General features: G+C 32.3%; 5 protein-coding genes and 2 long non-coding RNA genes across 7 annotated transcripts; 2 read left to right on the forward strand and 5 right to left on the reverse strand.

Annotated features, from left to right (window-relative positions):
• The first annotated feature begins 16,991 nt into the window (after window positions 1–16,991).
• On the forward strand, window positions 16,992–31,091 carry LOC133194466 (uncharacterized). Its single transcript, XM_061330421.1, has 8 exons — window positions 16,992–17,027; window positions 17,387–17,452; window positions 17,754–17,813; window positions 17,898–17,953; window positions 20,220–20,417; window positions 21,441–21,596; window positions 28,994–29,162; window positions 30,228–31,091. Exons 1-8 carry the CDS (start codon window positions 16,994–16,996, stop codon window positions 30,521–30,523), a joined length of 1,035 nt encoding a protein of 344 aa, XP_061186405.1. The 5' UTR covers window positions 16,992–16,993; the 3' UTR covers window positions 30,524–31,091.
• Window positions 31,092–31,623: 532 nt separating this feature from the next.
• Window positions 31,624–39,035, reverse strand: LOC133194942 (uncharacterized). The gene is made up of 5 exons (XM_061330840.1): window positions 38,608–39,035; window positions 37,992–38,123; window positions 36,644–36,767; window positions 35,627–35,833; window positions 31,624–32,207 (listed from the first exon to the last, which is right to left on the reverse strand). Exons 1-5 carry the CDS (start codon window positions 39,033–39,035, stop codon window positions 31,998–32,000), a joined length of 1,101 nt encoding a protein of 366 aa, XP_061186824.1. The 3' UTR covers window positions 31,624–31,997.
• Window positions 39,036–51,484: 12,449 nt separating this feature from the next.
• Window positions 51,485–58,207, reverse strand: LOC133194467 (uncharacterized). Its single transcript, XR_009722089.1, has 2 exons — window positions 58,127–58,207; window positions 51,485–51,912 (listed from the first exon to the last, which is right to left on the reverse strand). It is a non-coding gene; the product is annotated as an uncharacterized LOC133194467 (long non-coding RNA).
• LOC133194468 (uncharacterized) lies at window positions 56,571–57,194 on the reverse strand. The gene is made up of 2 exons (XR_009722090.1): window positions 57,096–57,194; window positions 56,571–56,992 (listed from the first exon to the last, which is right to left on the reverse strand). It is a non-coding gene; the product is annotated as an uncharacterized LOC133194468 (long non-coding RNA).
• A 4,511-nt stretch (window positions 58,208–62,718) lies between the features above and the next one.
• On the reverse strand, window positions 62,719–85,048 carry LOC133194943 (uncharacterized). Its single transcript, XM_061330841.1, has 19 exons — window positions 85,028–85,048; window positions 84,765–84,872; window positions 84,556–84,663; window positions 84,335–84,454; window positions 84,114–84,233; window positions 83,928–84,012; window positions 83,684–83,803; window positions 83,475–83,582; window positions 83,202–83,375; window positions 82,969–83,036; window positions 78,399–78,476; window positions 77,681–77,729; window positions 75,666–75,698; window positions 73,189–74,461; window positions 67,084–67,553; window positions 66,440–66,529; window positions 66,101–66,182; window positions 63,210–63,265; window positions 62,719–62,984 (listed from the first exon to the last, which is right to left on the reverse strand). The coding sequence occupies exons 1-19, from the start codon at window positions 85,046–85,048 to the stop codon at window positions 62,719–62,721; spliced, it is 3,429 nt and encodes a 1,142-aa protein (XP_061186825.1).
• Window positions 84,831–98,268, reverse strand: LOC133194944 (N-lysine methyltransferase KMT5A-like). The gene is made up of 7 exons (XM_061330842.1): window positions 98,248–98,268; window positions 98,126–98,161; window positions 97,604–97,700; window positions 94,965–95,121; window positions 92,311–92,518; window positions 85,114–85,167; window positions 84,831–84,872 (listed from the first exon to the last, which is right to left on the reverse strand). Exons 1-6 carry the CDS (start codon window positions 98,266–98,268, stop codon window positions 85,126–85,128), a joined length of 561 nt encoding a protein of 186 aa, XP_061186826.1. The 3' UTR covers window positions 84,831–84,872; window positions 85,114–85,125.
• An 8,138-nt stretch (window positions 98,269–106,406) lies between these two features.
• Window positions 106,407–117,249, forward strand: LOC133194945 (uncharacterized). The gene is made up of 6 exons (XM_061330843.1): window positions 106,407–106,529; window positions 106,710–106,794; window positions 106,899–107,054; window positions 107,183–107,314; window positions 107,413–107,956; window positions 117,204–117,249. The coding sequence occupies exons 1-6, from the start codon at window positions 106,407–106,409 to the stop codon at window positions 117,247–117,249; spliced, it is 1,086 nt and encodes a 361-aa protein (XP_061186827.1).
• Window positions 117,250–144,179: the final 26,930 nt, after the last annotated feature.

A 144,179-nucleotide genomic window follows, 5' to 3' on the forward strand; every position in this document is an offset into this window, starting at 1 on the left:
AGGGAAATTTTACATTATGAATTTGGATGTATTATAAATTTGGAAATGTTTTAGTACTGTTTTTTGGATGAAAGAAATAAAGAAAATGTAAGCAATAAATCCGTGTGTGAATTGTTCCAGAATTGATAATGCGAATTATGGTAAAGTTTACACTATTTAGAGAAAATGAACTTGCTTGTTACAATCAGGAATTGGGTCTAGTTCGCGTTCATCCTGGTGAAGTCATTTAATTTGTAATACCATAAGGGCGGAATGACTTTAGTCTGTGCATCGAGAACTTTTCCTTGCTTTTTCTCTGAGCGTCTGTCTATCTTGGATTATGTGCAATAACCACTACAGTCATGTCCTCCCATTTGTGACCTTCAAGGTTGAAATGTTCTCCAACGGGTACATTGAGATTTTTAGTCCTAATGGTCGAACAGTGATTATGACTCTCCTGTGGAAATATCCCGTTTCCCCCAACATACCTTTTGGAACAAACTTCGGAACTGATGAGATATATGCAGTTGTCTGTTTGACAGGACAAATTCCCTTAGGCTAGTATTTTGTAGCTTCGGCCTGTAACGGGGCTGTTAAAGCTGTCTGTGTCAAAGCTGTGCTAACAGAGAAGACATCTTCTGTCAGAACAAGTTTTAAAGCCCTCGTTAGGTAATGGATTGTTCAACCTGGTTCTTACTACCATGTCCTTTATGTTCCTTGGGCATCTGTATGCAGCCAATGGAGGTTCCTTAAAGACCTCTGCAATTTGTTTGTTTGAGTGGAGAATTGGCGTGTTCTTAAGGATGGGATGCTATGTGGTTACCAGAGGGACCCTGTTTCTATTGTCTTTCTCCTTGTAGTGTAATATGTTTCGCTTGTCAGGTCCTCCCATCTCATCAATAGCAGTTTGTACGGTGCGGGCTTTGTAAGTGGGACTTGAGGAGGCTGATTCGTTCTTGATATAAGGCAGGGGATGAATCGGAAAAGCAGAACTTTGAGTTTTTGTAACATAATAAATCGTAAAAAAAACAGGTATATCTAGATGAGAAAACGTTCTAGTTTATTTATATTTTCAGACTAATCAATCCATTTGATATCGTCAACAAATCTGTTGTGAAAAGTTGATATTTTTGCACACTGATTTGTGCGTTTCAATAACACTTATCTCATTGTGTGTTTATAAATATTGATAAATAGTGTGCATTTCTAGTGTTGCTCAATTATATCTGTCCAACTCGGTTGCCAATATCGAGTAAATTGAGTATGATGGCGTATACGGAGACTTACCAAAGGTTTTTATGTCCTGGGTAACAGGAAAGATAACTCTAAAAAGGAACGTAGATGCCAAAGATTTTGATATTAATTTTTCTTAATCAATAAGTTTGATTTTAATTCATTTGTTTTTATTGTGATTTAATTCATTAATGTTTCTTCTTAATTTTTTCTTCATTTATCGTAGAGAAAATGATTTGATTTATTTTTTTAACTTTTATTAATTTCTTTATAAAATATTTGACAGATAAAATTAAGTTTTTATGGTTCTTTTCTGACCTTAATAATATAAGACGGGAAAAACAAAATGTGTTGTGCTTCTTATCAAAACAAGATGGGGGAAAAATTCTCAAAACTGATTTTTTTTAAAATTAATATAACTTATATTTCAAATCTTGGCCAGTTCTTAAAAGTTGGTATGCTAGTTAATACAAAATGGTCAGTAATACAAGAGCATAAGCTGGGGAGGACCCTTAAGCCAATTTTTAAAGACAATTCTTTCTCCTTCATATGAATAGCATAGATTTGACCATATCAGTAATTTAAGAAAAATTTCAATACTGAGGTTGTCTTGTATTTGTTTGCATATTATATATATATATATATATATATATATATATATATATATATATATATATATATATATATATATATATATATATATATATATATAGTAGTGTTATCAATTTTGTTTTGTTTTGTGTGTGTGTGTTTTTTTTTTTTTTTTTTTTTTTTTTTTTTTTTTTTTTTTTGTAAAACGATTATTATTAACAGAAAAAATTCAAGAACAGAATGTTAGTACTTTAAAAAGTTGCTCTGTTGTTTGTCTAGTTTAATAAGTAGTACATGCACATTTTTTGTGTGTTTTGTAGGAAGATAGTTTCACACAGTAGTAATAGTTTCTGGGGTATTATTTTTTTCTACAGTTATGTTCCAAATGAATGAACAGAAAAACAGGTGAGAGTTGTGCGAATCTTATCATTTTATGTTGCATCCAATAAACTGTAAAGAATTCGCATACACAAGGTTTAATTATTTTAGAAAAGTAAAGGTAAGATATTATCATGCGTTGATTAAAAGAAATATATGTTTACAAATTCCTGCTTTTTTATTCTCTTTACAGAGAAAGTTTTTTATATAAAACACTCATTGAAATCCAGTCATTTGTTTGAGGACTTTTTCTGCAAGGAATTCCCAAAGTACTCATTAGAAAGCATAAATCCACAAGATTCTCCCCCACCAGATTCACTTCTACTTGTTGTTTATTACGCTGCTTCTCGATTAAATTGACGAAATTGATGCAGCATTAGAAAACATTTCTGATAAAGGTATGATATGTTTCTTTTAAAAAATGTTTTCGGTATTTATGTCTAATTGTCTTTATTTTTAAGGAAACATTATGCTGATAATAATACATGTACATTTATGTGAACCGACTCAAAGGCCAACGAAGACTCTGGACAGATGTAAGGATAAAAGAGTCAAATCCTTTACAACTTTTTTGATATGGAACGATGTGTTCTATCCATGTTTGAGGAACATCGAAGCTATTGGTGCCATCACATCTTATTTAAAAGGAAAACATACTGATGTTAACAACATCTCTTCCATGAAATCATGAAATAACGAAAATATTTCCAAAGATAAAATCATATATCTTTTATCAGTTGGTCACGAAAATTTCAACTCAGTAGAATCCCAGCATTTCGTATATTGTATGGTCGTTATAATGACCTTGTTAACGGATACAGCCTCTCATTAGGTCGTATTTTGTACTTGTTACATACTGATTATAAAGCCTTTGGTTTTATTAAGTTTGTCTACAGATTAAGAGCCATTCTCTGTAATGACTTGAATTTTTATATAGGAGCTGTGGCACGCATAGTCTCAGAATTTCTCCAAACTCTCTATGATAAAAGTCTTTGATACTGTAAACTCAAATCAGGCAAAAATTGGTTTCTATGTGTCATGGTTACCATAGCAACATGTCCTAAAGTTTCAAAAATGGCATTTTTCAACATGTTCAGAGTCCCACAGTTAACGTTTGCAGCAAAGCAAACAAGTGGCAATGACTGTTTTTGAAAGTTGAAGGCCTGATGTCTTAAATGCATGAGAAACATGTTTGGTAAATCAACTATTACATACGTTACTATGGAAACAATGTATTCAAAAGTATTAATTTTGTTCATTTAATTTTATAAAGTCATACACATAAGATTAAAACCAATTATAGGTTGAAATGCAAGCAAATTATAGAAAAAAAAGATTGTTGTAACATATATCAAGGACGAAGTATGATATTTCTTATCAGTTGGCAATGGTTGCCATGGTTTTAATACCACGAAAGCATTTTAAATTAACTCTCTTAGTGTTTTAATCTTATTCTATCTTTTTAAATAGCATATTTCGATATAACTGATGATCAATTTTTAAAGGCGTTGGTGTGACCCTAATTTTCACAATTCAAAAAATTCAAATTCAATTCTTTAAATAGAGCATTGCTATGGAAATTAGCCAAAAAATTATGCATAAATATCTGAAAAATATTCTGTTTCCTTGGATACGTACCCTTGTATGTAGATTCCCAAACTTTTATGATTGATATTTATGAACAACTAACCTGACTTTCAATTTTGACTTCCACCCAATCTCTAACTGGATGCAAAAAGCTGGCACATAGGGTTTATTATTGATACAAAATTAACAAAATCAAACATTTTCCCTTCTTGGTAACCATAGCAACAGTGTTGTACTTTTCAACAAACTTTATCAATATATGATATTCAACTTTAGTTCTACTAGATAAGTACTATTCAAGGTAAGTCAAATAATATGTTTCTTGATTAAAAGGTAAGTAAATTCCTAAGGTTGCAAAGAAATATCACTTTAAACAACTGTTACGTTGATTCCATGGTTACACTGCAAAGTAACAATTAATCCCAATTTTTCTTATCTTGTCGGTGTTGCAAGGTCCTAAGGATGTATATGGGCCAGTCATAAATTTTATAGTTTTTCCTCAAGATAGTAGCATTAACCCAATCTTAGCAACAGATTTTGCATGGTTACACTGTGTTACCATGGCAACCATAAAAGTTATTTTTAGAATAATATTGCCAATACTTAATTACTTAAGGTCAAATAGTTTTATTGTTTTTCTTAAGTTTTTGATTGAGTTTCATCATGTAACACTTATTATTAGTGAATATTGAGCGTTTTTCAGCATTTTTCAGCATCTAAAATGTCTTCCAAATGTACCCATGGTTACGACTTACTTAGAGATAAATTCTTAATAGTTTCTTTATAGCAAAGTGGCAACAAGGTGTCATGTTTTTGTGAGAATGGTTTGTTTGTTTTTCTTAGTCTTTATTAAGGCTCAATAAAGATTCAAAGAAGCTGAAAATCTCAATTTTTCCAAATTTTCTACCTGTTACCATGGCAACCAAGAGACATAGCAACGAAATTTTATTTGATATATGTTTCTGGTGTCAAGTTGTAATAATGGGCAAAGTTTCATCAAAATCAGTGACCATGCGTGGCAAAGAAGTTTAAGTGGTTACAGAGAATCGCTATTAATTCGTCTATCTGATCAATACAGAGGACTCGTGACGAGTGTATCTGGACAAAAGTGAATGATATAATTTTCATTTATACAAGGAATCTTAATTTGAAAAAACACAAAATAAAGAAGCTAAAAGTTGTTCATTAGATCTTATAAAAGAAGAATTTTTTAATTTAAAAAAAAATCAAATATTTTCCATGTATATAATTTTTTTCAATTTGTTTAAAATTAAGATATATCCTACTTGTAGACTTCCAAGAAATGCTATCCGTCTGTTTTCAAGAAATGAAGTTTTCCCACTTTTTTACGCTAATTTTTTTTGTTGAAAATTAAAAAAAAAAAATACTAAGACATTCTTCTTGTCAGTTTTTGTTTTTATATACACTTTATATTAGTAAACCCCTGCCTATAATAATAAGCTTTCAAAAAAGAATTATATAAGAAGAAGAAAAAAATCGTATTTGTATTTCTCATTTAAATAATAATAATAAAAAAATTTAAAATTTTAAATTTACAATTTAACATACCGTAAGGTGGGGGTATTTCAAATCCTCCTAATTTGGGTAAATAAATATGTAGGAGAAGTTTCGTTTGGTACCCCATACCATCTTAATTACACGCTTGATTGGCGTTCATGTGTAATCAACACTTCCCTTCTAGAGATCAAGAATAAAAAAAAAGAAATATCATCTGTGTAACTGGACCCAGGTCTTGGCTCGAGAGAAGGAGAACTTCGAGAGATCAGAAGTTCGAGAGATCGGGAGTAAAATTGCTTAGTCATATAAAGGAAAACACACTGGACCAGGATTTTACATCGATAGATCAATAATCAATTTGTCCTCTCAGGATTCCTAAAGAAATTGTAGTGATTAATAAATATTGATGTTGTCTTCAAGAATAAAATATAAGAAAATATTTAATGCTCTTGGTGGGGCATGTAAGAACAGAAATTGATGAAGCATAAAGAATGCCCTACAAGTAATATTCTTAAAGATATACACGCTATACTGTAATCCAACTTTTTTTCGCATCAACTTTTCGTCAGTATGAAAACAATCCGCGATGATTAATATTCGCGACTAAGGAAACATTCTCTACAAATACAAAGCAAAAAAATGGTTCGCAGTGATTAAAATTCGCGATTTAAAGTAGGTCGCGAAACTCGCGAATATTTCTCGCACGCGAATAAAAGTTGGTTTACAGTAACTTGCGTCAGTTAAAAACAAAGTTTGGAAATTTATTTATTTTGTGTACCAAATAAAGTTACGAAAATATTGTAAATTACACAATTGAAAATGAAAGCATTTTGAATGTAAACACGTCAAACCAGTTTTAGAATTGGTACAAAGAATAATTTTACTAATACCTGTAAAGGATTCAATCAAATTTGATGCATGTACTGTTCTACTGGGATTTGCCAGTGAACCCAAAAACGTTCGAATTTGTGTTAACACTTTGATTAATATATATAAGTGGTCAATATGGAAAACAAGAAACAGTATCAAGTATGAAAATAAAAAAATAACTACCTCATCGCTCCAAAAAGCATTCACGAAAGAAATGAAATTAATTTTTCAATTGTTAAAAAATGATAAACGCAATTTTAAGGAGGCTGGAGGGTCAACAAATTAACCACAAATTAACCACCAGATTTAACTTCATTTTTTAGATATGATATCTTAAGCTGTCAACTATCATTTGGCAAAGAAAAATTTCAAAAACTTTAAAAAATTTAAAATTTGATCATTTTCTATATCTTCATATGGAGCTCTTCTTCTAAAGGAGATCAATATAGTCTAAAAATGGCCACAACCCCCCAGCCTCTTTAAGCGAGATATGAATTTAACGTTAACTGTATCAACAGAATTCGAGAAACTGTTACCTGTTTTCCACAGTCCAGATTTAAATTAGGTTCCATGTATTTTTTTCCCATTTATTCAATATATTGCAATACATTCATGAATCGACAGGATTGCAAATACGAACAAGAAATTTAGAACCAAAATTGATATCCGGATAAATAATATCTGTTTTTTTTTTTTGTTTTTTTTTTAATATATATGTTATACAATTTAATTAATATACATATTGAATGTATGATATGAATAAATTATGTGAGACATTGTATTAAGACTTAGATATTTAGCACCCTGCGTGGTGCTGTAGGGATTATTATTATATATTGTTATAGAGGGAGCTTAGTCAGGGCCCCATCCCTGGTAGCTGCCCTATATATCATCTTTAATGTTATAGGTCTGGGAAATAAATGTGAAAAAAAAAATGAAAGCATTATAAAGATCTCAAATTATAATTATTTATTATCCTACTAGGAAAGCAATGTCTATATTTAAATTCATGCATCATGTGACAGCATTGCTTCTTTTAGATTGATAAACAAAAATGGCATCAAGAAAAAGAGGCAGGCAGTTTGGTTTACAAAATAACTTTTGACATGGATGGCATACGTTTTATGCTTAAAGGTATTTATCTTTGAAAACAACCAGTATTAACCATCTACTCTGTAATGACAGATATTAACTTTTATTCAAAATAGTAGTCGAAATGCAACATACCTCGTTGTTTATGATTTCCCGCGGACACGCATGTCTATATACTGTTTACGCACTACCTTCATCAATATTCAAGCATAGGCTGAATTCTTAATTGCAGATCTTGCTTAATTGTTTTGTAATTACAACGACTTATTTAGCAAAACTTTAAATAGCGTGTATATCTCTAAGGAAAGACAACATGCCAAAACGTCAGCTGGACCAGCTCAATCAGTGGTCCATTAACAAAAGCATCAAAACAGTACATTTTTTGCAATGTTACTAATTTTAGTGGCATTGAATGTTTGTTAATATTCTATCCACTGTATACCTAAGAAGTTAGTTATTTCTTATAAAAAGTAGTAATGATTTTTAAAGGATTTTGAGTACTTCCCTGAGTATACCATTGATATATTTTAATACCTAAAATAAGTATAAATTTAATATAAATGGTAGAGGTTTTTTTGAATTGCTGTACCTGTTGTATTAAAATGTTGATTGATGAAATAAAAGATGATGCATCTGAAAATAAATATTTTTGAAAATGTCATTCTCCTCTATCAATTCATGTCCGTTTTTCTACATTAAAAATCCCACTAGCGCTACCATTAATAAACATAGAATAAGATAAGCATAACCACATGTATTTAAAAATGTGCTAACGGTTTTATGTTCCTGCACTGTATGATAAATAATTGGTAAATCAATCCTCAAATTAAAATGTGAAGTCATGTTTTAAGTGAACTTTCGTGACATTTAAGATATACACTATGCTCTATAATGAATTTTCGGTGTGCTTTTTTTTCTGAATTTGTATTTTAATAGAAAATGCATAGTACATATATGAAGTGTGCATACATAGTAATGTATATTAAGCTTAAACTGGTATGTACCCAATTTGGTTCAGAAATACAATCGAGGTGCATATAATTAAATGAATATCGGCAGCACTGACCCCTTTTTTGACTAACATGGGCAGTACAAAATATATCCTTAGATAAATAACAAAACCCGTCATTCAAACAAGCACAATAACTGTTGGGATGTGGACTTTTAAATGATGTCATCTCAATCTCAACTGGACTGAGATATCGGAGTAATCAAGATAAAAAAAAAACGAGAGGAAAAAAATGGTTGGGGCTGCAATATCACTGCTACATATTCCTTGCATTGGAGATATAATTATGTGTCCAAGAAAAAAATTCAACTTTATTTGATTTTTGTACATAGATTTTGATGGAAATATCAGTTTTCTTAAAAAGGTTTAAGAAAAAGTCATGAAATATAAAATTGTACACTTTTTATCTTTTGGGAGCAGGTAAATTTGATGTAGATGTAGGATATACTTTAATGTCGGTATTTTCAGACAAATAGATGAAAACAAAGTCACTATAAGTGGTTATTTTTATTGTTTACTTCTTCATACATGGTCTAAACATTGAAAAAAAAACGGGATTTTAAAACATTGAAGCCATATTATAAAAAATGAGAAATGAAATCTGTTAATGAGAAACTCGTAAGAAATTTACATGTATATTAAACGATTATAATATTCCTCTGGATGTCCTACGCATTTAAAGTAAACGTGCCCTTCGCTTCTCAGTTGTTGAATAGAGACAATCTAGTATTAAACTCATAAAAAAAACAAAAAGAGAATACACACACAGAAAAAAAGCCGTGAAAAACTATTTGTATTTTATAGAGTGATTTTGAAATTGACATTCGATGAAAATTCACATTGTTTTAATTAACAATAATATAATCTACAATGTGCTTTTGATAATATTGAAAAAAAAAGATAAACTCTTACCTGTAGATAATATTTTATCACTCCGATCTGCTTTTTTAATTGGACGTACTTTCCACTTTCAACAAAGGCTTGAGGTATGAAAGCGAAAACATTAAACGCATTTAGCTATAATTGATACGAAGCAACTGCAAAACAAGCGATTTTGGATCCATTATATCAGTAAGTACAATGTGAGTATTGTTCAGTATTGTTTAGAATATAATTAAAAAGAAATTTGTCAACTCCTTCTTTACTTTCATTGAATTATTTAATCTTATTTTACAGAAAAAAAAATGAAACAAAAGTCTTGAAATATTACTACATGTAGTACCTCAGATTACAGGCATCACCATAAGCTTATAAAATGAAAATGTTCAGAATATAATCATCAGATACATAACAAGAATTGGTCGCAACGTGACACTGAATCACAAAAACTTTGTATACTGTAATTTTTGTGGTGTAGGAGAAAAGCACAATACTACAGTTAGAATTTTAAAATTTCATAAAGAAAATGATTTTTTTCGAGTCTCTCTATAAAACAAATACAGGAAAATTTACTTCATAACAAAACTTATGATTTTACAATAATCCTCCAGTTTACGCATATTTTTTATTGGATAATCAATAAAGGTTTGGGAAAATATATACATGTATTTGTGTAATTGGTGAAGAGAAAAAAATTAATGGTATATGAGCAGGATAATACCAGTAAAATTATCACTTGTTAGCATAAAATAAACCAAGATAATGATCCCTTAAATGAAATGTGATGGTAACGAAAAGAAATTATGCTCATAACCCATTCAAACAATAAATATTCTGAGTAAAGCAAATGCGAACCTCTGAAAACAGAGGTAGGATCAGGTGCAATGGAGAAGAGAGCATTCCTTGTAGACCGACCATACTCGCCCTGTGCTCTTTGTCATTATAGGGTAAACTGAAAAAAATAAAGACATCATTCAATGTGATAACAATTAACGTAGGATGCGTTTGAAAGACACTTGTGTGTAGAATCAGAATGTTTTTCAACAAAAAACTATTGCAGTTTGCCAAGAGCAATGTAAATAAATTACTTACCGTTCTAGCCTTAATATGAAAATGTACATGTGATAAAGTACTCCATATTAAAGTATTCTTAGTTTAATATCTTAGTAAATTCAAGGAATTTATGAATACATGAAAATATTTGTTTGTTAACTTTGTTTGATAAGAATATTGACTTTTGCTTCTTCATATAATTCAAATACAGCACACCTTCCTTAATTGTAGTCAACAATAAAAACCACGTTTACAAATCGTAGTTTTATTTTGTTGCAGAGTCGTTACTGTGGCCAAAACTCTATCTAATTGGAACATCATTTGAACAAGATTATAAATTTATATTATTTAAATGTACATGATAATAATTTTATGATTAATTGTAGTCATACATTGGGGCAATGGTTTTCATATAATTTTCCCGTATATTTGCATAGTAAATGTTGATCCCTTTTTTGTGCTGAAATTTCCAGGAATCCTTATTTAAGCCCTACACACTGATATGATTTCTTTAGATCGACAACTGTTCATTAGCTTCACCTCTTTTACACGTAACTTTATGCTAGAGTTGTCACGTGTTCCCAGAACTGTTATCGTCCCCTACAGCCACAAAATTGACGTATGACTTAAATTTACAATTCCGCATGACAGTCAAATTACAGTAGTCTTATATCTCACAGTCAGACACCAGCAGTACAAATATAAATACTCACTACATTTATCATTGAATTCTTAGTTAATAAATTTTTCTCTAATCAGATCTCTATATCGCTTTCACATCAGAACAGACCGCATATGTTATATCTTCCAAACATAATAGCCCAATAAGGACATAAAAAGTGGCCACGGGATATACGATGAAATTATTACGGTGCAGCCGTATTAGTTTTACTGGTTTGTTGTTTTTGACAAACCTTATGCATATTTTGAATAACTTTATTTTTTTAGTAACTCATCCAAATACGAAAAAGATGTAGCAATATCTCTGATGTCTTTTATTTAACTAGGATATACATGTGTACCTAGAATATACAAGTAATCAATCTACATTTGAAAGAAAATGAATATTTTTAAATGGTGTTCGTTGTATGTGTATTGCAATATCAAGTTAAAAGCCACAGCAAGACTTCTTTCTTCTTATTGTACGTGTATATGCGTAGTAGTTTTACATCCCTTTACTGCTTTATCACAGCTAACAGACAGGTCGGTTTATAAGGGAAAAAAAAAACTTTTGTCCATTGGAATTCCTATTGATTGAAGACCTAGTCTCCATAAACTACTGTTATGAAATTTTTTCAATGAAGATATGAAACAAATTTCGTAGTACTGATGAAAAGGATTAGGTTGGTTGTTAATAAAGCAATTTTGTAGATTGCTATCCACAAGATATCAAACTTTCTATGCTCTGTTTTTGAAGAGGCAGTGGTATATGATGTCAAAAATCTTGGGCTTAAATTCATCTTGAGGAATAGTTTTATAAAGTACTGAAAAATACCTCTTAATGTAGTGGATTTTAGAAAATAAAAGCGTGCTTGTAAATATATCTTTTCTCATCGGAAAATCAACAATAGGATCAAAAATTTTATCTGTACAGTTATAAGCTAGATACATCCTATAATAAAACACAGGGTGCAATTTGTGATAAGCTTGGTCAACAAATGTAAAAATTAAGGATATCCGATCTTCAGATAGTAACGATAACTCATAAATCTATTATTTAATTCAAAAAGTCTCAAAATAAAGCTTGAAATTGAAATATCTTCTTGCAACAATTTTTACTTAATGCATCTCATTATGCTTTAGGGTTCTTCGAAGTCTTATAATTTTATTATAAAAGGTTGACATTGTACCCCACAAAAGTACAAAAATAAGACAAATCAAATTTCCTCCAATCTAGCATTAGATCCCAATGCTTATAAGCATGATATGAAGTCAAAAGTGATCTGGGATGTCTTGCAATGATAACACAAACTTTTTGCACTATGTATTTTATAACAATTGAAGTAAATAGAAGAACTAAAAACTGTATAAGTGTGCAAAACATGCAATTTTCTCAAAATGTCTGGATACCTATAATTTTGAATCCAAAAATATATTTGTTGATCAGTTTTCAATTAGAAAATCCATAGCTGGTGCTTTTATTAGCATTTACTGAAAATACATTTGAGATTTGATAATTTTCCCTATATACTATGATTAACTTTATTGATGAACTTTGAAGAAAAACCATGGGTAAATACATATTATTCGGTGAAATCCAAGACATTTTTGTGAGTATTTTCAATTACTGAAAAGCTGATTTTCAGAACATGAGGATCGGACTACCTTAAAGGTAAGATGTACATATTCAACCTTGTCAAGAAGGTGCAGTGATGTACATACATATAAATAAACGTACATGCAGTTGTACCTGAGTTTCATTGATTTAGCTGATTGTATTGATGGCTTAATATTTTATTTATAAAGCTGAGAGTCAGCTATGCTCTCTCTGTTGATTTGAAAATAAAATGGTAAATACTTTTGCCTATGTGAGTGGTCTGTATGTGTTCCAAGGTGCATTTTTTTTTATTTAAGCGAATGAAACAGCGCTAAAATTGTAATTTTCCCTTGCCCTTTGTCTGTTCTTTCAATTGAATGTTACTATGCTACAATTCTGTGCTCCACTTTACAAGTACATTATCTATGCACACGAATTCAAAAGTGCATTCAGTGTAAATGCAAACAAAAGCTTCAGGGAACTTTCTGCATTTGTATCAGTAAACATGAATGCGTCATTTTTTTTTACATAAACATATTTTTTTTATTTTCTTCAGGTACAATGGGAGGGGCGTCGTCGTCCTTTTCTGCTGATGCTATCAATGGTATGTAGAAGTTTGTTATACTTGTTTTTGTTATACTTGGTTTAAGAAAATATCAAATCCTTTTACCATAAAAATACAAGTCATTTATATGCATGAACATGTACTTATCAGTATGTTTGCTTCAGAATTGAAGTCGGAGATACAAAATTTGGCAAAAGAAAATGAAGGTAGGAAACTTTCATTTGAATATGATTTTATTGTGTTACTGCAAAATAAATATTGCAAAGCATAAATATTGTTCCATTGTAATACTACAAAACACAATCAATAAAGAGAAACTTTAGAGTACATAATCTATCCTAATCTCGGATGTTATTAGAAATAACTCTTTTTTGGTTGATGAGATTTATTTAAAGTTTTGCCTATCTGGTCCCGGTGACATAATTTATGACAAATTTTGAAGCGACCACCGGGTCGTCTCTCAAACAATCAACAACGAAAGTGGCGACCCCTAGCGAGTTAAATTGTGCACTGGGTAAAGTTCACGAATGCACAACGCCACGCAATTTTGGTAAAATGGGCCAATATCCCATTAACAATGTTATCAATGTCAAATGAATGGACCAATAACCCATCAACATTGTTATTAATGTCAATTGTATACAATATGGTTCAATCGGTCAATATCCCATTAACAAAATTAGCAATGTCAAATAGTTACAATATTTTTCAATGGGTCAATTTCCCATCAACAATGTCATCAATGTTAAATCAATGCAATATTGTTCGATGGGCCAATATCCCATTAACATATCCAGGAAATTTCCTATGTTGAAATTCGATTTATGAGTGTTAAAATAAAAGGAAATGCGCCATTTGCGGCTCAAGAATTATACGAGTTAACAGCGGCACTCGTCCATTTGAGGTGGGGATGACGATAACATGTGGACCATTGACCTTTCTTTCCGAAAACGCCAAGTTATATTTCTAACTCTATGGTTTTATCATAACTTATTTTTTGAATTCTTGACTATATAGGTATTGAACGACAAGAGGCCCATGGGCCACATCGCTCACCTGAGCACTTTAGCTTGGAAATGCAGAAATCAGTTCAGTATTAAAGTTTACATATATAAGTGGTCTCAAGATACTCCCAGGAAGGGGGGGGGGGGGGGGGCATGATTTGAGCAAACTTGAATCTACATTAACGAAGATGGTGCTTTTATATTTCTTTGATTAATTATGGCTTTAAAAGATTTTGATAGACTTTTCCTATAAGTATAATTGTTCTATTGACGCCCCGTCCTAACCCCAGAGGTCATGATTTTAACAAACTTAGATTTATACACTACCTGAATGCTTCCGTATCAACATGACCAACCATGGTGATTCTTGAGAAGATTTTTTGTAAAAGATGCCATTATTAAGGTCTTCCGTCTTCACGGAAGACCTTATAGTGATTCTACTGTTTCTTCTTCTTCTTCTTATTTTTTTGACCAAATTTTGTGCAGGCATTTTCTCGAAAACTGTTCGGTGGTTTTCAGTGAAACTTTCAGGAAAAATGAGTCATTAAGTGAACATTGTTCATCACAAAGAAAATTTGGTAAATTCTCTTTTGGTTCCAAGTTATGGACTATTTCCTGATTTTTAAATGGACTTTTGTCGCTGAATGTTCTAAAGAACGGCTAAAGATATGAACTAGAGACTTATTGGAGAAGATAGATTATGACCTTTAGATTTGCAGAATCATCTTTTTGTGCGTCGTCACCACTTCCCGTTGCTACCGGAAGCGAATTTAAAAAAGGGCATTTTTTTAACTTTTTTTGTTTTTCAATTTTCTTTTTATAATTTTAGTAAATTTAAGAGAGACTCTTTTGTAAATGCTTAATATGCAATTTGTTTTAAAATTGATCAATCCAAACTCTAGATATTCGCATTTTAAAATCTGAAGCGGGTCCAAAATGGCGGCTGTCTACGACGAGCAGGTTGGCACTCGGAGCTTCTCGGGTGGCTCGTTCCTCGCACACTAACCTCGGACGTCAATGGTTTCTAACATCTTGCTGATACAGTCATGTGATCTCATTTGAAATTCCTCCAAATGTTATACTTTTGAAGTCTGAGTTACTTGGAAACACGCCCAACACTATGTTTTGCTTTCAAAGACTACTTACATGATGTTGTGATCAAAACCAATATCCAAGGAAGAAATGGACAAGAGAAAAAAATGTTTGAAGAACTTTATGTAGAGTAAAATATGAAATGAGTTACAAGGCAGTTTCCGGCGGGGAAATGTAATCGATTTGATGGATATTTCTCCACCAATCACTTCCGAGGTTTGTATGGAGCGTAGTGGAGTCAGTCGAGGATTGTCGATTGGCATATTGGAGTTTACAGAGACATCCGAGCGTCTTGTTGAACGAAACTACCATAAGGATCAATGAAATATGAAGGAATTGATGGATCTTTCAGATTATGAAATGGATAATCTGTCTTTGAAAACATAAATACTCTGACCTCAAAATGCAATAAAATGAGTAATTTGTACGGTATATACAATAATATATATGATAACGGAGACCATTCAATAGAGCATACATTTCAAAGAAAAGGCGCGAAGATTTACTCATGACGTAATGTATCGTGACTCTTCTTTCATAATAGAAAAATGGTCTGATGCAGAAGTGCAGAAAAAGATTACAAGGACACGTTTGTATGAAATACAGGTACATGGAATTGCATGGAATAAAAAGTTGATACACAAAGAATAAAGGAAGTAAACAGTATCATCAGTTCATCAGTCAAAGATTATTTGTTATTGTTTAAACTCAAGTAACGAATTCCGATGTGAATCTGCTTGCACAAAATTTGGCTAACTAGCTCTCATTCTATAATTCCGCACTATATAAAAAAACTTTTAACCTCCCCGACGTGCTCGTTACTTCGAGCAATGATACAAAGTTAACATCGATGATGGCTGGTAAAATTGCGCTTGTGTAGTGGCTTCCATATTGAATTTTCACGAATTTCTTTTATCTCTTTTTCAGCTTGAATTTTCGTGTGTTTTTTCAGAATTGGACGGAAGACATCGCTCGTAATGAGTTTCTAGTATTTTTTAATTATCTTCCCTTAGAAAAAGGAGTGGGCCTTCATTCAAACAACTTGAATCCCCTTTACCCAAGGACACTCTTTGACAAGTTTAGTTGAAATTAATCCAGTGGTTCTGTAGAAAAAAAAATTAAATTGTAAAACTGCTAACGACGCAAACAACGACAACAACGACAGACAAGGGACACATTTTGATCAGAAAAGCTCACTTCAGCCTTCGGCTCAGGTGGGCTAAAAAGAGTATTAATTCTCCATTAATACTACTTTTCTTTATATTAAGTTAAGGTTTTGCAGATGCTTTTTAATTTTCCTCTTACCTGATGATGTTTTTACAGGGTACGATACTGTTCCTTCTTTAATAAATAAATATTTCATTGTGGTAATCTCTCTCTCTGTCTCTCTCTGTCTGTCTCTCTCTTTCTCTTGGTTATGTAACTTATGCATTTATATATTAATACGATTTTACAGACTCAAGAAAAAGTAAAATGTGTTACAGAAAAAATAAAAGGAAAGGCATGCTAAAGCCAAATAAACGACAGAACTTAGTCTCATGTCCTTGTTGTCCTTTCTTATTTTATCAACAACAGTGAAAATTAGGATTTCATTATCATATAAAAATATCACATGACCACATTGTTTGTGAAAAGAATAAGACAGTACATGTAGCTACATGTATCAAGTCTACTTTCAGGTGGTCTTTGCAAAATTTTCCAATTTAAGGAAGAAATTCATTAATTTTCTAATTTGTCATTGCTTACTAATAAGCATTGCTAATTATATTAAACAAATATGGTATTAAGTAATTTTATAGTCTATTGTCTGGATTTAAACTTCTATGTAGATGGTATTCATCACTATAATATATTGCATTTTAGGTCTAAGGGAGGCAATACAACAAATGGATCTTTTGCAACAACTAAAGGATAACAGTGGTATGATGAATAAAAATAAATAATTACGGTTTTGAAAAAGAACGTGTGCTGTCAATGTAAAAAAAAAATATTTAGTATAATATAATAATATATGTTTAAATGTAGGTTTACATACAAAACCTTCTGTCCAAGTACTATACATAGTCATGATCATTTATACTAATTTATGTGCACTGTATACGTACATAATATACCTAAAGTGTGTATGTATCTGTGCATGTTTGTGAAGATGTGTTTGTGTGTGTGAGTTTATGTAGTGAAAGAGAGAGAGAGAGGTAGAGAGGCAGATATAGAAAGGGAGCGCGAGAAAGAGACAGAGAGAGTATGAAATTTTATGTACAACTCTTTATATTTTTCAGTTTATGTGAAAGGAGCAGCTGCAGTAGCTATTCCGATTTCCCTTTTGGGGATTTACGGTATACACAGTAAGAACACAATTAAAAATACTCAACTATTTATTGTAAGGTTTGTTTGCAAAAGTGTTCTCGTAATATTTTTTGTTTGCTTTTTCATGATATGCTGTCTCAGTGCAATCAAAGTTTATCACTACGTTCAAGTTTTATGTCAAAGATCACTTTTTGCAAACACAAAAAGGTTAACTTTTAAAATAGGCTAACAGTAAAATAACACATTTGAAGGATTTCGTTTTCTAACGGACTTGCAATTTGTTATAAGGGTGATTAATAATTGATTTTCCCCATACCTTTTAGTCTTTATGTATTGTAGATTTATTAACAAGGAATGCTGAGAATTCTAAAAGACCTGGAAGGGGAAAAGAATGTTCATGTAAGCACATGCAGTTAAACAAAGTTTTGCAGACTGAACAATGTGTTACAGCAAATCTTGTCTTCTATAAATTTTACTTGACAGATTTGCTTAATGACTCTTGGCGTGAAATCCATCAATCATTGACAGAAAATTCGCAGGTAACCGTGTATATATATATATATATATATATATATATATATATATATATATATATATATATATATATATATATATATATATATGAAAATTAAATCTAAGATACTTAAAAATAACAACATCACATTTAATACATTATATTTACATCTGCAAACGTCTGTAAATATTTTCTTAGATAAACCTATTGAAGAGAAAATATGTATAATTCTGTATGAGCTTATAAAGGGTCAGAGGTCAAACCGAATCTCACGGCGAGATGCAATCTTTCCTACATATTTTTGTCACGGTGAAACTGATCTCGGAACTTCTATGTTGATAGCGATGAAATGATAAAATAATTGAAACATATGATTTTTTTTTCATTCAACAAAAGTTCATTAGATCTTTCTTTGGTGTGAAGAATAATTTGAATAATATAATTAGCCTAAAATCGCGCTTACCTTTTTAACCCGAAATTCCTTTGAGGGTATGTAAACTGAAACAGAAGATACCATCGCTTCTAACTTTACATGTAAAAAGAACTCATAAAATAGTGAGATTATTTTAGTAGCGATCATTGTTCTTTCATTATAAACAGAGATTTCCTGAACTAGACTGCTGAACATCAATGTCAGTATTCAAATGTTAGAGCGAGGCAAACTCTCAAGACCAAACAACTTCTAGGTCATTGCGTGTCACAACATAGCAATACGGCGGGCGGTTCATGTAATACATGCAGTTCTATTCGGATATTTGTCTCAAATATAAATATAAGTAATAAACAACAATGTTAAAAAGTTCACTGGGAAATGAACTTGGTTGGATAAAATCTACTGTGAAGCCCTTGGGGCTTCATAGGATTTGATCACGTGACCAACAAGTCGTTATTGTGACGTAACGAAGGATGCATTATACATTGGCGCAGATTAATGTCAATAGGACACCAAAAGTATAGAATTGAACATATGTCCACTGTAATGAAAGAGACTGCTACATGTGTACTTTTGAGCTATAATGTTCAATGTACATGTACACATGTAGTTATTGTAGGTTTAAATAATTTTACAAAGTAATCTTTCTTGGCTGTCAGTAATTGTTCATTATTTTCTAGAATTTCATAAAATGGAAATGTTAAAAAGTTTCCACTTGCACATGAATCGAAATATTCAATGCAAGCCGTATTCATGATAGAGGGGTTCCGTATTAGTTGTTTATGGACTCTTACGCGGTCAGATAGTTCATTACCGGTCTGTCCAATGTAGTTTCCCCAACATGAAGTACAAGTTAAGCATTATATTAAATTTTTAGATTTGCATGACATTACATTGTCTAGGAACACAAAGATAGACTATCAACACTTCAGAAACTTCCATCATGTGAAACACATGTGGTGGATTTTATCTATTATAAAGGTCAAGAAAAAGGCAAAGAACATACTGCTTATAGGCAGGAATGTGCTAAAAAACAACTCAATTGTTTGCTGCAAGTTAGCAGCAATGTTTGCTGCACGTTTCAGCAATGTTTCCTTCAAGAATGCAGCAATGTTTGTCGCAAGTGTACAGCAATGTTTGCCGCAAGTTAGCAACTAGAATTCCATATTTGGGAAATCAAATGTTTGCTCCAGTCTTGCAGCAAACCTCATTTGCGTAGTAAAATGTTTGCTGTAAGCTTGCTGCATACTTACCGCAAACTTGCTGCAAACTCAAAGGCTTTGTATAGGCTGTCATGTTTCTTTAGCTTTTTTGCAGCAAGCTTGTAGCAATGTCTGCAGCAAGTTTTCTGTAATGTCTGCTGCAGACTTTCAGCAAATGTTTGCAGGAAGGCAATATTTTTGGTTAGGGACTTAATCGAACCACTGATCATTACAGTTCCTAAAAATTGTGCAAGTTAATACATGTAATTTATGTATAAATCGTGTCTGGTCAAATGAAGAACGTTTAGATGACATGTACATCTTGCTAGTACAACAATGCACAATTTCATTAAAATTAATTTCATAAACTCCCTATCAAACCTTTCTAAACAATACTGAAATTAAATTGATGCATGATTTTGATTAAGATTTATTGAGCTGTGTTTGGTTTTAGATATATTTACATGTTATACATGTGCTGCCGTCTGCAATATAGCAGATAAGCTTGGATAAAGAGTTTATGATACCTTTTTAAACAACTGAGTTCAAGAGTATATTTTTTCCAAGTAATAATTGATCAACTTTGAAAAATATTTTCCCACAGATACGGCTTGCTCAAGAGACTATACGCTTGAGAAATGTTTGTATGTCTGTAGGTAAAAGAAAACATTTTGAAAAACATATCGGAGATGAGGACTAAAAATGACACAACACTGAATATTCTACTCCTTGGACAAGCCGGAAGTGGGAAATCTTCCTTTGTTAATGCGTGTTTGACAGCTTTACTACAAGAGGGAAGAGTTATTAAACGAGCTGCCGTTGGAGCAGTGGGGTCCGAGAGTATAACAGAAAGGGTAGGATTTCAAATTAAGTTTTAGTATATTTACAACTGATCGGTTAAGTAATAGCCTAAAAAGCGATTGACTCATGGCACAAAAAGATTGAACAATGATTCCATAAAGTAGGTACTTATTATATACCAAAAACCAAATCCAAAAAAATACCAGACACTAAAATTATTTTTATAAAACAAAAATCCCTTTAAAACAATCTAATCTGTGCTTTCATTTATTAATTTTTCAAACAATAAAGACATTTGAATAGTAGTTGAAATTTAGGGAGAATATACAAAGCCAAATCCACTGCTTCTTTAATTAATCACTTGCACTCAGCTGCAGGCATGACACATAGGAATAAAATCATCAATCTCGCTAATCATACTATAGGTGTATACTAAATTATTGATCTATGATATCAATTTTCTCTTTTTTTTCTTCTAATTTTCTATATTTACATGTATTGTCCTGATCTATTACATTTTAACATTCGTAAACAAAACAGAATTATACATGCGACATCCTTCACTATTGTTCCTTTTAAATCACAGACATAAACCTGTAGCCGTTCAAGATTGTGAATTCAAGGTAGAGAAACTTAACTGTTCGTAAATCGAGAAAAAATCTCTAGACAGCCAGAATAAATAGTAATCTACGTATCCCATTATACTCTACTAATATTGTTTTTTTAATGATATATATTTTTGTTCCACTCTTATGAAAAATCTTAATGCAGGGGTAGTTGATTCGAACTTGCGACTTTATAATTTTTAGAGGGGTTAATCAAAACCCTTCCTTTTCCAATCCCCTAAACGTTTGAAATAAGTATTGTAACAATGCTGATAATGCAGATTTTAAAAGCAATTCGAAGTTGTGCACCACGTACTTTTTGATTTTTGTAAGCTATACGTGGCAAAAGAAACAAAAAATTGTTATTTCTCTTTTTTTTTTTTTAAAGCTTATTATTTTATTGCTTTTCATTGAATGTGTATAATTATTTTGCAGTGTAGAGTTATACAAGTTTATCTTTTTAATTTGTAGGTAAACTCTTATCAGCTAGAAATAAAAACTGGTGGTATAACGAAACACTTACCCGTAAAATTGTTTGATATCCGAGGACTTTTTAAGGGAAACAAAGGAGTACGGACCGAAGACATCAAGAAGATTTGCGAAGGCCATATCAAAGCTGGATATTTGGTCAGTGCAAAAGTATAATTATACACATGAAATTTGGGTTGCAACACCAAACTGTTTTCCGTTATAGGAGTTTGAAAGTAGATTACTTATTTTAAATATAGTAACGCAATTCAGTTTTATTTGTCCTCCGTAAGTCCAAAATGCAATATGATGGTAGTTAACTGGGTTGAGGCAAGTAAGATTGTCATATATATATATAAAGGTCATGAAGTTGATCATCACTAGAATTTAAAAAAAACAAAAAAACAAAAAAAAAAAAAAAAAACAACAACAAAAAAACAGAACAAATGATAATGCATCCTGCAAGAGCACGAAGACCCCACAAAATATACTATTAATAGCTAGGGTGACAATACAAAAATAATGGTTAGATAAAACGTTTTTGTCAAAAACTCCAGTTTTGAAAACAAAGACCCAAAGGTCTAGAATCACCCCTCTAATAAACTGTACAATCTTTCACTTCCAATGTTAGCCCTTAGTACTTTAAATATTTAGTTAAAGCCTTAAAAATACAAAAGAAGGTCACCATGACATACTTTTTGGCTAAGACTCTAGGAAACCAAGATGTATCAACTGAAAAATATGATGATTCTAAGCCCCTTATTATGTTAAATATTCAGATGTAGCCATGAAATTTCAAAAGTAAAACACAGTGACCCGCTTTTTTGGTTGACACAAAAGGATCCATAAGTTTGAGTCGACTCAAAAAAGTTTGATGATTTCAAACCTCTTACCTTTAATATTGAGATGAAACTATGAAATTCCAAAGGTAAGCTACTGTGATAAATATTTTAGTTCTCACAGTCCGTGGACTAAAGTTTAATCAACTGACAAACTTTGATGATTTTAAGCCTCTTCTTCTCCTAAATTTTGAGAGAAAGTGTAAAATCCAAAAAAAGAGCACAGTGACATCCTTTTTGGTTTATATACTCCTATGATCCAAGATGCATCAACTGACAAAGATTGATGATTTAAAGCCTCCTACTTTTGGAAATATTTAAATATAAATGTGAAATTCCAAAAGTCACCGTGATCTACTTTTTTAAGTAACTTACTCCGAAAACCAAGATGCATAAACTGACAAAGTTTCAGGATTGTAAGTCTTAAAATTCCGAAAGTAAGCCACTGTGATTGATTGGCACACTCTAAGGATGCAAGATGCATTAACAGACAAAGTTTGATGATTCTAAACATCTCAGGATCAGAAATATTGACCTTAAATGTGTTGTAAATGGTTAGCCATAAAATTCAGACGGTAGGTTATAGTAACTTACTTTCTGGTTGACACTTCAAAGCCCCATGATCCATAAACTGAAAAGTTAACATATTCATAGGCTTAAAAGGCACCTTTAATAAAAATATATATATATATATTGTTTGATAAAAAAAATTATCTGTTTATTGAAAATCCAGTCCTGAAAAAAATCATATTTGTAAGATATATGGTTAAGCTGAAATTAATCAAAATATTAAATGCTCAGTGAAAGTAACCTGAGCTCGACAGTTTCCGCTGTTTTCAGCTGCGTTACGTAAAGAATGTGAACAGATGCAGGGACAGCCTCAATGTTGTTACACTACATTGCATGTAAATAAACATGTCCTCTGATGCTCACAGTGAAACAAAAGGGGGTAGAAGATGTGTAGCAGGTCGGTGATCAAGTACACATTTAGATGGAGTGTCCCTGCACTATTTTCCATTTAAAAAGGAAACATATCTTGTGCCAAAGTGGAGTGGGATGCCTTTGTTAGACTCAAGAGAAAATGGCCTGAAGCCTGAGGGGCCTACTAGATATTCCAGTCTGTGTGAATTACATTTTGATGACTCTTGTTATGGGTGAATTAAAAAAATAATGACCACCAAATTGATTTTTTCTTAAATTCAACTAACCATAACATGTTTTTTCAATTGTATCATCATACTGTACATGCATTCTAGTTAAAATTCCTGAAGTAGCGATAGAATTGATAAATGCATAAAAAATATCGGAATTTTTATTAGTAAAACGTAATTTGAAAGAAGAAAATATCACTACATCCTTTGTAAAATATATACATCTGTAATCAAAAGAAAATATAGTTTTTATGCTTTAAAATGGTGTCAGGGATATAAATGATTACATGTAGATCTAACCCTATTTAGAGTTTCTTCTCTTGTATTTATGAAAGAAATTGGCTTTTTGATTGCTATTTTACACTATTTTTTTTTTTTATTTCTGATTTGAAAAGTTTTAATATGAAAGTAATATGAAACAATAAATTCCCCAAATATTACTTTTTTGTCCTTTTAAGTAAAATTCTTTAAATCTAAGCCGAAAAATAGTTTTGATATACAAGTTTTCTCACAAAAAATACTACATTTTGAAAAGACCAACGTAACATTATTGTGTTGTACTCCTGACATCTGATATGTTTTTATTCAACCTTGTTTTGAAAATTATAACACAAACAATAGCTCATTCAAAGTTTGTAAATCAGTTCATCATTCTGATATTTGGTATTATTTATGGCATTTTTTTTTTTTTTTAATTTTTTTTCAAGGCTTGAAAACATGATTATTTGCAATGTGTAATATACACATTGTATTTGAAGATATATGTTAAGTGACGAAAACTATTCTCTGATCATGAATTGACCCGTAAAATTCCAAACAATATATCTGTAATTTTTTGATAGACGTAATGATTTGAACATCAAATAGTATTTAACATTTTCTGCAATTTATAATAAAATTTAATAAAGATAGATGAAATTTATTGATAATTATAAAAGCGTTTTGATGCACCCCTGACTGTAGTAAAATTTAAAATTAAAACCATACAACATAAAAATGCATAAAATGTTGGCAACATCAAGCGGTAACAAAATTGTGTAATATCTATTGTCCAATACTACATAATTAAAACACATGAAAGTATTTAAGGAGGTTGGATCCTGCCATCAAAAGTAATGAGAATTTTTTATCAAGTATATTTTTAGAATTTATACACATAGCTTAATCAAAAATTAAAATCAAAAATTGGGGTCAATGCGCTTCTTTTGGCTCTACAGAGCATTTAGTTTGACCTTTTTGCACTGAAAATACGTCTTACACATCAATCAATTTTTAAAGTTTTTCCTCCAATGTTTTTTATTCAAATAAATTCTGGAAACAAACACAGTCTTATTTCATCTTGAATAGACACATTAAAATTTGTGACAACGAAAATATTTTCAAATTACTCCGCATGTTCAATTATTTGACCTTTTTGCACTCAAAAAATTTCATTTTTCTGGCATTAAAAATTTAACAAGCAAAAATATCATTTGAAAGTAATGACATTTTACTGAATTTATGAAGAATGGTTAAAAATATTTTATATATTCAGAAAATAAAATAAAAAATGGGGGTCTCTGATGTTAATTTTCATATTACTAAAATAGTTCTAATTTTAAGCTTAAAATAGGGATAATGTTTTTCTTGATTTTCACAATATATTTGCTATATTTATCAAATATGATGAAAGAATTCATGACAGTTTATTTAATATATAATTTAGGACCAGTATAAAACAGTTCACTGCACAAAATAACTCTGTGTGCAGACTGCATGTAAAAAAAAAAAAAAAAGGAATCTTAACTTAACAAACTTTAAATACTTCGAAAGAGAAAAAATGATCATTTTCTTCTTAAAAAACCTTCCTTCCGCCACAAAAAATAGTTCCATCTCTTAATGCTTTCGGTATGGAATTTAATCATAGAGTTGAACTGAATATAGTTTAATTGGCATTGTAGAGTCCAATATTATTGAAAGAATTAAAACTTTATGTAGAATTTTTTAAATATAGGTTAAGATATATATCTGTTCAAAGGCTCAGGGGCGAACCTCGTTAAACTATGCTTTATTTCTTGAAGTATTCCCTTGTCCTGTCAAAAACTAGCAAAAATTTATATTTAAAAGATAAAAAATAATTTACAGCATATTTTCCTACACGGGATTTAAACTGTAAGCAATTGAGGTCAACCAGAAACATACAACTCATCAATGTTTTCATTAATGAGTTTATTCATATTTGATCAGCAATAATTCTAAATTTTTGTTGCACTTCTGACCAAGAGCTTGTGAGTATTCAAAATAGAATTAAGAAGCATAAATTAGACTAGAACTTTTTTGTGCTGTTTCAGTGAAGTGGAGGTGGAATTACTTGAATTTTATAACAGATTTTCGTTGCATAAGGCTCATATTGGTAGGGGAGAATGCCAACGTCAGCGTTTTCTGTCCCAATAATATCAAAATCTGAATCATCATGCTCAGAAGAATCTTCACTAAGATCATCTTTATTCCCTAAATCCTCCTCCACTTCCAAATCAAACCAAATGTCTTTTTCTTCTAATATTTCAATTCCATCTGTTTGTGAAGCCATGATGTTAACTGTAAGGTACAATGCTCTTGTTGCGCATTCCACAGCTGATAAGAGAGTTTTTGCTGCTTTAAGGCTCGTGTGTTTCCGTGAGAAGGCATAAAATGTCAAATTTATTGTTTTTATTAGCTTAACCACTGCAGATAAAGAGGTGCAGATTTTTTATGTGTTTATAGGTAAATTATTTTTATTAATTAGTGAAAAGAAAATATTTCATATATGCCTTTTAAGAGTGTTAAAGATATACGTCAAAACCAAACTGAAAATGAATATCTGTAAAATTCAGAAAATACGACACCATGAACTTCTTTTAAATCAATATGACTTAAGGTCCTAAGATGCATCAAATGACAAGATTTGATGATTCTAGTTCTTATAGTGGGCAAATTATCAAAGTTTTAACATAATTTAAGGTCAACTTTGAGACCACGCCCTTTGCCCCAGAGTGATGCCTTGAACAATTTTTAATCTACAACATATCCCCATCCTAATGTGCAGGTTAGGTGATAATCTGTCCATGGTTCTTGAGAAGATTTTTTTGCGAAATCATTTTGGTAAAAATGTTCTTTTTCTCTTTATTTTCCAAAATAAAAATAAGAAAATCATATAATGATAATATTTTTTTTTTCATGCTTGGGAGCAAAACATCAAATGTTGCACTCCTGACATTATTGGGTATGCACATATACTTGATTCTCATTAATACTGCTTATGATTTATATAATGTTTTTTTTTTTAGTTTTAAAATGTATATCAGTTAAAACTAAAAAAAAAACATTATATAAATCACAACTCTATTCAGCACATTTGGAACATGATTGATGGCTGAGTTTGTCAAATGACACCTGCAATTCAAACATGCATTACATCAGGAATGGCAATCTCTACTACAGCAACAAATTCAACGTTTGATTGGCTAAATACAGAAAAAATGCTTAATGTGACGTGTAGACCTATAGGGTTTAGAATGGACATTTTATTTGAACATTTTAAACTTGGACTCATATCATAATCATTTTAGTTATTAATAGTGAACTTAGTAGTGACAGTAAAATAAAATAGAAGTTTATTAAACAAGGATGTACATTATTAGTGTACCACATACAGTGACTTGGTAACTCAGTCGGTAGGGGGCTCGCTCCGTGATCGGGAGGTCGTGAGTTCGAATTTCGGCCGCGACTGACCTAAGTCGATAAAAAATGGGTAGCAACTGTTCCTTCGCCATGCGCTCGGCACTTTGAAGTGAAAGTTGCGGGTCCTTCGGATGAGACCTTAAAAACCGAGGCCCCGTGTCACGGCAGGAGTTGGCACGATAAAGATCCCTCACTGCTCAATGGCCCTGAGTGCCGAGTAAAGGTCAAAATTTGAAGCCCTTCACCGGTATATGGTGACGTCTCTATATGAGTGAAATATTCTCGAATAAAACAACATACAATCAATCAATCATACAGTGACTTTATAATTGGAAAAGGGACTTTACGTTCATGTACTATAATTATCTTGTTAGAACAAATTGGATTTTGTTGTTGGTACAATGAACTATAATTTTGTAAATCATTTTGTAATGGAATTGATCAGAATAGACCAATCAAGCCCATCGATACTAAGTAATAAAATTTGAACGGAAATGTAAGTAACTATTAAGATTCTTGATTAAGAGTAAAAAAAATTGGGAGCTTTGAAGCAGATAAGTAAAAGAGCCTAGGGCTAGAACTCCTGTGGTGCAGAGATGGAGACTGAGTCCATAAATATTATTAATGAAGGTATGCCTGTATTGGAGGGTGGTATCATATTGGGGTTCATAGGTCAACGGACAGACCTACGGACAAAGCGTAGGTGGCATGGCAATGTTAAGTCAGCCAATGAAAAGTACTTTTATATCCGGGACCATGAATACCCTCTTAGCACAATATACCCTGTTTTGCCGGAAAACGGCATTCTATTCTATTCTCTTTTCTTTGACTCTTTTGGAATACTTTTTGGACTCTAATTTTTGGACATCACCTTGATTATTACTTTTGGAGTTTTAGTTCTAAGCTCTTCTGGAATATTTGGGACGGATTTTTAAAGCTTTTGCTATAACCAGCGTATTGGTCTATTCTGATGAAATTTCAGAAACAAGCATTTAAAAATCTTTACGATCACGGTAGTTTAATAAAGTTTTCAAAAAACTTACAAATTTTGTTATTGGCTTACAGACGTTTACACGAAGATCTTATAATTATACAACTTCATTTCATTCATATCTAGACTTTTTAATCTATAAATAATGGCATAGTTATTTATTGCATATTTTCCTAAAAGATACCACTTATCTTAGTTGTAAATTTACTAGAAGTGTTCCTACTTTTTGTTGATCAAATGATGCTACATGCATTAAAAAATAAAATTAAGCATGTAATCTTTTATTTTGACTAAAGTGTAAAATTAATAATCATATCATGGTTAAGAGAATAAAAACCGGTGCTGCGATATTTTTGCCTATCATTTGTAAGCAATAATTAATTATACTGTATGGTAAATCGTTCTTTAAATTTTTTTCTGTACTAAACTGTATTTTTTAAAAGTTTGCTTAGATTTTTATTTTAAATATAATTTTCTTTTGTTATCACTAACATTGATATCAGTTTATCTGTAAAACCTTCTCATAAACATTATTTTGGTTTTTATTTTCTACATGTACTTATTGTATCGATTGCCAGTCATCGTATTTTCTATCAATCAAATAAATGCTCTTTCAAGTTATTAGACCCTACCTTTGAATTGCTTTATTCAAAAGGGGTTCAATTTTTGTGGATTTCAAAGGTAAACTTTACGAGGTTAGATGTACTTACCTCAAAGAATATTGATATTTAAACTTTATCTTTCATTGCGATTTTTTATGAAATTCTATCTCTGGGAAATATGTATATGTTTAGCAATCCAGAAAAAGGTCCCCCCCCCCTTTATTGAAAATTATTCTACTTACAGTACTCATTAAAGCTGTTAAAATGTAATTAGATAGATCCCAAGGAAGGAATTAAGTCTGATGACAAAAAGTGTTGTCAAGAGCCACCAAAGAAAGGAAAGATACACTGTATTGTTTACGTTTTGGCGGCCGATGAAGACGGATTCGTTCAGGATGAAGTTTTGGATCAATTTAAGACTATAAAAAAGATATGCAAAGAAGGTATTTGTAACAAATACAGTAGCTTTTTCCATTTACTCTTCATAATGCTTCTAATGATTAATTGTATTTAAAAAATAATGAATTTTTCATGTGAAAAGATAATAAAACTTAGGTGATGATATCATTTGAATTCAATTTTACTGTCTTAATTTTAGCATGTCAGGTCAAGGCCATCGTCTTTTTCATTGACATAATGGGAAAAAAATAGTGTTGTCAATAGTGCAATGCCTTCTTTAATTACAAATTATTTTGTTTTTCTTCTTGTATAAATAGATGATACCATTCAAGGTTTATCAGGTAATACAACAGAATTGTTAAATAATTTAACGAAAATAAGTGTCGGCTAACTCCAATCTCCTTTAATTTTCTTACATTTCTTTTATTTATCTATGCTTATTTTTCTATGCTTCATGCATGTATATTTATTTTTTTCTTTTTTCACATATGGTGAAGAAGTCATACACAGATAAAAACAAATATAAGGCCAATGGGCTACAACGCTTACTGAGTCACTATCATAATAGCCCTCCTTCTCTTCATCAGCAGATTTTCGCCCATTAATTCCTATATACGTGTAAAAAATAAACTGCCCCATCGTAGCCCAACCCTACCCCTGGGGTTAAAATTGAAAAAAAAAAATAAAAATTGAATTATCGCTATCTGAAAATGCATCTACATTGTATATAGATATGACTAATCATGGTCTTTTCCCACATACTCCAAGGTAAATCCTTGGATGCCAATTGTGGTTCAACCCCAGTCCAAGGAGTCATTTTTTGAACAAATGTGAACCTACATAACGTAATGTGGCTTTTGCATAGGTGGGGAGGATTAAGAAGTTTGATATACACAGTTGTTTAAAGTTTTAACCTCAACCTCACCGTATAATAGTTGAAACAAAATTACGTAGATATTCTATAATACTATGTAATAACATATTTTCGGGAAAAATACCCCAAAGACAAGAGGTCGACCTATTCAAAGAGGAAAGTAACCGAAAATTCATAATCAATGGGGGGAGTGGCTATCATTGCAGATATTATACATGTATGCTAATTTTCTTAGACATACCCCAGCTTATTCTTCTGACAAAAATCGACCGTCTTGGAAACAATGACATCACCCAGATCTTCAGAGACAAAAGAGCAAAAGAAAGTTGTGAGCAGGCGGCAAACTTCCTCAGTCTTTGCCCTAATGACGTTTTCCCCCAGTCCAGCTACAACGATGAAGTAGTCCCGTGTGACTACAAGGATCTGATAACTCTGTTTAACATTAAGACAATAATGGAGAGAGCTAACGATTGGCTGAAAATACCTGATCTCTCCCGCGATGATTCACTTCAAGACGAGATTACAACATAAATTAATTGGATTTTGAAATGAAACTTTCACTAAGTTTTTAGATTATTTATTTATATTTGCTGCTTGATCAAGAAAATTTCAATTTGAAATCAGATTATACTGACTGTATGTACATGTGTGCGTGATAATGCATTGTATATAAGAAGGTGCAGTGTATCATATGTATGAGAATCCTGTGTATTAATTATAAAGATCTTAAAAATTAAATTATATACATAATCACAACTGACTGGCCATACCATGAACAATGACATTCTCCTGTGTATGTTCAGCTAATGAATATTTAGCAAAGGATTCCGTGGACGTTAAGACAAAGTTCACCTCCAAGTTTACAGGAATCAAAACATTGACAATGGTTTCTTTTTTTAAAAATCACTCAAATTCAACAAAACATTTGACTTACTAGAATTTTCACTTACCATTTTCAGTCATCGATTAAAATTCATTACATCATATTATTTTATCATTTTATATATTAAAAAAAACATATAATTTTATCATTGGAAATACAATCGAATACATTTTGAAGATGTGAGATTTTTTTTTTAATCTTATGCTATGTGTTCAATTTTTGGGGGCAAGTGTGATATGCAAATCACATTTTGAGTAACTTGAATTATTGTCACATACATGTATTCAAATTTACTTGTTTTTTTTTCTTTTTAGACTATTCCAATTGTTTGTTAACTTGTTATATCAAACTCATTTCAATTAAAATTAATATCAGTAAAGTTGCCTATTACATGACTGTTTAAAATTCTAAGTTCAGCTGGAAAAGCAGGTGCTTTGAAAAACTTGCTTAATTGTTATAAACATGTTTACAGAAAAAAGAATTTTAGCATTGCAACAATATACATGTACATGTAATAGCATATGAATGTATTCTACTTCTAAATGCTAGTACTTTATCATTTATCAGCAGGGAAATAGACTTTTTTCAGTTTCATAATTAAGCATCACCTAAAAAATCCTGAGCAAGAGCAATAATAGCAATTCCCTCAAGAGTGATGTCTGTTAGGTCAACTTTAGTGAAACAACCTGAAAGGTTTTTGGCTGTTCCATTAAAACTGGTTAAATATACTTCGCATGCTTTATGCAGGTGAGTAATTGTTATTCAAGGAAATTTTGATTACGTCCCAAATTGGAGTATTACTCCTCATAAATCAACAAAAGCATTGAATGTAATGCATATGAAGCTCATTTATTTTTACAGAGAAAAGAATATATTCCCGGTTTAAATATATGTATGCTATTTAATAATGCTAGGATGTATATATTTTCAAATTGTACCTTGGAAGTTTTTGGAAATTTGTTTTCTCCACACTCTTCTGAAAAATTCTTCAGACTCTGTTTTTCTATTTTATTTCACAGTACTTTATCTTTCAAGCTCACTTGGAACAATTTTAAAATTTTGGAGTCTACAAAGAACAAATAAATTGAGACATAGCACTGATCAAACTAATTCTACATCCCTTCACTGTTCAAATCTCTGTTGCATCAATATGATGTGGAGTAAGGATCGCACGAGTTCCCTTCTGTCATCTCTCTTCAGGTAGTTCAGTGGTTTGCTGTAATAAAACCGAGCTCTCTTTTCCTGTTCATCATAAAACACACAACCCTCACTGCCAGCATTTCTTATCTTTTGCAAGGTATCCTCTTGTGCATGAAGCAATGTAATATGTACCTGTACAAGAAATGACAAGCACTGTGAGCTAGAACGTGTATTACAATGAATATAAAAGATGCAGAACTATACACACATGTATATACTGTACAAGGGATAAAATTTTGAAAAACAAAAAATAATGAAAGAAAAAGTGAGCAAGCTCACATACCCCACGCTCCCCCAAAACTCGACAATGCAACATGTACTGAATAGCACAGTGCATTTTAAATACACAGTATAATTCAAAAAGGGGCATTACTTGCAAAAAATCATCACATCAAAACTTCTTGCATATAAGGACATTCAAATCTTTGTATGTTACAAATTTAATTGGGCTGAAGTTTCTAGATAAATAATTGAATAAAAATTTCTTGGTAATATACAGTAAAACTCGGTTATAACGAAGTCATAGGGACCTGTGAAATTACTTTGTTATATCCATAATTCGTTATATCCGTATAAGGAATTCGTAAACTTTATATAGCTGGGGATGCAAGAAAACTTCGCTATATCCGTGAATTCGCTATATCCGTGTTCGTATTAAAGGAGTTTTACTGTACAAATCTATACACTATGTCTGAAATACCTACAAAGTTTCAGGAAATTCAGTGCAGGAGTTATGCTGACAAACTGTTATTTAAATTCCTCAGTGATTTCGATTTGTTAATGAGTGTAAGTCCATGTCCAACAAATGACAACTTACACATTTAAATAATTGATGGAAACAAAATTATGATGTAGTCATATGAATTTGTTTATATACTGTACTTATGAAATTATTTAAGGCAAAGCACCAATTTGAGTGTGTGTTAAATCATTAATATTTTGATCTCAAAATCAATAGGGGTCTTTTAAGGTCATAAAATATTTCACATAAAATGTCATTACAAAGGCTGATTCCAGTGTGGATTTCCTTATTACCTTGCTGGAAAGTTTCTTCAATAATAGGCAAAACTCTTAGGGCAAAAATAAAGGAATCGGAATTTCCTGGTAATATGCACATCTACACACTGTGTCCTAAATATCTGCCAAGTTTGATGAAATTCTGTGTGGCGGTTTAAAAGGAGTTGCGCTGACAAACTGTTCATCTCTATATTCAAGATATGGCCAAAAACTGTTCATCTCTATATTCAAGATATGGCCAAAAATCTAAGTTGAAAAGTGGCGAAATTCTCAGAAAAATAAAGGAATCGGAATTTCCTGGTAATTTGCACATCTACACATTGTGTCCTAAATATCTGCAAAAGTTGACAGAATACTGTGCAGCGATTTAGGAGGAGTTGTGCTGACAAACTGTTCATCTCTATATTCAAGATATGGCCAAAAATCTAAGTTGAAAAGTGGCGAAATTCCCAGAAAAATAAAGGAATCAGAATTTCCTGGTAATATACACATCTACACATTGTGTCCTAATTATCTGCAAAGTTTGACGAAATTCTGTGCAGTGGTTTAGGAGGAGTTGCGCTGACAAACTGTTCATCTCTATATTCAAGATATGGCCAAAAATCTAAGTTGAAAAGTGCCGAAATTCCCAGAAAAAAAAAAACAAAAAAACAAAAATTTCTAGTTTTACAACCATGGCAACACCATTTGTTGAAATCTAAAACTGATAAACTGGATTTTGCATCTTAGTTTACAAGGTTATACTGAAATTCGACCAAAACTATAGAATGAATAACATTTTAGAAACAGACAGATGGACGGATGCCAGACATCTGACTTTTGCATAAGCTTGGTAGAACTAATAAAAGGTGCACCACCATGGCAAGATTCACCCCATATAATATTGTTTAATTATCAGAAACAGATGTCAGAGTGCATGGGAGAAAATCATGTCACTCTTAGTACAAAGATCTAAATGACTTTTCCATATGCATTCTTAATGCTTGAGGTGCATCTTCTAAACTGCAGTTATTTATTAAAACAAATAGTACATTATCTATCTATCTATCTATCTATCTAGAGAGAGAGAGAGAGAGAGAGAGAGTTTGATTACTCTAGGTCTCATAGTACATGTATTTAATAAGTTAAAGCCAGACACAAAAGAGCTAACAGATGGACAGACAGACAGTTGGACAGACAGGAACACCACAACATAATACATCTCGTCTTAAGGCCGGCACATAAAAATGACTGTGTGTATTAAAAGTCAATAAGCTTTGTGGATAAGTTTTTGAGTTGAAATGAACTATATTTATCTCAGCTTAGCATTTTTATCAAAACATTAAAAGCTTAAGGGGAAGAAGGACCTTGAGCTGAAAAAATACTTGTCATTCAATTTTTTTTATATTTTGTATATTTCTAATTAAGTATGTCCCACATATCTTAAAGCAGAAATATCATTAGGTTTCTGACCTCATTTTCGAGATATTGATTGACAAATACTATGTCCTACACTATCTAAGGGGAGTTTTAATTCTCCATGTTTCCGGACTCATTACTCTGTCCACAATGGGATTTTTTAAGGATTTATAAAAAATATGTAAGTGGACATTTATCTTTTAAAATATTTCAGAGTATGAACAGGGTTTAAAATTCGAAAAAGCGAGTTTCTTCTATCACTCTGCATCTGGATAGGGAAAATTACGTACTTTTTAAGACAACTTAAACAACATAAAACGTAATTTACAAAAAATTCTATCATTCAATATTTTTCAATTTACCTTGAGATGCAAGTCCTTCGTATAATTGATTAACTGTAAAAATTTCGAATGGTGAAGCTGACCTCAATATTGCACAGGACTTCGTGAAAGAAGGCATAAGCATGACAAAACCATGTCATGTTTACATTTCTCGAGTACGGGAAAAACCAACTATGACGTCACGCGTAAGCTAAATAGCGAAATAAGATATACCTACATGAGATTTTCGTCATCAGCAATGCAAAAATAATTTTTGTGTTCCCCATTTCTCAAAATATTTCATCACATACTGATTATGACCTTTTTTTACATAATAATACCGCCCCTGAATTCACCGAGTATGATCTTGCTGTACTAACAGATCGTGTATGACGTCACCGACTTGTTGGACGCGCAGTTTAGGGAAACAGAGGAGTGGATCAAACAATTTCATAATTTGTTTATGTTTACAAGAATGTTAAAACTTTTTATTTTTTATATATAAGATGGTAATCAAAGTAAACAAATTGTCAAATATTAATACAAGAACTGATGGTTTACACATTTTGCACTTATATAAACGGAGACTATGACGTAGTTAAACAGAGTCATGTGACCATGTGTCCTTCATCCCCTTAAATGACTGAAAAAGTATTTTTTAAAAATCTGCAGAGCAGAGTACCAGGCCTATAATACAATTTACAAGTGCGTGGTAGAAAGATTTCACAAACTTCAAAATAAGGTAATTTTTACCTGTCTAATACCTGCCAACATATGACTATCTAAATCTATACGATATTCTTTTCTTAAACCTACCACTGTCCTCTGAACAGTCATTCCCAAAACAGCTCTGGGTGAAACTGATTCATCAAAATGAAGGAATAGTTCTCCAACATGCTTTGCCATCAGAGAATCTGAAATCACATGAGGTAGAATGGGATTGATTGAGACGGATGATTTCTGCTTCTTCATTGAAGGAGAATGATTTCCAGCTGTCTCATCAGATATTTCATTATTATTCACCTGTGAAAAGAGAGGAGAAAATGATTACATGTATGTTTCTAAGACTCAAGAATGTGATGGCAAAAACAAATAAAATGGAGGCAGACAGCAGGCCAGATCTTTAAATCACCTGATATCCTAATAAGTACTACTGGTTACATTTTAACATCTAAGTAAATGTCAAAAATATGATCACAAATATTTTTGGGGCAAAACTGTTGGTTTTATTACATAAAATTAAAACATCAGGTAATTAAAAACATCAGCTTATGTCAGTGGTACACATGCAAAATTTATACTACATATGTGATATTAGCTGCAGAACTGTAGCTCTCTGCTTGAGAAAATTCGGACAGACAAAGCAGAGATCTGTCTAAATTTTCTCAAGCAGAGAGCTACAGTTCTGCAGCTAATGTGATATTCAGTTTTAAATTAATTCTAAAAACCAAAAATCACTTATACATTTCATAACAAGAAGTCTGTGAGCCAATGCTCACTAATAATACCCCCGCTCTGATGTGAATACACAAGTTCATTTTTGAACAATCAGCAATAAATAATTGCTGAGAAAACTGCGACCAAAATTTGTTATGGACAGACACACGGACGCACAGACAGCTAGACGTACAAACAGACAGACACACACACATGGGTAAAACAGTATACCCCCCTCTCCTTTGGAGCGGGGGTATAATTACAGTATATCCCCATAACATGTATGAGCATGAGTAGGAAATGTCTTAGTTTTATATCATCAAAATGCACAATTAACTCAATAATGAGAGAATGTTCAAATTTAAAATCAAATTACAGAATACAGAAAGAGGTTACCTCACAAACCACCACTACTGGTCTTTGTCTTCTAGGGTCAGAGGTGTAACACAACAGTGATGACTGAGAGTCTACAGTTGTTCTCATTATCTGTGATTTTTTGGTTTTCATGAAGGGTTGCTGTCTGAAAGAAAAATCTTAAAATATACATATCATATACATAATTTCTTACCTAAAAATTGTGTGTTGCAAAGGTGCATGTAGACATAACATTCATTATTATATGATTGAATAATTCCCGTCTCTCTGATTGGCTGAGATCCAAAAATGTTAGAAAAATACCTATTTTATATTCACCTGCAGGTGACCTTCCAGGTGAATTTAAGGATTTATTTCTCTCACACAAGACTAAAAATCATCGTATTGACCTCAAAACCAGCAATAATTACATGTATATATTATTCTACAAATGATGTGTAGGAAAAGAAATTTTGCACGCACAAGTTGAAAATGCCACAGGTCTGAAAAACTTAACAAAATAATGCCTGGGGAGTGCAGAATATTTCTTGTGAACTGTTATGTTAAATGATTCCTGCTATAAGAATTAAAATTGGAAAAAATATCAGTTAAATAGTTTATGAAAAAAATACTTTTAAATGGAAGCAAAAGCCAGACAGCTGCTGCATGTATGCTGTCAAAGTACCAGAGGACCTTAATATAAATGCAATATTGGATACAATGTTGGATCGAATAGAGATATGTATAAGCATCAATTTGTAGCTCTTTAAATGAATTAAAATCTATTTACTGCTGCCTATAGCTTTTGCACACATGTACATACTTAAGGTATACATCATTATCTGATTATTATAATATACAAATCCAAAAAGAGGATATGAGTCAATGAATGGATTTTGGTCTTAAAATTTATTAAATACCCAACTGTATATCACTCAATTTTACTGTTAATTTCACACAATCACATGGGGATGTGATCCAACTTTCTGGATCACCACACTGTGGTTTTCTGAATCCATATCACCCCTCTCTGAAACTGATGACGTAGTACACAGTAAATATGAAGTGTTGTTCTTGTATATAAAAAAACATCCTTGAAAAACTGTTTTGTTTAATAGATAAATGTTGTATAAGTGATCCCAAACGTTTTCTTTTAATATATTTTACTAATAATAGAGAGGTATGTAATAAATTTATCAGTATTAAAGTCACTTGATGTGAAGGGCTGTCTCATTTACAGGCACGGATCATCAGATCAAATTCAATGCTACGCATATTGTTTGATCTGATGATCCACACCTGTCAACTGGAAATGATCCTGCTCTTCAGATCAAGTTATTGATATGATGATCATGATGATATATATTCCCCATTTACAATGTTTACTTACATGACAGTGAATCCAAACATCTTAAGAAATTTATCAAACAAAATTTGATACTGCCAGTCCATAACATCTTCTTCAATATCGTTAATGATGTATAACAGAGTAAAAAGAAAGTCTTCACCACGAGCTCTAAATCTGAAACAAATAGAATCAATTTTACATCTATATTTTTAAGTTCATTATTTACAGTGACTTTTTACCTTATCATTTTTTACGATATAAAATATGTCTGCAAATGCCATATGCAAAAAATTTGTAAATATTAAATTTATTTTCAGTTTTCCTCTACATTGTGTCATGTATTTGTACATATCAATTTTCTGGAAAGAAAATAAAAACAAGTCTTATTTTACACTCACTCTTATATTAAATGATGGTTAGAATGTTGTTCAAACCATGAATCATATGATTATTCATGACCATATATAAATTTTCTAAGACAATCTGTGGGATGAAAAATTTCATAACACTGACATGATCATGATGATTGATGCAGAGGAATTCGCATCACTTGGTAGATTCTTTGAATTTTCCATGGAGAATACAGATGTAAGCAAGAATTTTAGTCTTTCAGAAGCTAAATCTCATTGTCATACTGCTTTTAACTCTTGTTACTTACGATGCAAAATGTGATCCTGGATACTGGAAATCTGTATTAAGTTTAATTATTTTTAACAAATCCACTGGAAGTCTATCTGATCTAATCGCTATCAAAATGTCTTCTAAAGAGTCAAAGTCCAAATGTTTTAAACAAGAATCAACATTAGGCAGCATAGTTTCGATATCATCTAAGTACTTTTCAGAGAGGACGGACAAACTCCATTCTTTTACAATATTCTCTGGAGACTGTTCATACACAATACGAACACCTAGTCTATCGATAAAAGCTTTTGTCCAGAGAGAGGTGTGTAGGGGAACACTGCTGTCAGTGGGCCGACTAGAATTATCTTTTCCATTATGAGAATCCAGTAGTTGTATTGGCTTAGCAAGATGTCCTGACGCATCATTAGATGAGAAACTTGTATCTGCTTTTCGTTTTTCTGCCATCTCGAATAACAATAATTTGTATTCCGAGCCCGATTCAAAGTAAAACGCAGCAATGAACCTTGTATATTTTAGCATTTTGAAAAAAAAAAATGGAAATGATTTTTCTTAATTTTCGAGTGTTTCAACTTCTTCACAAGGAAATGTTTTTCAATACATTAACCTAACAAGATTTTACAACCGAAAAAAAGGGAGGGGGGGGGGGTCGATGAATTTTTTTTTCATACTAAATTATCCCCTACTACCCAAACTCCGTCACCATAAGGGAAAACACGCCAGATTACTCTCTGAATTATTTTTTGATTTGTTCCTTGTTTGCTACACTTAGTTATAAACTTAAACATTGTTTTCAGAACCATTTAAAAAAAAAATGCAGTTATTGGGCTTATAAAAACTACTATAAATAAAACGCGTATCACATCCGTGTACATTATGTCCAATAAGTTTTTTCTTCCTTCATCTTAAACTTGTAAACATCGAAAATTAGTTTTGAAGATTTAAAATCGTATTAAATTGTATTTTAGGAAAAATAACATAAAAAATAACGTTAATAAAACGTACTTTATATGTAATAACGTCATGCTATGTAAACTCCAACATGTAGCGTATTAGGGCAAATTGAGATGAAAAATGAAATATTTTTAGCGGTATTAATATTCAATATGGTATGTCATATTAATTAATCCTATAGCAAAGATCTTCATAAATATGACTGACATGTAAAAATGAGCATATTGACACATATGTCGGAGGTGTCAATGGAATTATAGCACATAAAGGAAGAATTACTTACTGATTTCACATGAAATATGATAGATACAATAGATTACGTGTAATTGTTATTTATTTATGACGCATTTTTGAACTTGACTGTAATAATTTCTCTGCACTTGATTATAGATTTTTAAACATGTAAAAAATGAGGTCACAATCGCAGTGGTTTACAAACAGCTGTGCGGAGTTTCCTGAAAATAATGACGGAGTTAGGGTAGTGACAGAGTTAGGGGTTTGGCGATAATTTTAAAATAGTAAAACATTTATGTTCGGAAAAAGGGGGGAGGGGATAGGCCCCCTTATACGACGTCCTTGCATTGTCCCTCCACCCCCACAAAAGAAAAAAAAAAACTAAATAAATAATATATATATTGTATATTAATACCCCCCCCCTTCAAAAAATAATTAAATAAAAAAGAAAGAAAAAGACAAATCAATATACTACACAAATCAAGGTCCGTAGAACTTTTGGGGATGCGAGGGGACCGCCCTTTTTTTGAGTATACACTGTAGTATTTTGCTTTTTGCTATAGTAAATTTTTCCATTAGGTGCTGGTTGCCCCTCCCCCCCCCTCCCCCACCCACATACACACACACACAGACTTCTTGATGTTGTAAGGTTGAGCACTGATAAATTCCAGGATTTTGACAGTAAATTATCTTTGGGGGGGGGGGCGGCGGCTGGGGGGCTAGTCAGATAATTTTGAGAAGTGGGCCCCACCACTTTTGGTCAGTTCAGTTTTTTTTTCACCACTTTTGGTCAGTTTTCTTTCCTCTTTTTTTTTTTTTTTTTTTTTTTTTTTTTTTTTTTTTTTTTTTTTGCTAGCAGCTTGTCAGATTTTTTTTTTCGGAAGTTGGAACCCCCCCTCCCCCCACTTTTAAAACCGTTGTTACGGGCCTGAAATCTAGCATTTAGCCTATTCAATTCCATAAATGACAGTCAGCTGGCAACAAATGATTGTTTAGCTTTCATCGCCAACTTCTGACTGCTACTGACAATAGCGAATGTGAATGCTACAAATATGTGCTACAGGGAAACGTTGTACTACTGAGCAAGGGAAAAAACTCTATTGACTCCCACAAATTACAACGCCAGTCTTTCAAACTGGTATTTGGAGGCACTATTGTCTTTGGTAACCATTACTTGATAGGAAATCGAACAAGAATTTCATACTGTTACAGGAACTAAGCAGCACAACAATATGCTTTGTTCATCACCCTATGAATTGTGCACAACAAATCACATTGCAAAAATGTCAAGCAAAATCCTTAATACAAATGAAGAGGTGTTTTTTTTTTTTTTTTTTTTTTTTTTTTTTTTTAAAAATTAGTGTGAATGTACATGTTTACATTATGTAGTGCATTGGGCTGCTACAACCCCTTACTCCCCGTCCCTAGCTGCTGATGTTTTATCGCATGAAAGATCGCGTTTCATTCGGCAAACCTCGGCTGATTCCGTCACCTTCATCATAAGATGAGGTACGAGTCGGCCGAGGTGTGCCGAGTGGATCGCATTCAGTAACCGAAAAATTGTGAAGATATGGAACTGCATAGCACAATCGAACTGATTCTAACAACGAGACGTCGTCGTCAGTCATGCGGCGTTGTATTTAATGATTAAGGACACTCCTTTTTTGGCCCTGAGTGCCGAGTAAATGTCTAAATTTGAAGCCCTTCACCGGTATATGGTGACGTCTCTATATGAGTGAAAAATTCTCGAACGGAAGGTTAAACAATATATAATCAATCAACAAATCTTATTCTCAACGCTTAGAGAGAAGACTGACTTTTGAGGCCACTTGGTCAGAGGTCAAGATTTTCGATATAAACATATTGCTGAGTCCTGCATGACTTAGTAAGTTTTCTATTGGTATATATGCTAAATTCGTTATCTGAAAATAATCCATAACTCTTCCCTGTCCACTAGGGCTGTGTATTGACCAAAATATTTCGATACGATACGATATTTTATAAAGCGATATGCGAGATATTGGATTCTTTAATAAGTCTATCAAAAAGGTCTTGTACATGTAAATCATTTAATGCTTGAACATGAAAAAAACTGGATGTTTTATTACCAAACTGGAAGTTCATGTCTCACTGTCTTTACAAAGTACACTTCAAATTCAAACTTTTAATGACTGTATAAAAATTAATATGTTTAAATATAGTTGTCTATGTATTTTGTAAAGGTTATTTAAGATGTGCTATCTCCTTAATGTTTATTTCATTATTGAGTAGTTTTAACTAAAAACAGTTAAAAATTATCTTTGGTGACTGACATTTCCAACCTTTTCTTTGAATTATAAGAAAAACTGTCTGCCCGATACGTATTGGAAGTTATTTTGTCGATACGATACATTCCTGAATATCGATATGTATTGATTAATCGATATATTGACACAGCCCTACTGTCCACTAGTAGATACTGCAGAGAATCAACGAAAATTTATAACGTTATCATTAAGAGTAAAGAAGATTAAAGTATAAATAAAATTTTGTTTTTGTTTGATGTGATTGGTAAACGTGTTTGTGCGTAATTGTTCGGTGACCTTTTTTTTTTCCTATTGTTAACTAATCTTAAATTACTTATCTATTTTCTTTGTAACGCATCAGGCCTTGTTGCGAGTATGAATTATATGGAATAGTTCTATAATTCATACTGTAAATCAAATGTGTGCATAGTCATCTTAAAGATTTTTTTTTTCATGATAAAAAACAATTGCAAGTTTTCACTCTCCCAAATAAACGTCGCAAACAAATATTACCTGCTAAAATTATCATTTATATATCATTAACTTTACGAATTAATCAATTTTATTGGTAATATTCCCCGGTTGTAAATTGGACAGCTTTTTCATGTTAAGACATGCATACATCTTAAACTTTTGGAGTCTTTAAGGACAAAATTTCCATCAAATGTATTAAAACGTTCAACAGATGTACTGATCGGAAGCGCAGCTGTATGACCCATTACAGTCACATTTACAGAAAATTCTGAGGCATCCTTCATCATACTGGAATCTCCCAGCTGAATACTTTTTCCCTTTCACTGTGCATCCTGGACAGCGACTTCCGGATCCTTGTGGGCGTTGGCAGATGTTCTGTGTTCTACTAGCGGGGCAGTTCCATGACCCATCGCAGTTACATCTACAATTGAAACGGTAACATCCGCTGTCGAAACTGAAGTTACTGTTTCCTGAGTACTGTACCCCATTTCTTTGACATTTTAGACATTGATTCGATCCTTGGGGGTTTCGGCAGATGTTCTGGGTCCTAGAGGCGGGGCAGTTCCAAGATCCATCACAATTACATCGGCAATTGAAACGGTAGCATCCGCTGTCAAACTGGAAATTGCTGTTTCCTCTATACTGTATCCCATTTCTCTGGCAATCCCGGCAGGATTTGGCGCAGTATATCAAACACATAAACGAGAGAAGTATTAACAGCTTCGGCATCTGTAAATAAATTCCGAATAGAAATATCATTAATGTTTTATTTTCATTGATATATATATATACAAGTAATTAGATAATTATTTAACTGTACTTAAAGGGTTAACAGTACATGTACATGTATATAGTAAACTTAAAACCATAATTGGACACATTATTTTTACTGAAATCAAATATACGTCCTGCTCAGAGTTCCACGTTTATATCTGTACTCGGAGAAATATACTCCAAATAATAAAATATTTTTTCTTGAAAATAATCATTCTTAACAAAAACTTCATATCAAGAAAATTTGAAAGGAGATGGAAAAGCTTTCGACATTGAAGAGAGTTTTAAGGCAATTCATAGCATTTTTCAAAGAAATTTATCATAGGAGTTACAGACTTCTATTTCCTCCGAGTTTTGTCTGTGTAATGTCCGTATTTTTTAATCTGTGGTTCTGTGCCAAATGTAGATTAATTTTCATATTTCTCATAGGTACATTGCATGATATTATTTGAAAAGATTATTTAAGTCTTATTTCTTTTCACTTTATATGTAAATACTGCATAAAGCAGATGTAAATCATGGGGAAAAAACTCAATTGCTACATGTATCTGCAAAAGTTACATATTCTTTTTTTATTAAGCAAGCTAATTATGAAATGTTATTTAAACTGTAGTTATTTTGGAAAGGAATAAATCGGCAATTAACAGTGTCCATCTACTCGCCTTATAATCTAGTGATCCTATGTTAATAATGCCTGAAATGTCATGGGGCATATACTATGAAGTCACTAATTTTTGTGGGGTGTAAGTTTTGTTGTTTTCATGATATAAAGAATCTCCATGAAGTCTAGAATTTCAAAAATAATTCAGAACGTCTTCAATATAAAAGAAATCCTTATAAGCAATACGGGGGTCATTCAAAACGTTCGTATACTTTTAATTTGTCATAACATTTTTATTTAACGTCATATAATTACCAAATTTGGTAAACATACATGTACTTTAACAGTAAATCCAAGTAATTTATATAAAAAAAAATCAACTGTATCATGATAAATATCCAATTATTTAAATGGTTAAATAGTTAAATATATTTTAATATTCATTATTTAAATAAATAAATAAAAGTGTTTAAATATTTAAATTGTTAAATATTTAAATTATCTAAATAGTTTAATATAAATAGGGTTACGGAGCACGGACAAAACTAAGTAATTCTCTAACAATACACTAAATTAAATGGCCGTAGGAACCGGGGGGCGAAAGGCACGGGGGGGGGGGCGTGCCCCCCCAATGATTTTGCCGATATATAGATTACTATAGAAAACATAGCTACTATATGCTTGTGCCCCCTCAATAAAATCGTCTGATGACCTTTTTTGTTTTTTGCTTGTCAAGGAATTTTTGGTAGTTGATAGTGCCCCTCAACTGAAAATGTGTATGGCTGTGCCCCCCCCCCCCCCAACTGAAATTGCTTCTTACGGGCCTGAATTATGTCGATAGTTATATCTCTAGCGAATGGCACTTAAAGGAAATAAAATTTAAACGTTCAAATATAATTTTGTTTTATAATTTTAAGTATCAAATCATCATGTAATACTACAGCATTATTGTAAATAGTAGCCTTTATGTAATATGTGATGTATAGAAGTTTCCTTGTTTGTTTGAGTCTTATTGTGTTATTAGCATTCCCCTTGGGGAAACAGTTTTTATTATCCAATCGTAGTCCTTACTCAAATCACGTGACATAACCCTTGGGGAAAAAGTTTTTATTATCCAATCGTAGTCCTTACTCAAATCACGTGAATAAAATAGCGTCTTTTCACTGACTTAGAAGTGTAAACAAGTTAACAGAATTGTTTTGAGAAATTTACCCACCCTCCGTCCCCCTTCCTACTCCATCATTAAAACAACTTTACTCTATTTATCTTTGCAATTTGATTATTATGTTCTTTGTGTTTGTGCCATCTTACTTGCCATGTGGCAGCTTTTTGTTTTGACAACTTTGTGGTTTATGTACTTTTTATTTGTCAAAATATTTTTGCCAAAATGATGATTGTTTGCAACAGGGGAGATACCATTGCCAATTTTATTGTTCTTTGTACTAAGGAAATATCCCGGTGATCTCCCCTTAACTTTATTTGTGTTATATACTTATTGTCATTTAATAAATGACAATTCTCACTCAATATACTTTGTCTTTGTTATGTTTTAACTACAACTTATGCGGTAGCCTAGCCAGATCACTAGGATTACATAAATATTTTTGTTAGAAACAAATCAATTTCAGAAGACAGGTAGTCCTCTTTGAAAAAAGCGGGAAAAGGTGACGTCAAAAGACATCTCGGAGCGGCAAGTAGCCATATGATTTTGTTGCGCACTCCCGAAACCTCTAAACAAACTCTGAAAATGCTGAAGAAACTAGGAAATATATCGGAAGTGAGCCGTGCATTTGTATATTAATAATGGTAAAGTCAGTGTTTGAGTTGTAGAGACTTTGAATTGGAAACAGAGTTTCATTAAAGATCTGTCCAAAAGACTTACTAGTAACGTCATGGAAAGTGATATGCGGTTTCATTGTTGTGGGAACTTACAAAAGCAGTTACGCAATAAAGAATTTGAAAACACTGACAAGTAACTTATGCTATTCAATCAGTTGCTAGCAAAAGATGTGTCAAGTATTATGGAGTATTATGGAGAACATTTTAATGGGTTAATATGGCGCTACAAACCGCGTGAGAAATGACGAGGAAGAGTAATTGTGAGTTACTTTCACGACGTTGTTTTTGACGTTACAATGTGGTTAAGAATGCTCCGTGGTGACATAACATGCTGAATGTAAAATTAAATAATATGAGTTTCATTTAATCAAATGGAAAGAAACTTCACACAACGACATAAAAAAAAATGTTTTGAGCACTTAAAAATGTTTTGATCATAAATCTTGTAAAAATAATATCATATAAAGTGCGATATTAAATTGTCTACGTATTTTTTGAATGACCCTGGAATTTTGTACTCAAAACACGGAAATTTGATAACGTGATTTAAAGATGGTAAAGTACCAGTTAACTTAAACAATTTTTGTTTTGCTGGTATACTTACAGCTCTAGTTACCTGTAGTATCAGAGTATATATTTCCTTCGCTAAAACACCTGTTTTACAAACATTAAATCTCTATTTTACGTTTTCACACCTACCTCTGTATCCACCTTTAAAGCAATGATGTCCAATTATACAAGAACATTGCCGAAGTAACCTTTATATAGTCAAGGGCATAATTAGTGATGACCAATCACGATTAATTTTCAATAAACTTGGACAATTACCAATGTCTCTTTCAAAGGTCTGAAGGTCCGAAGGGTCGGTCTAAATATCTATCTCTGTTAACATCATCTATATTATAATTATGAGGAAGTTATTTCACGATGATGCAATTTTTCTTTAAATTATTAATGCGAGGAAATCATCAGTTAGTAATATTTTGAAATTTAAAGTAATAAAGATTTACATAATCTCTATTTTGCACTGATGGACTTTTGCCCTAAATGTAACTGTCAAAACAATTTAGAAATTTCGAAATCGTTAATGGTCACGATCTGTGCAGGAATATTTCTGGAATTACACGAAATCTAACAATTGTCAACGAACGGTAATTGAATGAACATAATGATGCTAGCAACTGGTTGACAATCATAATGAGCATAATGATTTAATTTTTTTTTATTGCTGAGAATAACTACTTTTCTCTCTCCATGTCATATGGAGGTTAAGATCTTGGCGAAAATGTAATTTCTGGTCCAAGTTTTGAAGATACAATAAGATGAAACAGTTAAGAACCTTTCCTCCAGTATTTTTCGCATAATTATGCCTTTTTAATTAATAAGAATTCTATAAGTTTATTTTCATAGTTTGATACCAATGTTTCTTATGTGAACACCAGCAGTGGTCTGAGCTGTAATGAACTTGAATTCAATCCAACACAGACGCATATCATCGTCCAGACACAGACATGTTTTACATTTCTATAGCATTGTGCTTGAATAATACAGTCAAGCAGTTTTCTGACATGAAGAAAAGAACCTCTGAAAGAGACTGGTGGAACGAAATAAACAAATTAATTGTTGTCAAAGCGACACTGTGGATCTTCTTTTGGGAAGGCAAAGAACCGTAAAAAAATAGAGATGGATTACATTACATATAATTTACATTAAATCAAATTACATTAAATTTACGTGTATTTGATGCATATACATGAATGCTACAGTGTATTTTATCCACTTTATTGTTACATATCATAACAACAATGATATAATTTTATATTGAAAACCTTTTCGAAAAAAGTAAAGAACGTGATGCTCTTAAACAATATGCATGTCTCCTTCCTCGCTCAGGTGACGTTTACGTCTTTCTGACCTCAGAGATTGCATCAGATGGTAGGACACGATAACAGTTATACACAATTCTAATCACTTCAAGGTTTTTTCAAGTAAACATGGTAAATCTTTTCAATTTATCAATTAACGACACAAAAATATACACTTAGAAAATTGTATATAGATACATTTTATTTTGATTTGTTTTTAAGATCGTAGTACAAAATTCTGGGACAACCCCTCTATGTTTCATTATTTTCACAAAGAAAATTATATATATATATATATATATATATATATATATATATATATATATATATATATATATATATATATATATATATATATATATATATATATATATATATTACAGAAACAAAAGTATAATTGGGAAGAATGAAACATATAGGGGTTGTCCCTACCGTTTGTATCCTACCGAGCATTTAATTGGTTGCTACATGTAGATCTATGGAGCATTTAAATGATTGCCGTGATCCGCAAAGTGACCAAATCTAGGGTGACGTTTTTAAACTCTGTAGAAATAAAGTTTTGCCGAGGAAAATAAGTTCAGTAACTACGTGTAGTTTATAGGTATTTTAGTTACTTTTATTCTCTAATTCTCTTTCTTTTGTTCAATTGTCAAAATAAGTGTCTCTTAATTTTGATTAAATACGGAACTCGTATTGAAAAAAGGATGTAATGGAACATAATTATATTTCTATGGCCACTGATATCTGTTTAAGCACTCTCTCACAATTAATGACTTAATTTTTATTTATTTTCTTTTATTTTGGAGAATTCGATCCACCGGGGATTTGATTGGTTGCAGTGATTCATTATAGTTATATCACACCCTCACTTCGAATATGCTACAACACACTACTAATTCTGGAATCATTCACTGACCAGCTAGATGAATATTTACATGTATACATACAGTTCCAGAATTAGGACAAGTAAATGTAAAATATTTTACCTTATGGACCTTCTTGGTTGACTAACTTTTCATTCTTTACAAAAGAATCCCTCTGTCGAGTCCCACATGTAAGCAATAAGATAGAAGTGAATCTAATCTTGAAGTTCTTAATTTTAATTCAAAGATTAGGACACCTAGTCAAAAATATCCTGCAAGGACAATACAAATATTGGGGTTCAAGTAAAATGCGAAGTAAAAACGTCTTGAAAATTATTCTTACGAATCGAAATTAATTATGAGTGGTGAAAAGTCATTTCCAGTTATATTAACGAGTTAGTTACTAGTGTTTTCTTCATCTTTCGTTCCTTAATTTTTAGAAGAAACAGCCATATGCATAAAGCTTTATGTCGTATGACTTCTAAAAAAATAAAGAATTGGAGTTTGGGAGCGGTTACTAGCTCGAGCATATCTGCAGCCTGCTTAACTATTCACTTCCCTTTACATTCTACGCAAAAAGAGACACCTGCTAATGTATTTCTATTTCACCAATAACCAAATTCTGAACAACACAATGTATTACAGAGGACTTAAATGTTTCATCCTAGGCGAATTTGGGACGTTCTAATGATAGCTGTTTTGGGCTTAAAATAATTCAGTAGATGTTTAGTGTATGAGTATAGACACAATTTCGAAAGGTCCATATATGATTATTTGACAGAATAATGTGATAATTACTTCGACAGAGATGATACGTGTCAAATCTAGCAGACTGCAGCATATCAAAATCAATTTGAAATTTAAAGGTTTGTCAAATCGGCACAGTATCCGAAGGTTATTGGTACTGAACTGTTATTTCAGTACTATTGAGAATATTATATACCCTAACAAAACTCCATTGAGTTTCTAATAAATATAATTACATGGAATATATAAAACTTGTACTGTACAAATTTTGATGCACCAGATGCGCATTTCGACAAATCATGTCTCTTCAGTAATGCTCATGCCGAAACGTTGGAAATCCGAAATATTCAAATAAAAAAAAACTAGACTTTGACCCGTGCGTGCACGGGAATGCATCCATGTGCATATCGGACATTTACAAAATAGATAGATCGACACATTCATTTTGTTAGGTACTTTTGAAATAAACAATGAATGTGAATATAATTCTGTTTTTTGTTTGTTTGTTTGTTTGTTTGTTTTTTGCAAAATTGTTGCGTAACGGCGTAGCGCAGAATGGGTTTGACCCCCAGTTAGCTATAAATCAAGTCCTGTGTTCGAAACACGCCGGAGCTTACATAAATTTCACCTTTGCAAACAAATTTAATAAAAGAAATTGTGGATATTTATTGAAAATATGACAGCAACAAAGAGTTGAGCACTGCTGGTACATATCAAGCAAAGTAATGGAAATGAAGAAATGTGCAACGCTGGTATTTTTACACAATCAGTTATTAAACTAAAGCTGTAACAATTTTGTAACAATTTTAACACTGCAGGTCTCAACTTGTTCAAAATAGGACCTCGACAATAAAAGAGTTAAGCACTGCTAATACATATACTTTATATATACACAGGTAATAGACATGTATATAATCTGTAAAAGCAGAAATGAAAATGGACAAATGTGCTATACTGGTATTTTTACACAATTTAGCAGATGTGAAGCAAAACAGATTATCTTGCAAATCCCCCCCCCTCCCAAAAAACGTACTGTTTGTTCAAGAGATCGTAATAAAAATTAAGAATATCAAATGTACTTTATATATGATATAAGAAAATGCTCATATGGCTGTCTGTTTTGATAAAAATTAATGTAATATCCTTGAATTAGTACATAGAAAAAGTAGTAAAAATAAAAATAGTAACATATTTTCAGTTCAAAACTTCTTTGTAAACAATGTTTTCAGTTGTGTATTGTCCATTGGAAGATGATCTCTGTGTTAAAAGAATTGTGACTGCCTGAAAGGAATGAACCTTTGACAAAGCTACATACAACTGACCATGAGAAAAAACCGGGTCTGAAAGATTTAGTCCTATATTCCCGGCCCGGCCCGGGTTTTACTACCCATTTTAGTCACACTCTGAATGTAATGCGCACGCGCAAGATTGTAAAATCCAAAAAATCCAGATGATTTCCGGAATTTTTTAAGGAATTTTCGTTGATTATTAATTAGCGAAGCTTAATTGAGAAGAAATAAAAACAAATTGGTAATCTTCAAGTACCAATGATGTTTAAAATATATAAAACAAACGCCAGTACTCTTCCGATTTATCGGTATTAAAGGCCAAAAATTCGAGTCTATTATTTTAATATAGTAGTATAGATGTCAAGAGCTGAAATGGGGGGGGGGGGGGGGGGGGGGTTATCATATTTTCGTTATTTGTATTTTCAAATTGTTTCTAATGGAACATCCAGTAGAATCTATCGAGAGTTAAGATCGAGATCCTGTCGTCTACGAAAACTATGCCTTTGTGCATCAAGATGTTATTAGTTTTAACCTGGTTTCTTTGTTCCTATTTATTGTATCATATTTTCATATTAATATAAGTTTTTAAAATATCAAGGACAAACAGATAAAAAGCCCGAGAGAAAGAAAGGGGGCTGGTATGACCCACATCTTTAAAAAAGGATTTGATTAGGGTGTTTTTATGGCCCATGATCATGATGAATTTCAAATTAGATTGTATAGTAATATTTAGCAATGTTTTCGCTGTCGTATTTTATCAATTATTTGCAAAACAAACTTATTTGTATAAAATTACAATGGCAGACATTGCATCCAATTTTATTTTTTAAATTTTTTTATGTTTTATTTATTTTTTGTTTTGCAAAATACATGGACCATAAACAACCTTATCGAAACCTCCTCTTTGCTAAATAATTCATTTTGTGTGCTAACAGATATAACAACAATACTGATATCCATAAAAATAATCGTTGTATTGTGCACTGTAATATCCTTTTATTCAATCTAAAAAAAAACAGCTTTGATAGGATAATTTTAGTATATAAACAAGTACATGTATCTGTTCAGTGATGAACAGTAGAAGGATCCGTTCCAATTTTTAAGTCATATCGAAAGCAACTCTCTGTCAACTAGTTATCGCCCCACTCCGCTATCTTTTCCAATCAATCTGGTTCTGGCTCCTTCGTTTTCTTCCGCAGGGTATTTTCTTAGTTAGATTTTTGGGACAGTAAATTATCCCATTGCATCTGCATTCACAAGTGTATCGAGTGCATCCAATGTCAAACGAGTAAGTTTCATCTACTAGGTATCGCTTTCCTCTGCTATAGCAATAATCCCTACAGGATTGAACAGTGCAAGCGACAACCGCAAGGAAGACAGGAAGAAACAACAGCTTCATCTGTAAAAATCAATAGCTTTCAGTCTATGCAATTTAAAGTGAAATTCCTCCTAACAAAATAAATGTATTTCAATAACGTCGACTTGCAACACAGGAACACTATAGAATGTAATTGACTTAAATCGTAAGTACTCAGTTATCGGATGATGTAGATTTTTCAATGTTTTGATTAGGTTATTATATTTATTTAACCATTTGAGTCGCTTGCCATCTTCTAAAATTTGAAATCATATACAATCAAAAACATCAAAGAATCTTACTATAAAATTTTCACCACTTTTTGAAATAATTTTACTTTTCATTTGCCTGCATTATCTTGCATAGTGAAGGAAACACTATTATACCAAAAATGGCGCATTATCAAATCAAGATAGAAATAGAAAATTTTATATCATTTTAAGGTAACATTCTTTTTAATTTCAGTGATTATGGATCTTGAATTAATAGGTATTCTACCTAAATTTTCCGTAGACTAACTGATATCCGCCAGATTAAAGGTCACGATGATTTAAAAAAAAATCTATTTTTTTTTAATTTAAAAATATTTCTTTATACATAATTTTTTCAACATTTAGTGATGTTACATATTGTATAGGTCATTTTCTTCATTGAAAAGATTGATTCATTGATTGTATGTTGTTATGTCCCATTCGAGAATTTTTCATTCATATAGAAACGTCACCATATAAAGGTGAAATTTAGACTTTTATTCGGTACTAAGGACCATTGAGCAGTGAGGGATCTTTCTCGTGCCAACGCCTACCGTGACTCGGGGCCTCGGTTTATAAGGTCTCATCCGAAGGACCCTCACCTTTATTTCAATGTGCCGAGTGCTTGGCGAAGGAACAGTTGTTACCTTTTTTTTTATCGACTCAGGTCAGACGCGGACGGGGCTCGAACCCACGATCTTCCGATCATGGAGCGTTCATTAAAAAGAAAAGAAGACTAAAATGAAAATGTATTGATGAAGAAAACCAAGACGCAATGCGTGTATATGGTTTTGTCTAATATATATTTTTGAAACGAAAACTAAGCTGTAAATCAATTAATATTCACTTTGTGTTAAACATCTTCAGAGAGAGAGAGAGAGAGAGAGAGAGAGAGAGAGAGAGAGAGAGAGAGAGAGAGAGAGAGAGAGAGGGAGGTGTACATTTTTTTTTTAAATATAAATTCTTATAGTTTTTTAGAATTGTTTTTTGACTGAGTCCCAATATTAAATGATTTATTAATTTTTACAATTTACATACATTGTACATGTAAAAAAAATTCAAGGTGTAAAGTAAGATACATATACGGATTTCATTGAAATATTTAGATCTAATGTGACTAGTACTTACCTTTATTACAAGGTCCAACCAAAGTATGAATGGAAAATATTTAGTTATCTTTTATAGGAAACCATTTATATTTATTAGCCATACCATCAGGTCATTATCACTATTTGACAAAAAATAATCGCCAAGGAGAAAAATTCCCATCATTCATTTTACATAAAATATTGCAAATTATTTCATCAACTCTAAATGTAAAATCTGCATAAATTTGTGTATTTACGTTTCTAAATTGGTTTTCATTTGCCTTTTGACATTTACGCATCATATTGGCCAAAACCATTACTAGAAATTGCATTTTGTTGATAATGTTCAATGATCATGATGTTTATGACAGACTCTCCCTTAAAATTACTTGGACCTGTTGAAAGTATAAAATGTATTTAAAACAATAATCGCTTGTTGATTTTTAAATGAATGGTGAATGTACATGTATATGAATTCATTTTAAAAATAATATTAATACAAAATAAAATCCATTCATTTGTTTTGGAGGATGAGAATATTGGAGACTTCAATAGAAATTAGGGATGTCAAAATATTTATTTTCTTTATTCGAATATTCGATTGCATTATTCGAACGATAGTCGAATATATTCGAAACTTTTTTCGGAAACTAAAATTTAATTTCAAACGTCACTGATACATGGCATATTTAACCCCAAATCCCCTTTTTTAAAGTTTATGAAAAAGTCACATAATACGTTACACACAGATGTTCACATGGACCTAATATGTGGATAGTGTGTTTATATTTACTAGATATAGACCGCTAATTCCTCCAAAATGTATGATTTCCCAGTCAATCATATTCATAAATCGGTCTGTAAAGTCGGTTTTAAAATGACAGTACGATATAAATGTATTTTTCTTAAAACTTATTAGATTGATTGGGGTGAGGGGGTGGGGGGGGGGGAGTGGAGGGGGGCACACACGGTGTCTGTGTTAAATATTTGAATATACTTTTTGTTATAACTATCAAAATGTCTTTAAAATTGGCTGCATTTCAAAATAAAAATTGTCGGAAATGAAATTTAAAAATGTCGGAAATGCTATGCAAAATTCCGGAAGTGTAATGCAGCGTTAAAATATATAAAAGAATATTAATTTTATAGTAATTATCGCAGTGTCCAAACATGTCACGGCTATAATGGTTACATGGTATGAGATCAAGTCCAATTAATAATTTTACAAAGAAAGCGCAGTATAGCGAGATAATTTCATTACAAAAAACAGTGATTATTACAAATAATTCTCGCGGAAGTGAAGCATTTCTAATCACTGTACTTTCTACATGTAAAGTCAGCAGTTTTTAGTGATGGACATTTTCTTATCGACTGTGTCTGAGAAAGACGGTTTCCCAATTATAAGACGAGAATTCCATCTCTTTATCACTCTTTTATTGAATTTATTTATTCGAATGTCGTTTCGTTATTCGATCGTCGGTCCATTCGACTGATAGTCGAATAGTCGACTATTCGTTGACATCCCTAATAGAAATACATCGAGTTGCACATAAAAGAACTAAAAGTAAGAGCTAAATGTTTAAAGAGGCGGAACTTTACTTCAATTTGAAAAAATAAATGACCGAATTGCAATAACTAAATATAGCATATTTGACACATTAATTCAATACCTGTATACTTTATTCATCTGATCTAAAGCACAAATGAAATATCTTTTGATTTTTCATACGTGTTTTTCTGATTTTACTTGATATGTACAGCAGTATACAAAACTAAATATTTAAGGTGGAATAATGAGCATAATGTAAAATGACTTTATAAGAGGAGTGAATAAGATGACGTTTTAAGAGATTCAAAGTAAATTTTATTTTGTATGATTCTAACAGTGTAAGAATGGTTTATCAAAATGTTCTAGTCCTGAAATTTTTGATTCTTTATATTTTCTGCACTCCACTTTCTTCATATACAAGTTATATATATATAAGTGTTGAGTTTTGCATGTACTACATGTATGTCTAAAAAGTAAAGATTTGCTATGTAGTGCACTTATCTCCGACTTGTGTACTGTTAAACCCTGACGTACTTACATGCAAAGCACAACAATATTGTAAATATTATGCTGATTTTTATAACGATACGACAAATTAATTAGATTCCCCATCCCAAACCTGTTTGCAGACGTCAAATTTCCCTGTACATTCTTTGAGTAGTTTTATATGAAACACCTTTTTCATGACTCAGTGGAATCAGTTCACGTAACGATGTGTAATTGATTAGTAAGATATTTAAGATATTTTGTTGGGATTTTTTTTTTGATAATATCTTTGTCAATAATGACACTATTTTCTAAATTATAATTCTTTATTTCTTTTTTTTTTTTTTTGTCCAATGTATAAAACTCAGCGATTATAAATTTTAAAAATATCTAATGTAAGGGTTTCTGTGGAGCAATCCATAGCGTTTTCAAGCGACGTTCGAAGTATGATATGTTTAATCTCCAGTGTAAAGGCTGTCGCATTTTCTCCAGGAAAAAAGTTGTGTACTATTTGGGCATCGCATTCTTGCACTATATAAATTCTCTGCATATTATGTCATAAATAGCGGGGTTCCCATAAAACAGAGACAAACTTACAGGAAGCACAATATAAGGCCTTAGTTATGAGTTCTTTTGAAAAGCAAGGGACCTTGTATCCGCGGCAAGTGGTAAATCAACTGCCACAGAAATAACATATTTAACCTACAAGGAAATATATCATTGTAAGCCTTTCCAATTCTGAACAAAACTTGCAATTTTATTTTCCAGACTCTCTCAAACATATCTTGATGGTACCTGGCCCATTTGTTTTAAAATTAATATTAAGTTGATATAAATTGAAAAAAAAGTTATATCAGTAGTTATGAATTTCAAATTTTGTGGTCACTTCTGAAAGAATTGAAATCAATGTGTTTACATTTATTTGCCTTTCCCCATTTAATTATATTACTCATCGTTGGTTCATAAGATTATGAGACACATATCTATTTGCAGAGTGGACTTGAGTTAGAGCAAATACCTTTTAAAAAACATATTTTAATTATTTATAATGCAGGAGGGACATTTGATAGGATTCATAATTCTCAAATCAAGATCTTGATTTTGTACATTTTTTCGCATTTGTTTAAATTTGATTTTGTTTTTTTTCTTATTTTTTTTTTAATATATCATAAGCATGTTCATATATTTATAATATGATTCTTTTCAAACATATCATCTGCAACTGTTATAAATAAGTTAAAAGTAGTATGCAGCATAACCTTTTTTTTTCAAAAGTCCTGAATATATTTTGATTGGAAAAATGTATGATTATTATAATAATTGTCATTAGAGTATTGATGTTTAATTATCAATGACAAATATTTCAGAGAATTTTCAGTAAATCTTTAGCACATGTATCTGGTCCTCGATGAAGGACACTTGTAGGAGCCGTCACAATTACAGTCGCAATCAAATCGGTAGCAACCTCTATGGAATAGGAACCGCCCTCGCCCGTATCTTCTCCCATCAACCTTGCAGTTTTGACATCGCTTCTTGTTTCCCTGTTGATCTTGGCAGATATTCTTTGTTAAATAGGCGGGACAGTAATATGAACCGTTGCAATAACATTGACACGAATACCGAAGACAACCAGTGTCGAACTTGAAATTGGTGTTTCCTCGATATTTCTGCTCTCTGACAGTGCAATCCCTACAAGACTGAGCGCTGCAAACGACGAAGAGAAGGAAGAGAAGAAATAACTTCAACATCTGAAAAAAACAACAACAGTTCACTGTCCATACAATCCATAGCGAAATCCTTCTTAATAATAAATGAAACTTTATTATATATACATTAAAAAAGATAGTATACCTATAGCGGGAATTTCTGGACGGTGCTATCTTTGGCTTTTTCTAGCGGTTTTGCAGTAGACCGCTAAAATTTTCATCGCTAAATTTGCGCTCCTGCTTATAAATACTGAATACAAGAAAAATAACTTAACGACTTTAATCAGTCTGTTGTTAAACTTTATATCTTTCAAACGATATTGGTATTTACTGGTATTCAAATATACATTGAAAGTACTGAAACTCATCTAAAAGATAAATTTTCTCATTTTTGCAAAATCATGAAACTCCATGCCTCAAAAAAAGTTACGCCAAAATTTTTGGCATACTTGTGTGCAAACAAAACGCCAAATTTTACACCCGGTAAAGAAACTCACTATACGGTAAAGTGTGAAAGATATCGCAGGTGGTAAATTAACTGTATTTAACGTGAATAAGAGAACGCTTTAACAGATTCAAGCCTCTTGACTGAATTATGATTAAAGCATACTATGAAAAAGTTATATCCAAGTTCAAAATCAGATGCGGGAAAAAAATTAATCTCACTCACATAAAGATAAACGGATTATTTAGGGTAATATATTTTTTAAACTTATTTCTTTGATTGAACATGTGTTTTAATGAAAAATTCCCTTAGGATTCCCTGTTTACATTCACTTACAGGCCATCCTTATAATGTGACAGATTCATCAAATGAATTGAATAAAAAAAATTTTTTCTCAGAGAGAAATTGAGAAAGAGAGCGAGAGAGGATAATTTTGCACGTTAAAAAGAAATGCCATCAATTAAAAAAACTCCTAAAATGCAATCCATGATACGAGTGGTCTCTGCAGATGAAATGTCATTACCTACACATTCAGCTAAACATCATACTTCAGAAACTTGTTTTATTAAATAAATATTAATTCCAACATGAATTCGAATCTTATGCAGACTACATTATAAAGTTCTTTTGAATCGCTTTATTTGACAATCTTTACCATACCTTAAAATTTTACCATATAATAAATTATACATGTATACATAAGAAATTGACTTCGCCAAGTTTACACATACCTTTATTTTTACGAGGTCCAACCAATTTATGAATAAACAGCATGTAGTCTTCTTTTATAGAAAAAACATAAAATTGTCACATCATCAGTTCATTAATTATATTAGTCAAAGAAATTGTCATTTATAGAGTAAATTATCTACAAATCATTTTATGTAAATAAAACTTGGCAAATAATTTTATGAATAACACCCTATACAAATGTCAGTGAGAAAAATGCTTAAATAATGCATATTATCTTTGACATATAGATCTCATTTTGTCATTAGCATTACTAAAAATTCACAAAGGATGGGATGATAATAAACGTAGTTTGAGCAATCGTCTCTGTTTTATATATATATATATATATATATATATATATATATATATATATATATATATATATATATATATATATATATATATATATATATATATATATATATATATATATATATATATATATATATATATTTAAGGAATAACTGTCTAATTTTTTGGATTCATGATGTGATCAATCGATTGGCTTGCGTGATAATTTGCATAAACGCCGAAGGCGTTTATGCATAAAATTATCACGCAAGCCAATCGATTGATCATCGTCATGAATCCAAAAAAATTAGACAGTTATTCCTTATATTTACATGCTCCTGATTCTGCAAATTCCCGTGCTAATAGCCCCGCTTCTGTCTCTATTTGTCCCGCCCCGCACGTGATTTTTTTTTAACCGCGCCTATCGATGAACCAGTGGATTTATGTAGAAATAAAGTATTTTTACAATTTGTAATTTTATCTCGGACAAAGACATTGGAAATGTAAATATATATATATATATATATATATATATATATATATATATATATATATATATATATATATATATATATATATATATATATATATATATATATATACGTACTTGACGTGGTTTGTGGGTCATGTCACATAAACATGGTTTATGGGACCCTGCATTTGTAATAGGCTTATTTCAATAGGAAACACATTTTTAAGAATAGTTTTTGATGTAGATCCCAAATATAGAAAAATTATAAAGTTTTCTCATATTTGGTTTCAAAGCTATAGATAACGTTGTGGGTCATTACATTGTGGGTATATGTCCCACAGCGATCTATAGTAGATAATTATATATAACATACTTGTGGGTAGGAACCCACAAACCATATCATAGCAATATATATATATATTCTTTGTGGGAGATATCCCACAAACCATGTGTGGATGCAAAACCAATTATATATAGCATACAATTTTTAATTCAATGCTTATTGATATAATTATGTAATATTTAAGCAAGATGCAGCTATCAATGTATGCAATAGTCAAGGCATATCTTATGAACTATGATTTTTGCAAGTTTTATTTGAATACTTTTGTGTAAAGTGGGATCAGACCTAAACACTGTCCTTAACCAAACGTTAATACCAGTATGCTTTGGGGAGGGGGAGAGGGGGGTAATAGATACAACAATATGTAACATACATGTATAAAATAAACAGCAATTGCATAGTGGGTAAGAATATATACGTGTGGCGTGTCCATTTTTTTCCTGGGATTTTTCCACAATTTTAGTAACCATCAGTACATGTAAATTGACCAGTCAAGCTATGTGTAACAGAAGAATAATAACTAAAGTATTCAAGGAAATTAATTGAATTTCATAGTTTTTCCTTTCAAATACCGGTGAATAAAATCTATAAAAAAAAAAAAAACAAAAAAAAAAAACAGTTGAATTCAGAAGAAGAAAAATACAATTTCAAAAGTTGATGACCTCGATACAATCAATACAATTTCTCAAACTGTCCAATTGACTCGTGTCAGGTGCAGGACAAACCCTCAAATCGTGTCAACAATAAAATTCTCAAGTTTCTATTACACAGAAATGTCCCAGACACAGTTCATCACACCCCACCCTCACTGTATGGAAAGTGCTAATCGACAATCATCTACTAGATTTGGATCACTAGCTATATTTTGATGGATCATTCGAAATTTCTTTCTGCACTATTAGAGAGAATGCCACTTATATACGTTTTTGTTTTACTAATAATAAAAAAACTGCTTCAACTAATATGAAACTTATTGGTATATTTAAAGATTACCATATTTTTGTGTCATCTACCCCTCCTTAAACATCGGTAGCACGCGGTTTTCACGCGTAAATTTAATGATTAAAACGCATTCAACTTCAAATCTTAATGTCGCTTCATTCATTTACAAATTTCAATTCAGCCCTATAAGCGTTAAGAATAGATTGCATGGAATATTAAAAAGTTTTTCATGTAATAGAAAGAAAACAAACCACATTTCTCGAAGAAATGCATGGATCCTTTTTCATAGAAGTCATAGCATATCGCTGAAAATCAATTAACTTTTTGAATTCGTCCTCTTATCGTAGAATGACTGCTAAGAGTTTGTGCTTTTTTTCGGGGGGGGGGGGGGTCCAAAGTTACTTTTATATGGTTAATTTAATATTCTTAATAATTTTAATGACTTTAAAAAAAAACTTTCTTTAAAAAGCGTAATTTATAGAAATTAGATGATGTTTCGTGGGTAAATTGGGGAGAAAACTTAGATACAATCACTTTTACAACAGAATATAGTATGAAAAAATTTGAAATAATTCAAAATAAGCAAAATTCCCATACTAACTTAGTAAATGAGGACGGTATCGGATTCCCAACAGGTTTCCATTTAAATGTTCACTCAAATTAATCTACACTGATTCTATAAAGGTTTAAGAGGTTTCCTAATTACTAAAAAATTACTTGCATCAGAGTACACAAAGCAATATAGCAAGTGATCCAAATCAAGTAGATTTTCGATTAGCACACTCCATACAGTGACCCTGAACTCATCAAATGACATAGCATTAGGTTTTAAGTAACCTGTGTGTCTACTTAGGTCTTTTCTAGTACAGCTGAGGCCCAAACCAAATTCTCCTTGTGACCTCTAAATAATACCTGATAAAGGCCAAAACACAAAATATTTTTATCCTGGTGACATTGTCCAAGTAATACCATGTCAAGGTCATGATAAACCCCTGGTCATGTCCATCTCTGTGTCAAATATAAGCAGCAGCCAATGTTCTCCCCCAAAGTTATGCTCATGGCATGGCAATCCCTCATCAACACTTGTCATGTAGACACACAGATAAACAGACAGACAAGGCAAACCCTATATTCCATGCCACCTTTATTTGCAGAGGTAATATAACACTAAAAAGGTAACACTTTTATCAGTTCAAGATTAAATTTTATTTCTCAAAGTTAAGAAAATGTTTCATGCATTATTTCATACACAAGACAATTAAATGTGAACGTTCTTGATATTGATAAAACATTACATCTTAGGGATTATTGTTTTCCATATTTTGTAAATAATAAAACAACACATAAGAAAAGATTTGCTGAAAATAAGTGTCATTGAAGAAAAGATATTTAATTTGCATTAATTATAAAGTCTAATTTGATTCATGGTCTATAAATATGCAAGTCTCTGATAAGACTGTAGCTCGACTGGTTTAAGCCTGTAATTGATTCAATTAAAATCCTAACAAAACTGTAGAAGGAGTAACATTTTGAAAGAATTTTACAGATAATTCTACTAATAACCATGACAACACCATTCAATGAAATGAAAAACTGATAAAACAGAATTGTGGGTTTTTATGCAATCTACTAGTGAAATTATTAAATTCAAATCGAACAAAACTGTAGAACTAGTATTGGAAACAATTTCACAGATTATTATAATTTTTGTAACCATGGCAATTTCATTCATTGAAATCAAGAACCATAGTCAGAATTATGTATCTTGATGCAGACTACATATGTACTGAGTTTTATTTAAATGAGACAAAAACTGTAGGAGAAGTAGCATTTTGAAAATTGTTCACACAGAGAGAAACAGACAGACAGACTACACAGACAGGGAAAAGACAAAGGACACAAAGGACACCTTGCCATCACATAAGCTCTTCTGGTCTATGACCAGTAGAGCTAAAAACCAGAGGTGCCACAGTCACATTGTACTTGCATGCAGCAAGTGTTTGATTTTAACCCCCAATGGGGAGATATAATACACTGTAACATTTTTCATAACCTACCCATTAGATATGTAACATAACTGTCTTTTTAAACTATAAGTATTTCTAACGTGCATTTGTAATATACTTTTAAAATATAGGCAATATATGCCATACTCTTAACATCTTTACACTAATGCACTTCAAACCACACCCCAGGGACAATTGATGCAGATAATTATCATGGGGTATATACTCTCATAATATTTCAATCATGTTCACTTAACTTTTAACAAAAAAAGTTACACATAAGACATTATAATATCATAATGCTGACAATATCATTATAAAATGAATAAAAAAACAACCATAAGGTCACACCTCAGGGACAAATGATGCAGACAGGAAGCAGAGAGTGCATACAGGTATCTACATCTTAGTTAACTCAGGTGATCAAAAAATTAGTCCAAGGAATTTATTTAATTTTTCAGGAGTAACTGTTCCAGTTTATAAAGTTTATCACAGAATCATGTTTGACTGCATGACAAAAATCCTAACTTTGTTAACTCATTTACGTCTCTGCATATGTTGCACTTTACTCTTTATCTGATGAATATTTCTATCAGCAAGAAATTTGTATTTGTTTTTTACTTTCAGTGCTTCTGCATTTCTTGGTATGTTTTTATCTTTAAAGTTCTTATTAAATTCAAATCTAAGGACATTCTCCTCATCCACAGTCCATTTTTTTCTCTTTGATGGTAAAGTGGTGCATGATGGTTCTTCCGACGATTCATTATCAGATGGGACATAATCCTCGTCTTCCTCATAAGAATCTGTAAATCAATTATAAATGGAGTTCAGTGAATAAAATAATACACTTGCAAGTTAAAACAGGTATATGAGGAGAATTGTTTATATCCTCTATCAAGAGTTTTATTGAAAAGCATGTGAAATGGGATAAATTGAAAGTACTAATTGCCTTGAAACTTCCCTCACATAAAATTTATCCCCTTGGATAAATTATTTCTCAACATAATCAGAAACACACTCATTCATACCTTGATCTATTTCTGCATTGAAAGCAACTTTTCTCTTCCTGTTTACATGTTGGTTTCTTAAAAAAAAAGAAAAAGATTTTCAGAGAAGATATTCTTTTTATATATAAATACATATCTGCACTATACAAATCTTTCTTTCACTGATGAAGATTTCAATATCGATATATCAAATAAGAAAAAGCATCACTTCTTTTGAATATTTCAAAAGACATGGAGCACATCTGCCAATGTATATTTAATTAAAAACAAGATGTGTTTGTGAAACACCGATGCCCCCGTATGGCAGCTTATGGCGAAGGTTAAAGTTTCTCAAACGCAAGTCAAAATCCAGGCCAAAAGATAAAAAATGTTAAATTTGAAAGCCCTAGCTGCAACTGTTCAAAAGTTATGGTGAAGGTTAAAGTTTTTTAAAAGTAAGTAAAACATCAAGTCAAGGTCAAAGTTGGTGGTATCCAAAGGAAGGTCTTGTCACAAGGATTATATATGTGAAGTATGAAAGCCCTAGCACCAATCATTCAAAAACTATGCCCAAGGTTAAAGTTTTTCAAAAGTAGGTCAAACTCCTATGTCAAGGTCAAAGGGTCAAAGTGGTTGGTATCTAAAGGAAGGTCTTGTCACAAGGATTACATATGTGAAGTATGAAAGCCCTAGCGTCAACCATTCAAAAGTAATGGTCAAGGTTAAAGTTTTTGAGTAAGTCAAACCCCTAGGTCAAGGTCAAAAGGTCAAAGTGGTTGGTATCCAAAGGAAGGTCTTGTTACAAGGATTACATATGTGAAGTATGAAAGCCCTAGCTCTAACAGTTCAAAAGTTATGGTCAAGGTCAAAGTTTTTCAAAAGTAGGTCAAACTCCTAGGTCAAGGTCAAAGAGGTTGATATCCAGAGGAAGGTCTTGTCACAAGGAATACACATGTGAAGTCTGAAACCCCAGGCACCAACTGTTCAAAAGTTATGGCCAAGGTTAAAGTTTTTCAAAAGTAGGTCAAACTCCAAGATCAAGGTCAAAAGGTCAAAGTTGTTGGTATCCAAAGGAAGGCCTTGTCACAAAGAATAGACATGTGAAGTTTGAAACCCCAAGCACCAACTGTTCAGAAGTTATGGCCAAGGTTAAAGTTTTTCAAAAGCGGGTCAAACTCCAAGGTCAAGGTCAAAAGGTCAAATATGATGGTACCCAAAGAAAGGTCTTCTCACAAGGAATACACAAGTGAAATATGAAAGTCATAGCTCCAACCAATCAAAAGTTATGGGCAAGGTTAAAGTTGACAACAGACAGGCAGACAAACAGATAAACAGACAAACAGACAGACAGGACAAAAACAATATACCCCCGGGATCTTTCAATCCGGGGGCATAAAAATAATTAAATGGGCCTTGTTTGAAAAAAAATTAGCATTTAATGCAAATTTGTTCAAAAAGAAAACAAAATAGTCGTTTTTATCCCCCATAATCAAAGATTCTGGGGCATATATTTTTAGCCTGTCCATCTGTCTGTTTGTCTGCAAAAACTTTGGCCATAACTTTTAAATGGTTGGAGCTATGGCTTTCATATTTTACATGTGTATTCCTTGTGGCAATACCTTTCATTGGTTATCAACATATTTGACCTATTGACCTTGATGTTTGCACATTACAAAATCATTAACCTTGGCTATTACTTTTGAACATTTGGTATTAGGGTTTTCATATTCTACATGTGTATTCCTTTGTGATAAGTCCTTTTCTAGAGTACAAATATTTTTTACCTCTTGACCTTGGAGTTTGACCCACTTGACAAAAATTTTAACCTTGGCCATAACTTTTGAACATTTGGTGCTAGTTCATATCTAACAGGTGTATTCCTTGTATCAAATCCTTCCCTTGGATACCAACAATTTATACACTTTGACCTTGGAGTTTGACTTACTTTCAAAAAGCTTTACCCTTGGCAATAGTTTTTGAACAATTGGTGCTAGGGATTTCATATTTCTTTGTGACAAGATCTTCCCTTGGGTACCAACAATTTTGATTTGTGTACCTTAACCTTGGGAGTTCAACTTGCATTTGTGGAACCTTTGCCACTAGCTGCCATATGTCAGTGTTTCACAAACACACCTTGTTTTTTTTTAAACCCTGTTGTAGAAATTACATCAATACAGCATAGTTGGGGAATGCATAAGTTGCCTTAACAGACTGACATTTACATTTGCTATCCAGGATAGAGCAACTGTGAGAGTAACTTAATCCTCTGCAAATATGACAATATTCTTTAAACCAGATGCTGATTTTACACAATTTTATTTAAAATATATACTATCAATTCTCAGAAAATCTGTCGATATTGTATCAAAATATTTTAAATCGATGATACATTGATATTAATCCATCAATGACAGTTCTACTGATGAGCAAATGACAAAAGGTTACTGCTCATACTATGAGGGGTGTCCCAATAAATCGTGTACTTTTGAGACATATTTATTTTTCTTACATTATACTGAAATACTTTTAGATAAGCATGTATATCTAAATTTTCACACTACAAGAGAAAGTCAAATTTTATTGTTGCACATAAAATTTACTGATTTGAGTATAATTTAAACCTGAGTACAAGGGTATGGCACAAGTCCCTGACACATTAAAGCAGATTGGTAATGTGTTACCTATCCTCTTAGCCAGTTTTCCAAATATTACACAGACTAAAAAAGTGATATTTTTAAGTCTCTGTGTCAAATTTTAGACATGTAGCATAATTTAAATTGGAATGTTTTGTATTTTAGGTACCCTTTTATTTTAGGTTCAAAGGTACAAACCCCCATTTCAAACTAGGTACATGTAAATGTACTTCCAAATTGATGACTTGTGAAAGAAAGAAGTCAAAAAGATATTGCAAGAATATAAAATAAGCTACTTACTGGTATGAAAGTCCAGCATCCTGGTCTTCTACTTTATGTGCACCAGTGCTTATTTTCTGTGTCTTGGGAATGGGGATAGGCCCTTTAATATTGACAAATAAAGCAAAAAAATTAATGAAAGTAAATGACTGAATGATAAAACTGTTATGTCAAATTTTCTGATAATTGTTAACTAAACTATACAAATATTTAAATTCTATTGTGTCCGCTTTGATGTTCAGAAATAGGCAACCTTGGGATGGCTGTTGCTGCTCCATGCACCTGCAATTACTCTGTATTTCAATCTGTATTGTGTCACAGTGTCAGTGACAAGTATAATAAATATATTTTCAAACTTACCACAAAGCTCAGCATCAAGAATGTCTTCTTCATTTACCCCAGAATCAATCAATTCCCCATCTTCCCCATCTTCCAAAGGTAGTACTAATTCTGAAAAAAAAAAATCGACATCATATTAAGGTGTCCCAATACAATATATAGTCATTCCTAATACAACAGAAATTCAAACATGTGGATTTAAGTCATGAAAACTATGTGTAGTTTTAAAAAAGATTTAACAATACTGCAGATATTTAATCTTCATTTATAAATGATATGAATATTCTGGCATCTTTCATACCACACTAACCATGACACACTGACCATGAATGGTTCAAGGTAATTATTAATGACACTGTCTATGCAAGAACTACTTTTGTGTGAAGTATGAAGTTAAGTGTTGCAAAGCAAACATAAATTTCAGGCCTGGAAACAATCTTCCTATGGAAGGATGGACAGACAATTGAATGGACAGATGAACAAGAGGAATCCTTTACACCCCACCTATTAGGGCAAGGGTGTAATAAATAATGAATCTTGATGCCTGCCTAACCATACTTTATCAATATAAGAGCTTAGAACAATTGTTTGCAACAGTTCCATGCCACAAACTTTCATATATTGATATAACTTAAGTTTCTAATTTATAGGAAACTGACACTAACCTGTTACATCTATGTCAGACAATTTCTTTCCTGCAAATTTTCGTAGTTGCCCCTCATCTGCAGCCATCATGAGACTTCCTACTTTTGCTATCTCGACTGTGGCGTCATGCTGCCTGTAATGTTGCTTGTGAGTATTAATGTTATGTGCCAAATGTCTTGAAACCCATTCAAGCTCGTGGTCTTCCAGATCCAGTATCTGGCACACTGTTGCTAGGTACTTTCTAAGTCTACTAGATGAAATCAGATATGGTTGCTCACAACCAGCCTCTTTTGCCAGCCTGTTCATGGATGTCCAGGGGTCTATATGGTTACTTGCACTTGTTGGGCTGGCAAACACGAAGGGGTTCGATGAGGAGATTCCGCACCCCTCTCTGTGTTTCATGAGACAATCTAATGCAATAATCATGGTTTCAGTGAGCAGAACTGGGCATCTTTTGTTTTGTTTTCCTTGTGTTTCCACCATATGTAGTCTGAAACAAACCAAGTTAATGAACTACACTGCTCACTTTATTCACCTTGTTCTTAAATGTACATTCTAAATGATCAACTTGCCCCTCCCTAGAGGCCTGGACCCCTTACACAGGGGAAACAAATTTTTATATAGAAATTGGGTGCCTAATGCATTTTTTAGCAAGAATAAAGAAAGTGTAAAATTTATCCAAAATTTAATAATTTTTTTTTATTCAGATCAGATCATGATACAGTATATAACTGTTATACAGGTATAAAGGGAAAAGATTCCAAATTTTTTGCTTTATTTAGTTAAAAGTTTTATGTTCTGTAGGCAAACTAGACATTTGTTTAAAAAGTAACATTTTTAAAACAATATAATATGGTCTTTTTGTTCTTTCCTCAAATATTAAAAGCGTAAAAGATTTAGTTAAACTAATTAAAAATTGGAGACAGGAGACAGAGGCCAGGAAATCTGAAATTTTCTGAAAAAAATCATCCTCTAGTTAAAATACAATGCTTCATCAAAATATCTTTCATGAGCCACATAAGTTAAGGCCAAGAATAAACAAGAGGCCCATGGGCCACATCACTCACCTGAGCACATTAGCTAGACAAAAGCGGGGGTCATGATTTGAACAAAAATTGATGTTGACACATTACTTCTCATGATATTGGCTTTGAATTAAAGGTACCCCCATGAAATTTCTCTTCCAAAGAAAGATATTGCCACATTTTACTATAATACAGTTTAAGTTTGAGTGTATATCTGTATTTACAAAGTATTTAAAACAATAATAATATACACCCAATACCTATTGTCCCTAAAATTTATCTTGTTTTACGTAATAAAAAAACACTTGTCAGTAAATTAGAGACAATGAATCAGAATGTGATTGACCCATTCTCACAAACTGGATGATCTGTTTAAAGAAGTAAGTGTGCTGCAAGTGAATCTACTATTTTCATATACTAGTATTCTAAAGATAATTTTGCATTGTGATTGTGTTGGGTTTGCAGGGGGGGGGGGGATGCTTCTAATGTGATAATTATTATTCAAGATGAATATTGCAATGTTTGAAATAATAAAATTTGTCACTATCAAATCGTAGCAACTCCTATTCTTGCGAACTATCAGTGTTAGCTTCAACTTGTCCACTGACAATAGTCTGTCTGTCGCATCGATTTGATACATGTAGCATACTCGTGGTCCATGTTTTCTGCATATTCTAATCAACAGAAATGTCGTTTATATTATATCTTTATTACCTTATCGTCTTTCTGTCAACCAAAATTTATTTCCAGCCTTCTCTTTTTAATTAATTTCTCGTTAAACTGTACAAGCAATGTTCGTAAGTTTGTTGATGCAACTGGCTTATAGCAAAATCATTACTGGATATTTAAAATGCAGGGTTGGCCAGGAAATACCAGTGGTGGGAATTACCGGTGGTAAATACCGGTATTTCCCATCCCGGTAAATACTACAAATTTTCTCTAAACTGGGAAATACTGGGAAATACAAAATTTAAGATTTTTATTTCTTTAATTCATTTAATCTCAGGCAAAATTCAGATATAAAATGAACATAAAAACAGAAGATGAATAAAATTAAATATGTCTCAAACTGCAGTTTAACCTACTTAGTACAAATCACTACTCCAGTCCACTACACATATAAAGCATTCTGTAGCAGAACATGTTTCCCTGATTGTATTTTAAGAACAAAACTGAAGTTTTCTAATTCAAGTTTCATTTCAGTAATTAAGTAAAATTATAAAGTTTATTTATTAATTATAGATCCAAGAATACAATAAACTTGTCTTAATCCTTCTATAAACACTGTATTTTTAAAATCAATCATGTTGTTTTAACAAATTGATTCTGGACAGTTCTGTGATCCTGTAAAAAGTGTTTTGAGAGATAATTACACCTTGAGTAGATCTGAAAAGCTTCTTCTTAGGTTTGATATTTACACTATATTCTACACTTAACAATTTTCTTAGGTCCTTCTTGTTACACAAAAAATCCAAATGGGATCAAGCATGAAACAAATGACACTTGTGACTGGGATATGAGTATACTGTGATATGATTAATTAAAATAAAGTACTAGGAAACCAGAAATTCTTATATAAGGGACAGTGATACCTGCAGGTAGATATCTTAATTAGTTAATAAGGTGTACTGTACATATTGAATGGCAATATAACTTATGTTAGTCACACCTAAGGTCTGTAATATAAAGCAGATGTATAGTTCCAAACAAATATGATTAAAGTTATAAAACATGAAGGTATCTCTTATTTCCCGGGAAATACCAGTAATTCCTGGGAATTACCAGTATTTCCCACTGTCCTGGTAAATATGAGTATTTCCCACTTTTTTGCCAACCCTGTTAAAACGCCAAGTAAAAGTCAAACCAATATAGTTAAAAAATCACATCTTGGAAATAAGAAGTGTAGATCTGTTCATTAGTGACGTAGTGTGAGTATTGGTCTACTTTAATACATGTATAATAACATTTAAGGAGGCTGGGGGTCAACAAATTAACCATAAATTAACCACCAGATTTAACTTAATTTTTTAGATATGATATCTTAAGCTGTCAACTATCATTTGGCAAAGAAAAATTTCAAAAATTTTAGTTTTAAAATTTGATCATTTTCTATATCTTCATATGGAGCTCTTCTTCTAAAGGAGATCAATATAGTCTAAAAATGGCCACAACCCCCCAGCCTCTTTAAAGTGCATCTATCCAGGCTTAAAATAATATGTTTGATGTCAATTTTATACACTGAATTCCTTTCCATTTCTTATTCATAAATTTCTGCTCGTACAGTTGAGTTTGTACTTGCATATAAGCTAGGCTTATCATATTTGGCAGATAGGTGAAATATAATATAGGATAATGTGTCACATACCATACAGACCCACATATGACTTTGCCCTTAAGGTCAAATTACAATATTTTTGTATGTCTTTTTACCCCACAAGGAACCCATGGGAAGCCCAAGTGAACATGATATGGTTATAATTTACATGCTTAACTACATTAAATGAGCATCTATCCATGTTTAAAATGGCATTTGATGAAAATTTATTGTTTTGAATTCCATTTTCTGTTCATTGAGTGACTGAGAACTAATCTACCCACTTAATTTATGTGCAAATTGACTAAAAGAAACTGATTAATATGATTTGACTATTTTAAATTATTTTACAAACTATCAGTTCTCAAAAATTTATGTTTAAATACTTAATTAAAATAAAATAATAATGCTGAGTAACGTATTTTACCTATCTTAAACCTGACTGAATAACGATCCCAACCCAAAAATGAACTGAACCGAACGTGGATGGAGATTTTGCATCGTGTATCAAACCAAGTAAAAATACCATGAATACCACGGTTAATCGATACTGCGGTGAACCGTTTCACTCCTGGGCATTTGGTCAACAGCAAATCAATCATAGAAACATTATTTATGAGCATAATGAGATGGAAAGACTATGGCCTAACTAGCATAGGGGTGAATCAAATTGCCACTCTGCCACACCCTCGGTCATCTTAATAGGCATTAGCAAATCGTAATGCAATGTACAAATCTAGATTTACAAATCACTAATTGACACATTGCAAGTCTTAAAATTACAAGTGCCGCATTAACAATTCTTGCATTAGATTTTACATTTTAAATAGTTGCAATAAGATTCTGACATTTCCTCACCATTATTTTGAGAGTCTGAATGACCAAGAACAAGAGCATTCCATTTTAGATTTTTTTATTGAAAAAGTGTAATGTCAATACTCATTTTGGTGGAATTTTAGAGGCAAAGACGTAATCCTTTATGTTTTCCTAGTTTTAGTTTTGCAATGATACTCTATTCTCCAAATAAACCTGTAATTGTACAGATCTCTGAACAAAGCAAGGTTGAAGGTTTCTTTTTAAAATAATTTATTGACTCTAAGTCTAGGTGTTGAAGCACTGGTATCCTAAATGCAGTCAAATCAAACTAATTTCAATTTACATGCTTAAAGAAGCATTAGGTTAATTTCTAGCAAATCACATATTACAGAGTTTCATTTCTATGTTAATACAAATTGTACATTATTGCTGTATGTCGATTTCTCTATGTTGCTATAAGCAATGTGAGAATAAACTGAATTGAAAATTGAACAGACTTTATTTACTGCACATATCACCATGATCACTCAATAGCTTTCTAATCAATGGCCTGTTACTCTTTTAAAAGCCATAATACAGAGTTTGAAATTAACAGTCGCCCACTCGCAATTTGCGACTAATGTTCCATGTGGGCGACTTAAAATTACGTTCAAGTTGCCCACATAGCATAAGAAAATTTACGATGATAAATATTTGTTTTTCAATTTTGTCTGAATGTTTTGTATTTTTCTCTTGAAAAATTTCGTAATCAGTAAAGTGCTTTATAATTATCCGTAAGAAGTACTTATACATAAAGCGTCTAAGTGATTGTGTTGGGCACAATGTGGCATCGACAGGTTATTGAGCCCAAGAAACCAAAAAGTACTGTTGTTTTTTGTGAATGAAAACGTGCCATGTGCTCTATTTATGATATTGAATGATCATATCAATCTTCATAAACAGAAGAGTTCCACTTCAAATTTAGATAAGTTGTGCGTAATGTTACAACGGATAGAAAAGAAACACGAAGCACATGATAAAAAAAAAAATGGAAAATGGGGTTTTTGTTTTTATATTCAGTAGAAGGTGTTATAATCTGTGGGCGAATAAATTTTGATGTGGGCCCCAGAATGCAAGGTTCAGTAGCCCACATGGCTATCAAGGATTACAGGTTAGTTTAAAACCCTGATAATACATGTATTACTATTAGTTTCTTACGTATGTTGTTTGTATCATTAATTATTACATCGTGAAGAACCGAAACCCTCTAAGAACCACTATTATTCAACTTCTTGTATTCATAGAAGGACGCCTTACTTTAACTCCCAAGTTAATCGTTCATTAATTTAGGCAAAATATTTCAAAGCATAAAATTGATTTTCTTTGCGTAACAGCATAATTTTATGGTAAAAATCAGAAGAATTACAACAAAAGCGGAATGGTAGGCAGCTTTACGTGTTTATTTTGCGAAAAGAGCAACTGAAACTGGGAGAAAAAAGCGGTAATTTTTGACAGGGGAAAGGGGTAAGGGCTGACATTCAGACCTAAATTGGGTTTAGAAAAATCACTGCATGGTGCATATGAAGTGGGAACCCTAGTTAGCAGTAATCTGTGGATTTTATTTATCCTGTTCCCAAGATAAAATATTACAAATTTCAAGGGAAGAAGGAGACTTCCATAACATAGGATACTTTGTGCCAAATTTGGCTGAAAGTACTCAGCATTTCTTGAGTCAAAGATGAAGAAGCAAAATTTTTAGGTCATATATACATTTAAATATATATAATATATATAAACTGATACAGAGAGCAAGACAGATGCAGAAAACAGTAGTTGGACAGAAAAGCACAACTTAGCCCCTGGCATTTAAATGACTCAATAATTGAGCTAAAAACACCTAAATTCTTTTGTAAAATAATGCCCATTTTTTTTAGAAAAGAAACAATAATAGGCTATACCCTCAGAATACACGAGTCAAAAAAAATTCATACCTCTTCAGTAAGATCTTCTCCATTGGCTTCAGACCACTTGCTATTTCTTCATTCATGGTTTCTTCCCAGTTTTGACGGTTTTCATAACTAGCACACAGAAGTTTAGAAACTTCACTACTTCGCCGTTTGTTAAAAAGGATAATTCTAGTCATAGCTGCTCCAGCTAACTTTTTCCAGAGGGTAGCATTTTCTCCTTCCTTTTCCAAATCTTTTGTCAATTCACTTATTTGTTCATCCAGGTGGTTTTTTAATAATACAAGGTCACTGGTTACAGGGAGTGCCAAAGGCTTATTAAATTTATTTGTCTGCAGAGTAGCTAAAGCTACAGATGATACTGCAGGTGCCCAGTCTGAGCTATGAATTTCCAAATATCCATCACATTCTTTCTTCATTGTTTCATCCATTTTTCTTATGGCATTGCCTCTTCTGATTTCTGCAACCTTCACTAAATTATGTCCAAGATTTAATGCCAGAGATGGAGTAGAAAATACAGATATTTTCTGCTCATTCTGATGGTAACCAGCCAAGTCTTGGACTGCTTTAACAACTGTATCAAAGTGCTTTGGAGTGATATAACAATGTAGATCATTCTCTTTATTCAACAACTCATTTATTTTGGTTTTTAATCGGGCCAGTTGTCTCATTCTTTGTGAAACATAGTTTGTTCTTCTGGGTCCCAACTGCTTTATTAGCACTTGTCCAAACTGTATGATTAATGGGTCATCAACAAGAGCACTGTACACCTCGTCTTGGCGCATTTTTAACAAAACAGTTTCTTTCAGTTCTTCTGATAAACAGACTCTGAAATCTTCCTTTTCTGCACAGAAGTCTATACCCCCTGCAAGTAAAAGCCTGGATCTTGCGATGATGCCTCGTTGGTCTTTTAATTTGGTGTTCTTAAAAGAGCATTTTCCTGTATGCCTCCACAGTTCCTTTTTAGAGAAAAATCCATAACAATGAATGCATGGTAAGTAATCCAATGATGTCAGGGTTTCTTTGCTTGGTCTTCTGCACACTATTAAATCTCCACTTCCTTCCTTGAGCACTTCTATGTTGTATTTAAAATTTCCTAGATTTTTAAGTTTATCAAACAACCTGTCTCTTTCACGCTTTGAATTTTTGGCACAGGCCTGAGCAACCATAAGTTCATGTTTGTGCCCATTTTCTAGATGCTTCTGAATCCTGTGGTTGAACACTTTACCACAAAAATAACAGCATAGCTTTTTGTTATATGGTCTCCTCCCATTGATTTTCCGAATTCTTTTGACTTTGACTGCAAGAAGAAAAGATAAAAATTCAAATGACCTTCTGATTTTTATTATTTGCATAATTTACTTTTGCAATTGTCCACATTTAATAAAAACACCAAGTAGTGAAATTACTTTTGCAAGGATTTAATTTTTGGCACTTTTTGTGAAGGTATAAGATTCATCATCAATGTTTTATATCACTGTAAATAAACCTATTTCCTGAACCTCTTTGATTTTTGCATATAACTTTGATGGTCACATTTGCATAAATTGGGAAAATAACTGGGAAGAAAGGCACTTTTTCTAATCAAGAATGGGTCCAAATTTTGGACTTAAATACTTCATATCACTATTACTTAACTTAGTGGAACTTTTGTGCACTGAAGGTAGGAACTGTCCTTTAGATGGGGACAGTATGCTGTTGCATACACAGCAAGATTTAGTGACTGTAGATATTCAAGGATACAAGAAAAAAGTCCTGGTGAAATATCTTGCTTAACATTCAGTGAACCATGCTATTAAAATTCAAGAGGAGCTAGTCCTCTGTATTACATTTTAGTTGACACTTTTCTCTAAGCCAAATCAAATTCAATCAAATTCTATCATTTCTTTGTGATAATCATCACTTTTGCAGCTGTTTTGGAAGTCGATAAAATACTAAACATTCAAAATTAGACTACCTACTATCTGAAGTGCACCCTGGGCAAATACATTGTTCTTTCAGCATACTTATTGTTCGAATCTGTTTATCATCAATAGCCTAAACAATTTTATGCCTCAGAAATCTCATGAGATTAAGAGCAGCAGTAAGTTATAGATAAGTGGGAGTTATCACGACACTATGTATTGGATGGATTGACAGGCCTAATTTTTGTGATGCAGCCATTCCAGATAAAAGTCATTTTTTATCAACTTATCAGAAGACATGGCAGCTAAGTAAAATTCTTTTCAATCCAAAAAATAACAACACTTCATAGAACCTCTTTAGGAACATTCATGCCAACTTTAGTGACCTGGCATGCAGCAATTCTAGAAATTTTCAAATGTATAATTTAAATAATAAAGGACCCCGACAATGAGAGATGATGGTTGTCAAGTGATGTCAATAACTGACAATGGTCTTTGACGAAATAAGCTAAAAATCTAAATACATGTATTTTTTCCAAATCTTGTTAAAATGTCAATATATTCTTTTTTAACTCCAAACATATGATATAAAAAGCATACCTTTATTGTTCACTAAACGATGAAAGGGCTTTCCTGAAATGTATAATGTAAATAAATAAATATGCAATGACAAGGTAACAGAACGAGAGAACAACAAACCATTGCTAAGTTGAAAAGTGGACAATATAATTGACTGATATGCTCTTATACCAAAAGGACAACATACTGACATATTCAAAGGCCTTGATGTATTGACATTTTGATAGATCCACCTACTGAAGGACTAGTTAACTATTGTAACATGAGCAAAGACATTGAAAATATGTTAAATTTCACATCTTTGCTAGCCAAGGGTTTCGGATACGCTACTCTCCTCATAAGCCCTTGGCATAAAGTGTTAAAAAAAATTGGGATTTTTTTCTCAAGTTGTGATTGGAGTTGATCGACATCGCTCGACCAATCAGCAATTGTTTTTTGAAAATGATGATATTTACATTTGGGATATATCTTGTCTCTTCAATATCGGGAATGAAAAACTCAAGTAAATAACGATCCATCAGATAACATGCCATTCTATGAATAGCTATATAGTGTCACCCAATATCTTAGCTACGTGCAAAATATGTGATTAAGAATCAATACTGAAGATGTAGATTAGCATTTTAATTTGTTTAAATAGCAAATTAACATAACTCAATACCTTCTTGTTAATTCTTCTTTAAAAGCATTATTTTTTTTAAATACACTTTTTATTTCTGTCAATGACGCAATCTGCGTACCTGGTAAGAATCGCGATCACCAGTCTTTTGTCAGCACCGTATGCCAAGGGTTCATGAGGAGAGTAGCATATCTGAAACTCTTGGCTAGCGAAGATGTAAATTTCAATGCAAATGCAAACATTCATTTAATCATTGAAAGGTTATTTTTTTACTAATCTGCATTACCCACAAACAAACTGAACTAGTAAACTGACAAAGTCACCCAGGGCCCTGCAGTAAGTGCAGATTAATAATTTCAGCTTTTGACTTGACCTCTGACCCATGCTCACAAAACTATGTGTCTTCTTTTAATCTTCCTCTATCTTTGCAGTGAATATAAGTCCAATGGTTGACAAGTACTTGTCTAATGAGTAAACATGTCAAATACTGTAAAATCACATATTTTTGGGAGGCAGATTTTTGAAGTTTGAGAAAAAATAATTAATATGTGGGGATTTGATTTCATGGCTGGAGAAGTGTTGAGTAATAATGCATATTAAATTTTACATTTCGTAGTGGTCATGAATTTGTGGGTCTCTCCATACCTTGAAAACAACAAAAATTAAATCCCCGCGAAAATTAGTGATTTCATAGTAAGCATTTTAAAAAACTGACATATAACTTGACACTGATTTAGTGACCCTGAAATTTATATGTTCTTCCTTATTTTCACCATACTCTATGCATGTAGTGAATATGAAGTCTGGTTGAAAAAAACACAAGTTAACATATCACAGAAGTTTTGACAGGCATATTAACAAATACACAATACAAGTTTTGACCTTGATTACTGATCTTAGTCTTCCTTTTACCATCTTCTACCTATTAAGTGAATACAAAGTCAGTTGCTCAAAAGGTACTCATTATCATGTCTCATAAGTGTTGACAGACACATCAATAATCTAGATATTAGAACTTGACCTCTAACCTAGTGACTCCATATCTCTATAGGTGTCTTTAACAACTTTCTATCTATGTAGTGATCACAAAGTTAACAGAATACAATGTACTTGACTTATATTGTCACACAAAAATATTTTTGCAGGCATATCTAGGATCTTGACTTTAGATCTTGACCTTTGACCTAACAACCTTATAATCTATGTTTTATCCTTTACCCATTTTCTATCTGTAATGAACACGAAGTCAATTGGTTGAAAGCTACTCCAGTTATTGTTTCAAGTGAGTGCTGAGTGATGTGGAAATCTTGATTATTGGCCTTGTGACCCCAAAATATAATGATGACTGCCTTTCATGGTGAGAAGGAGACATAATCGTATCAAACTACTACAGTAACTGTAATAAACAGACACATACCAGCATCAGCCAAGTCCTCAACATCCGAAAATGCAGCATCTGAGTCCTCCTTAAACATTAAAAATACACAATTACTATAGTTACTGCAGCTAAAACATAACCGAAATGAAAGATCCAATTTATATAATACAAGAATATAAGTAACATATTAATTTTACTGATTTCTTTTTCTATCATTATTTATTTAAGAAATAAGGTATCATTTTTAAACATCTATCGGGATATAAATACGGGTTGGTCACGAGATCAAATTCCATAAAGCCTGAAGGGCTTTATGGTAAATTTGATCTCGTACCAACCTGTATTTATAGCCTGATAGATGTTTAAAAATGATACCTTATTACTTATATTTACATTTGTGACTTATTCATATTTTATATTTGCTTGATTATAATCTTTAACGCGTGAAATGTTTTATTTTTCAAACCTAACGGCACGTGTTTGATCCACTGATTGCGCATTGACCCTTTATGACGTCACTGAGAAATTACGTCGAACGTTTATGACGCGAGGAACCCGTGTTTATACGGATATAGATACGTGTTGCTTTTAATAGTGTTATATAAAAAAAAACATTTGCAAATGTAAATATTTAATAATAACTTCAACATAATTTTGGTATATAACATCTTTCTACCGTAATATACACATGTATAAAAAAGCTTAATCTAACTGTTCCTAGAAAGACCACATCAACAAGGAACTCTAAACTGTTTACCTTGGTATAGATAAGTTCATTTCCACATGCTCTCACAAACTGACCAGTAATGGGACATAATATATAACTGTCAGATTCCTAAAAATTATGAATTAAAATTTAGATACACTACATATAAAGGTATATAGAATACTGTTTTAATTTTTTTTCCCAAGTATGACAGTATTATACACGTTTTGAAGAAGCCAACAATGGAAATCCTGTACAGACAATTACTATTTGACCATTTTTAATATGCAAATGGAAATTAGTATTTTATTGACATTCACAACAATTTAACAATTATCCCTAGTATATAGCAATTGGAATGGCAGAAGGATGTATTTCTTTTTACAACAAAAATATGAGTGTAACATGAGTAAAGGTGGAAGGTTAAGGTCATCTAACTTAAGTATGATCAAAGAAATTTTGCCAGAATGCCACTGTGTATAAGTTACTTACAAACATAACTCATGGTGTTTGAAAAAATGATGAAATTTATATACTCTGACAAAGTGATTCATAAACCATGAACATGCATATATACTTAAGTCATCATATGTATGCAAAACAGTGAACAGCAAACAGAATCATAAATGTATACATACTGACTGACAAACCATAAAGAAACACTCATAATTGTATTCACAATCATCTATATCATATATTTATACTTATACTGATCAAAAAAACATAATCAGACACATTTGCATTTAAAAAAAATCCAAATCCAGTAATTGACTTTCTATAAACATGATGATGACCTAGTGATCAACAATCCATAAACACATGCATAACTGAACTACCCTAACAGGACTTCAAAAATGTTAGAACAATCTACAACAGTGACCCACAATCCATGAACAGACACAAATATGTATATATGACAGTGACCCAAAACCATGAGCATTCACATATATATATGAATAATATGTATGCATATACAAAATGTCTAAACTCAGAAACACAAAAAAAAGTCATGAACTACAGGAAAAATGTTAGAACAAACAATCTACAACAGTGACCCACAATCCATGAACAGACACAAATATGTATATATGACAGTGACCCAAAACCATGAGCATTCACATATATATATATGAATAATATGTATGCATATACAAAATGTCTAAACTCAGAAACACAAAAAAAAGTCATGAACTACAGGAAAAATGTCAGAAAAAACAATCTACAACAGTGACCCACAATCCATGAACAAACAATCTACAACAGTGACCCATAATCCATGAACAGACAAGCCGTGAAGTAACACCAACTAAAACAAAGCAATACAAACACTCATTTTTCATAGACACAGTGATTATATGGAACCAACTTGACAAAGACACAGTGTGCGGAAAATCTGTCGAGGCCTTCAAGACCGCCCTCGCCAAGATTTGTCAATAACATCGATAGCGCCTCTCTCCCGTCGTATAAAAGCCAGTATTGGTTACCACGACATACCATATACAGATACAGATATATACACAAATGTCTACAACCAAAGACACAAAAAGTCATGAACAAACTAAAGGAAAAATATTAGAACACATAATCTATGACTGTGACCCACAATCCATGAACAGACACAAAAATGTATATATGACAGTGACCCAAAACCATGAGCATTCAAATATATATGTATGAATATATACACAAATGTCTAAACTCAAAGACACAAAAAGTCATGAACAAACTACAGGAAAAATATTAGAACACATAATCTATGACAGTGACCCACAATCCATGAACAGACACAAAAATGTATATATGACAGTGACCCAAAACCATGAGCATTCACATATATGTATGCATATACAAAATGTCTAAACTCAGAAACACAAAAGTCATGAACTACAGGAAAAATGTTAGAAAAAACAATCTACAACAGTGACCCACAATCCATGAACAGACACAAACATGTATATATGACAGTGAACCAAAAACCATGAGCATTCACATATATATGTATGCATATACACAAATGTTTAAACTAGGGATGTCAACGAGTACCCGGTTAACCGGGTACTCGATTGAACGTCCGAGTATCGAATACTAAAAATGGTACTTGGTTTGTTTTCTTATGTTTTCTTATTTCAAAGTACATATTTTTATCAAAAACTTATCAAAAAATAACTTAAATATGCATATGGTAATTAGCTTGTCGTCATCTACACCTGTAAAACACATGTTATCGCCTGTGGTTGTATATATACGGTAATTATATAATGACCAATCATCTGGTACACAGCATTTTTAACACTTATTGTGGTCCTTAATTTTTGGATGGCTTCAATGATTGTTTTCAGTAAACAATAATAGTATGGTCTATTATCTTCTTAAATTATTTAATATACACATGTATGGCAGCAAAGTCAGACATGAATAAAAATGCCGCTACCCACTTCAAAAGTGAAGAAATATTTAGAAATAACTAAAGATTTTAAAAATGTTGAAAGTCAGTTTGCATACAAAGTTTAGTGGGAAACAACCAACATATGAAATAATAGTAGACTAGCGATCCCAACAACGTCCTTTCCTTCCCTTTCGCTAGTCTAACATCACAAACCTGCGTAACAGATTGTCTTCTTTTTTTTGCGTTGATGAAATAGGTCCTAAACAAGAACTGTAAACCATTTGTAATTTTTGATGTATGAATTCTGTCTTTTGTGTTTATCTGATAAATAAATTTGGTACCAAAAAATCATTTCCCTTTGACTCAGTTGTTTACATACATTTATAAACGTGATAAAAACAGCTTTTGGATTTAACAGAGCTTAACCAGGCTCAAGAAAATTAACACACCTGTATTTTCATTTTTACCGAGTACCCGGGTACTCGATCTGAAAAACATCTGAGTAACCGATTATCAAAATTTGACCGATTTGACATCCCTAGTCTAAACCCAATGTTACACACACAAATCATAAACTACAGATAAATACTGTAAAATGTTATTACAATAACAGTGATCCACAATCAGACATATGTACAGGTTTATATGAAAGTGACCCACAAACTATGAACAGCTATGGGTCAACCACTAAACCAATATATGATTGATTCCTATCTCTCTGATTGCCTGAGATCTAACAATGTAAAACAAAAAAATATGTTGTTTTAACCTGCATGTGACCTCCCAGGTGAATATAAGGATTTATTTTCTCTACATCAGTCTAAAAATAGATCCAGAAATAGTTTTGGAAATATTTTCCTTGCACTGGACTTCCACTCAAGTGAACATAACATTAAGGAAAATATTATTTGGGGTGGGGGTGGTTGCGCAGGGTGTGGGGGGTGCAGGGAACCTCACCCAAAACACTTTTCTCTAAACATAAATGTTCACTTTTAATTTAGACTGAAAGGTTGATCCCACAATAATGGACCTTATTCCCCCCTGGACCCCCACCCTAATACAAAATTTGAAGTTAAAATAATTTTCTTTTAGTGGGGGTTAGTCAAAGATTTTTTTTCAGCTGTCTTTTTTCCCTCATAATGCTCCCTCCTTTTCAAAATCTATCCTGTATAAAAGAGCCTGACATTTCCTTTTTTCATAGCAACTTAAGTCAATTAAAAATATTCCAAATGAATACAACTAGTAATTAACCCTGCTTCTCTTATCGTGTTTTGTATGGACTTCAACAAATGTAAACAAGTAAGATGGCATGTACTGCTTAATGAGTTGTATCATTTAATCACTGAATCATATAATAAAACAATTATTGCTGTTTTTTCGGTCAATACGATGATTTATCCACCTTCAAAGTACAATATTCACCTGAAGGGAAAAAAAACAGCAATAATTGTGTAATGTTTGTCTCCTGGAGAATGTAAATACACAATTCAAGCTTTGATAACTTCAATAGTATTTTTCACTTTATACTGCAGAGTATACAAAAGCTTAATTTTGATCGGGATTGAGTTCCATAAATATTAATGCTTATAATAATATAATAATATATAATAATAATAATAATAATAATATAATACTGAAAAGGACAAGCATGAAAAATACGATCTGTATCTAGCAATTTGAAAATGATTTTCCTTCTTATTAAGCAGGCATCATGGAATTTCACAGAATGTTGCATATTGCATAACAAACTTTAACCAACTATGCATTGCAATGTTCATTATAGTGTACCAGCAACATTTATTGACAATTAGAAAGGGATTAAAAAACTTTTTTGAGACAGTCTTGTGACCTTTTGTTTGGGGAATTTTATGAAAAAAATGTATGAAATTGGGAAGTTATATTTTGGTAGAAGGCTAACTGCTCATGATAATCATACAAACAATATGCCTGCTAGATGTTCAGGAGTAAGGAAGAAACTTTTTGTAGATCACATAAATCTTTATGGTTTTGGACCCATCCCTCAGCCCCCATGGATGCAGGGATCATAAAATTAACAATTTTTGTTTTTCTTTATCAAAAGATGCCAAATACTCAAATTGGTTGAAAATGGTTCAGCCATTTCATAGAAAAAGATGTCATTGTCAGAGAGATCCTATAACATCTCAAGGATAAAGACTGATTAAAAAGTTGTGACAAAATATAAGTGGAACAACAAAGAAATAAGTAACACATTACCTTCACTGATGATAGTTCCTTCCAGACAATGCTGATGCTACTATCATTAGAATCTTCTACATAATATTCTGAAAAAAAAAAATATGTAGAACAATCAGTTTTCAGATGGGATCCTCTCAAGGAGAGATCATGGATCTACACTATGTGGTACATGCAAAACTGAATTCTTTTCAATTGAAATCCTTAAGTCATGTGTTATTAAAAATTTCCATACTTCAAAATAAAAATAATACCAATATTAGTCTTTGGAATCTGTGGGTCATGTACATGTGCTGCAACAGGGTTTTCATCATCCTGTGGAATGTGTGGTATATGTTCATTTGTTGCAACAAGGTCTTCATCCTTCTGCGGAACATGTTCATGTGCTGTAACTGGATCCTCATCAGTTTCCACCTCCAGACGGTTCTCTGTAATATATGCAACAAGAATTTATTGGACTTAAGAGTTTAGTTTACAAGTTGTGTTTGTAAGAGTCTTCATACAATTCTAAGTATAGTAACAAATACCTGTGCTAGGCTGTGCAAGATATGATGCAACATGGTCCTTGTCATTCTGTGGAACATGTTCATGTGCTGTAACGGGATCTTCATCACTTTCCACCTCCAGACGGTTCTCTGTAATATATTCAAACAAGAATTTATTGGACTTAAGAGTTTAGTTTACAAGTTGTGTATTGTAAGAGTCTTTATACAATTCTAAGTATAGTAACAAATACCTGTGCTAGGCTGTGCAAGATATGCTGCAACAAGGTCCTTGTCATTCTGTGGAATATGTTCATGTGCTGTAACGGGATCCTCTTCAAGTGATCCATCAGTTTCCACCTCCAGATGGTTCTCTGTAATATATTCAAACAAGAATTTATTGGACTTAAGAGTTTAGTTTACAAGTTGTGTATTGTAAGAGTCTTCATACAATTCTAAGTATAGTAACAAATACCTGTGCTAGGCTGTGCAAGATACGCTGCAACATGGTCCTTGTATTTCTGTGGAACATGTTCATGTGCTGTAACAGGATCTTCATCAGTTTCCACCTCCAGACGGTTCTCTGTAATATATTCAAACAAGAATTTATTGGACTTAAGAGTTTAGTTTACAAGTTGTGTATTTTAAGAGTCCTCATACAATTCTAAGTATAGTAACAAATACCTGTGCTAGGCTGTGCAAGATATGCTGCAACAAGGTCCTTGTCATTCTGTGGAACATGTTCTTGTGCTGTAACTGGATCCTCTTCAAGTGATCCATCAGTTTCCACCTCCAGACGGTTCTCTGTAATATATTCAAACAAGAATTTATTGGACTTAAGAGTTTAGTTTACAAGTTGTGTATTGTAAGAGTCTTCATACAATTCTAAGTATAGTAACAAATACCTGTGCTAGGCTGTGCAAGATATGCTGCAACAAGGTCCTTGTCATTCTGTGGAACATGTTCTTGTGCTGTAACTGGATCCTCTTCAAGTGATCCATCAGTTTCCACCTCCAGACGGTTCTCTGTAATATATTCAAACAAGAATTTATTGGACTTAAGAGTTTAGTTTACAAGTTGTGTATTGTAAGAGTCTTCATACAATTCTAAGTATAGTAACAAATACCTGTGCTAGGCTGTGCAAGATATGATGCAACATGGTCCTTGTCATTCTGTGGAACATGTTCATGTGCTGTAACGGGATCTTCATCACTTTCCACCTCCAGATGGTTCTCTGTAATATATTCAAACAAGAATTTATTGGACTTAAGAGTTTAGTTTACAAGTTGTGTATTGTAAGAGTCTTCATACAATTCTAAGTATAGTAACAAATACCTGTGCTAGGCTGTGCAAGATATGATGCAACATGGTCCTTGTCATTCTGTGGAACATGTCCATGTGCTGTAACGGGATCTTCATCACTTTCCACCTCCAGACGGTTCTCTGTAATATATTCAAACAAGAATTTATTGGACTTAAGAGTTTAGTTTACAAGTTGTGCAAGTATTTTCCTACAATTCTGAATATATTAACAAATACTTATGATAGGCTATGCAAGATATGATGCAAAAATTACAATTCTAAATTGCTCTCTGTACTGCATGCAGGAGAGAATTCATTGTGATTTTCGTTTGTATTGGTAAACCATTTGATTTTAAAAACATTCACTGACAGAGGTACTTACCTTTTTTACTTTTCAACTCAAATGGGTCATCATCATCTGCATCATTATCAAGCTCTGTAATAATTTTAAGCAAAATTAGTCAAAAGTTTGTATAAAACATACTTCTGGTAAAGTATCAGTGCTGCATCGTATGTTTGCTAAAGTATCAGTGCTGCATAGTATGTTCACTCTGAATTTTGGAAACATGGTGTGTTTATACTAGGGATGTCTAAATGTGTAAATTTTCTGGTCAATTATTCAGTAGCTTTCGTCAAAGAATATTGGATTATTGTAGGCGAACATTTTTCCGTGTGGGATTAAATTACGCTATGAATGCAGTCACAAATTTTGACTGTTCATCAAAATCAATTACTTCTATCTTCTGAAATAACTTGTGTACACGTGTCAGCATAATATCAAAATGAAGATAAATAATGTTGCTTTTTTACTCGAGAAAAAATCTCTGATTGCACAAAGCCTTGGACAAGGGTTTCTGTTTGAACTGACTTTGAAATTGACCAGCTACCCCACGCAAATGCACTTCTGTGTTGATAAAAGTGTAGACTGTAGTTGTGATTTCAGACTGCATTTCCGATCCCCCCTCTTTTTAAATCGCAAATGAATCTGATCTGCATACCACTCAGGAAATTTATTCTTCATATATTTTTTTTTATTTCATTATATCCAGCAAAATCAAAGCTGGTGGAACGTACCACATATGTATGTTTTCCAAGTCTTTTGATCATTGTGCTCATGAAGCTGATGTTCTTTGGAAGCATCAAATATGCACAGGACAGGCATATTCAAGTGACACAATGGTAATTTATCTCTCATATTTTCAATATATTAGGGTACTGTATTTTTTTGTAATGTTTACTTATGAATACATGTAATTTTCTACTCGGGGATTAAACAGATTTTGTGATTCCATGGAATTATGACCCCATGGAAAAAAGTATGTTTACAGTATTCAAACTTTTTATTTACATACTACCACTGTTACAGTAATGTTCCCAGTTTAATGAATAAAATATATTGGCCAAATTAATTTACCGATGCATATACATGCGTGCAAAGTTCTACATTATACGAGGGCTGTTCGGAAATTATTGAGACATTCTGTATATTTTCCTTTCTAATGAACGTCTTTCGGTGAAAATTTGCACATACGTTTAACAAACATTAAGAATTCATAAAAGCAAGAAATATTTTACAAATATTAAATTTCTTTTCTTGAACTGTATATAAATGTGTCAATGGTAGGGGTACCCGGCGCAGTCACAAAATCAGATAATGAAAATATGTAACACCAATGTTCAACATGTGGACCCATAATAAGAACGAAAATAATTCAATTTATGTATATAATTTTTTAATTTTATTTTGACTTCATCTTGTGCAAGTTTGTTAGAATTCTGATCAGAAATATGGAGATCATTAAAAAAATTAAGCACGGTAAAGAAATCTGATAACGACGACAAAATGGATTTTGACGTCAAGGCAGAGCAGCAAGAGATCTAAAATTTTGTGTAGCACTATGTAAAACTCCTTTCCAGACTGACCAACCTGCTAAAACAATAATGAGAAAAAAACACGTCTAAGGGTTTGTTCCATGTATTTCATTGGTATATATTTTTTTCTAACCTATAATTCAACTACAGTAAAATCAAAAGCTCCGGACGACCACCAATTTTTACCATAACGAAATTAATAACGTTGACCTGCATTGCATAAATCAGCACTGCATGATGCTAAGTCATCCTGTGTAAATGATGCATGAAAAATTTACAATAGAAAAGCAACAGCACACATTTTCTAAAGAATCGTTTAAGAAAAGAGACAGTTTGATTTTTGTAGGGTATATAATTATGCTAACAAAGAAAGAAGAGTAAACGCTTCCCGAACGTTTCACACGCAAAATCATCTCCGGCTGACGTGAAGTTAAAATGACGTAGCGATGCTGCTCCAGGTCAATAGACATATGCATGTTTATTATTTCACCAGAACTTATCTAATTATCCTTTAAATTAGAAATTTTGTATAATTCTTTCATTCGTTCGATATAAAATGTTGACGAATTTTCCTGAAATTATCTCTGCCCTTTATGGAGTTAAAGTAATTGTCTCAATAATTTTCGAACAGCCCTCGTACATGTAATGAAAGCTATTTCAATGCATGTTGTCAATAATGAGTAGAAATTTAAAATGCTATTGATGTTTCTTTACATAAAATAAATTAAAATATCATACTTTCATGTAAATTAGTTGAATCTGATTTGTTGAGAAACATTTGTTAAAAAACCCTTTTACCCCCTGAATGATGAAACCACACCCTCCAATGATGAAACCACACCCTCCAGTGCAGCTACAGTCAAACATTGCTTCATGAGGAGTGATATTCAAAAAAAATATCGATGTGCAGAATTTATGCACACGTGGTACAGTTTTATATTTATTCAGTATAATATAAATGAAAGAAAAAGTGAGCAAGCTCACATACCCCACGCTTCCCCAAAACTCGACAATGCAACACGTAATGAATGGCACAGTGCATTTTAAATACACAGTATAATTCAAAAAAGGGACATTACTTGCAAAAAATCATCACATCAAAACTTCTTGCATATAAGGACATTCAAATCTTTGTATGTTACAAATTTAACTGGGCTGAAGTTTCTAGATAAATAATGGAATCAAAATTTCTTGGTAATATACAAATCTATACATTATTCTGAAATACCTACAAAGTTTCAGGAAATTCAGTGCCGGAATTATGCTGACAAACTGTTATTTAAATTCCTCAGTGATTTCGATTTGTTAATGAGTGTAAGTCCTTGTCCAACACATGACAGTTTACACATTTAAATAATTGATGGAAACAAAATTATGATGTAGTCATTCATATGAATCTGTTTATATACTGTACTTATGAAATTATTTAAGGCAAAGCACACCAATTTGAAGGGGGGGGGGGGAGAGAACTATCGAAGATGGTGTGTGTGTGAGTGTGTGTTTGTGTTAAACCATTAATATTTTGATCTCAAAATCAATAGGGGTCTTTTAAGGTCATAAAATATTTCACATAGAATTTCATTATAAAAAGCTGATTCCAGTGGAGTTTCTTATTACCTAGCTGGAAAGTTTCTTCAATAAAAGGCAAAACTCTTAAGGCAAAAATAATGGAATCGGAATTTACTGGTAATATGCACATCTACACACTGTGTACTAAATATCTACAAAGTTTGTCCAAATTCTGTGCAGCGGTTTAAGAGGAGTTGTGCTGACAAACTGTTCATCTCTATATTCAAGATATGGCCAAAAACCTAAGTTGAAAAGTGCTGAAATTCCCAGAAAAAATAATGGAATCAGAATTTCCTGGTAATATGCACATCTACACACTGTGTACTAAATATCTGCAGAGATTGACCAAATTCTGGTCAGGGGTTTAAGAGGAGTTGCGCAGACAAACTGTTCATCTTTATATTCAAGATATGGCCAAAAATCTAAGTTGAAAAGTGCCGAAATTCCCAGAAAATATAAAGGAATCGGAATTTCCTGGTAATATGCACATCTATACATTGTGTGCTAAATATCTGCAAAGTTTGACCAAATTCTATGCAGCGGTTTAATAGGAGTTGTGCTGACAAACTGTTCATCTCTATATTCAAGATATGGCCAAAAACCTAAGTTGAAAAGTGCCGAAATTCCCAGAAAAATAATGGAATCGGAATTTCCTGGTAATATGCACATCTACACACTGTGTACTAAATATCTGCAAAGTTTGACCAAATTCTGTGCAGCGGTTTAAGAGGAGTTGCGCTGACAAACTGTTCATCTCTATATTCAAGATATGGCCAAAAATCTAAGTTGAAAAGTGCTGAAATTCCCAGAAAAATAATGGAATCGGAATTTCCTGGTAATATGCACATCTACACATTGTGTCCTAAATATCTGCAAAGTTTGACGAAATTCTGTGCAGCGGTTTAAGAGGAGTTGTGCTGACAAACTGTTCATCTTTATATTGAAGATATGGCCAAAAATCTAAGTTGAAAAGTGCCGAAATTCCAAGAAAATATAAAGGAATCGGAATTTCCTGGTAATATGCACATCTATACATTGTGTGCTAAATATCTGCAAAGTTTGACCAAATTCTGTGCATTGGTTTATGAGGAGTTGCGCTGACAAACTGTTCATCTCCATATTCAAGATATGGCCAAAAATCTAAGTTGAAAAGTGCCGAAATTCCGAGAAAAATTAAAGGAATCGGAATTTCCTGGTAATATGCACATCTACACATTGTGTCCTAAATATCTGCAAAGTTTGACGAAATTCTGTGCAGCGGTTTATGAGGAGTTGCACTGACAAAAAAACAGGACTGACGGACTGACTGACTGACCGACACATTGACTGACTGACTGACTGACAGACGGGTCAAAAACATTATACCTCACGCAACTTGTTGCGTGGGGTATAATAAATAAATATAGCATGTAGTTGAGGGCAACATAAAAAAATTTTCAGCACTCGAAAACCCTTGTAAAATTGCTAAACACTTGATTTTGGCGGCATTTTAAGCTTTTTAAAAAGACAAAATGGATCCGATTGAATTCAGAAGAAAGACACTGAGTAAGCTTCATGAAGAAAATGGTGGATCAAATGTATGCATATAATTCAGTCAAATTAACTGGTATATGTGCAACTTTTTGACTGTTCAAATTAAAAAAAGAAGTCAAACATCTATGGTATCAAAGAAAAATCAAATATTTGTTGACATCCCTAGTTTATGCACACAGGCATACTGTAAAATTAAAATTACCATATTTCTGCAGCTATTGCATCATTATTGAAAGAAGATAATTATCCAATAATCAATATACTTTTGATAGGTTGTGAAGCTTTGATAATGTTGCTAATATCTATATATATACAATTACCTATTTAAGATTAGGATATAAATATTGTATCACTCTAGTTATTTTGTGCATTCAACAAGTACAACAAAATGAACTTTCTCAGTATGAATCAAAGAGGAAATGAAATGAACATGAATACTAACCATAAACTTAAGAGTGTTGAATTAACAAATAAAGCAAGAAAAAGAAATCCAAAATATTCATTTTAAAACCAGTTTCTTCTCCCCACAATACGCATACATCACATAAACAGTAACTGCTTTTGATAGCTTAACATGCCCAAGATACAGAAAGTGAATATTAGGTGGACATCATTCAGTAGATATGAAGACATGGAGCAAATTCTTACATTTGATCTTGACCTGACATGGCTGGGCTCTGACAGACATCTGCATTTCTTCACTGTACATTTAAAACTTAACAATGAACAGGATTTTAGAGTAACAGAGTTCATATAAATCACACTTAAGACAACCTTCACCTTAATACTACATGACAAGATCATAATTCTGCATTTCACTATAGTATGTACCGGTACTCAAAACATGGCACAGTCCATGCAAATTTGGTCCAGTAATAGTCTATACTTACTTTAGAAATGAATTCAATAGCTACCCACGTTATACTGTATAACCTGGGTTGGGACAGTTTAAGCTTTATGAACCGTGAAGTATAAAATTTGGTAGCTATTAAATTTATTCCTTATAATTTAATTTTCCATCTTTAAATCAAGAAAATAAGACAATTTCTCCTTCAAAAATGTCTTCGAATTGTGCATATTTCAAATGTAACGTCAAGCAAATTAATACATTTTTGACGTAAGTCATTGTGACGTAGGCAACACAGGTTATACAATATAAATTAAGTTTTTATCCAATCAAATGATGCGTTACAAACGAAATTAAATTATTTCGAAAAAGATCTGCCCCAAAAAACTTAACCCGTCACACAAAAAACTATTCTAATTATTATTAATTGTATATTAGTATTGCATATATTAATTTATATAACAGTATATCATGTATACATATATATATATATATATATATATTAAAGATTTGCATTTGTGGGGAGATGTATTGAACAAAATAACTCATTAACACAACAGTCACCTGGTTTTTGCTGCTTCTATTAAACAATAAATATGTTTTGATATAACCTGTAAGGTATGCAAATTCCAAGTCTGCGCATAAAATGCCAGTTCAAAGCTTGAGCCTTGTACAATTGTTGTCATGCTTGTGAAAAGTTAACCAGAACATGCTAACTGGTTCATTAATTAATATTGCTACTGAGCATAACTGCATCATGTTAAAATAACTTGATAAAAATTGAGATATCCAATGATTAGAGATATCCAGGGTAAAATACTTAAGGAATAATGGGTTGGGACTTCCAAATCACTTCTACATATCCAAAGTATTCAAGATATCAGTGTTTGAGAGACCAAATTTCAACTGTACATAATGTAAACTTCTATTCTTGCAGCTTTACAAAGTTTTTTTCGTATGTTGTTTAAAGTCCCCCTCGAGAATTTTTCACTCATTAGGAGACGCCACCATTTGCCGCTAGAGAGCTGTAAATTTTGTCCTATACTCAGCACTTACGGTCATTGAGCAGTGAGGAATATTTTTCGTGCCAACACCTACTGCGACACAGGACCTTGGTTTATATGGTCTTATCCGAAGGACCGGTCTCCACGTTCCACAGTGGGATTCAAACCCGAGACATAAGGAGTAACTTCTTACTCCATGACTCTAGAGCAGACGCTCTAACCACTAACCACGCGGGCGACCCTTTACAAAGTTATGGCCAGGAAAAGACTTTTACATTTAAAAATGTTTTTTAATTAAAAAAAAGACTGTTTAAAGTGGCTGGTTCAGGTTAAGAAACACTCCGGTCATGAGCAACCTTTGCTTTAAGTTTGAACTTCTGATGTTTTTCCATTACAAAGTTATTGCCCAGACACAAATTTAACAACTTTTCTGCTAGTGACACTGATCTTGCCCAAATGAACTTTGTTCAACCTTTTCGTCCAGTATGAGCTTCCAATTTCTCTCCATTGCAATGTTATTAACCCTGTCACAATTGCAGGGAAGACAGATGGACAAGTGACTGTTATAACCCCCAACCTTGTTTGAAGGTGGTATAATGATTACTTAATTTTTGTATTTTCCCAATTTTAATATATTGTCAATTTTACCCATTTCCAAAGGTCCTGGTCCCATTACAAGAACATTGAAAAAAAAAAGCACTGCAAAGATGATACAGCATGTAAAATTGGAAAATCCCTTATTCTAAATATTTACCTGATGTCTCCAAGAAAGATTCTCAATTGAATCGCCATAATCATAGCGGATCTCCTCTCCTTTTTTAATATTCCTTCTAGCAAAAAGGCAAAGCCTTGGGTAATTATTCACTACTTTTAACTTCATAACAGCATTGTTTTCTGGATCATCTAAAGCTGCATCGTTGACATATCTGCCAAGCCTTTGAAAGCTTTCAGATGCATCAATGCTTGTAAAATGATAATGAAAACAATATGTAGAGAAAAAGTTAAAAGTTACATATAAACAAAAGAACTCATATCAGGGTTCTCCACATTTGAACATTTAACCATGGAGGAAGCTGCGTGAAGGCGAAATGTGACCAAATTAAAACAGGAATGCATGTTAGACTTTCTAACATGCAAGTAGTTTTGCTTTCTCTATTCTGTTTTTCTTAACATTCCTTTTTCTACATATTGCATTTTTGCAGAGTTTCCTCCATTGTTTACTTCTCCATGTGCCCCAGTGCTAAAAATAGCACCATGCCATGTTTCAAAAAAAAAAAAACGGGAGGTACATGTAACTCTAAAACTTAGACAGCAATTGGAACTTATGTACATCATCAGAAATATAATAAAGTTAATACTTAAAAACAGAACATGGGGAATTGATTAAATACAAATGAATAGGAAATTGTAAAAGGGTTATTTTTTCTGGGCACACAAACTTGAATCGGATCTTGTTGGTTATCATGTTGTGTTTCCTTTGTAAATCTGCTGTTATCTTATTATAGTGAACACGTTGGAATTCCCCGCAAGTACATGTGTACAGGAAAATTTACTCTCAAGATATTAATCGTTAGCTGATTGACTCTCTATTGTCATACTTCACAGCATAGTCGCCGATCAACGACCATGTTTGTTTAGCTCAACTCCGTCCACTTTCTCTCGAGGTGCATGTAGTATAAACACAATTAACAACTCAAGTCATTGAAAGTAGGTGTCAATGCTGAAATGCAATAAATATCAAATCATGGCGGCCACCGATTTTGACCATGGCACAGCTCATTTAACCACTGCGCAAATAAATTTTACCATGATGGGCCGCCATGGTAAAACCCCCTGTGGAGAACCCTGTCATATGAAATATTAGGGCTGCAGGAACATACACATGTTATGCATTAATACATATCACAATATAGTGGTCACAATATATGAATCACTATGTATTTTTCAAAAAAAAAAAAGAACTGAATTAGCAGCGGACATTCAAAAAGTAGAAGGGGGTTTGGGGTTCCTCTCCTAACTTGGGGTTGAGGAAGAATACTTCAGTAACCGGGGGATAATGTCATTATAGGAGGGGAAATTCCCTGGCCCCTGGTCTTAAGGACAACACTGCAATAAGAACTAAAATAACCTGTGTCACTGTAAATTGACCTTTATTAATCTGATCAAGGTCAAATCTTTATTAAGGACAAAATAATGACCTACAAAATATTTCAATTTGGTGTGATTAAACAGAAAAATAAGTATATGTGAAGGTATTTATATTTCATCATTGATTATATATACACAGTAAAACTTGTGTATATTGGCCATAAATGGTTTCATAAGATTTTGCCAGATTAGAGAACAAGTTAAAGAATTGGAGAGTGTTACGCAACATAATTATGAAATATTTGGAAACTATATATTTCATCGGAAAGCAAAACATACTGAAATGCATTTCATCTGATTTAAGTGCACATGCATAAATCAATTGAATATGCTGTTTCAGGGTTTATACTGAAGTCAGAACTAGGGTTGGATACCGTTAAGGATGAAACGGTACGATACCATACCGATATTTTTGAAACGATACGGTATTTTTAACGGTACGGTACTATACCTTGATGAATGAGAATGAGGGTTCATTTCATAACAAATGTATGCTTTCAGTAAATCACCAACCTTTCAATGTTATGACCCAGAATGAGCTTATAAACTATATTTATATTTCAACCTTTTAATAAATGATCAACAAAACAAATAAATTGAATCTCAAACAAATTAATAATCACAAGTATACACAACTTCCATGGTTGCTAGGACCCATCTTGTTTGGTCGCACTAAACAAAGAAACGTTAGAAAATGGATAGAAATGCACATCACATTTTTGCGACATTTTGCCTTTTTAATTTACATTTTATATTATCAGTTTTATTAATTAAATTGAAACATGATTAATTTGAATGTATTTAATTTTTTTATAAACAAAAATATATGTACTGATTTACCTCGAATATCGGCAGTCAAAAGCAAGTGTCGGACAGTCATACTAAGCATCCATTTCGTTACTTAGCCTACCCTTTCAATGTGCGGAGAATTAAATTTTAGCGAGTTTTAAATCATTTTGAATGTATTAAAATGTTTCAAAGATTAAAAAAACAATATACCCCCGGGATCTTTCGATCCGGGGCCATAAAAATTGTACCGTTATTAGTACCGGTATTAAATGAAACGGTTTTTCACGTGTTTTTTTCAGTAACTATTCGGTATGGTATTGGTACCGAGTACCGGTCCAACCCTAGACAGAACAATGTTGGATTTGGTTCAAAGTTAATGCACGTCTATCCCTTGATTACATACTTCTTTGACTTATACTGCAATTGACTTTCAGAGCACGAAAGAAACTAAGTTTATTCTTTTATACCTACCAACGCATTCCATTCCACTTAAAATAATAAACGTAGCAGTGACCCCTCTTCTTCCTTTTCTCTCTTTCTTCTGCTTCTTCTGGAGTAATTCTTTCTCCCACATACTCCAAAAGAAAACTACCCTTTGAAAACTGCTGGGTGGTAAAAACACCAAATCCTTCAAATAAACATTTTGAAGAAAATTAAATGGAAATACAGACAGAAATACTTACTAATACTTGTTCAATATTAATAAATACATGCTATGATATCACTAGTAATCCAGAGTATCACTCCCAAAGTTGATGAAAAATTGAAATGATGTTAATTTGCATATAGTACACAAAAAAGACAAAATGAAGACACCCTTTGTTCTGTAATTAGGAGAGTAATTCTATTTACTGGGTAATTATAGTTAGTTATACATATATAAATACTGGGTGTTTCAACAAACATGTCCCAACTTTTGCTGTCTATATTTTTGCACAACAATATAATATTTACAAAATTATAACAGTTACTGTATGTTATAGCAAATTTCCGGCAATATAATTGTGATATAAATAATATGAAATAACATCATTATATTTTTTCCACTGAATTTTGATTACTTCTTCAAAAATCAGGTTGTCAGATTTTTTTCTCTAAAAATGGATCTATGGATGTTTTTGAACTGAACAATACAAACAGAAAATCTCCAAAATCACCAATACCAGTGCATAAGATTTTGAAAAAAGAAGTACATGTACTCATATGAAAACTATCTTTCTAAGAAACAGACTTCAAATGATGTCAAAATATATGCCATACAGGACTTCAAAGACAAATTGAGGACGCTAACTTTACAACATTGCAGCTTTTTGCAACACATAAAAATGACGTTAAATTGAAAACTGCTGCTGATGTTCAAACTTTAAAAATGCCTGTTTTAAAAAGTAATTGATTCAGCATTACTTCAAATTTCATATTGAAAAAATTGTTTTGTTATGTGGTTTTCATTTTTGCAAAAATTTCGTCACATTAAAGAGGCTGGGGGGTTGTGGCCATTTTTAGACTATATTGATCTCCTTTAGAAGAAGAGCTCCATATGAAGATATAGAAAATGATCAAATTTTAAAACTAAAATTTTTGAAATTTTTCTTTGCCAAATGATAGTTGACAGCTTAAGCAGTCAGGGGTGAGACTGAAATCCGTCATTTTTAAAATGACGATTTTAAGCCATAAAATAAAATTTTTATTATGACTTAAACTCGTCATTTTTAAGAAAATGACGAAAAACAGTCATAAAAATTTAGAGTGTTTATAGAATACCGAGTTACCTCTCTTTGAAAAATGTTAGATCCACCAACCGAAAAAAGGACAAAAAACGTCGTAAACGAACTTCATTTCTCTAATACAGTTGACTACAATACTGGTTATGTTGACAGTATAAATTTCCCAAGCAAAAATAAGAGTGGAAGAGTTATTTGTCAATTTATTTGCATTAAATAGGAAAGAAGACGAAAATGACGATATTCCGTCTTTTTTCAAAATGGAGGGTCTGGGCGCACTGAAATATCTCGCTTGTTTTACGGGGCGCACTACTTTTTTATGGCTTTAACTTTTTGTCGAGACTTTTCTCTACAAGTACATATTCTTCCAGACGGTGTACTATATGTTTTTATAGGGCTAAAAGCCATGTAAAAATGGCGAATTAGTTCTACCAAAATTCGACATTTTACCGCTAAATAATAACTTTCACCTTCCATGTTGATGTTCTAATGCACGTGGTCGGCAGTAATTAGTGACCCGGATGAAATGAAACTTGCGTAAACACTCTTCTTTCAGCGGTGAATTCAAATTTCGCTTTTATGTAACCAGGATAGAAGAATTAAGTTGAAAAAGAAAATATGACGATAGTAAGTCATATTGACAAAAATGACGAAAATACGTACTTAGTAAATATGACGATTATCCATCATTTTTCAAAAATGACGGATTTCAGTCTCACCCCTGACTGTTAAGATATCATATCTAAAAAATTAAGTTAAATCTGGTGGTTAATTTATGGTTAATTTGTTGACCCCCCAGCATCCTTAATACTGTGTAACTTTATACTGAAACCGCAAAGCCAGGCCATGTTTGCTGAAACACCCTGTATATCATATTACATACTAGTGGAACAGTCAACTACAAAATACTTTACAAACTCATTGATAAATATTATTAAATTTTGTTAGCATATACAGATGTAGAGCACCAAAATTCAGAGGTGTACAATAAAACAAATATTAATCTCTAGTCAAAGCTAGCACAGAGCACAAAATCTCTGGCAAAAAAATTTAAAGTGTTCAATTTTTCAAACTGGGCCACATGATTTTCCTCAAAATAAAAACATATACAACTAAAAAACTTTAATGATGTTTCGAAGGAAATTTAGGATCAAATGGAGTTTACAGACAAAGACTGAAAGAGTCCCTTTACTGTAAAACATTAGGTTGTGATTCTGTTTAATTATCAACTACCCATGTTGACAGGTCAATATTTGACAGGTTAACAATTGACCTTCAATCAGAAAAAAATTTTTCACAGAGCCTTTGGTACAGGTGAGATAAAAAAAAGTTACTATTTTGATAAGAATAACCTACAGTTCTACAAATAGTTCAAAATGTATTTCCTACCAATTTTTCTGTCAATTAGTTTTTTTTGAAATCCATCTTGATCCAGCCCACTCTCACACCAAAATTTGAGATTCTCTGCTGGGGAAAGTCTTTGTTTCTAAACAAGTGGAAATGATACTATACAATTATGAATTTCAGTTTAGGTTGATATGTAGTTATAAGGATCCGTGTCAAGTGATATTGACTAAAGACATATAGTGACCAAGCTTGCAAGTTAATGCCAAATGTTAACATCTCACATTGAAAGTTTCGAACATTGTGAACAAAAAAGAAAACTTGACTGTCCAGAACTTAGTAATTCAAGCAATACTCTTGAATAATTTCTAGACTCCAAAAATATCGAATAATTTTATCATTTTATTAATATATTTTCCAAACAAATGTATTGTACTTGTAAATAATTTAAACAACATAAATTTCAAAGAGTTTCCTGCATTTTTCGTGCACTATCAATTCTGTCTAATCTGGCAAAATTGTATGGAATAGGCAGAATCTGGTTTGGACATATTATACTGTACTTACCTTCTTGGACTGCTGCTCTAAGATACTTTTCAGCAGCTTATGAAAGGAAATCAAATTATAAAACTTAATAATATTTTGCAATCTAGACTATAAAACAACTATTGTACATCATGTAGTTTTACTTTGGAGAATCTCAGACCCATTAGGGACTAAAATTAACCTGAGGCCAACATTTTTTTATTAAATGATTTATGGCAATTTTTTTTTTAAAAATTGGGAAGGGGGGGGGGGAGAGATAAATAAAAATAAAATTCATATTTTACATAGTCAACTAAAACTAAAATTGAAAAGAGTGTCTGAATTTCTTATTTTCAATTATTCAATAAAAATTGCCATAATTATATATAAATACTGTGTGGAGCTTAAAATATGATAACTGCAACACAAAAATTAAAGTAGACTATTACACCCTTATGAGAAATGGGGGAAATATAAGGAATTTCTTATCAAAATATTTAACATGACCATGACAAGATGACCAAAGAAAAAAAGATTATAAACATGATAAAGAGAAGCTTACTATGCTCAAATTAAGGGGTGGGACGATATACCGATACATATCAATATTTTCTAAGATACTGTTTATGATACATGCATTGATATGTTGGTAAGAAACGATACACGAAGGACTAAGGCTGAGATGATTCACCGAAATATTGATATTGTTCAATATTACTGCTCGGTTCACTATCTCGATTTTTGGTTCGTTACGTTTTTTTATAATCCAGTTTGGTTACTCCTTGATATAGATCAGGTTTGACCTTATTTTAATAGTTTGACACACGAGGGAGAAAATTGCCTCGGAGAAAGTTTCAGAGCAGGCTGCCACTGTTAGTATTAACACAAACAAAGTGCTCTTTTAATCTACAGAAGCACAAGTAGTGCTCTTTATTGTATCACCACCTTTTACTTGAAATCTGAATACATGTTTTCCATAACTTTATGATTTGTTTCTTCTTTAAAATGTATTGTATTGAAAAAAATTGAATTGTGACACAAGTATCGCGATACGTACCGTATTGTGGAGGGGGCGTATCGTTTCAGCCCTATGAATAACCTATCAAAAATTTGAAATTGAAAGTAGTTTTCTTTGGAAAATGGTGGCTTGTACGAAGCAAAGAGATGATATTCATATTGAAAACATGTTTTAGATCTAACTAGATATCATTGAGATGGTGGCCATCAAACATTGCCATGAAAATCACGAGTGCTCCATACCCTCTATCAAAAAACAGCACAAAAATCACGAATGTTGCATATCCTCTATGAAAATTGTTGCATATCCTCTATCAAAATATGGAAGGAAAATCACAAATGTTCTGTACCCTAAGTCATTTGGTAAAGTTTGAGGCTGACTGGACTTAAGAGAAAGAAATTATGCACCTAATGAAGATTTTAAACACAGAGGTTATTTTTGACCTTGACCCTTGACCTAGAAACACATCCATTGACCAGTGGCACTCTGTGAGTGAAGTATGAGGCACATAGGATGAAGGGGAGAGATGATATGTATGCTCCAGACAAGGACTTTTCATATAATTCTGCTATGACCTTAACCATAGACCTAGAAACATGGTTCAAGGTCACTGCACACCCTTTACCCAAAGACACTCTGTGGGTGAAGTATGAGCCAGATTGGGCCAAGGAGAGAGAAGATATGCTCCAGACAAGAGATCTGGCATAAACACATGATAAAATACCATTTTGTTTGCAGTGTCTGTTTATAATTTAACACACAGGAAAATAGTCAGTACAGTGCTGCGTATGATCTTTTTAAAATGTTAAAAGTTTGAAAATGTTTCTTGGATATACATGCAAGTCAGATACATCACATTTTATTCTTCACAAAATTTGAACGTCTATTTTCAATTTCCACTTTTTTAATCACATTCATCAACTGAAAGGTATCAAAATTGTAAGAGAACTACTGTATATGGTACCCATGGCGAAAGTGACAGTCTTGTCAACATACCCTCTAGTAAAATGGATTATGCTGACCATTTTTTAAAATTTCTTTTTAACTCCAACTTAACTTCTTCATCGGACATACTCTAATTGATTTTTCTGTTAGCTATGGTTGACTTTGAAAAAATATCGTGGTTAAGGGCAAAGTATTCTCAACTTGTAAAATTTGACATTTCTGCATCAATTACCTGCTGGCACATTTCATCCACTTCTGAAACAGTTGATAACAAACGTTAGGGGTGGGACGATATACCGATACAAACCGATATTTTCTGCTAAGATACGGTTTACGATACAAGCATTAACATATCGGTTCGAAACGATACACGAACAACCTATCCAAAAATTGAAAATGAAAGTACTTGTCCTTGGAAAATGGCGGCTTGTATGACGCGAAGAGATGATATTGATATTGACAACACGCTTTAGAACTTATAAGTCGGAGATAAGGGGTAAAACAATTTCACTTTTAAGTATCTTCGGAAGATGGGACAAGAAAAGTTCCGTATGTAAAGTCGGTAAAGCGTGTGATATACAGAAAATATTGTTTCCACAACAGTTGATATTATTAACCTGATTAATAAATTGTTATAGTCCATCTGGCACTAACAGCGCATAACAAAGCATGGATTTTCTAATTTCAAGAATTTGAAATTTTGAAACAAATTGTGGATTAATTTTTTTATAAACTCAACTCGGTTGCAGACTTTCAGCAATTATTAATAATGTACATGTGATGTTTTTTAATGAATTTTTAGTCAATGTTCTGAAATAATGAACTACACAACTATTTATAAACAACTTGTTTATAGACATTTGGCGATACTACAAGTAATATTGTTTTTGTAAATATTTAGTCAATGAAATTGATGAAGTTCAAGTATTAATTTCAAATATCACATATAATTTGATATAGAATGATTTGTTGATTTATCATGTTTATTGTCAAGACAAAAAATGAAAACAAATACTAAGTTTTTAAATAATTTTATAATTTATCATAATTTAGAGATACGTATCGTATCGTGCTGTATGTAGCGAGGTACGTATCGTATCGCAAGATCTGTGTATCGTCCCACCCCTAACAAATGTACATTGATTGGATGAAAATAATGGCTTTCAATTAAGCAGCCAATCAGAATTGCTGACTTATGTGCACATTATTTTATTTTCTTAGTGCACTTGTATTGACGATTGGCGGGAAATTTAAAAATCAACAACAGTGGCCTTTATTTTTTATGTGGTTTTAGCTTAAGTGTGTAGTCTGCACTCCCATAAATCATTTTATTAAAAAATGTTGGCCTTATACAGGGATTTTCCACTGCCCCGTGTAAGGCTGAATATGGGCCTCATTCCCAATTGCAAAACCCCTCCCTTTTTCTAAAATGAACTACATAGTTCAATGTTTGAATGCATAAAAACTCCACGAATTTAACTTGATCAAAATTCATGAAAAACAAACAGGCGGTGCCAGGCAAATCGTCAGTGCACATTACATAAAACTGGAAGTAATAGTATTTTTTCTCGATATACGTCACAAGTCACGGGGTGTGGAGGACCCTTAAACGCGAAAGATTTTTTGACATGACATAATAATTTCTCTCAGGTGTTATTGTAGTAGGTAATACATTCTTTATGCACTTCAATTGCATTTAGCTGTTTACCTAAGGCTTTTTCAATGCATTGACTGCAATCGTGTTTGAGGGTTCATTTTGGGATTCTTATGAGTGCAGAGTCAATCCAATAGCATGAACTAAGACAATAAATATATGTAGAGACAATGTGAACAAGTCTAAGGGAATTTTTTTTTTACCACACAGGACATTTGGTCCTGTGTAATCAATGAACACACATGCCAAACCTCATTTTGTCAGACCGAGAAACCTAATGTAAAACAGTGAGAAACGTGAAAATGCAGAACCAAAGAAATCACATAATACTGTAGATGGTTTTTATCACTTTCATTAACGTATTTGGATTTGTGCAATATTTATTTCTCATAACAAACATTTAAATGACTCCGCGTCAAAATAGTAAAAGCTCAAAACCGGACACTGAGACATCGGACATTCTTGTCTGGTGTAAAAAATGACACATCTGACCAAAGGCACTGCACACCAGTTAGGCCTTACAGTCCGATGTCTTTCACATGGACTGGTGAATCAACATTTTAGGTTGAAATAAAATAAAGTTTTCTTTTTAACCCAGGAAGACCAGCGGGAGTACAATGTAAACAAATCACACTGGCATACTTTTCTCTTTTATTTAATACGTAAAGTGGGGATTTTTTGTATGAAATGATTTTGCTTTTTCCCCCCAATTTTTTGCTATGGTGTACATGATAAATAGGTGTAATAAATATAATTTGTGAAGAAAATACCAACAAGCCCTGAGGTTGAATATTGGGGAGGAGGTGGAAGTTCTGTCCACAAGTACCTAAATGTATGACACAGCGATTTTTTTTCCTTATATAACTGGTACCGATAAACGGTATCATTCCCAATGCCAAAAAACGTTAATTTTTCCCAATTTTGAGACTAAAAATTCCCAATTCCAAGCAACAGACTATGATGACATTGTATGTAGTATTATTTCCTTTTAAATGAAACGTACAAGTTGACTAATTCTTTCACTTCCGCTTACATCGAAAGTAGAGATTAGTCGTAATATGGCAGGACCTGTGGTGTAGACAGCGTAGTGTCATACATTTTGACAAATTGAAATCATGAAAATGTGAAAAAACAAGAGAAATGAAAAACAATAAATACTTGTTGTTTGTTCTTTAAAACACACAGTAATAGGCAATGAGGTTGGACTAAACGCCAAATATGTTTTATTTGTTTAAATGACAGAAACTGCTTTGTTCTACTTCGATGCTATTTTTCCCAATTGAACCGGTACCGGACCCTTTCCCAATGGGTAGAAAAAAATCGCTGTGACATAAATATGTACAGTAAAACTCGTTTAGTACGAACACGGATATTGCGAATTCACAGATAGAGCGAAGTTTTCTTGGATCCCCAGCTATATAAATTTAACGAATTCCTAATACGGATATAACGAATTTCGGGTATAGCGAAGTAAATTCGCATATCCAGTGACTTCGTTATAACCGAGTTATACTGTATCTGCATTTATCCGTCCCTAGCAAAGTCATGTGTGCAAAAGTCATAGATCAATGAGCAAAAAATCGTAATTTTACTTTTCTTATTTGTTTACTGAATTTATATGTTAAAAGCTATAACCAGGTTGGGATTCATCCCCCGATATCGGGATTGTCTCTGAAATGAGGGATATTTCCTTTTATGGTCAAATAAATATCTCGTGTATGCGAGACAATGTTAACTTCTTTTGTTATTTAAAGCAATGCATGCTTTATAAGCTAAAGCGCGAAATTTCTGATACAGTACACGTACAGGAAGACTTGAAGAAGGAATCCGTGCCAGTGGATTGAAATTTCATAGTCTGTGGGAGCGCCTTTTCCCATTTGAAAACTGAAAAAAGGTACTGTTTTTCATCCAACACCATTTAAACTTGCTATTTTATCAATAATACGACATTTATCTAACTTTTCAAACCTCACATACTTAGATCTTGACTTTGACTTCCATTGCTGTTAAAACCGGAAGCATGTGACTTTTTGATCATCCAATTGAAAGCAGTTTCAGATACAATTTTCGCATCGTCTAATAAAGTAAGGCGTTCAGTGCGTGCATGTTTTTAATAAAATATCCTGGTAGTCCTTGGACAGCATAAAGTGCCTCAAAAAAACAGGACAAAGATAAAAATGTTTATCGATACATGCGTTTTCTGCAAATAAATGACACATTCAATGTTTTTGATCAATATTTTAACATTATAAACAAATCTATCAAAAGATAAGTTGGACATTTTTTAAAATTTCATTTCGTCGCTTATTTCTATGAAAAAAGTGCAATTTCTAACATTTATAATTGTTTTTCCCTTTAAAATATTTTGTCATTCTAAACGAATCTCAGTGAAATAGTTTGATAATACACCAAATGGTGGTATGAACTGTGAAAGGAAGAAGAAGAAAAAGCAGTTTACCATACATTGTTAATTGTTCATATATGTTAATAACTGTCTCTATTTAAGAAAACATGTACATGTACACATCTGTAGGCGATATATTTTTATTTATCTATGAAAATCATTCAATTATTTAAAGAGCAGATATACCTATTTATGGAGAGAGAGAGGGGGGGGGAGGAGGGAGGGAGAGAGATACGAATAATAAATGCATATAACTTTATAATAGGATAGATATGCCACCCAAAAGGAAGCAGTGTAGCTGTAAACAGCACGACAACTACTCCCAAGGGAAGGAATTTGTTGTTTATAAAAATGATGGCAAAAAAATAAGGAAGAGTGCAACTGAGGCCCTCATTGAAAATGGCGATTTATTTGCACATTCAACTTATATTTGTAATGCTTGTGCCTCGTTTGCAGAGGACAAACTTTGTAAAAAAAAGAAAATAACCATCAAGGAATATCTAAACGAATTTTTAGAAGCCATTGATTCTGGTGTTTTTTGTGAAGAAAGCCTGGGTAAAATAGCAGGCAGTATAGGACGTTTTGTAGCAAGACAGGTTGCAGAAGATGCCACATCCTGCTCCAATGAGTATAAAGATGCAAGTTTTATACAACAACTCAATTTTGATGGTAAGATGTTGCATTGAAACAAAAAGTAAAATAAAAAGTGTTAATAAATAAAACGTTACCATTCAGCTAGTATGTGTAGTATTGTAATTTACTTTTTAGATTGGATGCATAAACGCAATTCAGTCCTTATCAGATTCCTACATGGATTATCCGGGGACACAAATATAGGGGTGAATAAGGTCAGAGCTATGGAGCAGCTCTATTACCTATGTAATAGAAGTTTTGTAGCGCCATTCAGTTTTTCCAATCTGCTGATGCTATATTTTGCAACAGGCAGTAAAACGGCAGTTTCTTTGTTGTCTTCGGGACTGCCATGTGGATCTTACTCCACGTTACAGGTACATGTCTATACCTGGGTTTGAAACAAATAAAGACATAATTAAAATAAGATTAACTGTTATTTTCATAAACTTTAAATACAATATATCCTTTCATAGCAAATAAAAGAATTATCCAAATTAATGAAATCCATGACAGGCACGTAGCATCGCTTTTGAAAATGGGGGGTCCAGCATGAGAATTTTTTTTACTTACCATGACATGCCAAAAAAGAAAGAAAGAAAAAAAAAAAATTGGCCAAATTCGAAAATCCTATTTTGTGTATGTGTGTGTGTGGAGGGGGGGGGGGGGTACAAACTTCCATTCTAATCTAAATTTTATAAATACATTACCTAAATTGCTATGGTTTAACTAAACTACACCAAAATTGGGGGGGGGGGGGCAGCCTTTCAGCGTACATTTACAATAGTAAAAGGTTATGTTTGGAACAAAGTGCCCCCCCCCCATCCTGATTCTACGTGCCAGCATGAGATATAGGGTTAAACGTGATAAATAAATCATTTGTTATTTACATCATTCTAGCGTTGGATACAAGACCACGGAACTATAAAACTGGAATGCCCAAAAGATTTTGACATTGTCACATTCTTTGACAATAACCAGGTTTAATCATATATTTTCATATATATTCATAACTATTTTAAGATCTATATAAGCAGATCGATGTGCAAACCACTTTCATTTAAGTTTTTAATTAAAATTATCCAATAAGATTTCTATATGTAATCCAAGTGCAGGTTTTCCCATGATTGCAAATCATTAAGTTTCATAAATTATGTACAGATTCTGCAGAGAAAATGGAGAGTCCAGTATGACTTTAAGTCTACTGCAAGTGTTTTTACCAACATTATTCACATTCTTCCGGAAAAAAATAGTACCCTGCAAAAACAGGAGCAGCTATCTCCATGTAACTGGCTGCATGCCTCAGAGGAGTGCAGGGATGTACCAAGGATGCTAATGGAGCATCAAGCAAAAATGAATGAAAAATTCCGGATATATAGGTATCATGCATTTTCAAAACATACCTCATAGGCATTTTTAAATAAATATTGCATGTTTACCATATTTAAATAAATATTTATAAAGCACAGTGTTGAAATCAATTATAAAATATTCACAATTCATATACAGAGACGAATTCATTGCACAAAAAATTGAAAGTGTTTGGGAGGAGCATGCATTAGGGACAGACTATGTTGATGGCAACAACGTTCAGTTGAAAAATAGAGCGGACGAAAGGTGTGTATTTTACATTGTATAGCAGTTTTCATATTTAAATAAATGACACGTCATAATGAGCTATCTTCAATATCACAGATATTCTTTCGTCGTGTCCCAACACCCAGAAGAGCCACCCTCTGTAGTCATGGGAGAACCTTGTTTTGAGAATCCCTGCTCATATGACGCTATTGATGAGGTATTTGTGTTATTATAACATTTTTTAATCGGTTGATAACATAAAGTAAACAACAATATAGAGTATATAACAGAGGAAATTCTGGTGCGCAAAAACAACAGAGGAAATTCTGGTGCGCAAAAACAACAGAGGAAATTCAAGTGCGTCTGTATGCATACTTTTAAATAAATATTGTTACAGGTTTTAAGTCATATATCAGACCTCACAATGTGTGGGGACAGGAAGTGGACAATTCTGGGTTGTGACGCACTACCATATACACTAGGTGGGTCAGGTTTTTACATCTCTACAATTTTTAATCAACTTATCTTTATTATTTGTTTTAAACTCAAAAATGCAGTACATGTATGTAAAAATCAATAATAATAGGTAGCCGTTTGATCGACTCTTCTTTCCTGTGCCCAACATGCCACAGGGAATTCATAGATGCTCCTAGTTTCGATGAACATCGAAACGACTCTGAGCATTCTACTACTATAAGGATGGAACAGTGCAAAAAATTTAAGAATGTACTCCTCATACCAGGTAATTTCTAATTACTTAATGTAGGTACAAATTATAAGATACTTATGTTCATACATACATGATTTTGAATATATATATATATACATGGTATATATGTACTCATGACTATTATTTTGTCATAATTTAAGGCCTGGGCCATTACGAAATAAATATGGTGAAAAGCATAATTAGTTTCATGTGGAAGGTTGCATTTGAGGACCTAGGCAAAATGCTAGGATTCAAGAGTCCCACTGCATTAGCGTCATTACGTGCTTGTGCAGGTAAACATTTCACTCAAAGCATATATTTCATTGCCTTATAAGCAAATTTGGTATTGTTGACCATTTAAAATACCTTTTCTTTTGTTCATTCTTTAAAGATCACCATAAGAGCTGGCAGGTATTGCAGATATTTCTGCATGCAGTGTCTGAGGAGCTTCTAACACCTTATGTACGACACTGTAAGACTACCCACATTCATCCATCTCTCAGGGGGTATTATGAATGGCTAAAGACATCTCAGCCTACTGTTTTATATGAATTTATGCGGGAGGTTGTATTTACTTACTGCCTCTCCATCCATGTATTCAGAGCAGGTGTCAGGCGCAACAATACTGATGCCATTAATTGTAGCAAAGCAAAGTTTGCCCCTCTCTTTTTTGGTCTTAATATGCCTTTTTACATGGAAACATACATTAGGGATTCCTTGACTCGTATACAATGTCCGCCCGAAGTTCTTGCGTTCATTGAGAGACATGAATCCTACAGTGTTTCGGGTAACGATAGCAAAGGTGAAGGAGGGGACTTTGTGCTAGAAGCAAAAAACAGAGAAACAAAAAGGCTTGTACCCTCTGGAGTCCCCACAAATCAAATCTGGACCAACATTTGTCGAAATGTAGACAGATTAGGCAAGGTACTTAATAAGCATGAATTAATTGAATAAAGAGATGTAGATCATATTGAAAAGCTATTATAAACCTGTGATAAATGTTAAAGAATTCCAATGCATTTTATTTATTGTTTGTTTAATTGCATATTAACGTTAAAATTGGAATGATTCAGTATGAAGATGACAAGAATACGGGTATTACATAAATACAATAATTTATGCTATAATGTCAATATACATTTTAAATAGATTAGATCAAAAGTGTATGAACTTCAGACCATTTCCTCCACTGATACACAGTACTCTTACGCAGTGGATTTATCCAGAGAAATCTTTGAATTCAGGTAAACATTTTAAAGATTTAAAAATCACGATCAAAGGTGTTTTAATCTAATTTAAAATGTTTTAGCTATTTTTATTTCTGATTTTATTTGAACAGGAAAATGGTACGCAGCAGCGGATGGTTTGCGTCCCGTACACTGATCAGTATAGGAGGAGTCACTCTGGATGAAGAACTCCTTCATTTCTCCAGAAGATGCCAAGACAACATGTTGGAGTTCTTAGAATCTTCTGGAAATGACCTCTCATGCAGACGGAAATTCCAGCCAATATTTGTTCTGCCAGAGGAGAGGGAAAAACATCAGGCACTGGACAACCAGACTAGGGCAACATTACTTCAAATGGTTGAAGATGTCCTGGACAACATGAGCCTTAGTCTGGTATTGTCCTATAAGCAGAGATGGAAGTCTGTAAAAAGCAAATCCAAATCGGCGATAATTCATTTCTTGGAAGAACTAAGAGAGGTGGACAAATAAAGAAGGTAACTATTTAAGTTAAACATTAATTTATTTCATCCCTCCAGTGTTGAGGGCAAAACCAGTCAATCTTGCAAAGAGCCCTTTGGCTCTTTGCCCTAATATGCAGGCAACAGGCATGCACCCAATAATTGCATTTGGGTTGGGAGCACCCAACCCAAAGTGCCCTGGTGCTCAACTCCCCCTCCCCACACATCCGACACTTGTCCTGGTCCTCAAAGACACTTGTCTGGGTCGCTTTGTCCTCACTGCGCAAAAGCCGTGGGGGGGAAGGGTACCTCACAGGTCCTGTTGAGGGTCCAGGCTGTGATCCTGTTGAGGGTCCAGGCTGTGATCCTGTTGAGGGTCCAGACTGTGACTCTTGTGACCGGCTTTCCTTCTGCATATAGAATACCATTACAATGACCACCATGCTTGTGTACAATTCCTACTCAAATCATTAACTTCTACAATTATGTACAATTATATACTGCTGAAAAATATATACATGAAAAGAGTGTCCAATATAACGAAAGGTATTTAACAAACTCTGTCATAAATATCTGTTTAGAATTGTTGTTTTCAATGTAAAAAAGTTCTAACCTGTGTAGGAAAGCCCTGGCTACGGTATACATACCGATTGTTAGAGTTGGGTACATGGACCTCAACTCTAACAGGAGAACCAGTCACCACATGCAGCTCGTGTGCCTATATCAATTTATTACACACGTAATATAAATATACAGTCGTAAATAACTTATTTTTATTGGTTTATAAACAATTGTCTTAATACAGCTTAAAAATTACAAACCTTGGAAAACAATGTATTTTTCCTCCTGCTTAGGGTCTTTGTGATGAGAGACTGCTTCTGCAGTCTCTCAACGCCAGCCTTTACCTTCAGGGGTTTCAGGGACACCACCCCTTTCTTAGAAACCTTTTCCTATAAAAGGTAAATATGTGAAATGTCATGCAATTGCACATTTATAATAATGAAACATTCTATTAACTGTTTCCTGGATGTCTGGACTTCACATGAGAAGTGAGAAGAAAGAGGGGGTGGGGGGTGGGGGGGAAATGAATAGCATGAAATGGGAATTACTACACCGTGCTGTAAAAAAATTATAAATCCATGATGATTTAAATACATTTATTTTTATTTAAAACTGCGTTCTTATGTATAACTTTTGAAACATTGTATCAATAACACACACCCTTTCCCTTGTAAACAAATACTAAAATATATTTTACAATATACAGAATTGATCCACAGACAAAAAAATAAATTATAATATGTTTAATGGTAAAACATAACTAAAACTACCGAAGAAAAAAGAATATCAGAATAATTTTTTGTTTTAATGATTTTTAGCAGTAACAGCTCGCCATACAATGATCATGCTATAGAAAAAGTGAAAGATCAAATTTGATTGGTTAATCACAATTGTCACAGCTAGGTGGCGATTCAAAATGGAGGCATAACATGTAAACTTTCCAGGTACCTTTCAATTTCAACATTTTTATTGTCGTTAATGGTCTTAAACACTCTTATTATCTTAATATTTGTTAATTACTATTAATTAGACATCATTATGTAAAATTTCTGACTCACACATAGTCAGATATAAGTGTTCAACTTACCACACTTGCTGACATTCCGCGACTATCTTCAAATAGACAACGAACGCGGATCAGTTGAAATGCACGAAAAAATCCCGCTTTGGCGCGACTTTATTATAACCATAAAAGGAAATATCCCTCATTTCAGAGACAATCCCGATATCGGGGGATGAATCCCAACCTGATAACGTCGGGAAAAAATTGCCGCGAAAATGTCGAATGCAGTGATACAGTGACTGTATCGCTTCTGTGGTTAATGATCTCACTATTTTCTTACATCAGCGGTAAACATGTATTCAAACTAAGGAAAAAGTAATGTAAGCGCTCAAATTTTCTTAACTCGCTGACTAGTACCCCATGTATGATGTATGCCACTTGCATTCCGAATCGGAGCATGTGCTTTTCTTAAGGTTGGCAAGCAAGCTCCCTTACGCTTCAGACTGAGGCGTCCACCATTTTTATTCAATTGTGCATAAGTTCAAACAAATTCAACAGTCCCTCGTTTATAACTTTATATTCAATCGCCCTTCTACTTGCTGTTTAATGAGAAAAACACTGTACTTACAGCTCTCTTCCCCCTGCTCAACCCCGCCATTTTTCTCCCACAATGCATTGCGTGTATCGCTAACCCGTATTGTGGGACATTCCACTTGACATTTATAGATACACAAAATGTTGAAAGCGAGGGACTTAGACCGACTGTTCTAAAAATAGATTTTGAGTTGTGGGACATTTTTCTATATATCCTTGTGGGTCAAAAAAAAATTTTTTTTGGTTTTTTATGATAATAATATCATTTTCACCATTTGTGTGAAGTTTAGAGTACATGGTTTATGGGTCAAAATATAGATGACCCATAAACCACCTATGGATCCCACAACGTGAGTCTGAGATACGCAAAATATCCCACAACACGCCTCTTGTATAACTATATATATATATATATATATATATATATATATATATATATATATATATATATATATATATATATATATTAACATGTATATAAATCGTGTGCATGTATGCATTTTAACTCATGAAAAATAAATCAGCTTAAGTTTAGAATAAAATAAAATACGTTTATTTGGATATGTAGAATGACAATGATTAGAATAAAATAAAATAAAAAAAAAACCCTAATTGTTTAGTGCATGGCAAAAAAAAAAAAAAAAAAAAAAAAAAAAAACACGACCACCCTTAATTAAACAGGCGGGGTACATGTATTGTTGGTAAAGTATTTATCATCATTCCTATCTTATTAGTCAAATAATACAATCGTATATCGTAAACAAATCTAACAATTGCTGCTTGAACTTGTAGAAATCGGGAAAAATTATTTAGGTCTCCTTATTGTGTTAAACTGCTGATAGGACCCAGTCATAATGATTCTTTCCTGGTGAGTATGTATAAAAAAAACTTCATTGAAACAATGGTGTTCTGACGTAATTCATCTTAATATCATCATAAAAGTAATGTGAAATATGGAGATAACGAACAGTTTTCAAGCTCAAAGTTAATCAAAACAATACAAATCGGGAGCAGAGCAAACACGGATCTCCTAAAACATCAGAGGTGGAATCAGGTGCCATGGAGGTGTGAGCATCCCCTGCCAACCGGTCACACCCGCCGTGAGTTCCTTGTTATGATAGAGAGGAAAAAACGGAAAAATCCACAGAGAATTCAGTGTGTAACAAGTAGTATGAAAAATGTCAGTCAGCATTTGACTTAATGAGAGGTTGTATTTGCTGACAAGGTCATTGTATCGACCATAAAACTTGCGAAATGATGACGTCAAACGAGACTGTTAATATCCTTGTTTCATCAAATTGTTTGTCAATAGCTTGCCTCGTTTTAGAAATTATTCATACGTATAGCATGCTCCTGCGTATCGAATCATCTGGGAGATAAAAACCCCTTATTTTTTCAGCTCCTTCTAATACATGTAATATGTATTTTAAATCAAATGTATGCACTGTATTATTAAAAAAAGATTTTCAGATGAGAAAATACCATTGAAAATGTCCTCTTTCCAAAACAAATGCCAAGAAAACTACGAAGGTCTGCTTAGAAAATCATTTATGTATCAATCATTTCACAAATTAGACCAAACTTGACAACAGTTATGCCCTTCATGCATCTTAAACTTTCGGAGTCTCTAACTGCAAAAACATAATCAGATTTATAACTGAGTCTTTCAGCAGATGTCCTGGTCGGAGGCACAGCTGTATGAACCATCACAGTTGCATTTACAGAAAATTCTGAAACAGTCTTTGTCAAGTTGGAATTTCCCGGCTGGGTAATTTTCCCCATTTACTGTGCCTCCTCAACAGCGACCTCCAGATCCTTGTGGGCTTTTACAGATGTTCTGTGTTCTACTAGAGGGACAGTTCCATGATCCATTGCAGTTACATGGACAATTGAAGCGGAAACATCGAAACTAAAGTTACTGTTTCCTGAGTACTGTAACCCGTTTCTTTGGCAGTTTTGGCAATTCAATCTTTGGGAATTTCGGCAGATATTCTGTGTTCTAGAAGGACAGTTCCATGATCAATCACAATTACATCGACAACTGAAGCGGTAACAACCGCTGTCAAACTGAAAATCACTGTTACCTGAGTATTGCATTCCATTTCTCTGGCAATTTGTACAAGATTTGGCGAAGTATATCAAGCATACAAAATAGAGAATAGAGAAGAGCCAATAGATTCGGCATCTGTAAATAAAGCGTCATGTTGTAATTTTAGAATTTACTGGGTGGCATTAAATACAAAATTTACAAGTTGTCATGTTCACAGGAACACGTTTAGTTCCTTTACAGTACCGTTGTCAGAGACCTTTAAAGTTAAGCACTAAAACTGGTTCGTTGTCATGCCCAAAAGGTGAGGTTAAGATGATGTCCGTCCGGTGTCATATCTTCAGAGAACTAGTAATTAATTTTATTTCATTTTCCAGGTGAGTTAATTGATTACAATCTCTCAAATTGCAATGGGGAACAGAACTGACAATATATATGTTGGTGCATCAATAATGTCAGATATTAACAAGTTATATTACAGTTGTAGTTTCCGTTGACGATACACCTCCCTGCTTAAAAAAAATGATTTATTTAATTTTTCTTTGGAATGAACATATTTAATACCCAACACTAGGTACAGGTAATATTATGAGATATTGTTAGCTCCTGAAATAAAAATCAAAGTAAAGTTAAATTGAAAATTTTTGCTTAATTGAATTATGTCCGTTGTCATGACAAGTTACGAAAATTCAGTCCGTTGTTATCGATCCGTTTTCAGAATTGTACTGTATACAACATTGATAAACTACTGTTTAATGTATTCTATTTATCAATAATACCTCGAAATGTTGGAAAAGAAAACCGGCCATATCATTTCGCCGAACGATTATGTAATTCGTCAGAACATTTCTAATTCGCCCGACCAAATATCTAATTTTTCCGAATGAATATCTAGTTTGTCCGAACAAATATCTCATTCGTCTCAACAAAAAATATTTGTTTTTATCTGGCCCTCCAGCGGCGCCGTAGATTTCGAACAAGTGCTATTAGCAGAAAATTTAAAAGCATACTTCGTCGATAACATTGCACTGATTCTTCTGTAATTGTTTCTAGGAGAAAACCTTAATGATTTAAATTTAAATTCAAAGGACCAATCTCATTATAACCCCCCCCCCCCCAAAAAAAAATGAAATATCGATTGGTGGACGATGACAAAGGAATTTAAGATTTACCAAGCTTCAAAGTTAGACTTTTAAGGGGGAAAGCCTTAGCAGCGCGAAGCGCATGCGGTGGTTAGATCATTTCACTCTAGTGTGGAGGAGCAAGAAATTGATGCTTACGTCACTGGTTCGAATCTCAACGCGGACGTCGAGACCAGTGTAAGTCCCGTATCATAGTAGACAGATGTTGGTAGGAAATAAATCTTTTTCTGCTCTATGTCCATACAAATGTAAAAGCCGAATACAGATCTAAAGCATCCCTCAATAGGCAGTCAGTAGTGTTCAAGGGACATGAAGCAAGCGAGCAACCAACCAACAGACTTTGGCATCGTGTATAGCTAACAATATTTCACTTTATAACTAATAAAATTATCTTTACTTTTTGCGAATAGTAAAATAAAAGGCATACTATTCAGTATGGCTATCATGAATTTTTTTTTTTTTTTTTTTGGGGGGGGGGGGTTATTGCTGATATTTTAATAGCTGTACACGTTATAATTACTGTATGCACACCAAAATACATGCACGTACCTAGTAGATTCGGATTTGAATTTTTTTTCATTTTTTAAATTTCAAATTGTTGAAATTTGAGCTTCTTTCAGACAACCAACAAAATTTAAAATTATTACTACAATCATAATAATATATGCTCAAATCTGGTATCTCTTCATGCATGTATTGTAACATCGCTTTTGAAAGTTGGGGGAGGGGCTAGGACAGTTATTGGCAATTTACCTGAAATTTCTTTGACAAACTACATAGAATGAAGAAAATCCTATTTAGGGGGTGGTTTATTTTCTCATTTTTTCGACAAGAGAATTGACTCTACCGTAACAGAAAGGGGGGGGGGAAGAAACCGGTCTTTCAAAGAATGCTTTCACACTACATAAACGGTATAAGATTAAGTTGGGACCCTCCCCCCCCCCCCCGATACTATGTACTATAAAAGTAAATAAAACTGATCATTTCCGCAACATTTCATAGGCAGACTTAAAAAAAAACGAGGTAAATTATTGACAAACAAGTTGATGAAGGGGGGGGGGAGAGAAACCGGCCTTTCAAAGAATGCTTTCATACTACATAAACGGTTTAAGATTAAGTTGGGACCCCCCCCCCCCCCCGATACTATGTACTTTAAAAGTAAATAAAACTGATCATTTTCGTAACATTTCATAGGCAGACTTAAAAAAAACGAGGTAAATTATTGACAAACAAGTTGATGAAGGGGGGGGGGGGAGAGAAACCGGCCTTTCAAAGAATGCTTTCATACTACATAAACGGTTTAAGATTAAGTTGGGACCCCCCCCCCCCCGATACTATGTACTTTAAAAGTAAATAAAACTGATCATTTTCGTAACATTTCATAGGCAGACTTAAAAAAAACGAGGTAAATTATTGACAAACAAGTTGATGAAACAAGAATATCAGCTGTATCGTTTGAAGTCATCATTTCGTAAGTTCTATGGTCGACCTTGCCAGCAAATACAATTTATCATTGAGTCAAATGCTGACTGACTTTTTTCATACATATTGTTAGGCCATTATTTACACACTGAATTGTCGAGGGATTTTTCCGTTATTTCCCGATCATGACAAGGAGCACACGGCGGGTGTGACCGGTCTGCAGGGAATGCTCACTCCTCCATGGCACCTGATCCCACCTCTGATGTTTGGATGTCCGTGTCTGCTCTGCTCCTATTTTGTATTGTTTGATGGACTTTTGAGCCTGAATACTGTTCGTTATCTTCTTATATTTCATTACATGTTAAGACAAGTGACACCGGACCATATTAACTTAACAAGTACTGACAACGGACATTTTGATTATAAATGTCAAGTTTTCATATAGTTATGTGTTCTCCAAAATGCTGTTATGTGTCTAATGGAATGAAAATAGAACTACTTTTCAAACTAAGAAACTAAAGTGCTTTTTAAGTAAACTGGCGACGAATTTTTTTTTTTTCACCACACATCCATGCTTTTACACCATAGTATGTGTTAGCCAATCAAAACTACTCGGAATTTATTAAGTAACAGAGACATGAATGCTAAATCTTGTATCTGTTCTCCAATGATTAAGTGTATTCCTGGAATTGAACAAAAACATGAATTTTTATGCATTCAGTAAAAGTTCTTATATGTTTTGAATGACACCGGACGGATATTATCTTATCCTTACCTCAGAGGTCATGACAACGAACCAATTATAGTGCTAAACTTTAAAGGTCTCTGACAACGGTACTGTAAAGGAACGTAACGTGTTCCTGTGTTGTAAATGTTGTAAGTATATGTTGGTAAACTTTTCCCGAGCATCATGAGATTGTGCCGAGCGAATTGAAGCGAGGGACCAAATCGAATGGCGAGGGAAAAAGTTTAACAACATACTTAGTACATGTTTCACACGAAAAATTAAACCTTTTGTGTCTCTATCTATTTCATTACAATTCTTTGTGTGTTTCTTGTTATTTAAGCAAGATAACGATGATTTGATCCTGACTGTTGCCATTTTGTACATGCCCAGATGATACCCCTTAGGGTAATATATACCTGTCTGCAACAGGTCAGATGACAGTCTACAGTGAGTAGTTTTCAAACACAATAAGGTTCATTTCTATAGATTCAAAATCTCAGTATGAAGATATTCATGTCATTTTTATGGGATTTAAGTCAGGGGACTTGTGGACATTAGTAAAGATTTGTTTTTAGAGGTAAAATGGATAAATTGGTCTTGAAAAGCAGAGATTTCCACAGAAAACGAAAACAGAAAAAAGGGAAAAAATCTGTATGTGGTTGGATTGTCTCGGCTTACAACAATTACAGGGAAAGTTTACACACTACCTGAGCAATAAAGGAATATCCCTGTATTTGAACTTTGCAAAAAATCATATTTTGACTTCTTGCTGTGTCCTCTTAATCTGTTAATTAGAATCGAAGGCAAGATGGTGAGTAACCTTTTCTTTGCACTTTTTGATGAGATATAATTCTAGTTGTAAGTTATAGTGGTGTAATTGCTAAATCCTAAATATTCAAAAAACTACTAAACTGTCCTTAAATTTCTGTTTTGATTTTATTTTTTTTTTTTAATGTAAATAATTTTTAATGTTTTAATTTTGGCTAAAGTTGATTAATTCAGAAAGAAAGACAAGGGAAGGGACAAAAGATCTTTTTTCCTTTATTAATTCTAAGGATTTTATTGACTGTTTAGCACATCAGGTCCAACATTCATTGTTTAGTGACCTTGCCCTCTGTCCATGATAGTAACCTATCATTGATAATGATAGGTTTAATAATTATGCACACAATGGCATAGTCATCCAGCCATGAAGCTTGGGCTTGGAGTGTACCAAGTAATTTGGTGGCAGCAAAAACCCTTTGTTTGAGGTGTGAAACATGTACTAAATTTTGTATGTACTGCCACCCAGTAAATTTACAATATGATTAAGAACCCTCTATACACTGCACACTAAAGAGTTCTGATTCTGTGGCATTTTTATGTAGTTGGAGTAATCTACCCTTAGATCTAAAATAAAATAAATTGAAAATTACAGTTAATCAATCTATTTCTAATCAATTCAAGCATTCTTGATATTTTGATAGGCCAAGATTAATTAATTGAAAACCTCATATGCATGTTTTTTCCCCACTTAGGTTAACAACAGTGATTTCTGTTCATCAAAACCTTGTTGACTTTGAGCATTTTTCCCGGGGGTAAAAGCCAGGCACCCTATATTGAAAATGATAAAAATAAGCTCAATATTTACACCTTTATACAATACAGTTTTCTCAATGTCCAAAAAATATTTTTGTTTAGTGTAGAGAGGGTCCTTAAAAGAAATGTTGCTCCAAAAGGAATTATGCCTTTTCTTATTAGTAGAGATTGTTCTATCTGACGTATCCGTATACGTATCCGTATCCGTATACGTATCGAAGTATGAGAGGTATCTCGATCCCGATGATTTAACCGTTGGGTAACATTTTCATTGTTTCTTGTTTGATTTTAACCTCATTCATTAGAAAATAAGATATATAGTAATATTTCTAATGAAACGTATCAAGTTGCTGTTCACACCTATCATTTTATGGAAGGATTTTTAAAAAAAAAATTAGTAAAAAAAAAAAAATACTTATATTTTTATTAAATTGCTAAAAAATAAAAAAAGGGTTCAAAAAGGGACTTCTCTCTCTCTCTCTCTCTCTCTCTCTCTCTCTCTCTCTCTCACAATATCAGGATACATTATTGTTTCATTCTAGAAGTAACCTTTACCAGTACAAGACATATTCCCCATAATGCATACAGTCAACGCTCGTTATCTCAAACTTGATTGGACCAATTAAAACTTCGATATATCCAAGGGTTTGAGTTAACAAAGTTTAACTGTACGAGGTGTCAGAGAACAAACATTCTAGATGAGTTTAAGTTTGTCTACATCAAGCAGACACTTAAAATTGATTAACAAAGTGGAGAAGGGGGAAGCTGGGCCGAGGCAGGGAGAAACTAAAAAATGACAAGTCACCTTATCAAAACTTTGACAATAAAAAGGTGACCGTACTGCATACTCTGTGTGTGTGTGGGAGGGGGGGGGGTCACTGAAAATTTCCATCCTCATTTTCTTTTTATCATTATCAACATTCTGTATATCATTTGATTATATTTGATGGACATAGTTCTCCAGAAAAGCTTTGGAAAACTGGCAGTTCTGGGGTGGTTTGAAGACTAAATTCCCTAAATTGTTATGTGATAGCCGTATCCGAAATTCCAGAGAGCTTGAGAAAGGACTATATACTATTTCCGAAAGTGATGCAATTACACGCAGTTTTTGTCGGGGATGAATTAATAATTGTCGATAGAAGGAGATAAACGGAGAATTTTTTGTATGTCTCATACATTACTTTATATACATGTTGACTAAAGTTTACTTAAATGATTTATTTATTGAAATTAAGATGACTGTACTTCTTTGTGTACAAGCGGGATCAAAACTCTGAAAAAATGCTGATATTTTATCAATTAAATGTTTTGTACAAATTTTATCCTTTATTCTGTGTTTTAATTTTATTTCTCTGCTACGTTGAAGCAGCCTCTTCTATTCAATTCTATGACATGCGTGTTGAATTGACTCACACTTGTCCCAATCTGGGCCAAAATGCATAAATGAATAAATAAATAAAAATAAAAATATAAATAAATAAAAATCAGCTGGATGGACAAGGTAGCATAGAAGAAATAGATAAATCTATTGTTTTGGCATTTTTTAGTCTAATGTTCTTTTCTTTCTTATAAAAGAGAGTTAAGATTCATAATGAATACCCTATTTTTGTTCTATATCAAACAATGAATCATAATACACATGTACGACAACAAGAGAACTAAAAAGAAAAATCAAATTTAACAATTGAATTTTCATTTCATTACCTACTTTTGTCGCCATGAAGTCTTTTCAAGTTATTACTGCTGAAAGGACAAAATATAAAACAAAATCAAGCCGTATGAGAATAGGCTCGAAAGTAGCAATTTCAACTGGGGAGGGGAAGGGGAGACATACAGGTATTTGTCAAATAGTTCATTGAAAAAAAAAAGAATGAAGAAAGTCAACAGATGCTATGAAAGTTTGTGTGTGTTCCCGGGGGGGGGGGGGGGGACTGGCATTTTTAAGCATATACTGGTAAGGGTCTGGAAGTAAATTTTCTTTAGAAAACTGCTACACGGTTTTATTGATTGTGTGGATATCAACGTCTTTTGCATTTACAGTGTGTGAGTGAGGGGGGTTAACTTTTATGTCATCTAATGTAAATTACAGAATCAATCAATAAAATGTCCTGATGTTAAGAGGGAGAGAGGGGGATCCCGATAAATGTTTTTAAACAAAATTGCAATTAGATTTTTAAACAATATAATGAAAACAAATACAAATATATTGAATTTCATTATCTATTTTTTTTATTTTCCAGCGAAATAACAAACTTTTACAGCAGCTTAATACATTTTTTTATTAGAAAAAATACCATATGCTATTCTTAAATGAATGGGGCTGCTTTAAAACCAAACAAATAACGATGGAATTTATAGTAAATAATTTAGACATCGGGATCGAGATGCCTCTCTCACCTCGATACGTATACGGATACGGATACTTATACGGATACGTCAGATAGAACAATCTCTATTAGAATCTTAATGATTTAACTTTTAAGTATGTTTAACAGTTAGGTGCATTCACATAATACAAAATACAATTAAAGGAGGTTGGATCCTGCCATCAAAAGTAATGAGAATTTTTTATCAAGTATATTTTTAGAATCTACACACATATCTTAATAAAAAATCAAAACAAAAATGGGAGTCAATGTGTTTCTTTTGGCGCTGCATAGCATTTAGTTTGATCTTTTTGTACTGTAAATGCGTCTTACACATAAATTAATTTTTAAAGTATTTCCTCCACAATTTTTTTTTCAGATAAATTATGGGAACAAACACAGTCTTATTTCATCTTGAATGGACAAATTGAAATTTGTGACAACAAAAAAATTTCAAATTACTCCGCATGTTCAATTATTTGACCATTTTGCACTCAAAAAATATCCTCTTTTTTTGGCATTAAAAATTGAACAAGCAATAAAATCATTTGAAAGTAATGGCATTTTACTGAATTTAAGAAGAATGGTTAAAAGTATCTTATATATTCAGAAAAGAAAATTAAAAGTTGGAGTCTGTGATGTTAATTTTTAGATATTATTAAAATAGTGCTAATTTTAAGTTTAAATTAGGGCTATTTTTCTGGATTTTCACAATATGTTTGCTATATTTATCAAATATGATGATAGAATTCATGATAATGTATTCACTATATAATTTAGGACCAGCATAAAACAGTTCACGGCACAGAATAACTCTGTGTGCAGGCTGCATAGATAAAAGGGAATCCAAACTTAACATACTTTAAATACTTCGAAAGAGAAAAAAATGATCATTTTCTTCTACAAAAAAAAAAAAAAAAAAAAAAAAAAACCATCCGCCACAAAATATAGTTCCTCACATAATGCTTTTGGCATGAAATTTAATCATGGAGTTTTAACTGAATATAGTTTAACTGGTACCGTAGGATCCAAAGTTATTGTAAGAACTAAAACATAATGCAGAATTTTTAAAATAAAGGTTAAGACAAAAATCTACTCTAAAGCTCAGGAACGAATCTCGTTAAAAAACTAGTCATATTTATTTCTAATACATAAGCAAAATCCAATAAGCATATTAAGTAGTTTATAAAGCGTCTTTATACAAAACGTTTAGTGTTACACTTCTACTATCGCGCTAAGAATGATTGAAATAGAAATAGATATGTAATTTTATGTAAGCAAAGATAGAATTTGTTCTCCAGAACCTCTTAATAAGAAAATTCTAGGAAAGTTATTCTAAACCCACCAATCCCCTCATTTATTTATTTATTTATTGGTATTTCACCTCTATTATATCTTGAAACCCTTTATTGAATATAAAATTTTCAATTTTATATGTCATAAGTACAGTGTACTTTGATGTTAATTGAAAGTTTTTTTGTTTTTTTTTTTTTTAAATCTAGTTTCTTTTACAACTATATAAAGGTTGCTCCTGCGCAAATGTTAGGAATTGTGAACGCAATAAACAACTCAAAGTGCCCTCTATTTAAGTATACCGATTAACTGAATGCCTAAAATATTTAAAAGAGCAAGGGCCACTTAGGGCCTTTTTTGGCCCTGTAAATTTATGAAAATTTGAAACTGCATAGTTTTAGTTGACAAGGCAATAAATATCACTTGAACACTTGGTGACTGAATTTCTACTAAAATGACGTGATTTTCTTGCAAGACAATGTATTATGACGTCATGAATTGCGTCAATATTCACATATCCCGTATATTTCTTCAAAAATTGTCAAAATATGATGCTATTTTCCAATATCTCGTATACAGCACAACCTTCGATCCAAAATGTGCAAATACATTATGAAAGAACTGCTCATAAAGATTATAAAACATACTTTAATTTTTGGATCGAGGGAAGTGCTCATATTTTAATTCTTTGTTGAAGGTTCTCAAATTCACCTGTTTTCTGCAAAATTCAAGAACATTGAAATTTCACACAACCTGTTTTCCAAAATCTGGACTCTTTAGAGAAAACTTTTATATACAAACTGAAAGCGCCAAGTCTCTACTTTATATTGATGTTGAGAAAGGAACATAGTGTGTTAGTGGATAAATTGGTTTATCTACAGGGCCATTTTATGCATAAAGTGAACCTAGCTCTTTAGCATAACCCAACGGTTTTAATTTCCGTTACTACTTTATTTTTAAACTATAACTTTTTTATATGGTAAATGTCCTTATACCTACCTTTAGATTTACCTTTAAAGCAAGGATGTCCAATTATTCATTGCCTGTATGTGAAATCTGACTTCTATAATCAATAACAAAATTACATATAATGATGGCCTATTACAATGAATTCCAAATGAATTCTGACATTTTCCATTGAAAAGTCAGAAGGGTCGTTTCAAAAATAATTATATCTCAGTTGGCATCGACATTTTATAACCAGTGGGACTCATCTAATGCTATTTTCATTAAATCTCTTACAGAATGTGTAAATCGAGCAATTAAGTAAAACAATCTCTTTCATGCACTGACAAACTATTCATCCATACATGTATTTAAGGGGGGCGACTGGGGTTTCATTTGCGCAATACTTCACGCATTCTAATAAAATGAAGCGTTTTTACTGTTTTAAAGCAACTATTTTCATATATTTAATAAAATTTAACAAAATTAAGAAATTACAGGTTGAAAAATCTAATTACAATTTTACATAACTGATTTTTAAAACGATTTTTCAACCGATAGGGAGATTGGCATCATAATTGTGCCTTTGTGATGTTCTGATAAACTGAAGTTCTTTAAAAAGGGTGATAAAAAATTTATAAAAGAAAAAGTATAAAATTTAAGCTTTTGAAATTTAAAAAATTGAATTCTAGAATCTCACAATTATTTTTGTTATTTTTTGTATAAATCCATTGTATATGTCAGGAAAATTTCATTAAATTTGGCATTTTGAGATGTCCCCTTTGAAAGCAAACGGTAGAAATTTATGCTTCTTACTTATAATGCTAAATATAGTATTACTTATCAAATATTATGATTTGAGCAAATGTCTATTGTAATATTTGTATAATTTGCTTTGAAATGCGAAAAATTGGGACTTTCCTGTACAACCCTATAGTACATGTACCAGTATTCTGAGCAGTAGATTTTTCATAAACATGGCATGTACACTGAAGTCAATGTAAGTTATATATGGTATAAAATTAAAGACTTTGTTGTAGTTTCCACACAGTAAAACCGCAGTCGGCTCCCTCAAGTGTCAATTGAAACCAATTTACACATTTCGAAATCCTAGGCAATTATTCCAATTTGTGCACTTGTGTTTCTGTAATTACAAGAGGTTTAAAAAACGTAAAGGACTAGTAATTTTCATGATTCTACATGTAATTACATATTGTAACAATATTAACTAGTTGACATTTATATTTCACTTATTATGTATTTGGTTTTTTTCTTAATTTATACATTTATGGTCGAGAACCTTTTGCCGTTGTTCCCAAAGGAGGGTTGTTCAACACGTTTATTTACAAGTTGTACTTAGTAATTATAACCTAGTGGGATAAACCAGGGAAACTTTTGAGATAGAATAGTAAAGTACGTTGCCCTTTCCAGAGTCCATGCAGCTGCAGTTTGACACTGACGTGGTAAAATGACTGCTTTGTTAACATGTTACATGTAACCATGACCGAGCCTAGAACGGTGATGGAACTTGAATAGATTTCAAGGCAGACACATACAAAAGCACTTATGTCCTGCACACATAGACATGTTTTGTTTGTTTATTCCTTAGTGTTTAAATTTTTGAGGTACTGTAAAGGTACCTATTTTAGCCGTACTCATATTTTTAGCACCTTTGTTGTTTTCTTTACCGCTAATGTATTGACACGCTAGTGCATACAAAGCACTAATTATGATAGCACTGATCTGTTGAAGAGGAAGAGTGCGCTAGACTGTGTATGTGTACAGATCTAATGTCTCGTTTTGTAATGTTTTTTATTAATGTCTTTTTACAATCAAAAGGATTCAGGACACCCAGTAGAAGAATAAATGGTATCTATTTAGTTTATTTTTAGTTTATTTATCCAGAGAAGTAATCCTACACGGCCAAGGAAAAAAAATTGGGTATTAGGTAAACCGTAAATAATAATGAAACAAATTGCAAGTTGTGCTGAATGAGAAACAATTCCCCTGATAAAACATGCGAGTCGTTATGCAATCTCAGTTACTTTATTTTTAACTCGAAGAGGACAACTAGAATACCTAATAACGTTTAACTATCCGAAAAATTAGGAAAATTTCAGTACATTCATCATATCATCATTTATTCTTCAATATTCATATATTTTGCGCATTCTTGAACCTGAAAAAAATGTTTTTATCAACATTTGGAAATAAACAGAAAGACATTCGTTGAAAAAAAGTAATAACCATATTGGGTGTTGTTTGTGTTTAATTCAATCTGACAAACAATTTAAGGCTTTATGTATCTGGTCCTCGGTGAAGCACAACTTTAGGATCCGTCACAATATCCATCGCAGTAATATCGATAACATTTCTTTGTCAAATAGGGATCAATTACGTCCCTATCTGTTCGCCATAAATCTGGGTCTTATTCCTTCGTTTTCTTCCACAAGGTATGTTTTTAGTTAGATTCTTTGGGCAATAAACTACCCCATTGCATCTGCACTCACAGGTGTATTGAGTGCAATTGAGATCAAACGTGAATGTTTCCTTTTCTCGATATCGCTTTCCTTTGCTGTGGCAATGCCTACATGACTGGACACTGGAAACGAGGACCACCAGGATCAAGAAGAAAACCAACTTCATCTGCAAAAAATCAATAACTATATGTCCATGCAATTTATAAATATATGCTTAATAATAAAATAAATGCATTTTTGTTTATTATTTCAGCTCGCAATAAAGAAATAATGTAGAATGTAATAAACGTAAATACCAGGTATTCAAATACCTAGTATGTAGATTTCTAATTGATTGGGTTATTATATTATTCATTTAATCATATGTTTGTTTGGCATTTCCAAAATTTGAAATCATATACAATAACAAAATAAGAAAGATTCTTATCAAATTTTCATCAATTTTACCCTGTTTGTTTTGCTTTTGCTTTCCATTTGTCTGCCTTATTTGTATTATGACGGAAACAATATTAGACCACAAATAATGAATCCTCATAAAAACAAAATAAAGTTTTTAAGGTAACATATTTCAATGAATATGTAACATTAATTATTATTTATTCTATCTGAATTTTCCAAACATAAAAAACATATATTTGTTAGTGAATTGGAAGGCAGAATTTGGAATTTGAAGAAAAAAAAAATCATCGAATGACTGAAATCCACCGGATAAAAGGTAAAAAAAAAACTTCTTTCTTTATAAAACAAATTCATTCACCGAAAGGAGAGAGGAATAAATAGGTATATTATGGATAAAAAGAAATCCTAAATGCAGTATATGTATATGGTGGATGTCTAATGAAATACATTAGAAAAAAAAAATAAGCTTGATATCAATCATTATTCACTTTTTTGCAAAATAATGATCAAAACAAACAATTAAACAAAAAGATAAAGTACGGTTAGTCATGAATGTTAATAGTTTGTGGAATTGTTTTAAAACTTCACCTAAATTTTGAATGATATACAATAAACATAAAATTTCAAACTCTGAAGTAAATATACTGATTTTATTTAAAGTTACATGTATATCTAACATTTGTACCTTTGCTACAAGATCCAACCAATGTATGAATGGAAAATATTTAACTATCTTTTAAAGTACATCATTTACATACGAGGGTTGTTCGGAAAGTTCGTGGACTTCTGTCATATCTTTTTTATTTAACGTCATATGTTATCCAAATTTGGTAGAAGTATTTTAACAATAAATTCAAATGATTTGAATTAAAAATTAAAAAAAATATCATGATTTAATACAAACTTATCCAGAATTAAAAACCGCAAAAATCGGATCGCGGCGCAGGTCAAAATTTAGAAATCTACAAACAATACACTAAATAATGTCTGTAGTCATATTCTATGTAAAATGGAGCAAAAACAAAAAAAGAAAAACCCTACAAATTTAAACTAAGAACTGTTACATCGATTCATATTCCAAATTATATTATGGCTTAATATTTTGCTTCGTTGAAAAGAAATCAATTTGAGAAAATAGGTAATCCTCATTGAAAAAGACAAAAACGATGACGTTGTAGAACGTCACGGAGCAGCAGGTAACGATGCAATTTTGTATTATACTCGGGAAAAATACTGAATAAAATCTAAAAGTGTTGGAAGAATCAGAAAATATGTCACAAGCGAGTCGTGCATGTGTGTGTAAATGGTACATGCGGTATTTGAGTGACAGAGACTCTGTATCGGACGAGGACAATCTGTGAAGAAACGACATAACTGTAAAATCTGAACAAAAAACTTTCAAAAGTTGGAACGTCATAGAAAGACATAGGCGCTTCTGAGTTGCTGATCTTGTGAAAGCACAGTTAAGCGGTAAAAGAAATTAAAACATTGACAAAGGAAATTATACAACGAGAACAATTGTTAGAAAAATAAATGTCTAGTGATAGAAAAAGTTTTTAATGAGTGGGTATTGGGCTATACTTGTGAAATGTATAGGGATAGTATTTTTGAGATACTCTTGACGCTATGTTTTTGACGTTACATTGCTGTTAAGTGTGCTCCGTGGTTACAAAACATAAACATGTTGATTTTCAAATGAGGTAAATCGATTTCTATTAAATAGAATGGAATGAAACTTCACATATCATCAAAACAAAAATTTTTACACATGATATTGTGCTTATTTTAAATTTCTTGAAAGTAATATAACGAAGATTGACATTGTCCATGAACTTTTCAAGCAACCCTCGTATAATTGTCATACTATCCGTTCAATTTCACTATTTGTAAAACACTTATCATCAATAGACGAAAATTCACAGCACCCATTCTAAACAAATAAAATATGGAACATTATTTCATGAACACAAAATGTAAAATAAACGTACCTTAATGTAGGAAAACTAATTAAAAAAATGTGTAAAACGTTTCTAAATTGAGTGTCATTTTCCTTATATTTACATTTCCAAATATTTTTCCTCTATATTCTTTGCAAATTAGAATGCTGTTCATTTTCTCATGAACTATTATGGATGAGCAAGAATATCTCCAATGTGACGTCATAATACCGTACCTGACGTAAAACTATATGGCAATCTGTTCTGTTTCAAAAATGATCGTTGAATGTCATAAATTTGTGACAAATCGTCAGACAAATAATGTAAATATAAGATATGACTTTAATTTTTGAGAATTCATGAGGTACATGAATTACCGCACTTCACGCTTGTGTATTTATCATGAAGCGCTAACGCGCTTCATTAAATATGCCGGTGTGAAGCCTAGATCATGTCCTCACGAACTCTCAAAAATAACATTCATTTCTTAATTGAAGGGTAAGAACAATGAAGAGTTGTATAGATACAACAGCTTAATGAGAATCCCCGGCCCGAACCTGTTTGCAGACTTCAAATTTTCTTGTACATGCATTCTTAAATTTAGCTTCATACGAGAGTTTTTCATGGTATATATTGTCCTTTGTACATACAAGTCGTAGGAGAAAATATATACCTACATGTACCCTCATTGCACATATTGTCGTTCATCGGTACATATTGTCGCCCTTGCCCTAGGGCGATTTATCGTTGCAGCTCGTTGTTAAACGTGCCATTCTTTTACACAAAACACAGGAAATTAAATTCAATACACTTTCTCGATAAAAAATTAATAATGGCATTTAATTAACGTTACCCATGGGAACTCATGGCCTATTAAACATCTGTAAATAATATTCCGTTTAATTATACAATCCATTTCTCATTGTTAAAAATTCATTAATCCGTCACTTTCTGCACATCAAATGCGTCAAATTTTTACTATGATGACGTCATGGCGACAAGTGCATTGCGATCAGTGACTTGCCTATATCTCGCTGTGTGAGATTTAACTTGCGACGAAAATATATCCAGTGAAGTGTTGATGTTATTTGATACTTTTTTTTTATAGTGTTTAAATTCGCAAATTATTTTATTTTGATATCATTAAGAATTGGTATTTTTGTCTGATGTCATAGTAAGCATTTCCCGTAAGAAATAGGCCAAGTCCCCTTTATATAGTTTTAACTGTTCTGCGCGGCGTTTTCGTAGAAACTGGCTTAAATTTTAATAGGTAATTAATTCAGTAATCGTCTCAATGTTCTTTTGCTCAATCGTACACATTTTGCAGTGCGGTCATAGCATTTATCTTCTAGCTTCATGGACAACCACATCGTCGCTAACCACGGCCAAAATGTACGACCCTCTCGCATTCTTGCCGTGGTTGAATGAAAAGAGAACATCACCATTGCAGTCCTGAAATTAGTTTTCTCCTTTCCGGGGGCCTGGGCAGATGTTCTTAGTCAGAAAAGCTGGACATTAACATGACCCCCGCAACTGCATAGGCACGTATACTGAAGACATCTAGTAGTGAACTGGAGTTTCCTGGATAACGACGTTCTTGTTCATTGCAATCTTTACAAGACTGAGCAATGCAAGTGGTGAAAGCAATGCAGAGAAGAAATAGCTTCAACATCTTACAGAAAACATTTTTTTCAGAGTCTATATAAATATAGATAGGTCTTTCTTTACTTACACATGTGAATTTATTATTACTCGCAAGATTTAATATAGAGTGTAAGTAATGTGGAGTGTAAATGAAAACGGTGGTTTAGGTTTACCTATATTCAATGTATGAATGCATGTCCGTAAAAATATCTCTTTTCAGGTATAATATTTATCTGATTAATAGCATTTTGACCACTTTATAGGGAATGAAATATCATATTTAATCACGAAACAGTCGATTTTCTTTGAACCACATCGTTACCACTATTCAGCTGCTTTAAATTTGGCATTATTTTTGCTTCCTTTACCTGGCTTGACTTAATATGTTTCTCAGAAAATTATGCTTAAAATTCCATGTCGCAGAAATAGAGTTAACTCTGATAAAGAACAATCCATTATTGAAGTTATTTTTTTAATTTCTTTGAAGGATTTAAGGGGAAGAAGGGACGCAAGCTGCAAATAATTACTTATCATTTAATTGTTTTCTCATTTCGTATATTTCAAACTTAGTGTATCCCACATATATTAAAACAGTTATTTTATTAGTTTTCTTACTTTATTTTAAAGATATTGATTGGCAAATACTACGCCCTACAGTGTCTAAGTATAGTTTTGATTCTCCATATTTCCGGACCCATTACTCCGTCCATAATGGGATTTTTAAAGCATAGATAAAAAAATATGTGAATGATCATGTATCTTTTAAAATATTTTATAGTATGAATAGGGTTTAAAATTCAAACAAGCAAATTCCTTCTATCACACTGTATCTGGATAGGGAAAATTACGTTCTTTTTCAGACAACTTAAACAACAAAAGCTTAATTTCCAAAAAAAATCTATCATTCAATATTTGTAAATTTACAGTGAAATGCAAGTCCTTCATATTATTTATAACCGTAAAAATATTGAATAATGAAGCAGGATATCGTTAAACAATATATAAGCATGACAAAAACATGTCATGTTTATATTTCTTGTGTGCGGGAAAAACCAACTCACAAGTAAGCTAAAAAAGCGAAATAAGATAGGCCTACATAATATTTTCGACATCAGCCACGCAAAAAATATTTTTTTTTCACCGTTTCTCAAAATATCTCATCATATACTGATTATGACCTGTTTCATATAATGATACCGCCAGTGCATTCACCGAATATGATCTTGCTGTACTAACGGATCAGGTATGACGTCTCTGACTTGTTGCACATAGAGTTGTCGTGTTGGGAAATAGAGGAGTCGAACAACATATTCCGTAATTAGTTAATTAGAATGCAACACAGTCGAAGGCATACGCCGTCTCTTCTGCAGACCAAATGTCTCACAATATATTCTGAACACTAGACAACAGAAACTCAAATAATTTATTTATTAAATAAAAGTGACGTTCTCTCACAGTGTGATATCCTCTCACAGTGTGAAAGGATATCAAAGTAGGTAAAAAATCCTGGCCTGTCATAAGATAGAGGTCGTAACTAAACTGTCTTGATAGAGACTAAAACTGCAAATTTCTTCCAAATATGTTGTTAAAATCCATTTAACAATGTTTTCAATATTACCACTGCTAAGATATGACGTGTCAACCACTCAACAATGAGTCACAGCCTATGACACTGTGTTACAAAAAGACAGCGGCAAAGGGAAAAGAAGAAAATGAAAGAAACAGAAAATTAATTTGTTTTTAGTTGGATATGGCATTTATTTCACTCGTGAGAGAGGATTTTTTTTATATTTTTGGTTGTGTTTTGCACTCGTAAAAATATCAAAAATTCCTATCCCACTAGTGAAATAAATGCCATATCCAACTACAAAACATTGAATATCTTCTATTTATTACATTTTCAACAGTAAAATACCATAATTTATTTATTGACTTAAAGTGATATTCTCTCACAGTGGGAAAGGAATATCAAAATAAAAAAATAATTTCTGGCCTGTCATAATGTATAGTAACTAAACTGTCTTGATAAGGGAATTCGAAACTGCCGATATCTTCCCAAATATGTTGCTTAATTCCACGTTACAATCTTTTCAATCTCAAAGTTGTTGAGCTATGCTCAACCGCTCAACTATGACGTCAAGTCAATGACACTGTGTTAAGAAAAGACAGAGGCAAAGAGAAATTCAGAGAACATGTAATAAGCAGAAAAATCAATGTTTTGTAGTTGGATATGGAATTTATTTCACTCGTAAGACAGGATTTTTTAAAAATATATTTTCACTTATGCATTGCACTCGTGAAAATATATGAAATCCTGTCCTTCTCGTGATATAAATTCCATATCCAACTCGAGGCATTGAATATCTTCTATTTATTTACTGTAAAATCACATATTATCAAGGGGTAAAATTTTCGAGGTTGATGGAGATTACTGGTTTGTAGGAATTTGATTTCGGGGCTGGAGAAGTGCTTTGTTGTTATATATTTCAAATTTTACATTTCGTGGAAGACTTGATTTGTGGGTCTCTTCAGACCAGGAAAACAACAAAAATTATACCCCCACGAACATTAGCGATCTCACAGTAGTACTGATTCCGATAAGAAGTCGGTTCAATTAGAGACTACTTTAAAATGATATTTTTTTATGTTTTATTTGTCAATTTTTACAATAAATTTAAAATGTTAAAATGAAATATAATATATTCACATAAAAAAAAAAAAATTAATTTTGTCATGTTAAGTTGCAGTTCTGATCTTACTTGCACATACCTTTATTTTTACGAAGTCCAACCAATGTGTAAATTTAAAGCATATTGTCATCTTTTATAGAAAACCATTAATAGTCATTCTATAATTTCATTATTTATGTTTGTCAAAAAAAAATCTCATTGATAGAACAAATTATCTACAAATCAAATGTATATAAAATTTGGCAAACAATTTTACGAAGCTACAAAATTCACAATCTTGATAAATGCCAGTGGAGGAGAATGTTGACGTAATACATTTTTGGTTTTGACATTTAGATCTGTTTTTATCACAAGATTTACCATAAAAGGACGCATGATGGATATTGAGCGTAAATAGAACAATAATCCGTCTTTTATATAAAAAATAACTTAAAATGAATAAATAAGTAAAATATGCATAATGAAAACTTCAAGAACTACCTAGTAACAACATGCATGGGGAATAAGCATCCCTCCCAATAATTTGCTTAATATTTGCTTTTGGTTTGATTTGTACGAAATGACAGAATTACGATCATTTTTCGTCTTTGAATGGTGGAAATTCAAATAATAAAGGAAAACATAATTATATAGTAATAGGGATGTAAGGACCATTTATTTCAATTATTTTTTAACTTTTCTGATTAAATTGTTAAATAGCCAATAAAATGATAAGCAAAGCAAAAATAGGTCAAAAAAACTATAATTTACATCCGAAACACACTACAACTTATATTGATTATACGATTATTCAGCAAGAGCTGAAATTATAGAAACCACAGCTTTATCAATGAACAAGGAATGAACAAAATAATTACCTTTTAAAATGAATTAATATCACTAGTCAGCAGGTTGAGCTTGTTAACATTAGTGAATGCATCAACTGTAAGTGGATAAGGTCATAACTTTACATGTTCTCATGTAAGAGAATTATTGAATATTTACCTTGGAATTTTGTTTCAAGTTCATAGGATTAAACAAGTTAAAGTCGTGTCATGGATTTGCCTTCAAAAGTAAAAGTAATGGCATTTTAAAAATACAGAATATATCACAGTATACTTTACTTGTGCTTTTTTAAAGACCAAAACTGTTCGAGGAGTATAGCATTTTGTAAGAAGTTTAATTTTTTTAGGATCCAAGGAAGCACCATTCACCAAAGTTAAACACTTATGGGCAGAGTTATGTATCATAGAGTAGTTTACTTGTCTAGAAAGTTTTACTGAAATCAGACAAAAACGGTAGAGGGAGTAGCATTTTGAAAGACTTCCATTGTTTTTTTCTATCTCTAGTAACCATGGAAACACTATTTAGCTGAATCTACGATGCCTTGCCTTCTTAAGATGTAATCAGTCAGACATGTTTCTGATCAGTCAGTAACTGATTTTTAAAACTTCATTAAATGCTAAGGGACAAAGTCAATTTCTCAAGTTATAAATTTCTTATACTCTATTAAAAAATATGACTGGTTCCTGGCAGATTAATTCACTGAAACGTGAGAGTTAATCTAAATTTTCAGTGTAGCATTTCTAAATTGGTATTTGCATGAAATTGTATTTGGACTTTTAAATTTCATATAAGTTTAACCAAACATTGGCATTTATCATACGTATTTTTTTCTGTAAAAATAGTTCAGTGCAAAATGACATAGATATATACACGCATGTGGATATTTTTCACACACGCATTTTCTTAATGTAACATTTGACATAACCTTTTCCTAAAAAAATATTTTTATACATGAATTTTACCTGCAATCTTCAATTTATGATCAACCTACTGAAGTAGATGTATGAAGCTACAATTAACGAAAAGATATATACGTTTTAATTAGAACGATTGGAATCCCATTCTATCTTCCACCAAAAATGTCCACAAATCTGCAAGTATATAATCTAGTATCATCCAGCATGAAACTTGCAACGACGTGTGACTGTTGTTCCAGTTTTGTTTTTATTTAAAGACTACATTGGTCTGTATAAATATTAACAGGCTTTCATCAATATCTCTGGGTTTTTTTCAAAAATAAAAGTCAAGTAACTCTTGTTGATGGACTCATTATTTCTTACCAAAATAGAATATACATGTATAGAGGATATTCAATGTTTTATAGTTGGATATTCATTTCACGAGAGGGACAGGATTTTTGATTTTTTGAAAATAACAAAAACAGATTTCTCACAAGTGAAATAAATTCCATATCCAACTACAAAACATTGATTTTTCTGTTTATTACATTTTCTCTGATTTTCCTTTTGCCTCTCCTTTTCTTCATGCGGTGTTATAGGCTCTACGTCATAAAGTACCGACCAGACACAACCTAACAGAAAGCGAACCCAAAGCGCACCCCGGGTTCGCTCTCTGGGTTCGCTTAGGGTTCGCTTGGGGTTCGCTATAGCTGACCCAGAGCGAACCCGGAGCGCACCCCGAGCGAACCCGCAGCGGACCCAGAGCGAACGCCGAAAGGGAACCCCAAATTCAGTAGCGAACCCAGAAAGCGAACGCGCGTTCGGTGTTGCATAACAGAGCTGTCAATCAGGATTAGCGGTAAGACGTGTTAACCAATCAGCGCGTCGACCGATCAGCATGTCAGTTTGTCATTCGATGTAACAAAACATTGTACAAGCAAAGCGTAGTAATGTACAGTGTGAAATTATTATTAACATGATTAGAAAAAAAATCATATTTATATTTTAATTATCCAGGTAGCATGTTATATTTACACAATTATTTTCTTAATTTTTTTTTATTTTTTAAAATCCATTAATTTACATTGCGTAAATTTACCAGACAAAACGTTCTTTAATGTATAAAAGAAAATAATGGTTATCACAATTGTTACTAAAAAATACTAAAAAAAAAATGGTTTTTGATAAATTATAGCATTTTATCATCTCAAGATACTGCACAAGATTATGTATACATGTATGTACGTGCTTTCATTCAATTATTACATTTTTATAATTCTGATTTACATGTTTTTTATTTAAATCTAGATCAACATCAAAATTATTGACCTTCTTAATTGAAAAAAAAATAAGAAGAGTATAAATGCACATTTACATTATGCACAATAGTAAACTACTATAGTATTATTTTGATTTATCTTCCACAAAAGAATAATGTAAAGCTTGATTTAGTTTGTTTGTTTGTTTTTCTAACTGAAATAAAAAAATCAAAGTACTGAAGGTACTGATGGGAGTTGATTTTAAGGACGATTTATGTTTTTAACCTTGTTTACAGCTTTTCAAATTATGTACAACATTATTGCTTCTTAATTTGGTATGCGAGTATCAAAAGACTAAAAAAATGTCACGATTCTAAGGAGTCAAAAAAGTAAGGCTTGTTTTGATTTGAACATAACTTTTGAATGATATGCAAACACGTGTAAGACTTCTTCATTGCTCAAAATTTTTCAGTAATTTAAGGTATTTTCCTTACCAAAAATTTGTTTAAAAGTGCCAGAGCGGCTTTTTTTTCGTCAGAATGTGATTCAATTTGTTGATTCCGCTCCTATACATGTATATATAAAATCTTAGAATAAATGATTTTTAAGTGTACGTTTGAATTTACATATAGAGAAATGGAGTACGTTTTGCTAATTTGCATAGGCGCCATATTGTTTTCAATATGGCAGATTTTTGTTCAATGCATTATAAAAGAAAAAAAGAAGCATAGATTAAAAAATATCAATTCGGAATAATTTCTTCCTCATTTGATTCTATCTTTTATTGTGTCCTCTATCGGAATGCAATCTTTCGTTTACAAAATGACGAAAAGTTGAAAGTTCATTTCGAGTTTGAAAATCTAAAGCGAAGCTTCATTACAATGATATTCATGTAGAAAAAATGTGATGAAAGAGCTTACAAGGTCTTTATTAAGCAAATTTATAAATATTTGTTATTTTTCGATTTCATTCTCATCCTGCGTGAAGTTGTCAAACTTACAATTTCAGTTTCTAAGATACATGTAATCAGATGTTGTTTTCTTTTAAACTGAAAATCCCGTTTTAGACAGAATTCAGAAAAACCTAACAAACACTCCCAGTGGGGAAAAAGCAGGGTTTTTTTTGTTATTTTTTTTTTTACCTGAGAAAATATTGAACTTCATTATTGTCATACGATGAGGGATACGATCAAATAATTACTTATATTTCATTATAAAAAGATTGATAATTCATTATAGTGATTCTACTGTTTCTTATCATTATTATTATTCTTATTTTTTAGACAAATTTTGTCCAAGCAATATCTCGAGAACTATTCAGTGGTTTTTCATCATTCTTTCAGGGATAACGCGCCATTTAATGGCATTGCTACATTTAAAAGAATTTTGGAAAAATTCGCTTCCGGTTCCAAGTTATGGACATTTTTCTGATTTTAAAATGAAATAGTTTCCGCGGGATATCTAAAGAACAACTAAAGATATGAACTGGAGACTTGTTAGAGATTATAGAACATGACTTCTAGATGTGCAAATCGACTTTGATTTTCGTCATCAGTACTTCTGGTCGCTACCGGAAGCGAATTAAAAAAGTCGAATTTTTCAACTTTTCTGCTTTTCAATATTTTTCTATGATATTTGTAGGGTTAATAGAGACTCTTTTAAGAATGATAAATATATAATTTGTTTTAAAATTGATAAATCCAAACTCTAGAGAATTTTTTTAATTCTCTTTTTTTTTTAGACAAAATCTTCTGTACGCAAATTCTGGAGAACTATTTAATGAATTTCTTTGAAATTTTCAAAGATAAAAGATCTCTATATGAGTTTTATATGAAATTCCGTTTTTTGGTAAATTCGGTTCCAGTGCCGAGTTATGGACATTTTTTTGATTTTAAAATGAAACTTTGTCTGTGAGTGTTTTCAAGAATGGCTAAAGATATGAACTGGAGATTTGTTAGAGATGATAGAACATGATTTTTAGATTGGAGAGGGGACTTTTCATGCGTCGTCGTTACTTCCGGTCGCTACCTGAAGCGAATTTAAAAAATCGATTTTTTCTACTTCAATGTTTTTCTGTAATATTTGTAGGGTTAAGAGAGCCTCTTTTCAAAATACTAAATATATAATTTGTTTTCGAAATGATAAATCCAAACTCTAGATATTTGTCACTTTCACTTTGAAACGGGAGTCCAAATGGCGAAATGGTTAGCGCGTTGGATTTTCACGCTGACGACAAGGGTTAAATCTCCAGTGTGTCTGATTTTTTTTTTTTATCACTTTTTAGCTTCAATTTACGTTTTCATTTTCAAAATCAGACAGAAGACCTCTCATTGCTCGCAATGAGTTTCTAGTTATTATTATTATTATTATTATTTTGAAAAAATCACAAAAATAATGAATATTCATTTGCAACGGTCACGTTGTCATTAATTCATGAATAAGGTGTACAACATTTAAACATGTGATGTACTCTGACCAAAGTTAAATCACGGCAAATACCATCTATATTGGTGATGAGAAAATTAATGGAGCAACATGTATACCAGAAATAGAGATTCTTCTCAAATTTATGCCCTCTTTCCAGATTTGTATTGTTTGATAGATTTTTAGAGATCAATCACTGTCTGTTATCTTCACCTTTTTCATAGTAACTTGGATTCACAATATACATCTTCACTCTTGTAAAGGTGGAAAAGACTTACCAGATTTTCAAGTCTATACCAATAGCTTATCTTTGATCTTACAATGTCGAAGTGTAGGGGAAATCTACCAAATTCAGATAGTACAGCAAAACTAGCTGCATATTTATGTACATCAAGTATTAATTTGCAAACTTTCAGTTTATCACAGAATGATTTGGATAACATCCTGTTTATTGCACCGCCAGGGATGCTTTTTTTGTAGTAAATGGATTAAAATAAACCCAAATTTCATATGCATACAATAATCAAAATAGGGTTAATTGAATGATCAAAAAAGTGAACAGTGGTTTTAATGTCTAAATTTATTGAAACTATATGAATTTTTTCTTCCTTTTTTTTTTTAAATTAATTAATTTATTATTATTTTTGATAAAGTTAATATACTTTGAGCAAACGATAAGAGCATGAGAAATTATACACTTAGGTATATATTTGTTTTAGATACACTATATATGACATAACAGTGTATTTACATATAAATAAATTTCTTTTGTTTATAAATTAAACCTTATTGCGTGGCATAATTCATTTTTAAATGTATCATTTTTATTTTTTATTTTTACTTTTCGCTGGAATCTAACTAAGATTGCATTACAGGTATATTAAACCACAAAGCAACATATTTCTGTTCGCAAATGTATACGAATCACACGGTTTTGTTTTAGAAGGAAATGGGCTATTTCAACACCCCACTCCACTCCAAAAATACTCAATGTGCCCAAAATTAGCAAAATTCTGGATCCACTCCGAATTCCGTTCTATCAACAGTGAACTAATTGTTGAGACAATTATATGCATGCACAGCATTAATATTCCTGCAAAAATAAAAATATTAAACAAGCCATCTCAATTACACATCTAATAAAAATTAATCCTGTGTATACTATCAATAATTATCATTCCAGGCACAAAAGTAAAAGGCTGCTAAATAAGTTTGTCAAGTAGGTCACGTCTGCTGCAGTTTGGAGATTTAGAGCTTTACACATGTTAGAGATACTGGAGGCACATAATGCCCGCTGTGATAATCAGTCTTGCTCGCATATGTACATAAACATTATAGGGTTTACATCAGTTGTCTGTATCAATCTGATTTTGTGTTCTCTGTATAAACTGACATACATTTAACTTAAACGTATGTCTGATTATTAATCCCGTTATTATGGGACTCATATTGTCGAAGCAAGGTGTTTATGCATTGTTATAATCACGAGGATACCTTCAACATTTCCCTACAAAATGACGTATCTAAGCTATTTTAGGAGCGAGTTTCCTATCTTAAAATTAGAATATATGCACTATTTTCTTATTCGCAATATCTGTAAATCTATTTTCTTACATAAATATTTAGGCCTGCCTTTTACTGAGATTATACATTGCATTTTTAAATCTTCACACCCTGCTCAATTTGTAGTTTAAACTCTAATTTCAACATTTCTCCCATTTTCACAACATCCTGCATTTAATCGAGGACACCCCCTTGGTAGCTGTTTGTCATTTGTATGTATTGATGCGCCTCTGGCGCGCTGACTATGAGGAGTTGATAAAATCAACTCCCAAAAACGAAGCGCGATTTACATGTAGATTATTGAACGAACTAATTATCAGTAGTAAATAAGCGATATAATAAGTCGTACAGTATTGTATTCTTTTAAAGTAGCATAACTTTTAATAATAAAGCGTATTTAAGATATTTAATGATTTTTTTCTCTGATGATAGGCCCCGTTAACTGCTAATTATGATCATGATATTTTAATATCAATACATAAAAAATGTATATTTTTACAAACAACTTAATAGTTCTCTATACTTACTGAAATATTTAGTCGGCAAATGCACACGACATGATTGTCGGGGTTACTTTTTTATCCCTGATACTTATTATTTCTGCAGATGAATGAATTTTAAAAAAGGCTGATTTTTAAAAATTCATAAATAGAAAGATGGATGTAGTTTTCCTTCATTTTTTAGACCACTTTTAAAAATCTTTTACCCCCATACTGCATATCATAAAATCCGATTGAATCGAAACTAGAACATGCCGCATTCGATCATAAATTAATTACATCTTTACGTATCAAAAAGATAAAAAAAAAAATTCTATATATGTCGGAGAATTAAATAAATAATTATTAGTAATTTAAAATACCTACATGTATTAAGTCTTATTTCCATGTTGTTTAAAAAATATTTATTCATTTATTTATTTATTTTTTTAGTTTTCCGAAGTCGATGAATTGCTGCAGTAAATATTTCTAATCTAAAATATTTATTAATTAAGCTTTTTTTAAAAGAAAAAATATCCACTCCTAAATATATTTATCTATTTTGTTCAAAAAAGCATGCATTAGCATTAACAATCATGAATGATCGTTTAATGTGAAAAATCGTGTGCGTGAAGGATCGTTCGTGTAACAGGTTTAATCGTGCGGAATCGTTCGTGTAACGTGATCGTTCTTTTTTGTTGTCAACAATAACGTGGCAGCCATTGTACATGCATATCGATCGCCACAAAAACAACAATGATCGATTTCACTACTGTATTTGGAATAAACAAGGGGCGGAGCTTACTGGCGGCAAGATTAAAGCGGGGTCCGCTTCACGCTTGAGTGCGCAAAGCAAACCCAGAAAGCGAACGCCGGGTTCGCTCTAGCGGACCCAGAGCTGACCCCGAGCGAACGCAGAGCGAACCCAAAGCGAACCCAGAGCGCACCCAAAATTTCTGAAAGCGGACCCGTAGCGGACCCCGAGCGGACCCAGAAAGCGAACCCGGGGTGCGCTTTGGGTTCGCTCTGGTGTTAGGTTGTGTCTGGTCGGTACTGTAGTTAAGCGGTTGACACGTCATAGCTTAGCAGAAATTGGCGGTTTTAGTCTCTATCAAGATGGTTTAGTTACTATCTCAGAATCTATCTTTTGACAGGACAGAAAGTATTTTTTACTTACGTTGATATCTTTTCACACAGTGAGAGAATATCACTTCGGTATCCTTTCACACTGTGAAATCATTTTTATTCAATAAATAAATCACAGTATTTCAAAGTTGGAAATTTAATAAATTCTGATATTGTGTTTTGAAATCCTTGTTTCATTATGGTTTCTAATACAAATTTATCATGTATGACACTGAATGTTATTGATATAAATGCCTCATATTTTTAAGTTAATATTATGATTATAATTAATTGCTTTTTTTGTTTCACTTTGTCAGAAATTCTCTATATCATGATAAGACAATGCATAATTTTCTGAGAAACTAAGTTTCTCTTCATAATCTTTACTTTTCCCACTATGAATATAATGCTTTATTTTTTCGGGGGAGGGGGGGGGGGATTTGGAACACAGGGTCATTAGACCTGAATGAATTTTACGAATAGGTACGATTTTCAAAAAGATTTTTATATGTATCATATTCATTTGTTTGTAGCATCATTTGTTATTTTTTTAATAACCACCAAAAAAACAAACAAACAAACAAACAAAGAATTTTCAAAAACCCGAAGTATTGTATTGTATAATTAACTTGATCAGTTGGTCGAAATGACGTTATGCAATTCATCGTGTTGTTACATCGTTAATTTATTTCTTATTATTTATTGTAAATGAAAAAAAAAAAAAACAAAAAAAAAACATCAAACTGTTTTTTAATGAAATAATTTAGAGTGATCCGCCATTACTATTATACCTGTATAAAGACAAAGAAGATCGAGTCATTATTTGCAAAGCTTCATTAATCAAAAGATAAGGTGCAGATCACACTGTTGCAAAGGAACTAAATCAAGTGGAAAAAAATCCTTTAAGAAATTAAGAAAAAAGTATCTTTGAAATGAAATATATGAAATCCAACTTACACCCATACCTCCCTTTCTAAGGAGGGAAATTCTTCAAAATCATATATCTATTTTCGATAATTTTAATATTCCCAACAATCAAAATGAATTTGAATAACCATTATACCTTTACTGGATTCCTAAACTTCATAAAAATCCTTACAAACAAAGATACATGGCGGGTTCCAGTAAATGTTCTACCAAGCCTCTTTCTGTACTCCTCACTAAAATATTTACTGTAGTGAAGGAGAAACATTAGGAGTACTGTTCAACAGTATATTCGAGAAGTGGTGTAAATCACATGTGGATACTTAATAATAATAATAATCTGATTTCTTTGAAAAATTAATAATATTATAGAAAAAAAGATTTAAGCCATAAAGCAATTTCTTTGTTGTTTTATTTATGTTTTATTGCAGGAAACTGTTTCTCAGGCTACAGATGCATCAGGTAGGGTGGAACCTGTAAGTTATCAAATTATGATTAAAACAAAATGTAGGTAAACGCACATTTTAACTTCTGAAAGCATTTATATTTTGAGAATTATATAACAACTTGCTTGATTTCTTTACCTGTGGTCCTCTTTCCATCTCTCAATAACATTAAAATTTGGGGGGAAATCAAAAACATTTAAGTTACTTGGTTTCCCTGAAATCAAAAAGAATTGGTGTCAGTAGATACTGTGAAATCATTAATTTTCATGGGAATTTAATTTTATTATTGTTTTCTGTGGTATGGAGAGACCAAAGAAATCATGTCCTTCTCAAGATAGGAAAATTTGACTCCATGAAGTAGGTAAATTTACAGTGGACTATCTTCGAATTTTCTCTGTTTCAGAGTAAAAACAATGAGGGATATTTCAATATAACGTGTGATTTCACATGGGTAAAGCTTAAGATGAGAATAAATGTTTTTCTGACTATTTGTAGATGTTCGGCTGACGTTAAAGGCTACAGAATAGAAGACATGCTTCAGTTATCAAATATATAATAAGATGATTTTAGGATGAGCACTATGTAGTTAATACTTCTTTATGCACTGACACGGGTATGTTAAGGCTACACCCAGAGAATCCTACTTGCCTTTACAATATGACGTCATAGTAAGCTGTATGACGTGAACTTTAGAAATAATGATTTTATCTTGAGTTCTAAGTTTAATCTTTTAAGTTTTTATCTATCTTATAAGTTTAATTTTTATCTTTTAAGTTTAATTTCAGGTCCAAGAATAGAATGGAATCATTCAAAACATAATATAAACTAAATCTTGTCGTTTTTGGGTGGTATAAATAGCTAGTTATTTAGCACAGGGGTTAAATACCAAACCCATGACGTCATAACAATTGATCAAATATTTGCCGAGTGAAATTAAAGGTGACGAGAATTCATGTAAACAAATACATGTATATGAAATGGGACTTTTAAGGCATATACGTGAATGTTATGTGTGATTCATAAGGAATTAAAGATTAAGAACCAGGTACCTTGATATATTCTTATCATGTTTTCTTATAATGAACACAGTCAGTGCTTTGAAATCCCGATCAGCCGTTCCTCTGTCGTTCTATATAACAACAAAGATGCAAAAGTTCAACACTACGCCGCATACTTTGAAATATAATTTTTGTTTGTATCGAAAGCTTGTATTCTATAGTACTTGGAAAGTGCTGCTAGAATCGTGTGGTTAACATGAATTGATAAAAATTCCTTGATCGTATATATAAAAAGTACAAATTTTTGTAAGGTTTCATGCGAAACTTTGGAATATTTTTTTCTGTGTCAGAAAAGTAGGATTCCAGCAGCACTTTTCATGTCCCAGTGATGTTTTTACATAATTATTTTTACTAAAAGAAATGAATTATCACCGGGGTAGTGTTGAACTTTTCACTTTTTCATTAAGGCAATTTTTCTATTTATAGACGTCACGTGATGACGTCGTAGTGAATTGCTTCTTTTAGCCTAAGACTCAATGACGTCTATACAATGGATAATAATAGTAAATGTTTTATCTATGGTTTTTCCGATTTATCAATGTTACATTTTACGAAAAAAGTCTAAATTCGGCGAAATATGATCTGGGTACTGCCTTAACATACCTGCGGAATTTTGAAGCAAACATGAAATATGAAAATAACGAAAAGTAATCAAGTTCATAAATTCATTAAAACGATACAAATTTGGAGCAGAGCAAACGTGGACCTCTAAAAACATCAGAAGTGGGATCAAGGAAATGGTATTTTAGGATAATCAGAAAACAAAAGAGATGTGAACCTATGATAAGTAGCCTTGGCTATAACAGTAAATATTGGTAAAGTGAAAAAAGTTATATCAATAAAGACCTTTAATCACTCATTTTAAAAGTTCAATCTTTAGGGAACCAAGATATTCTACTCGGTGACAAAATTTTATGAACATTTTTAATTCTGCCGAAGATGAAGCCAGACGATGGGTCATATATATATAAGAACACACTGAAACTTTATCAGAATGAATAAAAAGTATACTCAACCGTGGCAAACTACAAACCTTTTATCCTTCTCTCTTGTGTGATTCAGAAGTAATCAAGGAGATTAAAATATTATATGATAAGTATGTGCTAGTGTCAGCTGCCGAAACCTAAAGCAAGATAGTCTTTGTATGTAAGGTTCGTTAACACTATAATGGCATTTTAGAAAAATGAGAATATAATTCTAAAAGTTGTGATCCACCTTGAACCCAAAATTTATTTTCAAGGGAATAGATTCTTCAAAAGCACATGTCTGTTTTATATCCTTCTGATATATCAAACAACCAAATTTAAATTTGAATTACCATTAATTAAAATTGAATTATCATGCACATCAGCTGATTTCAAGACCTTCGAAAATTCTTCAAAAACAAAGATAAAGAGCGGGATTTGGTATTCTACGAAGACTCTTTCTTTACTCCTGACAAAAATATATTAACAACAGTGAAGTATAAATTTCAGTACTACTATGCAAAAACTTATTCTAGACGTAATGTCAAACAGACGTTGATATTTAAAAAAGTCTAAAGAACTTCTAGAAAATGTGAAATCACAAGATTTTGCCATAATCAAAAGCATTAAATCGTATGACTTTTCAACACTTTATACAACAATTCCTGATAATAAATTAA

This window comes from Saccostrea echinata, unplaced genomic scaffold (assembly GCF_033153115.1).
Source record: "Saccostrea echinata isolate AGI-Se365-2 ecotype Australia unplaced genomic scaffold, CSIRO_AGI_Sech_v1 ptg000029l, whole genome shotgun sequence".
Classification (NCBI taxonomy): domain Eukaryota; kingdom Metazoa; phylum Mollusca; class Bivalvia; order Ostreida; family Ostreidae; genus Saccostrea; species Saccostrea echinata.

Bases quoted from the DNA above. Each gene is read 5' to 3' on its own strand.
- LOC133194466 (XM_061330421.1), top strand. From the start codon at position 16,994: ATGGATCTTTTGCAACAACTAAAGGATAACAGTG. The intron at 17,814-17,897 runs GTAAGCACATGC...TTTACTTGACAG, and splicing joins AAGGGGAAAAGAATGTTCAT to ATTTGCTTAATGACTCTTGG. The intron at 17,954-20,219 runs GTAACCGTGTAT...GTATGTCTGTAG, and splicing joins CATTGACAGAAAATTCGCAG to GTAAAAGAAAACATTTTGAA.
- LOC133194944 (XM_061330842.1), bottom strand. From the start codon at position 98,268: ATGGGTCTGAGATTCTCCAAA. The intron at 98,162-98,247 runs GTAAAACTACAT...TCCTTTCATAAG, and splicing joins TGGGTCTGAGATTCTCCAAA to CTGCTGAAAAGTATCTTAGA. The intron at 97,701-98,125 runs GTAAGTACAGTA...CCACTTGTTTAG, and splicing joins TAGAGCAGCAGTCCAAGAAG to AAACAAAGACTTTCCCCAGC.
- LOC133194945 (XM_061330843.1), top strand. From the start codon at position 106,407: ATGAGCTATCTTCAATATCACAGATATTCTTTCGTCGTGTCCCAACAC. The intron at 107,315-107,412 runs GTAAACATTTCA...CATTCTTTAAAG, and splicing joins GTCATTACGTGCTTGTGCAG to ATCACCATAAGAGCTGGCAG. The intron at 107,957-117,203 runs GCATGAATTAAT...TGATTAATTCAG, and splicing joins TTAGGCAAGGTACTTAATAA to AAAGAAAGACAAGGGAAGGG.
- LOC133194943 (XM_061330841.1), bottom strand. From the start codon at position 85,048: ATGAATTCTCTCCTGCATGCA. The intron at 66,530-67,083 runs GTTAGTGTCAGT...TTTTTTTTTCAG, and splicing joins GTCTGACATAGATGTAACAG to AATTAGTACTACCTTTGGAA. The intron at 62,985-63,209 runs GTATGAATGAGT...ATTGATTTACAG, and splicing joins CAATGCAGAAATAGATCAAG to ATTCTTATGAGGAAGACGAG.
- LOC133194942 (XM_061330840.1), bottom strand. From the start codon at position 39,035: ATGGCAGAAAAACGAAAAGCAGATACAAGTTTCTCATCTAATGATGCG. The intron at 38,124-38,607 runs GTAAGTAACAAG...TATTTGTTTCAG, and splicing joins CCAGGATCACATTTTGCATC to ATTTAGAGCTCGTGGTGAAG. The intron at 36,768-37,991 runs GTAAGTAAACAT...TTTTTCTTTCAG, and splicing joins ATGTTTGGATTCACTGTCAT to ACAGCAACCCTTCATGAAAA.